Consider the following 144,179-nt stretch of genomic DNA (forward strand, 5'->3'; position numbering starts at 1 on the left):
CTAAGCACACCATGCTCGCACGGGCCACTCCTCAGGTCTTCCACCCTGGCATTTGTATGCCAAGCGCAAAGCCACAGCAAATGAAGGCTAGCAGGCTAAATATTTACCTTACTGAAGGCCTCAGTGAAGCTGATTTCTCACAGCCATACCATGATAAGACCTAAGAGGCACTACGAGATCTAAGACCAGACCCCTCTATAAACATAGCTTGTCATAACGCACCCTGTCCATTATAGAGAAACCTAGTTATTAAAACCTAAAAATGAGTGGACTACAGTATTGAGACCTAGTAACTCGCAATTGTACCATGATTGATTGTAATTTCTTGACGTGTTTCATGTGCCAAGTTACATTTACGCGATCACTCGCATAAAATAAAGAATTAAAAAAACAAACCAAAAAAAACAAACTAGAGGGGCGTGGCTTGGCGCCGAAAAAGAATGGCCGCCTAATCCCAACACTCCGCGCCCTGCTGCCTCAATCTGCCACCATCCGCACGAACCAGCGCAACATGGGTCGCACAAAATGGACCCAGATGACCCCCTCGACACCACGGACGCAGGGAGAAGCCCCATCCTCGTCCATCCGCGCCTACCTCCGCACACCAGAGATCCTCGCCTCGCAACACAAGGTATCCAATATGGCGCCGTCCTCCCCAAGCTCCGAAGACAGCCAGCAGCCGCCTGACCTCCGGGACAGCAGCCCGCCGGACTGGTATGCCCTGTTTGCCTCCCTGCCGAAAAAGGTAGACCTGCAAAAGATTCTGGCGGAGGTAAGAACAACACTCCGCACGGAGATCACCACACTCCACTCCTCCCTGTCAGCACTAGAGAGGAGGGTAGAGGCCCTGGAAACTGCAGGCACACCAGCCCCAGGCAACTCACAGCAAATCCCTGACACACAGTCACGGCAAATCACTTGAAGACCTGGATAACAGGAGCCGCAGGCATAACATCAGGGTGAGGGGGCTGCAGGAAGCACAGCGCCCCCTGAAGACTTAAGGGACACACTAATCCCCATCTTCAACTATATCATGAACAAGCCCCCTGAGGCACGGCTACATATAGACCGAGCACACCGTGCCCTCCGCCCCAAACCACCACCATCAGCACCCTCGAGGGACGTCATATGCCACATTCAAGACTTCCAATTGAAAGAAGCAATCATGAGGGCGGCTAGGTCGGAGAGGACCTGGAGGATTGGAAGGCACAGAGTGGAGCTCTATAACGATCTCTCCCACATCACCCTACAAACAAGACGGGCCCTCCGGCCAGTCACCACTGCGCTACAAGAGCAACAAATCCGTTACTGCTGGCAATTCCCATTTGCCCTAGTAGCATGCAAAGCCACCATTAGGACACCAGAGGATGTACCAATCTTCCTAGAAGCGCTTGGGCTCCCACCCATCCAGATAAGGGATTGGTCGAACTGCCCCCTTAACGACAGACTCATGGGCAGGCCGGTAACGCACACATTACCTCCCAACGAACAAGACGCGGGCACGGCCCCACCGCACCAAGCTGCACCCGAGGAGTAAAAGCTGCCTGAAGCCGGAGACTACACCTGAACCTTTTCCACAACTGAAGACCTAGGGGAAGGATACACGGACTTATGGACACACGGACTTATCCTCCTCATGTTTATGTACATATGCAAATGTATTTTAATTTATTTATTCTTTACATTTCGCCCTCCTCTCTCTTTTCCCCCTCCGCTGGAAGGCCATCAATGCATCCAATGTGCGCAGAGGGGGCTCCGTGTACGAACTGGGCCCACCCTGCTCACTATATCATAATGTCCCTCGCCGAAGTTTGAGTATATAGGCGCCAACCTCTGTAAGCTAGTATCACGATGCCTAGACCACACTTGGGGCAAGCAATGGGGAGGGCGGGATTCAGGGGATTTGACTCACACGACAGTGCCAGCGGTGGGAGGGGGAAGACAAAAAATACGAAGTTGCACGTAGGGACTACGGATGCCAGAACCCCTGCCCGACACATGTTGGGGAGAGACTAGTGAGTCCCAAGACTTGCAATGTCTCTACCCCTGGCTGCGGCCCCACCTGACAACCCTCCGACCATTGGACAGGGAACCACCACGACTGACTACCACCGCAGGAAATCATCCTGTCTAGAGTCGCGCAACAGATGACCTCAGAAGACAGGCACCAACATGGACCACAGAATTCGCCAGGAGGACTGCAAAAGGACAGGAGAGCTGGTACCACCATCCTGACCTTTTTCCCTGGCCTCTGATCCAACTGAGTGTTGGTCAGGGACGGGGGGAGATTTACCTTTATATTTTTCCATTAAAGGAAAGCGACTACACCCGCCCTCCTGTCTGGCCCTGGCTCCTCCGGACTCCCCTAGCCGCTAACACGATGGCGCGGCCGGGCGAGTCCGGGGGACCCCTCTGGACCCTGCGTCCCCCCCCTACACTCCTATTATGGCCTAGACCGGTGGTCGCACTCCAGACAGAACCCGACGGACACACATACTGACACCCGTTTGATAACTGGACTGGGAACTGGGACGGGAGGGTCTCATACCAAAGACGGCTTCGGAAGACGGTAACTAACTGTTTACTATAGTTCATTCACTGGTCATACTGGGACGTTATCTAATGTTGAAGTGTTATACTTGTTATACATTGATGTTTTACCCATCCTAATGGTTTATCTACTTGCTCACTGGCAGCAGGGCTCGGAGGACCCCATGCAGTGCTGATCCAGACCCACTACTACGGTAGCCCCAACGGTCAGAGGCACGCCACCCACGCTCCAGCGGGTTTACGGCCATACAACAGGAGCGGGACACCGGGTTACGCTCCCTGGCGAACACCGCTCCTGAGGCAAACTACCCCTCTCTCACGCCACCACCCAGGAACGGCGGACAAGACACAGGTACTGTGACCTTTATGGGCAAAGCAACACAGTCCTTTAGGGTAACAGGCATAGAACAACAGTCTCTGGTGCAAAAATGGTGTGGTTTATTTATAGCGTGCACAAAATCCATACAGCAATCAGTTTGTTCAAAAACTGCAGCACAACAGAAAGGAAAATCTACAAAATAAATCCTAGCTCAAATTTGAGCACTAACTAAACATAAAGAAATGTCCCTTACTCACCAGGGTAATAAACTACACAAATCAAAAATAAGCATTGGTTTCACCAACCTTTAGCACATTGTTTAGATGCTGCTCTGCTCTGAGACCTGCTAATTAAAGCCTCAGCAGTTGCTAATTGGGCAGGTGAATGAGTATAGACTATGGAGGATTCTGGGTCCTAGATACCTTCCTTCTATTACCCTCCCATAGACTGTCACATATCCCCCCCGCCAGCTTAGACCCATCGGTCGTAGCGACCTTTGACAACGAACAATGGACTCTGGACAAACCATCTGCATTCCCCTGGTCTTTACCAACTCTATGCTCCATAGAGAAGTTATATGGCTGAAGACTAAGGAACCACCTAGTTACTCTGGCATTTGTTTCCTTGTTATGTCTCATCCACGTCAATGGCGCATGATCTGTGACAAGTTTGAACCTTCTCCCCAACAGATAAAACTTAAGTGTTTCCAGTGCCCATTTTATGGCTAAGCATTCTTTCTCAACCACTGAGTATCTCTGTTCATGGGGATTCAGCTTCTTGCTCAGGTACATAATGGGATGTTCTTCTCCCCTGTGTACCTGAGAAAGAACCGCTCCTAGGCCCACATCAGACGCATCTGTCTGTACCACAAATTCTTTTGTAAAGTCAGGGGCAACCAAAATTGGGTCAGCACACAAAACCTCCTTCAGGGTACTAAATGCCTTCTCTACCTCGGGAGTCCACTTGATCATAACTGGGCCTTTTGCCTTAGTTAGTTCTGTCAACGGGTTTGCGATCGTAGCAAAGTTAGGTATGAATCTACGGTAGTAGCCCACTAAGCCCAGAAATGCCCGAACTTGTTTCTTTGTCACAGGACGTGGCCAATCCACAATAGCATCTACCTTACTTTTCTGTGGTTTCAGGAGACCCCTCCCAATAGTGTAGCCCAAATACTTAGCCTCCTCCAAACCTATCGTACATTTGGATGGATTGGCAGTTAGACCTGCATCTCGTATAGACTTTATTACTGCCTGAACTCGGGGAAGGTGTGTTTCCCAATCTGTACTGTGTATAACCACATCGTCAAGGTAGGCAGCCGCGTATTCACTATGGGGCCTAAGGATTCTATCCATCATTCTTTGGAAGGTGGCAGGTGCACCATGCAACCCAAAAGGTAAGACTCTATAGTGAAATAAACCATCTGGTGTGGAAAAAGCGTTTTTTTCTTTGGCCCGCTCCGTTAAGGGAACTTGCCAGTAACCTTTAGTCAGATCTAATGTAGTCAGATATCTGGACCGTCCTAATCGCTCTATTAGGTCATCAACCCTAGGCATGGGATAAGCGTCAAATTTTGATATCTCATTTAATTTTCTGAAATCATTACAGAATCTGATTTCTCCATTTGGCTTGGGTACCAACACTATAGGATTACTCCATTCACTTTGTGATTCCTCGATAACCCCTAGCTCAAGCATCTTTCGGACCTCTGCTTTGATGGCTTCTTTTCTGGCCTCTGGGATTCGGTAGGGTTTTAAGTTAACCCTTTTTCCAGGTTCCGTAATTATGTCATGTTTAATAACATTAGTCTTTCCGGGTACTGGAGCAAACACATCCCGATTTCTAAGAACAAACTCTCGGACCTCATTTCTCTGATGAGGTGCTAGAGTGTCAGCAATGTTAACCTCTGGTACTTTGTCTACTTTGGTCAGAGGAACTTTATCTGTCATGGCCATCAAGGCCTGTCCAGGGTTTAAGTAAATTTATGTGGTATATTTGTTTGGGCTTTCTTCTACCAGGTTGTCTCACCTTATAATTAACCTCATTGACTCGTTCAATGATCTCGTATGGGCCATGCCAGTTTGCCAGGAATTTACTTTCTACTGTGGGGATTAGTACCATAACCCTGTCTCCAGGTTGAAAGCATTCCTAGCATTCCTGTTATAACTAGCTTTCTGGGCTTCCTGAGCGCTCTCCATATTTTCCCTGACAATTGGCATTACGGCCTCAATGCGATCCTGCATTTGTGCCACATGTTCAATAACACTCCTATGAGGCGTGTGTTCCTGTTCCCATGTTTCCTTCGCAACATCAAGGAGACCTCTAGGATGTCTGCCATATAATAATTCAAAAGGTGAGAACCCTGTGGAAGCTTGTGGGACTTCTCTGATAGCAAACATTAGATATGGGAGCAAACGATCCCAATTCTTACCATCTTTATCAATTACCTTACGGAGCATTGCTTTTAATGTCTTATTAAATCTTTCCACTAACCCATCAGTTTGTGGGTGATACACTGAAGTTTTCAATTGTCTAATCTTCAATAAGTTACATAGCTCTTTCATCACTCGTGACATGAAAGGAGTACCTTGGTCTGTAAGTACTTCTCTAGGTAGTCCAACCCGGCTGAACATAAACATTAACTCTCTGGAAATGGTTTTAGCTGAGGTATTTCTTAAAGGTATAGCTTCGGGATACCGGGTAGCATAATCTAGTACTACCAATATATATTGGTGCCCCCTAGCGGATTTAAGTAAAGGACCAACCAGGTCCATAGCAATTCTTTCAAATGGGACTTCTATAATGGGAAGAGGAATGAAGGGATTACGGAAAGTTTGGAATGGAGCCTTTCTTTGGCATTCTGGGCATGACTTGCAAAATCGCTCTATAGCAGAGTAAATTCTTGGCCAGTAAAATCTTCTTAGTACTCTCTCCCTGTTTTTTTCAATCCCAAGATGCCCCCCCAATACATGGCTGTGAGCTAGTTTTAAGACTAGGTTTCTGTGGGATTGAGGTACCAGCTCAACCTCTTCAACCCCCCTCCTCTCTACTCGGTAAAGTAAATTATTTTTTTCTGCAAAATAGGGAAGGGACAATTGGGTTTCCGGGTTAACAGGAGTACCTTCCACTACCTGAACATTGTTACGGGCAGCTACCAATGTTTGATCCTCCCATTGGGCAGCCCTAAAATTTCCTGAGCCAATACCTAGATGATGGAACTCCACCTCTTCCCTTAGATTGTCTACTTGGGAGGAATCACTTTCATTGTGTTCCCCTTCCTCACCCAAACATACGACAGTGGGTTCATTTTCACTATATTGCTCCAAATCAATCGTAGAAAAAGGGAAACCATTCTCTAACCCCACTGTTTCTGCCTCTACCTCTGTACGTTTATCCTGTTTTATTACAGTATCTTCCCAAATTTTCCGAAAGAGAGGAAAATCACGCCCCAATTACAGCATCATAAGGCAATGATGGTACCACCCCAACTCTGTTTTATCACCCCTACCGCGGTAGCAAATTCCACCTCGGCCGTGGGATACGTGTGGGTGTCACCATGTATGCATATTATATCCAACACGTGAATTTTATCAACTTGCTCACTCTGAAGTAAAGATCTCTTTACCAATGAAACCTCACTCCCAGAATCTAAGAGTGCTTGCACACTCCTCCCCTCCATATTTACAGATTTGACATGATTAATACCACCAGTACTTGTTAAAGCAGACATTTGTGTGTATACCAACATTGCACCATGTTTCTCCCCCCTCCCCAAATTACATTCCATAGGTTCATCAGTCTGTGGACAGTTACGTGCAATATGTCCAATCTCCTGACATCTATAACACTTTATCTCTTTCTCAGTCTGGCCTTGTGGCCGGGTTGGGAACCTGGGTACCCAATTTTCCAGGTAGTCAGTCTGTCTATGGGTCTGTACAGAATCTTTTTTCCCCATCGGTTTCTTTAAACCCACCAGACTTCTTTGAAGGTATCCTGTTACCTTGCAATTTGGCGTTGAGGTAAGGTTCTTTACTCTGAGTTTCATTAGCAAACCGGTATCTCTCTGTCAAGTTCATCATTTCTTCAGGGTCCTTTGGATCCGCTTGACTGACCCATTTCCGTAGCGCTATCGGCAGACTCCTGAGGAAGCGATCCATAACCACCTTTTCAATGATTACGTGCTTTTTAACTTGCGTTCCAAGTGATTTGGTGACTCTCTTCCAGGATAATGAAAAGCGCTAGTTTCAACCTTATCAGCGATCTGTATGTAATTATCCATACATACACAGTCCAACAGTACTCAAAATGAAATATAAAAAGGATACAAGAAAGGAAATATTAATTAATAAGAAAAGAGAGGCTATAAAAAATAATTAGACATTAATATCATATGGATCATGACCAACACCATATAAGAACAAATACTAAAACACCTGAAGGATAAAAATATAAATAAATAAATGGCATAAAAGAGGAGGGGGGGCGGAGCCTGCATGCAGACCTGATTAGACGCCATACTCCTGAGCTCCTCCGGAGTTACCCTTAATCCACTTGATACTGACAAAAATAACACCAATCTAACCTGAAAACCCACAGCACCAGAACCAGCAAGCAGAGCGGAGTCGGCTGATTCCTTTTTTCCAGCCTCAAAAGCAACCTAAGCGGCACCGCTGAGTTGAGGCCTACCGCCGCTGACAGCCACAGACCTGGGAGGAAACTTTGCAGACCACCCAGGAGCGGAGTCGCCAACACACGAGCCGGCTATGGGCCGCAGATCGCAGAAGCCTGCTGCAGGGTCTGACAATAGAGATATCAGGACCAGGCTACAAGGACCAGCACAACTCAAACCCCCTCCGCCACTGGAGGAACATCGGAGGGAGGTGGAAACTGAGCCGGAGGTAGCACCAGCCCCTCAGACAACATTGTCCCTACCCACGGACACCTCCGATGACTCTGCTCCGAGCACGAAAGGGAGACCTGAAAATCCTCCTTGCCAAAATTCACAAACTACTGGCGGCAGACTCAGCCAAGCTCAAAACGGAGTTGCAAGCAGTCAGAGAGAAAGCTGCCGAGGATAGCATAGCAGACGCACATACCAAGATTAATGCGGTGCATTAAAAGAACCAACTCCAACCAACTCCAACAGAACCAGAGAATCCTGACTGGAAGGCTCACGGTCATGGAGGACTGACACCGTTGTTAACATATAAAAATCAGGGTTATCCCAGCTGCGGTGTCCACACATGAATTGCCTCACTATATAAGGTGCCTCCTTGCTACTATACTACCGCCAACCACGGCACGCAAAATGACCGCTGACAGCATATACCGCCTCCCCACAACAGTCCACACAAAACCTAACATGAACCGAGATGTTATCCTACACTGCCACACAGTAATCATGCAAGCCCTAAAGGGCAAAACACCACTCACTGTCGAGAACTCCACATTGTCCTTCTTCCAGGACCTGACTAGGGCTACCCTGCTGTGGAGGAAATCCTGTGGACCCGTCACCACACAATTACGATCGTCAGGCCTGCCATACAGGTGGGGGACGTATAACTCCATTATAGTCGCGCAAGCCGGCACCACGCACGTCCTGCACACCATGGATGAAGCCGTACCCTTTTTTCAAAAATTGGGCCTACGCACCATACCAGCAATGCTGGGGCAACCTACAAGATCCTGGGACCCGACCTCGGTTACACCCTTCGTCCCGCGCACCAGAGAAACACCGCCTCCAGATCCATAAGGCACCGAGTTGAGCACCGGTACACCTCTGCACATCTTGACAGTGGAGACCCTCCCCTCAGTGATAAAGATGGGACTTGATAACGATATTCAAGACTGGTTCGAAACAAATTTCCTTTAAATGTTGTTTTGCCAGTATTTCTCTATTTAACAGTTATGCTTAGACTTGTCTCATCTGACTGCCATTTATAACGTAACCTCTCACCTGACCGCCTGACAGGGGAATGATATACACTGCTCCCACACATAACCCGGAGCACGACGACCGAGAGAACACCCGCCTCTCCAAGGGCATCAACTGGACCACACATGCCACATACCTCCCCCGCAGCCCCTTAGGTTAGGTGCCCTATACCCACTCACAGCAGCACCCACCAAGTCATCCCAAACCCAGGACTATTACTGACCTGACGACACGCACGGCTCACCCGCCAAAGCCCATTCCACGATGCGAGTGCACAATGTAAATGAGCTTGAACCCACACACTTGTACAGGTCAATGCCCGCTAGAATCGCGACTCACATAGTACTATAACCCTCATTGACTCACTACCAACACCCACTACAGGGCAACCGAATCAATGACATACGCTCGTTAGCTTCAACTAAACTCTAATTTCCTGACATTTTGGTTGCCCTGTGGGATTAACAATCTTGCTGAACAAAACTGGCTACTTAAAAAATAGTGTTACTGGAAAGCTTTGCATAGCGGAAACACACCATGTACCGCATTGCATGAATGTCACTCGTTTTTAACTGTTCTAAATTTGCCTCTCTTGATCGTTATCTAAAGAATCCTTAATTGCCATAAGTCCTTTGTCATGATCGATAATGGTGTATAGGGAGGTGACGTCAAAGGTAGCCCAAATATATCCCTCTCTCCACTCCAAACAGTCTAATTCCAGTATTACATTTTAGGTGTCTTTAAGATAGGACTTCGCTCCCTGAGCTTATTTTTGGAGGTAGAAATCGATATATTCAGACAACTTTGACGTCAAAGAGTCCACACCGCTAATTATGGGTCTCCGTGGAGGTTCTGTAATTGACTTATGTACTTTAGTTAAAAAATAAAAAGTAGGTACCCTAGGTAATTCAATGTATAAAAAGGGAAAGACGGGGGGGGGGGGGGGGGTGGTGCAGAGCCTAGCAGCGAAACAGACCAGACGCCATATCTGGCAGCTCCAGCAAACACGAGCACAACCCGCTCGAAATCACTAATATTAAATGCCATCCAGGCACAAAAACGACAGCATTGAACAGGGAAGACCATCCCGCATCACCCGATGCCCTTGAGGTACACCCCAAGGCAGCCTAAGCCGAAAAGCAAAATCCGGGCCTACTGCATGCCGAACACTGCGGCCTGGAGTACCTGCTGGGCGGAGAGGGAACCTGGAACGCTGGAGGCGAGCCACAACAGGACTCAGAGTACGAAAGCGCGGAGATTGGGCGCAGATCACAAAGATTCCAACAAGGTACTGCCACAGCACAGCCTGACATAGGCGCCCTATTCCAAAAGCACACACCCGCCAAAATGGCGGCTGAACAAAGCCCAGACCTCCCACATATGGCTACCCCCCCCCCCCCCCCCAGATCAAATCTCTCTGGGAGACACACAGGGGGCCATACAACCTAAACAGCCCACGATGCCCAAACCCACGCCCCAGCAGGGAACCACAGACCCGGCAGCAAATGCAAACCATGCTGCAGGACATACAATGCCTGCTGGCAGCAGACTTACCTGCGTTTTAAAACGAGCATGCAACAGATCACTGAGAAAGTGATCAACTCAGAGGGGGAAGTAAAGTTGATCCAGGGAGAAATCTCCACGCTGAAGGAACTACAACTACAACACAACCACCAACTCCAGACAACACAAATAGCAGCACAAGAGGATAAAAAGCTGACGCAATCACATCAAAATCAGAGGCATACCCGCCTCAGTGAACAAGGAGGACCTGCCGCACTATATGAGAAGACTCATGCAATCACTACTACCTCTTGCAACGGCAAGGAAGCTCACCTTCGCAGGGATTTACCGCCTACCAACTCCTCCCAGAGCCGCCGCTACGCTCGCTGGAGACGTCATCATCCACTGCATCCTACCCCAAGACAAGGGGCACATCATGAATGCGATCAAAGGCAAGACCCCACTAGTCCCAACTAACTTTCTATAGAGTTCTAACCAAAACCACTCTCCAATGGAGAAAATCACTCAGTGAACTCACCAGTCAGCTGCGCACAGCGGGGATACCGTACGGCTGGGGTAACCCACGCTCCTTAGTAGTCACCTACCAGGTGACCTCACACAAACTATTCTCAGGGGCTGATGCTCCCGCACTCCTAACAAAGCTGGGCTTACCGAACAAAGCCTATCAAAACGCTGCCCATGCCTGGAATCCCGCAACCGCGGAAACATTCATACCAAGAATGCAGAGAATGGACACACAGGCCACCTGACAGGGAGAAGTCTCCTACCCCAGCCTGTTCAAAGGCGATACAAAATGTTCATGTTTTATAATGAATATATCCCCTTTGCCTCACACGCAGAAACGTTACAGTTGCACAAGTTATGAAACTAAGTTCATGCTTTCTACAAGAGCCTGCTAGAGTAAGCGCTGGCACACAATACCCCCAACAGCCCCTAGGTTAGGGCTACCACCCTTCACGAGTAGTCTGTATCAAACCCAAGACCTCTACCACTCTACCGAGAGGTAGAGTGTACTGCAGACTCACTCACACGACTCTCCGACCGGCACTACAACTCCTACCAAACACCCTCTGATCCATGTAAGGTACTAAAATCACAATTTGCCTGCTGACAATATTAACACCGGGTCAGACCTGCTCAACTGACCTACAACCTAGGTAACAAACCAACAATCAACCACTAGGACTACACACATTCTAGACCTCACCCACCGCCTAGGATTATATGCTTGTTATAACTGAAAGAAAAAAAATTTGTGCTAAGCTTTGACACATGCATTGTGTAATCATTGTTGAAAACTGTTCCTATCCTCTATGATGCATATGGTAAACCTGTTGTGGATTTGCAGAACGCAAAAATAAAGAATAAAAAAAAAATATATATATAAAAATAAAAATAGGGTAGGACCTTATCAAGGATATCTTTATCAAGAGCCTCAGTTAATAATCGATTTTTACCCAAGAAAACCACAGATTTTAAAAGCAAACATACAGGGGAGTCCTTTAAAATGAAGGATATTACATGATCCACAACTTATGTTATTTACAAACTATTTAATCTGTTAATAACATAAGTTGTGGTAGACGTAATATAATACTTACCTGTAAGCCAGAAATCTTGCTCATCGATAGGGAATCAAATACTTATTTCACTCATTAACATGCAAATCTATGTAACTTTTTTTTTTTTTTTTAATTCTTTATTTTTGCAGTGCATATATGAACATGCAAGTACATTATGCCACGACAGCGGTTGACTGATAATGGATTACACAGATAATATAACATTGTAGGCAAGAGAAATCAGGCACTATTTTATAATATAATGGTAACATCATGGTAAGCTAGTATATCTATTGCTTAAAGGTTAACGTTAAGGATCAGGTTAAGTATACTCATTTAGACTATAGGTCCTATTGCAAGCACGAGGACACTCCACATACACGTGGAGCTGTGCCACAACAGCGATTGACTAGTAATGGGTTAAACATATAATATAACATTGTAGGCAAGATAAAACAGGCCCTTTTTTTTTTTTTTTTTTGGTAATATAATGGGAACGTCACGGTAAGCTAGTGTATCTATCGTGTAAGGGTTAACGTTAAGGCTTAACGTTAAGGCTCAGGTTAAGTATACACATTTAATCTATAGGTCCTATAGCAAGCATGTGGACCACAAGGACACTCCATGTACACATGGAGTTATGCCACAACAGCGATTGACTAGTAGTGGGTCACACAGATAATATAACATTGTAGGCAAGATAAAACAGGCACTATTTCGTAATATAATAGTAACATCATCATGCTAGGTGATCACAATGAGAGGAAACTCTCATAACAAAGGCAAAAGCTCTATAGGATATAAAGTAAAACATAATAACACAACATATGAACATGTTGAAGACTCTCGCTGTATACCTATCTAGTATATGGACATGACAGTCTGATCTTGGCTCAAATTCTAAGTATAGACATATATTTTAACAGCCAAGTCGAACGAGTGTGGCAAGTCATTTATAAAGAGTTGGGTGGTGCACTGGGCATTAAGTTTTTCGCTGCATGGCCAGCGTCCATAGTGGTGGTTCTGCAGACCGTCATCCGATGCCACTGTTGTGCTGCAATAGGTAGTCTTTTGCCTTTGCCAACCCAGTGTCACCACTCACCCTGTCGCTGGTCCATGTCGGGCGTCGGTCCGTGATCGGGGCCATTGCGGTCAGGTACGGTGTGGTGACTCTTGGGCATCCCCGCTGATTAGGTCTGTGCTGGTAGTTGCCTGTACCGACCTGGGAAACTGAGGACTTCTCATTCGCAGCGTGAGCCGGGATGTAGACTATCGCTGTGGGTCTTGTGCTTGCCGGTCGTCCTTGGTCTCACTGATGTGGGTCGCACGCCTGGGTGCTGTTTCGTCTGCGTGGAGCCGCGTCGTTTCGGAGGCGGGAGTCCCCTTCCGCCCCGGGGTTGCATGAGGGCTGGTGCTTGTAGGCCACGAGCCTGGAGACCATTGTGGGCCAGGTTCAACCCTTTCGGGATGGTGCGAGGAATCTTGGCAGGTCGCTTGGGGCTTCGCTTGGCTGTTCCCCGCTTGTGTGGCTGGCACCTCAGGGGCTTGCCCCTTGTTGCTCTCAGCCCGGGAGGGCTTAAAACGTGGGGATCGAACTCTTGGGTTGTGGTGTTGCCCTGAAGCGGACTCTCACTCACCCGACTGCCGTCGGCTCCAGACATAGCAGAGGAGATTCGACGTGGCACTTCAGTCCATAAGCGTGCCTCCAGCTTAGCCCAGAAGCGTTCAAAAATAAGCGTAATGGAGTCACTTGTTTGTTTCCAGGAGTGCCTCGCTCCTGGTAGTGTCTGTAGCTTGTCTGATGTTGATGGCTGATAATGCGCCGCCATCTTGGGTGTTCCCGTCACCGCGTGTCTCTTAGAGGTGTTTGTGCCTGTCGCTTGGTGCTGGGTTCGGGACACTCCGTCCGGCGGGGACCGGGATATCCCCCCACCGGTCCACAGGGGGGGGGGTGCACGATTTGCGCTCGTTTGTTGCGTTCCGCATCAGGCTGGAAGGCGGCCGTCCTTCCCCCGTGCGTCCGCTAGGCCTCATTCTGTTGCCGCGGTTCCCGGTCAGGATTGGTGCCGAGTCTGATATCGGCGTGTTCCAGAGTGCCTCCTCTAGTCGATAGGCTGATTTGTGGAGGTATCTCAGCGTTATTTCTCGGGTTATCCGTCAAGTTTGGGCCATCACGGCAGGAGCTCTGGTAATGTGCGACTAGTCAGGTTGCTCGCTTGGCTCCGCCCCCCTATGTAACTTTTTTGACATGCGTTTTTCTGGATTTTTGTTATTTTGTCTCTCACTGTTAAAATACACCTACCATTAAAATTATAGACTGATCATTTCTTTGTCACTGTAAAAATTATTTGTATTTATTTTTAAATATATATATATATATATATATATATATATATATATACACACACACACACACACACACACACACACACATGATTGAGAGGTGCACTCACAGGTCTTTTCCAAGATATTCTTTTAATGTAATTAATACATCAAAGAAAAGATCTGTCCCGATCGCCATTTCAACCTCTGAGGGTCTTTTTCAATATCAACACCGTGTAAACCGTGTCATTAAATATGAAATTGTGTAAAAGCTACTTACCAATCCAGTGTGTGTGAAGCCCAATCTTCCTGCAAACCCGTAAGTGCACAAGTGGGACACGTGATCCACATGGTGTGCGTGCATGCGTACTTGCATAGTTATGTTCTCGCTATGCGACATGTATAAACAAAAACAAAATGGGATTATCCCGGTGCTCTAGTGGTAAAGAAGTAAGAGAGAACTGCTATGGAGAATACGATTAATATATACTGGTATACAAATGTCAGGCAAATGTTATGGAGCCTAAGAGAGTGCACAGCAAAGAAGTGTGAAACGTGTGAATACATTAAAATACCAAACCGTGTGTGTGACAAAAAAAATAAATTGAAATAGTGTCAAAGGCTTAACATTATGTTGGGTGAAAATTACATGTGTTTCACAATTGAATATACTTCAAATACATAATAAAACAATCTTAGAGACTAATAAGATTCTATGAATTAGAGAAAATTAGCAAAATAGATGCATGTTATTATATAACTTCGTATTATATCATGTTGCTGTGGGAGGGTCAATAATACTTGAAGACACAGGCTATACTAAAGAGCAGCACATCATGGTCTTATTATTGAAAATTAATCATGTTGGCCAAACCATTATATGTATCCAAAGTAGAATTTTACAGAAACATTTTGCAGAAATAACTTAAAGGACCACTCTAGGCACCCAGACCACTTCAGACCACTTCAGTGACAAAAAATCCATGAAGTGGTCTGGGTGCCAGGTCCTTCTAGGGTTAACCCATTTTTTCATAAACATAGCAGTTTCAGGGAAACTGCTATGTTTGTGAATGGGTTAAGCCTTCCCCTATTTCCTCTAGTGGCTGTCTCATTGACAGCCGCTAGAGGCGCTTGCGTGATTCTCACTGTGAGGGGTGGGGGCACCCTCAGGGCACTCTAGTGCCAGGAAAACGAGTATGTTTTCCTGGCACTAGAGTGGTCCTTTAACCCCTTAAGGACCAAACTTCTGGAATAAAAAGGGAATCATGACATGCCACACATGTCATGTGTCCTTAAGGGGTTAAAGAAACATAGAATATGTAACATTCATTTAGGCCTTTAGGCGAAACAGTGTCTAGATAGTGGATATGCTTCTCTCTCATCACAGCAGTGATGTTGCTCCTGGCGCTGAATCTCACCTTTACCTGCCCCCTTGATCCCCAACGACTATGTCAGCGTTGGTGGTCTTTGCAAATCCGTCAAAGTCCCCAAATTGTGGCAGTGCAGCTCTAAGCAATCTGTACGTAAAAGGAAAATGTTCTATGGAGGAAAGACATTATGTAATTTGAGCAGCAGAGTCTAGAAATTCATTTTATAAGACAGAAATGTCCATATTAGCTCAGACAATAGTACAGCAGTAGCCTATGTAAAAACAAAAATATCAAAAAATTTATAAAATTACAAGAGGGAAGTCATTGAGCATTTGTGGCTTTTCCAAGGTGACCATGGATTGGGCAGAATTAAAGCTCTGCAGCACCCGTAAAGGGCTCCACCAATACCCTAGCAGATACACTCCACATGAAGCACACTTCTCATGTCTTCAGGCAGATACATTTGGAACACCAACAGTGGATCTAATGGCTTCATTGGAAAACAAAACATTGAGTGTTTGCTTCAAGCAAACCACCCAAACTTTCCAGATAACCTAACAATCCAAAGAAATTTCCAGTTTGTATTATTTCTGCCCCTTTGTGTTTGATCCGAAATTTTGTATGAAAAACATAACAAGAAAAGACAGGAGTAATAGTGATCATTCCATTCTGCCCTCACAGAGTCTGGTTTTCAGATCTGATGAAAATATTGGAAGGAATTGGGAGTATGTTCCACGAACTTTTAAACCAACAGCCAGGTTTCAGAACAAATGATCCTACATGCAAGAGGTTTAGATCTAGGAGTGGTGATCCTAATGTTGAATGCCAATATATATGGCTGATCTATGGGAAGATTTTTTTTTACTTGAGATGATTTGTTTGGTGCAAATCTGTGTATTGATCCCATCCACTAAAAAAAATAAATAAAAAATGGGATTTCTCCAACTGGGTTTTTAGGACCACGTTGCTGCTTTTCAGATGTCTTCAGAAGAGGTGTTGGATATTTCCGCCCATGAAGTGGACATGGCTCTGGTTGAGTGGGCTCTAATAGAGGAAGGTTTTTTGAACATCGTGCCATTCATAAGCCAACTTGATAGTATCCGTTGACCACCTCACCAGAGTAGATTTAGATGCTCCCATACCCTTCTTTTACCTTGAAATTTAATAAACAGGTGATCCGAGGACCTAAAATCTTCTGAATGGGATAAGTAAATCAGAAGTGCTCTGCGAACATCCAGTTTATGCCACTTTCATTCTTGAACTACAGAATGCTGGAAGCACCATTTAGAGATTTTCTTGAAAGAACTTTCGGTAAAAAAAGAAGGCTTAGTATGCAGTGCAACCTTGTCCTGATGGAAAATCGTGAATTCCGATGAAGAGGAAAGGGCTTGGATCTCCCCAATTCACCTAGCTGAGGTAATGGCTACTAGGAAAATAGTCTTGAGAGACAGAATTCTTAATGATACACCTTCAAGTGGTCAAAAGGAGCTTCACATAAAGACTGTAGCACCAGAGATAAATTTCAGGAAGGGAATTTAAATTTCCGAGGTGATCTTTGTAGAAGAATGGACTTGAGGAAACGCCTAATCAGCAGACATGTCGCAAACTCTTGTAGCAAAAGATAGCTGAGGGAAGCAGGGTGAACCTTTAAAGTAGAGACACCGACTCCGTTTTCATAGTCTTCTTGCAGAAACTGAAGGATTGTCTTGACAGAGGGTCAGCATTGAAAGCAATTATGCCAAACGCACCAAAGGAGAAATTTGTTCCAAATCCACAAATAGATACTAGACGTAGAAGCTCTGGTGAAGTTTAGAATTGTATGAAACAGGTTATCTGGAATGCCCTAGTTCTTCAGGATTAACCTTGCAACAGCCAGGCCATCAATCTGAACATTCGAATAGTTTTCTCCAGAAGAACAACATTTTCCAGGAGTTGATCTGAGAATGGAAGCTCCCAGTATTCCAGTGCCATAAGTCGCAATGCCGAGAACCAGCTCCGGTTTGGCCAGCATGGGATTACAGCAATCGCTCAAGCTTGTTCTGCTTTGATCTTCTGTAAAGTTCTCAGGATCATTGGTATAGGAGGAAAAAGGTATCCCAGACTGAAACGCAAGGGGATAGACATGCTGTCCAGAACTTCTGCACTTTTCTGTTCGTCCTCCTTGCCATTAGATCTATTACCGGAAGACCAAATCTTCTTATTATTTCAGAGAAGACTTGAGGGTGTAGAGACCAATTTGTTTGTGACTATTTGTTCCTGCTGAGGTAGTCTACCCCCACATTTTGGTCGCCTTTTTTGCAAACTGCTGAAATAGATTCCAGGTGTCTCTGGGCCCACATCATAATCTCCCTACAAAGAACGTGCAGGCCTCTGATTCTTGTGCCTCCCAGACGGTTGATATATGCTACCGTCGTGCTGTTGTCTGACTGTATATTTAGTGCCTTGTTCAGAATCCAATGTTTGAATTTTACTAGGGCATACGAGACTGCTTTGAGCTCTTTGTAATTGGAAAAAAGTGTTTTCTTTCATCCGGATTCCACAGCCCATGACGGAAGTGTGAAAGCAGATGTGCTCCCCATCCTAGTTTTGATGTGTCCAGTGTGATAATCACGCACTCTTTTTGCTAGAAAAAGGAATGTTGATGTTTCCATCAAAATAGCTTTTTTTGGATTCATAGATGCAACCAAGAAATTGATTTTTTTGGGTTGCCAAGAGCTGGGATTTTATTTTAAATGGATAATATACTTGTTGATATTCTTTAGGTCCAGAATAGGTCTGACTGACTGATTTGGTACCAGGAAGAATCTGGAATATACGCCTTTTCTTCCCAACGTATTTGCACTCTTTCTATCACAACCTTTTTTTAACAGTGCCATAGCTTCTGACCAGAGAGCTTCCTTTTTCTTTTGAGATGGGTAAGATGACAGGAGAAAACACTGTTTCGGAGTTTCTGAGAACTTGATTTTGTAGCCCTCTCTTATGACCCCCATACTCCATGGGTTTAATGTTGATTCTTTCCATGCCTTGTAAAAATGTTGTAGTCAACCACCTACTTTTGCGTCAGAACCTCTTCTTTTTGTCTTGTTTGTTAGTGTTTCTGTCTTGAAACTTGAATTCTCTTGTTGGTCTCTGAAAAACTTCCCAGATCTTCTAGGCTGGTATTGGAATTTTTTATAATGTGGTGTAAATCTATTTTCCTCAGGTAAAGCTTTTTTCATGTCGGACATTTGCTTAATCATTTCTTCCGGTTGGGAACCAAACAATTTCCCACTTTCTAGAAGCAGTTCACATAAAGAAGCCTTCAAAGCCGTATCAGTGGACAATGAACGCAGCCCATAAAGCCCTTCTGGCTAGTGAAGCAAGTCCCATTGAACGTGGCTTTCCTCAGACAAATCTTGCATAAAATCATTAGCCAACTTTGGTATGCAAAAGATGAGGAATTTCTTTTTTCAAACCTTCCATCAGGCAACTCTCAATTTCTTGAAGCCAAACTTTTTGTTCTCTTATAACAGATACTCCGGCAATTGCAGCTTTACTTTGAAATTCTGCTGTTTGGAAGATTCTTCTGCAGGAGGTCTCCACTCTTATGTCCATTGGATTTAAGGCCAGATACCTCACTGATGGGTAGAGTGGTCTTTGAGGACAGTTGTGCCACTTGCGTATCTACCTTAGGAAGACCTTCCCAACTTAAACCTTCTTGAAGTCTGATAAGCTCCTTAAAATGTTTTGAAATCAAAGCCCTTTTCTCAGGATTCTTCCATTCTCTATGAACAAATTCTAACAACTTTCGGTCTATGGGGAAACCCTTAATCTTTTTTTGAAGAATCCTCCTCTGATAACACCGCCGTTACCTCATTAAGGAATCTTTTTAGGTGTTCTGCTGGAAAACCTTCCACACTAGACGCCTCACTAGATTTTGATGAGCATGTAGTGACAGAGCATTCTCCTGATGACAACTCAGACAGGGAGGGAGATCTTTCTCGCTTACATTTTTTCGAACGCCTCTCCTGAGAAGGAACATGCATTTTAGCTGATTCTTTAAAAGATTCAAATGTTTGCGATAGGTTACCTTGGAACCAGTTAAGAAATGTCTGCATATGCTGCGGTTTTGATTTTTCCAAATATTCAGAGGCGCAGCTATTGCACATTTTCTTTTTGCATTCATCAGGTGTGGAGTAGTGCATTCTTAACAGGTGTTATGTTTCAATTTAAATGTAGCCTTCTAGGGTGCAGGTAATTAATTTTCTCCTTGTCTAAGTCTTTAGGAGACGATGGGCTAGACATCTGCAATAAAGAACATAATTTTTAGAACTTACCAATCCAGAAGAGAAAACAAACAGATGCCTTTAAGGAAAAAATATAAAATAAATCTTACCTTAAAGACCTCTGAAATGTGTGGGGGGGGGGCTGGTGACACTGTACCCCCTCTCCAGTCAACTTCATGCTTGCCTTGAGGGTTTACACTGTATAAATAGGTACCAATTTTTTAACTGAGCGCCAAAAATTTAAGTTCCAAATTGCACATGTGGAACTACGGTGGAACGCATGGCCGCCAGGGCGTGCGTTTCACCGTGTGCAAGCGCCAAGCTCACAATCCAATTTGCGGACCACCTCTTACCCAGCGCCGGTCTCCACGCGGCATAAGAACGCAGACTCTCAGACAGCTCTGTAAGCAGGGCAGAGCGGTGTACTCAGCTCACCTCCCAGGGAGCCATCAGCCAGATCCCCCAGACAGCAACCTGTGCGCCTCACCAGACTCCCAGTACAGTCAGCATGTTCGTCCTGAATGCGATAAGAAAGAATACTGACGGTCCTAGGGTAAGTACGGGGTTTTAAAGTGGAAATAGGAGGGACTATTCAAAAAAAATTCTTTACTTATTTACAGTCTGCTTGTCCATCAAGAGGATACAACCCCACTGGTACGGCCACTATATGCCAGGAAAACCTATTCTAGCCGGATGGCAGGAGGAATCAATTATTTTGTCATATACCATGCAGAATCTTCCTCCTCCACTGAGCCTGTTCAACAAGAGTTATGGCAACACCCTGGGCATACACTTCACCTGAACAAATCTGTAGAGCAGCTACTTGGATTTCCTTGAAACACTTTCATGATAGTTGCCTTGGAAGATTCTAGTTTTGGACGCAAGGTGTTACGAGCTGTTATGAAGACATAACTCACTTTTTATGTAGCTTCTTTAAATCCTAATATGCAATTACGGTCTCTATCCATAAGGGAAAAACTAAAATTTTACTTACCATAAATTTCCTTTTCCCCCCAAGGATTAGAGGCAGAACAGGTTTCCATCCATTTAATAAACAGTTACTTTTGCTTTGAAGTGTTGAGCTTTTTGTACTACTGGGGTCCTTGTGGGAATAGGATTTTATACCTAAGGGGTTGGAATTGGAGGAAGTACTCAAGTGTCAAAAGGCTTCGTTCTCGATGCTCTGCCATCACAGGTGATAAAGTGGCAGTCATCCTCCCATATACAGGGTGACCAAATCCACCATAGTTTCTAAGACACATTATATATACATACATGATAGGCACACACGAAAATGGTAGACCTGTAATATGTAGAATTCAGAATGTGTATAAGATTAAGCAATAAGGCCATGAAGAATCCTGCAGAATATGCATTATACATACTGCAGGGCAACAGTTTTAATGTGTTTCATAAATATGACAAAATATGTGTCCCTGAAAACATGGTGGATCTGGTAACCCTGTCCATATGCAAGTACTGCCCCCAACAGTAGGAATTGGGGTTTTATAGAGTACCATCGTCACCCTTCTGTCAAAAGCACAGACATGTTTGTGAGGGGAGGGTGCATAGTGTTTGCAAATAGTTGATAGATTGTTGCCCTAAACCTAGCAAATAGCCTGAATTACATGGCTGAAACTATATAGAAAGCATTCAGCCATTATCTAGAGGTTTAGTAACCTGTAAAAATTGTTGGGGCAATATCTTTAATTGCACAAGGTTAGCATTCTCATATGCAGAAACAATTCATATTCGCACATTGTTGAGAAATGACAGCAGAATGGTCAGGTTTGTGACCAACAACTTCTGTCCAGGCAGAGATAGCATAATGCATGAGTGTGTTTCTTGGCACACAAGACTCCTTCACACAAAGAGCAACATGTACATATCAAGTAAGTTTACTGAATATAAACACATATCCAACTAGAAGTAACCATTTATAAATGGGTAGATAGCCATGGGAGATAACATACCACAATGTGCACATTGACTCAAGCATGTATGCAAGAAGGTATAATTGAAAGTTTGTTGTCTTAAAAGTCTTAATAGAATGATTCCATTAAGTCAGCGCAGGCAGAAACATGAGGAATTCTGGGACCATATTTGGGCAATGGGAGGGTCCTGAGTACTATAATATTCATAAATTTAGTAGGTTAATATGTGAACTTAATTGAGGTGATATGCAATGCTGCCATTTCTGCACAAAAGTGGAAAGGAATGAATGAGCAGTAGATATCTTTGAAACATGTTGCCATGAGCAGTTGCAGTTCAATAACCAACATTTGTTTTTGTGAAGGGAAGGGAGCGAGGGGACCCTATCCCACCACATATTTGTACTTTAGTGAACCCGTTTAGTTTGTGCAACACTGGTTATAGAATGTTTACAGACATTTTGACAAAACTTTGTGTTAAATTCAGGACAAGGTTAGGTTTTACTTGAAGCCACAAAATCAAGACAATACAGAGACAATTTATTTGGCATACTGCCATTATATTTTACATTATACACAAACAAAATCCCTGCAAGGTTTTCTTAAGAAAATAAACATAAAATACACAGCCAGTATTTCAACCTAGCAACAGGGGCCGCTAAACAGCCCTTAGCTTTGAAAGAAAAAAAAAAGAAAAAAACCTCGTATTGCTATAGACATACATCCATTTTGAATTTAATAAAACACGATTTAAAACATTACAAGTCTAGCAACAACGTAGAAACAAAATGTACATCAAAAATTGAACATATGCAAACTCTTTACAAGTAATCCCATTTCTAGACATAGAAATACTATAGAAATTAGGAAACATTGTCAAACTTATAACTCATTTGCTTGGAGGGAGAGGGAGGATTTAAAAAAAAATTTAAAAAAAAAGAAAAAAAAAATGTATTTTTTTCCCCATGTCACACATAAGATAAATCTCAGAAAAGGGGGGAAAAATGCCCTTGTACATCAGGTTACATCACCTGCCTAGGAAACCTGAAACATTTATAAACAAATTGGAGTACTTGACATACCTTGGAGGGTGCAAATAAAGTGGGAAAGACATATGTACTGATTCAATGTTAATAAGTCAATGATTCTAAATCTACTGTTTGGTTATTTTATGACCGCTTAAGTGAATACATTAGTCTACAATGGCAAACAATTACCACTTAAATCAAACTTAATTTATCAGTATGATATTTTTAAGATTGTCGTTAGCATAAGTCTTTAAATTAAAGAACACTGTAGGCAGCATAACCACATTATTAATATTGGGATTTATATAGCGCCAACTTATTGTGCAGCGCTTTACAAAATTAGAAATGGGGGACATTTCACAATAAATTAGATAATTACAAAATGTTACAGGAACAATAGGTAGATGGGGACCCTGCTCAAACAAGCTTACAGTCTAGAGGAGGTGGGGTATAAAAACAAACCACAATCTTAAATTCTTAATCAATTGGAGATTAGGGAAGAGTCTGATGGGGGTAGGCAGGCTGTTCCAAAGGAAGGGAGCCGCCCACAAGAGGTCCTGCAAGCTGTAATTAGCTATACAGGTGCAAACAATGAACAAGAGAAGGCATTCTTTTGAATCAAAGGCTTGAAGTGGTTATGGTGCCAGGTTCTTCATCACTGCTAAACTATAGTCAACATTTAGCAGAGATGTTTAGGCTGCTGCAACCCGGCCAGCAATTACAATATGGCAGAGCCAAGTTATGCTTCCACAATACCAATTCATTTACACTCATTTGCTAACCCTGGAATGATGTGAAGCAGAGCATAGCTACCTTCTGCATGTCAACATTGGAGGCTACACTGCTGGATAGACTGTTTAGCAGTGATGAAGGGCAGGCACCCAAAGACTCTGTTGGATTTGTTATGGAGTCTACAGTGTTTCTTTAATGTCTGGTCTTATGCTACATCAACAGATCAAAACTTGCTACATATGCTGCAAACACCAAATATCGCCTGACCGCTAAATTCTAACATTTCAAAAGGTGCTATGCTACGACATTTACTGAAAGTCTAAAACTATCCCAGCCATGATCTAATACATTGACCACATTAAGTGCCAGAAATTTGTTAATGCAGAGTTTGAACTGTGATCTTAATTGGATTCCTTTACCATTTCACAATGCAAGTTGATGTAAAGGAGTCTCACCTCACTAGTGCATTGTTTACAGGTCACATATGAAAAAAATGCATTATTTTGGATACATTTGTAACTAACTGGATTTAATATAAATTCATTAACAGTGGCTTATTTAGATGTATCTCATAAATCAGCAGCTGCAGTTTGTACATAAAAAGGTATAGTTTTTAGAATTAGTAAAACCAAACTTTTTCAAACAGTAGCAGAGGGCGGAGAAAAAAAACACAGATAAATATTACAAAACCACACACATGCACTACTAATACTGTATATTTTAAATATAGCATTTGTAGTACTGAACTGTTATAAAATAAAAATCCCACTCCTAATTTTTTCGCTTTAAACTTACACATGTCACATCACTTCAAGGACCAACCCCATATAGTTTCTAAAACATGTTTTTCTACAATGGACCATCCACACTATGTCTCTCATCTATTTTGCTATAGAAAATACAAAAAAGTTCACTATAGAATTACTGCAATACAATATTTGCAGCGTTTTTTTCCCCTTTTTAGAGACAAAAATAAAATTCACAAGCTCATTCACAAAGTGTCAATCTGCTCTCTCGCTTTGTTTCTTTGTACAGAAACAAACTGCTAACAAGTAAAAGTTCTTAAGTCTTATTGCATTCCTATCACATAAAACTACCATTTCCCCTGGCTGTACAGTTCTGCATTTTACAATTTCAGTATATACAACAAAGAAAAAGAAAAAAAACAAAAAACACCCGCCTGGCAAAAATAAATGGGCATCTGGACACTGTAAATGCAGCTACACACTATACATGCTCATGGCACAGTTTGAACTTCCTGTCCAATGCACAGATGAAACGGACGAACATTACAGATCACATTACCTACAAGCTAAAGTAGAAAGAAAAATATAAATACAAATAAAAAAAATAAAACACACAACCTTCAATGCTTGTATGTGACTGCAAAGCGCATGCAGAGTAAGTTGCAGAAGTGCGTTATAGATCATGACAGTCAAGAGTTCACACCAATGCAACAGTCATATCAAACAGGCAAGGACAGATGAATGTCAAAAATATGAATGCCATGTTGAACTATTGGCACGCGATGCATTTAAGATAAGAGAAGGGTGGATTTTAAGAGCTCATTACTTGCTTAATACATGGGCCCTTTAATATTCCCTTATAAACCATACCTTAAAACGTTTGTTGCCATAGATGAAATCAGAAACGTGTCCTTACGGAAATTGGATGTTTTGCAGTGTGCTATAGTGCAGAGAAGCATTTCTAGAGTGACTGACAAATAACGCCACTTGCAAAAGGAGAGACATACTTCTAGTGACAGCATGGCCCAAGACTTGTTTGGCACCATCTGGCACTGCAGGGGTTAAGCAGCAACAAAGCCCAAAGCAGCATTAATGATCATCCCACTATACAATTTCCACTATCCCAGTGAGGTATATTGTGTAAAACAAATGTATATATATATTTTTTTTTTTAAATAACGGTCTAACACATCAAGCCATGCTGCAGTGACTGAATTTAACAGGGCAGATTTAAGCACTGGACGCTTTGAGGTATTGACTAAAAAAAATAAATAGAAATGTAGAAAGCTTGCATGGATTACTTTTTTTTTTTTTATATGTTTAACCTTTGCTCAACTAGACACTCTGCCAATAAAAGCAATGCAGCAATTTTAAAGGTAGTGAAGAGCACATTCTGAATTTTCTGGAGTGAGCTTAACTCCTACATTATGAGTGATGTGGAAGCATGGAGATAAATGGTTGTTGGGCAAGCCCTAGGTCCCATAACACGTTTCATTTCTGTGGGAGTTCAGAGAACCTTGATAAATAGAAAATGCTGGTATAGAGTGTGCAGTCTTACTCTTAGAGGCCCAATATCACTACCTACACACTGAAGACATACCTGGTGATAAAACACAGGGCCTGCCCTGCTGGCAGTGAGCAACATAGTATGTCAATGATAAGTGTTCTGTAGATAACAAAGACATTGGGCAAAAGGGATAGGGAAGAAAAAGTTAATAATTTTAAATCTTTATATCAAAAAGTTTGATTTTTTTTCTCTTTTTTTTTTTTTTTTTAAATGCAAAACAAGAAATTTAAATCGAGCCTCAGAGCCACACAACTTTAAGAAACAAAAAAATTTCAGGATGCTATGCTACAACAAAAATCATATGGTTGAGGAAATCTTCTTTGAGGCTTTTAAAACCTTTATTGCCAAAAAAAGGTACTCCAAACCCACCATTCCTTATCAGAGTAAAAACTTTATTAAACCACAGCAGCATTACATGGGCGCTTCTATGTGCTGGCAAAAATACTTACAGGTGGTTGTGTTAATTAAAATGCCCCTTGTTTAGGGGAGGTGGTGGGAGAGGAATGGCAATCTGCATTTTAAAAATCACACGGCAGTGCTCACCGTGCGGCCCTTGTACTAAATCTTGTTCATATTACACATTCATTTGATACAGAAAAAAATAAAAATAAAAACTTTCAAAAAAAAAATACCTCGGTTATTCTGCAATATAGTGCAATATTTTTGCCACTTGCACCATTTAAAGTACAAGCGTGCAATGGTTAAGAACCTGACAGACGGCAATACCTGTAAAAAGGTCAAAAGAAGATATTTGTACAGTAAAGACTACCTCATTTAGTAAGTCTATGGCCCCACACAATTACACTTTACCATTTAAGAATACTCACAAAGCAGCGTGTTAATAAAGCAAGTCAACCTTTGTTACAACCAGGGATGGAGAAATGCTGGCTTGTAAATAAAAGACATTTAATAGAATAAAAACCACCTGGAGTAAAATGTTCAGATATCGTGTGAGCTTGAGGTAAAGATTCAGTCCAATGCATCAGAAGACAGTCCATAAAATTGATAAAAAATTTAAATAAAAAGTAAAAAAAAATAATTAAAAAAAAAAAAGCCCCCCAAAAATTAAAACATAAAACATCTTTCTTCTAGACTCAAACCGTGAAGATATTCAGTGCAAAGTCCAAAGTGTGCTGGTGGGAAGCTGAGAGACAGAAGTTGGCTCTTACAATAGCAGAAAGATTCACTGGTTTCCGGGTTCTGAGGAGAAAGATTATAGTTGGTGTGTTGTCACATCACTCTGTCAGGCAAAGTACATGGTGTGTTGGGTGTCATGATGAATCTGAACAGCTTTAGCCAGAGCTTGGGGGTCACGACCATTGCTCTGACCAGAAACATGGCTTCCCTCAGCACTGCAGAGACAAAAGAATTTGTATGAGACCAGCTAGAGGCTGTCCCGCAGTAAGTCAAGAACAATGCGAAGATTTGCATTAATAAAAGCAACCCAAACTTAAAATAATCTACTCTTTCCATGTAGGGGAAAATATAAAAATACAATGCAAAATTAAATCTCATCTGAAAATAGAAATTCCTGGCTAAAATTGTAGTTGGTTGAGGAGGATTTACAATTATGAATAACAAATTGAATCAATGGATGCATTTGAATCTGTAAAAACAACAGGCACCTGCCAATCCGACCTATGTAAGATTGAACAAAAGAGATGCGGTCAAACTGCAAGAGGTTAATATTTACCATTCTGGTAGTGATGGAGTTAATGTTCAGTGTTGTGTATGCTCAGTGTAGAGTACGGTAGTTAAGGAGTTAATGTATTGTTTAGTGTAATGGCTAAGAGTTATATCAGCTGCCTCCGTTATATTATTTCACAGAAATGGAAAGCCGGAATTCAGTTGACCATTTCTTTTTGCAATCATGCAATGGCCTTTTTAGAGGTATGGCTTGGGCAAACAGAGAAAATCCACATTGTATTCTGCATAAAGCAGCCTCAGAGTTTTACAACAATTAATGTTACAGAAAATTAGACAATAGGTACACTAGAAACAACAGTAAATCAAAGTTTAGAACTGGTTTCTCACCTGTCGTGATCTTTATCCACAAGATGGTACCGTGCTCTGAAAGCTACCAGGCGAGCATAGTATGCAGGTGCTGGGATGGAGACTGAACGCGTGCAGCGCACATAGGTGTGGCAAAGTTGATAGGTCAACAGCTGGAGCTCATCCGCTGTAAAACAGTTGTCATCCCAAAGAACTTGATAGTGAGAGGGCCGGCTGGTTCCCTGGAAGTAGATATGTTTAAAAGTAAATCATTATTTACAATGCAACTCTGTTATGTGACAACCTTGCTTGATAACCGTATACTTGTCAATTGTATATTTTGTAAACCAGTATATGACAAGAGAAATAAACAGTGTGGATGAATGAAGAGTATTGCAAGGGTCTTTAAACCAAGTTGTTGTAAGAAACATAGAATGTGATGGCAGATAAGAACCATTCGGCCCATCTAGTCTGCTTAATTTTCTAAATACTTTCATTAGTCTCTGGCCTTATCTTATAGTTAGGATAGCCTTATGCCTATCCCACGCATACATTAGGACCATCCACCACAAGTAATCCATATTTTTAGGGCAGATAAATCTCCTGGACTGCAGCTTTGTATCTGAAATGTTAAAATCTGCAGGCATGCAGAATTTGAAGAAATTCCAATATGCATGTGAAAACACCTTTCTTACAGGAGCTTACAGGAGCTGCAGGAGAGGTAAGTAAACGCTTCCTGCCAGCCCCCCTCCTACACAGCCCATCCACTGGACCACCAGGGAATGAGAGCCCCCCTCCCTGGCCATGTATCAAGCAGGGAGGGGGGACAAAAAAAAAATAACATAATTTAAATAATAAAATATTAATAATTAAAATAAAAAGAAAAAAATATTACTAATAAAAAAATAAATAATATTAAAATAATAATAATTAAAAAAATAATAATAAAAATGCCCACCCCCCACCAAGGCTCTGCATCACACACACACACACACACACACACACACACACACACCACTCATACACACACACACACACTGCATTCATTATATACACACACTGTAAATAAATATTTAATTAATATAATTTTTTAGGGATATAATTTTATTTAGAAATTTACCAGTAGCTGCTGCATTTCCCACCCTAGTCTTATACTAGAGTCAATAAGTTTTCCCAGTTTTTTTGGGGTAAAATTAGGGGCCTTGGCTTATATTCGGGTCAGCTTATACTCGAGTATATATGGTATATAGTCAAACTGCAGTAGGTATCAATACCCAAAAATCACTGAACAAAGTCTCTAGACAATCAGGATAACCTGGTGCTTAACTTTTAAGTATCAAACCTAAATAGTGGAGGGCACGTCAGCAATTTTTGATTTCAACATTTACCATTGTGACCTAAATTGTGAATGTCATCTTTTTACACAATAACACTGAAAGTGTAAACGAGAGCACAATGACTGTAAGTGAAGAATAAGAACCTATATTTGCTTGTACATATATTATTTAACATCTCAACCTCATATTGCTCTAACACCTACTGTTCAGAGTGTTCCTCCCTTTGTTCTTATTCACATTATCCAACTCCCATATTACACTGGGTAACTGTTAAAGATTTCTGGTGTGTAGTTTGGGTAGCAACCTATGGCTGCCTAATCATAAGGTAAATAGTGGATGGCAGACACGGCAAAGCAAATTCCCCATTTTGGTGCTAGAAGGTGGGGTTCCTGTTTCGGGAGTTAGATTTATAAGAACAGGTTAGAGAACATTAACATAAGAACATTCTTTATGGAAAACAAATATAAATGTTAAACCTTATTGATATACCCCATTTTTTTTTAACTATATAAAAAGATCGACCTTTTAAATAGGACCCCTTTATTCTGTGTTTTTGCTCTTTAAGAAATAGACTACCTTTATCCAAATAATCAGAAATGTAGTTAGTTACATTTTTATTAGGCAAACTGTGTACGTTACCATATAAGATATTACAAGAATTGTGATTCTTTGATGCACCAAGATTAGAAATGTTGAACTCGATTTACAGAAACATATCCTTGAAGGATGTATTTTTATTAACCAATTGGATACTGTGTACCATATTTTAACATGTATATAAATGGTGATAATCTAAACTTTGTTTGTTGTGTACGAAAAACATTAATTATTAGTTTATTGAATATTTACACTATTCTGCAATGCATATTTATAATGCACTGTACCTTTACGTAAAAAGGTTTAGCTAGTTATTTTGCACTTTTTATATACATGCCAACATATGGTACACTGTATCTTTAAATGAGTATTTAGGATTCATTTGGAACTGGCATTTGTTGCTAAATTAATGTGAAGATGGTAGCCGCACAAAAACTTTGTACTTTTAGGAGTACAAATTAACAAGTACTACTGTCTTTGAGGTAACCACAATTTCCACAACATTAACTGGGGAAGATTTGTTGTAAATTGTGCATAAATATAAAAATGGGAGGAATCACCAAAGGAATGCATCTATCTGCTGGTCTTATTGGTTTCCAGGGTGAGTGCCCCACTTAATTCAAAAGCACTTTGAAAAGTTGAGGATTCTAGAATTTAAAACTCTACTGGGAGAGATCAAATACAATAACTACCTAATCAAAAACCTAAAGTTTTTTAATTACAGCAGCTTTACACAAAGTACATACAATTTCATTATTACAGGCACATAGGCTTATCAGGAGTAAAATGTGGTGGGTGGTCACACTAGTCCAGCATTTCCCAATTGGAGTTCCGCAGCAATTTCAGGAAACAAAATGGTTGCCGGTGATAATTGAGACGGGCGGCGAGGGAGCACTCTCCCCTGCTCTGCTCCCTCAAGCGCACCGCAGTGATGCCGGAGCCATAATATGACGTCACTCTGGCACCGGCATCATGAAGAGGCTCGGTGGAGTGAAATTAAAAAAAAAAAAATTGTGTGTGTGTCTGTTAAGGAGTGTATGTATGTATGTATGTGTGCGTGTCAGTGAGAGTGTATGCGTGCGTGTCAGTGAGAGTGTATATGTGTTTGTATGTGTGTGTCAAAGAGTATGTGTGTTTGTCAGTGAGAATGTATGTGTGTGTCACAGTGTGTGTATCCGAGTGTGTGTGTGTGTGTGTGTGTGTGTGTGTGTGTATCTTTGTGTCTGTGTTTATATGTGTGTATGAGTCAATGTTTTTATATGGGTGTCTGTGTGTTAATTTGTTTGTGTATGTATGTACTTGCGTACTTACGTGGCATACGTACAGCAATCATATGTGCATAGACCCCAGCATTCAAACACCAACACAACATGCAAACACTCCTGCAAACAATAACATTACATACAAAAAAACATGGATTCAAATTTATATACAAACACTTAAACACACCCTTCACTCAAACCCTTAAACCCTAATGCTACACACAAATGTACATCCGCATGTAAAAGCCAACACTACAGCCAAGCACACCCCTTCATGCAAATGCAAACATTACATACAAACACTCCCCTGCACACAAATGCAAACATTACATACAAACACACCCCTGTATCAAAACGCTAACATTATATACAAACACCAAATGTACACACAAAAGCACACCTGCTAATTACTACTATTTGTTTACTATCTGTGCTACAGCACCAAAAATTGTTTGTGGTTCCACGTTGTTAGCGCATTATGTCAAAGGGTTCCACGGGAAAAATTAATTGGGAACCCCTGCACTAGTCTAATGTCCATTGTGTTAAGCACACAAAGAAAATGGAAGTCTGCACATATAAATTTTGAGGAGAGAAGATTTTATTAATCTACTGGCTGGCAAAATCACCAAGTGCATAGTTTAAATCCACGTGATTTGCTAATGATCTATTAAAAAAAAAATATATATATATATATATATATATACACACACACACACACACACCTCAAAAAAATAAAGGGAACACTTAAACAACACAATGTAACTCCAAGTCAATCACACTTCTGTGAATTCAAACTGTCCACTTAGGAAGCAACAGGTAGCCTGACTGCCATTAGGTACCGAGATGAGATCCTCAGACCCCTTGTGAGACCATATGCTGGTGCGGTTGGCCCTGGGTTCCTCCTAATGCAAGACCATGCTAGACCTCATGTGGCTGGAGTGTGTCAGCAGTTCTTGCAAGAAGAAGGCATTGATGCTATGGACTGGCCCGCCCGTTCCCCAGACCTGAATCCAATTGAGCACATCTGGGACATCATGTCCCAGCTCCATCCACCAATGTCACGTTGCACCACAGACTGTCCAGGAGTTGGCAGATGCTTTAGTCCAGGTCTGGGAGGAGATCCCTCAGGAGACCATCCGCCACCTCATCAGGAGCATGCACAGGCGTTGTAGGGAGGTCATACAGGCACGTGGAGGCCACACACACTACTGAGCCTCATTTTGACTTGTTTTAAGCACATTACATCAAAGTTGGATCAACCTGTAGTGGGTTTTTCCACTTTAATTTTGAGTGTGACTCCAAATCCAGACCTTCATGGGTTGAAAAATTTGATTTCCATTTTTTAATTTGTGTGTGATTTTGTGGTCAGCACATTCAACTATGTAAAGAACAAAGTATTTCAGAAGAATATTTAATTCATTTAGATCTAGGCTGTGTTATTGTTGTGTTCCCTTTATTTATTTGAGCAGTATATATATTTTTTTAAATAAAAATAAAGGGGACAGCACAAGATGAATTTAAAAACAGAAGTGTTTTTTAATTTCCTTACCTGAATACCTGCATGGCTACAAAGATAAAAGTCAAATTCTGATGGGTGTGTTATAGTGCTGTCCACTGTAGTTCCTGCTGGCACATTTCCACTTTTCCCAACCTACAAAAGAGTGACACTAAGTGGGACAACACAAAAAAAGTCATTTGAAAGATATTTTATAGAGATACTTGGATATAGATGAAAAAAATATTGAATATAAGGAGCTTTTTGCTGGTGGATAGTGTACCAGTCCAGATAAATTACTACACGGTATCATGTGAGAAATTTAAATAGCTGGAAAGCCACCAAATAATTACCTCCATTACAATTCCCTTTTCAAGACCAAAGAAAACAGAAATCTCCTACCACAATAAGCAATGGACAGGTCATATGAATCACAACTGTAGTTTGGTGAAATAATGCTATTGAGGGCTTCTGGAGACATTGTAATAAACCGTGATAACAAACATTGTAGTATGGGATGAAAATAATATTTCATTGGGCAGACTACATTCTGCACAGGACACATGTACATGTTCTGAAAGTCAGGGTTCCATATAAAAATGGTAATCAGCAGATTGTTTGTGTATGTTGAAATGGCTTTGTATTAGTAATACACAATGGTGAAGCTCGTCAAATCAGATATTATATAGAATCACCTCTTAACCCCATAACAGGAATTTTCCCTAAAGTAAATTACTAATTTTACGACTATACTCTTTCCCAGTAGAGATGATAGACTTACCCTCTCGGATTTGTCTGCACAGAAAAGCCTGGTATGATGCCTCTTCTGAACAACAATGTAGGTTATGCCAGGTCTGTAATCTTCTTCCAGACTAATGCAGGCCTTCCTTATAGCCATAAGCTCAGGCCATGCAACCTATGTAGAAGAACATCAAGTTATATCATTGGAAATCTGAGCCAATAGTAAAGAATCTGGGTGACCCAGAGCTATGTCAAAACTAGAGTTGAGCATTTAAAAAAAAAAAAAAAAAACTATTTCATTCAATACAAACTATGGAAAGCAGCCCTAAATTGAACAAGTCATGTCTGCGTTTTCTGCAACCCTCACAGGCTTGAGAGGGAAGTAAAATAGACAAGGAAATGCCAAACCACCCTTTTTATTTAACGAATGTATCTGCCTGAAAGGGGAAAATATATACAGGAGTGAGCAACAAAGTCTAACATGTTTTCTATATGATGAGCACACCAATTTCCCACAGCACTGATGTTTCCGTTGTTATTTTCGACATTATCTTCTTAAGGTACTTAAAGTGATAATGAAAGTGAAAAGCTTTAATTTTGTATAGATGTACAAAGAGAGGAGTTGGTAGATGGGTGTTAATACATCTGGACCTTGCCGTTGGCTGTAGCAGATGTGGTAGTTTGATTTGAAAACCACTTTATCCAGATGTAAACACCATGAAACTCAAAGGGAGCATCAAAGCCATGAAAAGACAAAAAATTATGTAAAAATAAAAAGCATATATTTACAAACGCAATATGGTTCTGCATAGCTTCCCAAAAGGGAGTCCCTTAAAATGTTATGGAAAATACTATTCAAATGGAAACAAGATCTCCAGTTAGCAGTGTTTACTAAAGCAGTTTCAGCTGCAATTGCCATGATAAATGCATTCCATTTCAAGATGCAGACTTGCTAGCTTTTGTTCCCAGTGTTCTGAACCCCCGCTTAACAAAGCACCCTCACTCTATGCGCACTCACTGGTCTTAAGCACAGCTACTGCCAGTGACGGGACTCAAGTGCCAGCACATTGTTGGTAATCACCATCTGTAATCTGAATGCCAGCTGCTGCCTTTGTTTTCTCATCAAATGGAGTAGGCAATTAGTGTTTACATATAAAGTTGCATTTTTGATTTTTTCAGTTTGATGACTTATTACAAACCTACAAAGAAGCTGGCAACTTGAAGCAAACTATTTTTATGGAGCGAGAGACTGGCAAACAAACACATCACATACATGAAATTTATAACCATACACAAACCGGTTCAAATGTGTTCACCTACATATATGCACAGTTTTAAAATACATGCAATCAGAGAAAAGACAGTTTGCTATTGTCAATAGGTCAGCCATTACCAGTATATGATTTGCTGTGCAGTCTTCACAGAGGGTGCATTTCTATTTATTTTTTATTAAATAGTAAGCCACCACCATCACTTCTGTACTGGGAATTGTTACAGAGATAGTAAATGAACAAGAGAACATGTGGGACACAGCATAATACTATGAACCAACTTCCAATGCAGCGAAGGGCAGCATTTAACCTTGTATAATTTCATGTGCAACACTTCAGAGGCAGAGGTCTGCTCAAAGCAATGTGTTGTATTGCACAGTACAGTACGGCATAAATTTATTTTGCATTTGCTATTTTTACCCTGTATGCTTAGAGAAGGGAAGATTTGTTATCCAACATTATCACATATACAACCTTATCACATTATAACAAATGAACACAGCACCCATCTCTGTAAACCTTACTTGTTTCATTTGGCCTTCAGACACTCCTCCTCTGTAGTAGATGATACGGGTGGGTTTAAAGCGCGTTGATTTGTAGAATTGGATTAGGAGTTCGCGCACCATGTTGCTCAGATCTTGAATGACTTCTTGACTGTACAGAAGTTCTTGTGTAGTCTCCTGGCGGGATGTCTGAACACGAACAGTGGCACAGTATCGGCTGGGATGTCCATCCATGCTGCCTACCACAGCAGCAATAGAAGGCTTCTTGCCATCTCCAGCTGGGGGGTGAGTGACATCTGCACCCAGGAATATAACGGGTTGTTGGAACACAGAGGGCCTGCATACAGAATACACATATTAACAGAGATATACTATGGCACAAAAGAACCAAGAATTTAACATGTTCATGGTGAGTGCTAGCTTGGAGAAAGCCACAATGTATTCACCTCAAAACTAAACAGGGCACAGAAGGTTTTGGCATTTCTCTAAGTATTTTGATCATCTGGAATTTTCCATATGTATTTGTGGAAACATTGATGGGGCATAGTTATTTACTCAATGCATCCAATTTTCTTGTGCAGCTCTTTAACCAGACTCTTGTTACAGATGTTGGCATTCTGACATTAGCAATTGGAGTAGTAAACGAAGAATTAAAGACAATAAATCATACATTTTAGATAAGCTCCAACAAAGATACAAGGAGCTGCATGTCCTTGCTTATGAACTTTTTTTATGTTTCTTCATGCATTTATTTTTTTGAAATTTGAAACCCAATACAGATTGTATTTAAAAAGCATGTTCTGAAATTAAAGTGAAACTGTAGGCACAAAACCTTTTTCACCTCATTGAATTGGTTATAGTCCTGCGAGTCCCCTGATATGGTCACCTATTCAATGTTAGATAGTTTTCAAACACTAACGTTACAGTGTCCCTTTTAAGGTACCCCCTTCACAACTACATTGTGTTGGCTCATTTTTATTAATATCTTTGCCTAAACTAATTAAAAACAGAAAAGAAAATCCCACAAACTTGCAAAAAACCAATGCTTATCCATTTTAAGATTTTAGATATTACCATTTTTTATGACCAATATGTGCTAAAGTCTTCCATATATTTGTGGGGGGATGGACTTAAAGGAATTCCTGACCCTATAGTGTTAAAACCACCATCTAGTGCTCCCCCCTCCCCCTAAAGTAAAATCTTACTTTTATTTAAGTCGGGAGCTGCTGCCTCTGATCTGCCTACTTTCAGCTGACATCAGAAGTGATTCTGCAAGTCAATCACAGTGCTTTCCCATATGATTGGCTGAGACTGTCAAGGAGGCAAATCAGGGGCAGAGCCAGGACAAGTTAAACACATTCCTGGCCAATCAGCATCTCCTCATAGACATGAATTGCATCAATGCATCTCTATGAGGAAAGTTCAGTGTCTGCATACAGAGGGTGGAGATACTGAATGGCAGTACTGCACAGTGTGTAGCACTGCCCCAGGAAGCACCTCTAGCAGCCATCTGAGGAGTGGCCAGTGGAGTTATCACTAGGCTGTAATGTAAACACTGCATTTTCTTTGAAAATACCATGTTTACTGGAAAAAGCTGAAAGGGAATGATTCTACTCACCAGAACAAATGCAATAAGCTGTAGTTGTTCTGGTGACTATAGTGTCCCTTTAACATTGCAGGGATGATTCTAATAAACATCTTGTTTTCACATCACTGTCAAAACCACTCAGTGAAAAATACAGCTTTAACCATATGCAACTGTGTCTAACCCACGCCGGAGCAATTTTTCTCTCTCTACTATAACACATGCATTCACTGTACAGCATTTACTCTGTCCTTTTAAAAGATTTACAAAGACTACCCAGTTTCTTACAATGTTTACCATCTTGTATAATAGCCACTATGATCTCACCTTTGATGAGGGACCAACACATTATTAATACCACCCAGCTTTGCATTGATCTTCAGGCAGAGGTTGGACAGTGTTTGTGGTGAAGTCTTCACTACATTTTTCACTTGCACACACTGGGTGGCCATTCCAAGAAGAGTGTCCCCCACCCTTTTCACCTCCGCTAGAGCATTATTGGAGAGAAAAAAAAATTAAATAAATCATCTACATACAAGTGCACTGTACACCCCAAATGCCTAGTGTAATACCAATTTTATCTTGCATGTTAACATCCCTCTGCATAGCCGTGTACAGTACACCACTGCTTTATTTCAGCATCTCTGTCTAGCACTGTGTAAGAAAGAGCCCTCTTCAGAAAAAAGGTGTGAAGTTTTGCAGAATTCGTTATAAAATTATACAACGTTGTTACGAAATCGATCAGTGAGCCAAGTTGAAAGTTTAAGATTGTTTACTAATTTCAGGCCAAGTAGCTTGGGTCCCTTATTTCTGGATGTCTAAGCCAAAACTAATTTTGACGTCTGATGTACTTGGCCACCAAGTGTATAACCGACCATGTTATAAAAAAAACAAAAAAAAAACAGACCTGAAATAGCTAAACTGTAGCAGTTTGTAAAACCCCTATGAGATCTGACCTGTTAGGCAGTGGGACTTTATGGAGATGTTTAAGGGTTGTATGCTGTAAATAAAAGTATTTACTAATTGACGGGGGTATGGAGACTTCATTTGGATCCTGATTTGTCCTGTTTGTATTTTAATTACAAAGTGCATCCTGAGTATATATAGCTATTGTGAGTACTGTGTTGCTTTATATTCGTTCCTGATTTTTCACTGTAATATCCTGATGACAGCATTGTCTTAACAGGAAAACAAGTGTACTGTTTGTCTTTCACTGTATATTGTCATCATTTATAAACTCTCCAAATTAGTGTACATAGATCCAAAATAACGGAACTACACCTGTTTCACCTTGAGAATATTTAACTAAAAAAAAAAAAAAAAAAGTTTAAAAAAAATTAAACAAAATAAAAAATTTAAAAAGTTGATTACGTTTTGTCCAACCCGACTCTAAAAGCCAAGAATACATTACTCTAAGAACACCTAGTTTTGGAAAGATACAAAGCTTATTCAGTGGAATAATCCAAGGAGAAAGAACACAATTTCATAAAGACTTCCTAAAAGTGTAGAGTAGTAGAAAAGACAGATACTTTTAAGTTTAGAGGTTCATCTCTAAGGACTTATCGACCCTCCCCCCGAAAACATGTGTAACATACGTTATAAGTATGATATAAATATAACAGTGTGTAACATACGTGATAAGTACGATATTTATAGTGTACTTATCACGTATGTTACACACTGTTGTAGCGTCTATAATATATATATTTTCCAAGAAATACCGGCACTCTGGGAGTTTTAAAGTCTTCAGTTTAATGTTACCTCCATGTCAACGTTTCAGCTCCTACACAGAACCTTCAGCAGGACAGGGTAGGGTGCTATAATCTATGCATGTTCAGGTGTGTGCAGCCCTCTTGGTTTCATTTATATATTTGGTAAAGGCCAACGCCTTGGTTTTGCACCCCTCCCTGTCACAGCACCCTATAATGTATGCATGTTTAGGTAAGTGCAGCCCTCTTGGAGAAATAGATATATATATATATATATATATATACATACATACATACACTGTTACATAGCTGAATAGATACTTTCGTCCATCAAGTTCAGATATATATATATATATATATACACACACATATATACATACATACATACATACACACATCCCTATATATATTATTTATATTATTCATATATATATATATATATATGAAAAAATCTGTAACTTGGCACTCACCCTTTCTAAATCAAATAGTTTCAATGCCTTGGTGCTATCCCACGTTGAAAGATATATATGAAGCAATAAGAGATGCACTCTCAGGTCTTAATAAATCATTACTCGCTATTTATTTTCCAAAAAGAGGTTTTACATCATCCGATCGACGTTTCGACCCCTTGAGGAAGACCCTGAGGGGTCGAAACGTCGATCGGATGATGTAAAACCTCTTTTTGGAAAATAAATACCGAGTAATGATTTATTAAGACCTGAGAGTGCATCTCTTATTGCTTCATATATATATATATATATATATATATATACACACACACATACACACACACTTAATGTTGGTTTATTAATAGTGTGCACAACACCCAGGTTCACCCCACACCTTACCATAGACTGGTGTCTTTCCAGGTAGGATCACTACAATGAGCTGCAGACCCACATAGGTTAGCTTTAGATGTTTGAACATAGGTTCCACACTGTCTGCTCCTTGTGCATATTTACAAAAACATGGCTGGCCTTGGATGGGCATCCCTGCATCCTTTGATATTTTGCGCAGCTGGTCAGTGAAACTCCTGTTTGAGAATATATGTGAAAAACATTGGATAAAATTAATGTTACTTGACTCTGTAAACCAAAGTATGCTCAACAAGAGTGAATTTCTACTTCCCAGGGCTAAATATTCACAAGCTAATTGGGAGTGGAAATTTTAAGTCTTTACTGGAGCCAACATTCTATTAGTTTAAGAAGATAAATACTGTATTTTCATGAATTAAGCTATTCACACGAACTACATATTCCATAATCCCCCTATTAGGGTGTTCAAGGGATTTGCACAGCTTCTCTTTATAAACAAGATAAAGCCCTTTAAATGAATAAGACAATCCACAACAAAATCCAGCAACTTTCAGTTGTATTCAGTACCAGATATTTAATGTAAAGTCGGTCTATTTAAAAATTCTAAAAGCTGTACATCTCACATAGTGGACTGCCAGCTATGCCCAATGCATTCGGGGGACCTTAAAATTGACCTGCTGGAAGAAACTCTTAAAATGAAAACCTACTGGAAGAACCTTCAAGTATTGTCTCAAAGTATCCAAATACTTGAAGACACTAGCTCTCCAAAACTGGATCACCCAATGCCAGATAACCAAAACTTACTTCAATAGGTCTTCTCGGCACTGCTTCTGGGGAGCAAAGCAAGCGACAGCCCAAACCTTGATCTCAATGCCAGCATAGAACTGCTTCCCTCGCATGTCCCACACACCTTGGTTTGGAGTGGCAACAGTTTTATTCTGGGGACCAAATGGTGAAAAGAAATTCTTAGTTACAACATGGAAGACTTTAACCCCTTAAGGACAAACTTCTGGAATAAAAGGGAATCATGACATGTCACATGTCATGTGTCCTTAAGGGGTTAAAGGGAACTCTAATGAAAAAAAAAATCAAAGTCAAAGCTCTGCAAGAGATATACACACACACACACTCTCTCTCATTCTGGCTCAAACAATGTCCATTTGATAATTTAAGGTTTGGTTTTCTTTTGGCTTTCTTGGCCATCCCATTCCACAAAACAATCATGAGTGGAAGACGAGCAAGTGGTAGATCAAAGGGGCCAAGTTGCTGACCTTACCCACAGCCAATCACCATCCTCTTTTGTGTATGGAATGTTAAAGACATTCTAAGGAAAATCATCTGGAGACAGGAACTGGTCAGCAACTCCATTCACATTGATCTTTCATTGACTGAGCACGTACAAGTAATAAGGTAATTGCCTTGTGATATGGCCATGGGTAGAATCACACTGCAAATTGCTCCAAAGCCAACCCCATCCCTTTTTAGCAAAATTGTTAATTTTAATGTAGAGAAAACAGCATACATATTAGGACAAAACATATCAACTTAAGATGCATTGGTGCACCAGTGAAGGATGAGAGAGGCAAGTACCAGAAGAGGACAAAGTATAAAGTAAACCTTGCAACCCTTTTGTTACTTGTATTACATGTGAATCTTGTTAAACAATTACAACGCTATGAGCTGCAACATCAGTTCCTTACCCTGCCTCCATACTGCAGCATTGGTGCTGGTAACACCCGGCCTGTAAGCTCAGTCATTTCATTATGGACAACAATACCAAATTCCTTCAGGTATGGGTCTGGTCCTCCAACCATGCTGTTACTCTTTACCTAAAGAGAGAGGGAAAAAAAATGAATATTGTAAATTACAATCAATAGCTGCTTCTATTCACCAGGAATATTACAAGGTTGTTTTGTTTAACAAGAAAGATTTCAGAAGTGATAAATAAAGAACACACATTTCAAGCTACCTGCCTTGGAAAACATTATTTTAGAACAAACACCTGAGAACAGGTAGTGCTGTCTACCACAGCCAAGCGAGGACTCATGGGATTTTCAAACTCTTTACAGTAAAAACTGTACCTTGTGCTAGAAGAAGTGACATACATCTGTTATTTTTCCTGATTGTCATAGCCCTGCATTATGCATATGGGATATGCCAACAGTGAAGTAAGATCTTCATTAAATAACTTATTTTACAGTCTAATATCTACTTGTCGCAGTATACTTACCAGCCGGCTGATCTCCTCCTGCCTGTCTGGAGCAGACCTGGCTGTAGCCTTGATCATGGTGGATGTCTGATTGTCAGTCAGCTTCTTGATGCATCGCTGGCCGGCCACAATGTTACAGACCTGAAGAGGCAATTTGCAGAGATCAACATGACTTAAAGATTATCAATGTTCCCTAGAATATTCAGCTACAAGTCACAGAAATTTAAAATAATATATGCAGGTACTCAACTCCATGGCCCCAACAAACAAGTTACCGTATATACTAGAGTATAAGCAGAGTTTTTCAGCACATTTTTTGTGCTGAAAAACCCCAACTCGGCTTATACTCGAGTCAGTGTCTGTATTATGGCAATTTACATTGCCATAATACAGACCGGGGGCTGGTAGCGAGCACTTACCTCTCCTGCAGCTCCTGTCAGCTCCCTTCTCCTCCGCGCCGGTCCGTTCAGCACCTCTGTCAGCTCCCAGTGTAAGGCTCGCGAGAGCCGCGGGGTCATAGTGCGGCTCTCGCAAGACTTACAGTATCAGCTGGCAGAAGGAACTGCCAATGCCACTGGACCACCAGGGAGTGAGAGCCCCCCTCCTCCCTGCCATGTATCAAGCAGGGAGGGGGGGGACGAAAAATAAATAAATAATACAATAAAAATAATAATAATATAATAATATAACAAAAAAAATGTAAAATAATATTTTAAAAAAAAATAATAAAAATGCCCACCCCCCACCAAGGCTCTGCAACACAAACACACACTGCACTCATACACACACACTAAATAAATATTTAATTAATATAATTTTTTTAGGATCTAATTTTATTTAGCAATTTACCAGTAGTGGCTGCATTTCCCACCCTAGTCTTATACTCGAGTCAATAAGTTTTCCCAGTTTTTTTGGGTAAAATTAGAGGCCTCGGCTTATACTCGAGGATATACGGTAATCAAAACTAAAATTAAAGCAATTGATGAAAAAAAAAAAAATTATTCACATTCTAAATATATAGTTTTCTAATCCTTTTATATGGTCCATATATGATCTCCCATCAATCCATACAGATTAGCGAGGTAGAGACGTGCAGGAAGTTTAAAGATTAAGGCACCCATGACCCAGGATTATTCAATAACCTGAATTTTTGTGAATGCCAAAATGGAGGCAAAACTAGACTGGAATATTGTTTAATTAGAGAATGTTTCCAGTTCACCTATATTTACCTCAGTGTTCCTGCTAGGATTATTCACTAAAACTCCACAATTTCGTGAATTGATTCCCGACAATATTTGCAACACATATACAAACATAATCATGCAGTGTTTTTAAAGGGACACTATAGTCACCTGAACAACTTTAGCTTAATGAAGCAGCATTGGTGTATAGAACATGCCCCTGCAGCCGCACTGCTCAATCCTCTGCCATTTAGGAGTTAAATCCCTTTGTTTATGAACCCTAGTCACACCTCCCTGCATGTGACTTGCACAGCCTTCCATAAACACTTCCTGTAAATAGAGCCCTATTTAGGCTTTTATTGCAAGTTCTGTTTAATTAAGATTTTCTTATCCCCTGCTATGTTAATAGCTTGCTAGACCCTGCAAGAGCCTCCTGTATGTGATTAAAGTTCAATTTAGAGATTGAGATACAATTATTTAAGGTAAATTACATCTGTTTGAAAGTGAAACCAGGTTTTTTTTTCATGCAGGCTCTGTCAATCATAGCCAGGGGAGGTGTGGCTAGGGCTGCATAAACAGAAACAAAGTGATTTAACTCCTAAATGACAGTGAATTGAGAAGTGAAATTGCAGGGGAATGATCTATACACTAAAACTGCTTTATTTAGCTAAAGTCATTTAGATGACTATAGTGTTCCTAGATTAGAATCAACAATAAAAGTAGGCAAAGCAACATCTACTTTTCCGAAGTAGCAAGCCTCTAGTAAAACATAAATAAACAGATTTAAATAACTCCATGATAAAAGGGATGGCAAGCTACAACAGTATTGCACTTGTAGCTCCCATCTTCTGTAGATGAAGTACAACACATATACATTAGTTTCCAGAAAAATCAATGTGAGAATTTTCCTGGCATACCCCATTTCCTAAGTGATTGGCACTTAGCTGCAAGTGACACATTCTTAATTATCAGAATTTCTTACAGACTTTAGCATTAAAATGCTTTTAAAAAAAACACAAAAAAAAACAAAACATTATATATATATATATATATATATATATATATAAAAAACAACTATTTCTGGCACTCTTCCCAAATCAGCAAAAAAATAAACCAGCAAACCAGCAACTACCAGGTGCCTCTCCGTGCAATAACATAAACAAGAGAAATTGAGAGCACTCAATGGATTTTGTAAATCAGCAAAATGTATTCAAATCAAACATATAGATCAACGTTTCGACCGTCTGGCGGTCTTTATCAAGATGATAAAGACCGCCAGACGGTCAAAACGTTGATCTATATGAGTTTGATTTGAATACATTTTGCTGATTTACAAAATCCATTGAGTGCTCTCAATTTCTCTTGTTTATATATATATATATATATATATATATATATATATATATATATATATATATATATATATATATATATATATATATATATATATATATAAATAAAAATTATACAAAATAATATCAACTTCTGGATGAACATAAATCATGTATAGTATATTTATACTGCAATTTTATGTAAACATTTTTGAAGTGAATAAAATACAAGTCTCTTATTTTTAATATTATTTTTTGAAGTCTGAAAATGCTAGAGGGACAAAAAAAAATATTAAAAGCATTTTTACACCAATATATGGTGTACAAATCCAGTTTAGTTTCAATACAATGTTATTTTAAACCACACAGATAAATCCATATATCCATCTAACAGTTCTGAATACACAGCTTATTTTAGGACATCAATTTGCCCCGAATGAATCGATGTTACCAAGAGAAGACGAAAGCAAAGTAACAGACATTGATATGAGCACTTTCTAGCAGTGGATATATTACTTCACGGTCTAATATAGTAGCCAAAACCATCTAGTGATAATTACCACATCATATAGCAGATGACATACTGTAGCAGCATGGCCTGTGGCAGCTGACAAAATACCGCCATATGGTCTGCAACAGCTGAACGTTAAACCAGTTCAAGTAACATTAGGACTGTATCTTAAAGGGGCACCGAAGGCAGCAGCCACCACTCATTTAATGATAAAGAGAGGCACCTGCAAACAGCACAGCTACTTAATTCAAGGAATTACTCGTCATCCAAAAACACCTAAGCAGTTTTCTGGTAGACTGCCTGGCAAAGTAACCAGCATATGAAGCACAGACTTAGGCCAGGATTACGTCAGCATTGTCCCATTTGCAGTGTCCAAACTTTCAGTTTTGGAAGACATATTGTAGACTTCCTTGATGAAAGAACAGGTTGTACATCTATCTAGCTCTTCAAGACTGCTTCATAAAGTCAATATATTGAATCATATTAATGATAGTCTTAAAAGTTCAAAATTACTGAATCCAAGCTAAAATTCCCCCCCCCCCCCCGCCTATTTTTTACACAGATGTTGTTACATATCCTGGGTTGCCTTCTTCTACAAAATGTCACTTAATGCAGCCTTAATAAAAAAAATTAAATGGCATGGGCACACGGAAGGCAATAAATTACAGCTTAACTCAACGTTAATTTTGTAGGTCCTGAAAGGATTAATAAGCAATGTAAACCTACAACCCTTCAACGTAATGAGTAATAAACAGCAAACTGCTTAATTTGGCTTAAATGCAGGCAAACACTTGAAATAGTATCACACAACCACTTACCTCAAGGGGTAAATATGTGTGTTTCTGTTCCTGTCCCACTTGCAGGCAAGGAAGGTGTGGGTATTTTAGTTGTAAGGCGTATTTCTGCTTAAAGTACTGAGCAACTGTGCACTCCATGGCTTGGCCGTTCTCCAACTGCAGGGGAAATCTGTGGGATAGGGGAAGCAAAGGTAAAGACTTTCAATACTATTCTGCTCGGATCTTGCTTTTACAAACATACAGGAAACCAGAATAAACCATCTTCAGATTAGTAGTTATTTCCATTTTAAATTCCCATTTAAGGTAGGGGGGAGGGAATTATTTTATGTACAGCACTGAATAGGTGATCACACTTGGAATTTTATTGAATCTCATTGAAATGTTCTCAGTGCAAAGTCCCCTTAGTCCCGCAATGTAAAATAATTAGAATAATAATAATTAGTAAAATAATTAGATTGCAGAGTTAACTCCTCTAGTGTCATCAAGACAGCCACTAGAAGCACTTCACAATGTTTTACTTTGTGAAACACTGGAAGTCCTCCCGCTTTTCATGTGGACATCCAGCGTCTTCAAATACCCCATAGAAAAACATTAATTCAGTGCTGTTGCATACAGCGCTCGTGGAGCATGTGCATTAGGCTTCCCCATTGCCACAACACCAGTGGTAGAGATGGAGCTTGCACCAAGGTAAGTGTTAAAAGGAGTTTCCCTTTTCAACACCGCAGAGCAGAGGGACACTATAGTGTATGTATTCCTAAAGCTTTAGTATTCTGTTATGACATGTTATAATAGTGCTTCAACTGAGGGAGGAAAAAAAGGCAAGCAAGTCTATTGCATACAAAAATACTAAAACAGAACCACTCTAAGCACCAGAACCACTCCATCTTCCTGAAGTGTTTATGGTTCAAAGATCCTCTTTCTGCAGCTGTAATTTGAATTTAAAAAAAAAAAAAAAAGGTCTGGAGATAAATACCTTGTTTTATGTGTGTAGGGCCAGCTGGAACACTCTCCCTGGCTAGCAATATCAGTTTTGTGCAACTGTTGGGTTTGGCCTCAGCACATACAGCATAGCCACAGGGATAAACTGCAGCCTTTACACTGTCTGTCAGAAGTGGCTCAGTGCTAACAGTGGCAGCATAGATAAATTCATCCAGCCAAGCAAGAAGTTGCCTACCCCTGCTGGACCACAACTTCGATTACTCAGTGAGATTCTGGCACAGTCTGGTGAGAGTTAAAATATACATGTGATGTGGGGCGTGGCTAGCCAAGCAACAGAGCGGACGCAAACCTCTGGAGCTCCGAGACAGAAACCCAAATATTGCGATATCCCAGACATATTGGAGCCCCACAGGCGACATTCTTACCCACCCTCCAACAGAGACTGCCATGGGACGAAAAAAGAAAAAATATCAGCCTCCAGCGACACCGAGAATGCCAGACATAAGGCTCTCCTTTGAGAGACCTGCAGCCACAACCGCGGCTCCCGCCAAAATGGCGCCCGCAGCCCGGGCAGAAGAGGAGGCCTCAGACGCATCCCAAGAGGAGGGAGACATATCCTCCACACCCGAACCGGGAGAAGACTACCCAGAAACGGATTCCGAGGAGGACTCATCCCCAGTGACTAAGGGAGATATAAAAAACCTCCTGCAAGAAATAAGGCAAGTCTGGAAATCGGACCTGAAAGAGGCCCAAGCAGACATAGGAGACCTCCGCAAGAGGATCTCCGAAATTGAAAATAAAGAGAAAACACGGGAACACCAGAGGCAGGACACCCGCAACCAAATAGAGGACCTAGCCTCAAAAGGTGCAGAAACTTACCCGGTCGGTGACCGCACTGGAATCCTGCCACAGACGCAAGAATGTCCGCATGCGGGGCATACCGGAAACGGTGAGCGACGAAGCTCTGCTACCCTTCACCCAGAGACTGGTGGCCTCGATGGGCCTAAAGAGCAAAGACACCAAGGGGATGGTAGTCTCGGCGTTCCGAGTACGGAAAGCGGCAGCAGCGCCCCAAGGGGCTCCGAGAGACACAATAGTCATTTCCAGAGACATAGCAGTGAGAGCCGCTATCCTCAACAAATCCAGGGAGATAAAGTCATTCCGGCTCGAGGGCTGCTGCGTGACGATCTATGGAGACCTTCCCTTCGAGGTACTAGTGGGCAAGGAGACAACTGGCTCCAGTAGCCAAGAAACAGAGAGGCAAAGGTCCGGTACCGCTGGGGAGAAGACGGAACGCTGAATATCCAAAGGGGGAGCGAGACACTTACCCTATCGTCCGGGGAAGACCCCACGGCGTTCTGGAAGGCCATAAACTTACCGGGCGAAGAACCACAAAGCACTGGGGCCTGATCCTGAGAGTACCGACAAAGATAGAATGAGAGCCTGCGAGCAGAGCAGCCCTGTAACAAAGACTGACCCACCACTTGACTAAGCCCATATCAGGCAACACGCCTTATAGACTACACAAGACTCACATAACCAAGGAGGGAGACAGCCTCACACCTGGACGAAACGGCAGGAATCCCATGACACTTCGCCCCTCAGACATAACATAAGACACACTACGAAACACAGTACCACATAGACCAGACGCCTAGCACCATAGCCACACGAAACTACACAACAGAGACACCACAAAATAACTCATAAGAGACGAGGACACACACCAGACTATAACAAGACCCATCTGAAGACAACCCATGTGTCATGTATGACTGAACAGCAGAACTCTAAAACGTGAGACTTATAGACGAGGCACAGAATAACGCTTGCCTCCATGACATACTCTGTATTAGTTGTATTCTTTGATGCAAAATCTCAATAAAATTTTAAAAAAAATATACATGTGATGTAATGGCATGGTGAGGCAACCTCTTGGTAAACCACTTATGGGGAATAGAACTCAAATCAACCTCATCCAGTGGTTCTGAGCCTGAAGATAATGTGAGCCCACATTAGCTTTATATGGCAATCCACCATTTAAAGACAAAGGCTTAAGGGACACAAATCACTTTGTAACAACTATCTTATTCTAAAGCGTTAATGTTTAAGGAGACAGTTCCTTCAACCAAGAGGAAGAGATAAAATAAAGCACTTCAAATGCCAAGCAAACACGGGTCACTAAAGGAGACACCCAGAGGTGTTAAGGCATGATTTCAAACTGACATCCCATATTGCTGATGTATTCCATAATTCTGAGACAGTTATAAGAATTCAGCAACCACTCAATAGACTGCAATTTAATAGCTTGTTATAATGCTTTATTGGTGGACAAAATGCATAACTAGCATCCAAATCACACAACCCACAGATAAACACCACCACATGCCAAATTACAGTGTGTCAGGATTTATTTAACAAAAATAATGCCATAATGGAGAAGCAATGTGTGAAAAACCAAGTACACCTTACGATTTAATAATTTGTAGAACCATCTTTAGCAGCAAGAACTTGAATTAATGGTTTTCTGTTTGACTATCAGATTCTCATATCATTGTGAAGGAATGATAACCCACTCTTCTTTACAGTATTACTTCAGTTCATTGCAGTTTGCCGACATTTGTTTATGCACAGTTGTATTAAGGTTCTGCCTTAGCATTTTTAATCGGGTTGAGGTCTGGACTTTAAATGGGCCATTGCAACACCTTGATTCTTTACTCTTTCAGTCATTATAATGTAAATTTGCTGGTGTGCTAGGGATCATTGTCCTGTTGCATGACTTAATGTTAGCGGTCAGACAGATGGCTTCACATTTGACTCTAGAATACTTTGGGGAGGGGCGGAGCCAAGCTATTGAGTTGCATTGTTGCAAATTTTATGAGCTCCGATCAACAGCACCACTTTCCCCCTAAAATAGAGCACCAAACTCCAATTGGGGAGACTTGCTTTACTGGACAAGGGAACAGAGCACATAATGGGTCGAAAGACCAAAAAAAACAGAAGGCTGACAAGCCACAGACGGGCCTCAGCATTGGAGACCTGTGGCGGGAGGCACAAGCAGCAACCAAGCCCAAGATGGCAGATTACAAAGAGGCCTACTCTGACCTCTCAGATGAACTATCCCTGGGTAAAGACAAGGTGGTTTTCCTGGGTAAAGCATCACCAACAGCTCACCCTGACATCCCCGGTCACTACCGTAGTGCTACAAGAACTACTGGCAGATTTAAAGAAGAACATATTTACAGATGTGGCACAGTTGCGAGCCGACCTTCAGGGCCCAACATGCCGGATTACAACAGTGGAATACGAACAAGAGAGCATTCTCAGCAATTGGCTTCAATACAGCAGCTGATACAGGGGATCCAACACAAACAAGACTTATCTGACCGGCACTTCGCAGCACTGGAGGATACTCTGCGGAGGAACAACGTGAAAATAAGGGGATCCCTGAAGAAATCCCCACAGCTGAAATACAACACGTATTGAGGCAACTTCTGGTAGCACTGATGCCACCACAACAGGCCAAATCAGTGGGACTCTACGGCTTCTTATTATCCAAGTCACCTAGGGCCCCAGCGATGGTTCCGAGGCACCGGATAGTCCACTTTCAAACAATCAAAGATAAAGCAGCTCTTCTAGCGGCAGTGAAGGACCAAATACCTTACAACTTCGAAGGGATGCAACTTCCCTTTACTCAGCCTTTCATTCATAGAATCATGGGAGTTGTAGTTCAGCAATATCTGGAGGGCCGAAGTTTGGGGAAGCCTGTTTTGCACTAAGCACACTGGCCTGGAGGAGGTCCCTCGGGCCTTTCACTGCTCTCCTCTGAAGGAACAAAATCCAATACCACTTGCGGATGTCCCACACGGCGATTACCGGCATGCGGTACACTACCCTGCTGAGGTAACGACCCTGCTGGCCACACTGGGACCCCCATTGGACTCTCTCACGCCTGTAGGGTCTCGGGAGGCCAACTCCGCAAAGGAGCGATGGGATCCAGCTAAAGAGACCGCATTTAACCCACAGAAGTCCATGCCGGACATGTATGCAGCAGCAACCATTTGAACTTAATACGGGACCGAAGTCCTACCGCATTCATCGGCCTTATATAGTGCCGCACTGGGGCACTAACGTTATAAAGTTTTACTATTGTTTTGCCTATACACTTATACGGTTTCTAGATTTTAAAACAGACCATGCCTCACTACCAGACGAGTGGTCAATTAGAACACATACCATAACCTCCCCCACCTGTGACAGCCTGACAACGCTAGACACTAACTATACCCACTCACCCAGGCGTACCTCCCCTCCCCACAGAATTTCTAATTTTCTAGTGCAATGCTCTAATTTTTTGCACAGCTGTGAGGGCAGGCAATACATTTAATATAGGAACTAGGGACCGATATTGATTTTTTTTTAGAGCAGATAGCTATACTGATAATCTGTGAACTTTCAGGCCGATAGCTGACCGATATTGTGTACATTTACCGTATTTTATTATTATTTTTTTTAAGTGGTAAATGCACAAAATATACATGTTTTCAAGAATGTGTGTGTGTGTGTGTATATATATATATATATATATATATATATATATAATGCAGTGAGAGTATTTGATTAGTAAATGCAGTGTGTGTGTGTTTGTGTAGTGGATGCAGTGTGTGTGTGTGTTTGTATATAAATATATGCGGTAGGAACTCCCCCCACCCCTTACCGATCTTAGTGGCCCCCCCATTCCCCTCCCTTCTCTTTTAGTGGTCACCCCTCCCCACTGTTTTTTTTCCCTTTGCTCCCCTGTACCTTAGTGTCCTCCCTTAATGTTCCTCTCTCCCCCGCTAGTGTTCTTCACCCCCCCTCCCCTGTCCCATAGTGTTCTTCACCCCCCCCCATCACAAAGTGTTCTTCACCCTCCCTCCCCTGTCACAAAGTGTTCATTACCACCACCACCTGTCCCATACTGTCTTCCCCCCGTCGCCTCCTCTCGTCCTTTAATGCCCCTCTCTCCCCTCCTTGGTTCCCGCTCCCCAGGGTGTCTTCTGGTAGCGTGGCCGAGCAGAGCAGTGCACACTGCGGGACAGGAGATTTAGACTCCTGTACCCGGCCGGACTGACAGGAAGTGCTCTCTCAGTGAGCACTTCCTTTCAGTCCGGCCAGGTACAGGAACCAAATTCCTGTACCATGGTGCGCATTGCTCTGCTCAGCCACACTACACAGTGTGCCAGGCAGGAGGGAGTGCTGTGCGCCCACCTCCTGCCGGTCACTCCGATCTAGCACTCTAAGGCGGCCGCTTGTGCTGCCTTATGGTTGCGCCGGCCCACCCATTCCTTAACGGTATTGCCGGTGATTATCGGCCAATACCTACAAAATCTGTATATTGGCCATCGGTCGATCCCGAATAGGAACCCTCGAAGCCTTTACATAAGGAGAGACAACTCAAGCATCTCTAGTGACCAATTGTAAATAATTAATATTTCACAGCACGATATACCACACACTTATTTTATATTGTATTATATACGTAGTTGCCAGACCCCGAACGCTGACCATATGAAACCTCCCAGAGGTCAGAATGGGCTGACTACACAGGAGTCTTTAGCTCACAGAGCGACTGCACAGCCCACTCAGTCACGTGCCTACACCTAATTTCTCCCGATTTGATTTGTAGCGTTCAATTATGATTTGCTCTATTCGGAGTACCGCATTTTTCTGTAGATCCAAACACTAAACGGTATAGTCAGTTCTTCAAACAGGTCTTTTAGCTATCTAACCTAGCACACAGCCAACAACCACTAGCGTAAACTATACTGTGACCACCTCCTGCCTACAGCTAGATCTTTCTTAAAGTAATTTAAGGCACCACTAAATGGTTCGTACATGTAACTTATTTTATTTCACACAAAAAAATAAAGTTACTCATGACATTCTGAGTGCTATTTACGTGTCTGAAACCTTGTCTTGACCCAAGCCCAATGTCAAACTATGTCTGCATATCTGCACAATCAAAATAAAGAATGTCAAAAAAAAATACATTACTTTGGAGTACTTTGGAATACAAAGAAATTCATGGTCAATTCAGTGACTACAAGGTTCCAGGTCTTGTGGCTGCAAAACAAGCCCAAATCATCACCCCTATGCATTGTGAATATCCACTTTGGTCTTTGTCAAAGGACATTGTTCCAGAAGTCTTGTGGTTTCTTTAGATGCAGCTTTGCAGACATAAGCTATGTTGCCATGTTCTTTTTAGAGAGAAGATGGTTTCTCTTGGCAACCCTTCCAAACAAACAAACCATAATTGTACTGTCATGAAATTCAACATGCTAACAGAGTCTGACATGTAACTCTTTCGCAATTTCTCCGAGCTTTGCACGGTCTGACCTTGGGGTTAAGTTGCTGGGATGTGCATTTCTGGGAGGTTTGCAAGTGTCTTGAATGCTTTCCACTTTTGAATAAGCTTTCTCACTGTAGAATGATGGTCTTTAAATTGATTGGAATTGGCCTTATAACCCTTCCCAGTTTGACGGGCAGCAACAATTGCTTCTCTAAGATAACTGCTGATGTCTTTCCTCCATGGCACTGTGTTAAGACACACCTGTATGCTCCAGACCAGCAAACTGCTATAACTTTGGCTTTTATAGAGGTGGTCACACTTGCCCAATTAATCAAGGGTATTTGATTAGCAGCACCTTTCTACTACTTAGCCTCTTAATGCTTATGGAAGCGCTAAGGGTGTACTTTTATTTTTCATACACTACTTCTCCATTTTGAGTTTATTTGTGTTAAATAAATCACATGGTGTAATAAGTCATATGCGGTTGTTGATCTGAGGCTGTATTTACCTAAATTTAAAACCTGCTAAGGAACAGATAATTGTTATTATGTCCTGATGTGTAAAACCATAGAATTCAAAGAGGGTTTACTTTCTTTTTCCCATGACTGTGTAAAGGGACACCCCAGTCACCAACACATTAGGTGTCATTTGAAGGTAGGTTACAGTGTGTTCTACTTTATTTATAAAGCACAGTTGTGCATGGTATTGTGGGATACATGACCGTTTTACGCAAATTCCGAAAAAAACTTTGTACAGATTTTAAAACATTGTTGACAGATGGTTAAAGATGGGTCAACATTAGTTTTGATTGTTCTAAAGAAGAAAAGTTGAACAGACTAACTGCAGTGTTAATTTTTGTAGACAATTTTAGCAGACTAAAACTTTAGTTGGCTAAAACTAGACTAAAACTGGGCGGGGGGGGGGGGGGGGAGGAGGTAGAAGAAGGAGCACATGGATGGACTGTGGGAGAATAAGCACATGAATGGACTGGGAGGGTGGGGGGAAATCGAGCACATGGATGGACTGGGAGCGTGGGGGGAAACGAGCGACATGTGGAGGGGGTGCAGGAGGAAACGAGCGACACGTGGAGGGGCTGGGGGAGGAATTAAGACACGTGGGGAGAAATGAGATGCATCTACAAGGGAAAAAAAAAACAAAGCGATATATAAAGGCGGGGGTAGAAAAAACGTATTGCCTCATTTGGATGCCACAACCACCTGTATGATGACACCCAGTTATATCTCCTCCCCGGACCTCTCCCCTGCCTTCCTGCAATGTGTCACTGCTTGCCTTTCCTCCATCTCTGACTGGATGTCCTCCTATATTCAAAAATTAAATCTCTCAAAAACGGAACTCCTTGTCTTTCCTCCTCCTAATACGGATCCTCCTCTTTCTCTCTCCCTTGAAGTCAGTGGAATCCATATCAGTCCATCATTGCAAGCACGAGATCTTGGTGTCATATTTGACTCTGGCCTCACCTTCGAGCCTCACATCAAACATGTTCTCAAATCCAGTAGATTCCATCTTAAAAACATAGCCCGCATCCGCCCCTTTCTTATGCAAGATCTTGTCCATGCTCTAGTAATTTGCCGCACGGATTATTGTAACCCTCTCCTAATTGGTCTTTCCAAAAACTGTATTGCCCCGCTACAGTCTGTAATGAATGCTGCCGCCAGACTGATTTTCCGCTTTAGTCGGTCCTCTCACACATCACCCCTCTATCAGTCCTTACATTGGCTTCCTGTATGCTATAGGAGTCAATTTAAAGTGCTAGCCCATATCTATAAGCACTGAACAATTCTAGCCCCTCATATCTCTTCACAGATCCATAGGTATGCCCCTTCTCGGTCTCTCCGCTCTGCCCAGGACGTTCTCCTGTCCGTTGCACGCACCCATACGGCCAACTCGCGCTTGCAGGACTTCTCGCGGGCGACTCCTATGGAATAGCATGTTTACCGCCATCAGACCCTCGCCTAGTCTTCAATCGTTTAAGAAGTGCCTTAAAACCCATTTCTTTAGGAAAGCCTATGGCCCTCCCAGAGTAACCTCTACCTTACACGCCTGTATCTTGCTCTCTCCTAAAGGGCAGCACTCTCCTTTCGCTCTGCTTCACTCCCAACTTATTAGATTGATATTTCCTGTCCTGTTGTGTTTTACACCCCACATCCTATAGACTGTAAGCTTGTTTAAGCAGAGTCCTCTTCAACCTATTATTCCTGTAAGTTTTCTTGTAATTGTCTATTTATAGGCTTATTATTTATAGCTAAATCCCCCTCTTATAATATTGTAAAGTGCTAGGGAATCTGTTGGCGCTATATAAATGGCAGTAATAATAATAAAGAGACAATGTGTTTAAGGAGGGGAAGAGACCCACATATAGGGCTATGGAGAGAAAGACAGATAAAGGCTTTTAACTAAACCCATTAGATTTTAGTAGTCTCAACTAAAATCTACTGGAGATTTAGTCAACTAAAACTCAAATGACTTTTTAGTCAAAAGACTGACTAAAATGTCAGTCAGAAAATTATTATTTTTTTTTTTCTTTCTTCTTCTCACTAAGGTGTTTACTTATGTCGGTAGCAGAATAATTATTCACAATTTAGGACATATGTTCACATATGTCAGTAGTGGAAGAATTTATTCACATTTTATTATATATGTTTTTTATTAACCATCATAAGTGACAAAGGGAAGGTTAATAACCATAGATTTAATAAACAAATGTAATATACACATATATATTCTTAGACACACAAGCTTAAATTAGAAGTGTTTAATTATGCTAGCAATTAGGTTGATGGAAATATTTTTCACTTATCTTCTACTCTCACTTATTTAGATTAATTTTACTTATACTGTTTAATTGCTTTATGATGCATGTTTATACTAAAATAATTTTTCTAAAGTACGATATAGACATAAGACAAAATAATGTGAGGGATTTATAAAGCTTTAAGACTACTAATTTATACCCTACCGCATACAGCCCAGACGCAATAGCTGCAAAACAATTATTTTCTTTTTCCCCTTCTCCCTTTCCTTCAAACTAAACTAGGAGGCATCACTATGCAGTATCACTCTAATCCGGACAGACCTACTTAGGGTCTATTAGACTGATTCCACACTTGGTGGGTAAACAGTCTATGTGTTTAAGGAGGATGATATCCCCCTATAGTTTTAAATATGTGTTTTCTTTTTATATGTATATATGTGCAGCAAGGAAGGAATACAGGGAAGACCATAAGGTCGAAAGGGAGGGTGAGAGCTCTGGAAAACTTTAATGATAAGAATGTTAACTCTTAATGTCCAAGGTATGAACACAATATCAAAGAGGTCCTTAGTATACAAATATTTAATTGCTGAACATATAGATTTGGGATTTCTCCAAGAAACCCACTGGAGGCAATTAGACAAACAAACATGGGGAGGGAAAAAATTTCCGCTTATTATACAAGCCTCAAATAAAGATAAAAGAAAATGTGGTGTAGCCATAATATTCGGTGAAAAAAATAGACGTAGAAATAATCCAACAATTACAAGACACAGATGGTAGATACCTAATAATTATATGTAAAATCAACTCTAAAATATTTACACTCTGTAACATCTACCTTCCAAATCATTCACCAGCTCCTTACTTAAGATCTATTCTAGAAAAAATAGAGGAAATAAAAGTGGGAAATTTAATTTTGGCTGGAGACTTCAACGCGGTCATTGATCCACAATTAGACAAGAAAATAATGAAAAGCGTTAAAATAAATAAAATGGTAGTTAAACAAGCTAAATCTCTAAAAAAAAACATCAAAGATGAATTCAATCTGTTTGACATTTGGAGAATACACAATCCAAATTCAAGAGATTATACACATTTTTCCAAAGTCCACTTTTCCTACTCAAGGCTAGACATGATTTGGATAGACCCCAAACTCATTGATAAAGTACAAAAAGTTAATATAAAAGAAATAGTTTGGACAGATCATAATGGTGTAGTATGTTCAATAGATACTGGTAAAAATATAAAAGAGCCATATAGTTGGCGTCTAAACGATAGTTTGCTCTGCTCTGAAGCTAATAAAAAATATATGGAAACAAACATAAGTAACTATTTTAAAGAAAACAACACAGAAGATATTGATCCATCTACTTTGTGGTGTGCCTTTAAGGCAGTAATAAGAGGCCATTTTATCAAACTTCAAAGTCAAAACGACAAAAACATCAGTCTAACTTACCTCTATGGGCAATTAGGGAAACTGACCCAAAGCAACAAACAAAATCCAACAGTTGAAAACTCAAAAAAAATATTAGTAATAAAAGAGAAGATCAATCAAAAATTAATGGAAAGAACGGTTAAAAGTTTAGACAGACTAAAATTAAAATATTATTCTAAAGGTAATAGAGCTGACAAATTGCTATCACAAAAACTTAGAAAACAAAAAGGCTTAAATAAAGTAGAAAAATTAACAAATGATGGAATATCTGCAATAATTCCCAAAGACATAGGGCAACAATTTAATGATTTTTATAGCAAGCTATATAATATTCCTCAAACTACAACAGATGAAGATATAAAAAAAAAACTTAGAAAAAACTAACAAGTTTCAGTTAACAGAACTACAAAAGGTAGCTATAAATAAAGAAATAACCAAGGATGAAATATTGCAGGCTATAAATAATCTAGAAGCGTTTAAAACCCCAGGTCCAGGTGGATTCAGCAATCTATTCTATAAAACATTCAAGGAATTAATCTGCCCCTATATGACTAATACTTTTAATAGCGTAGCTAAAAGAGGCTTCCTTCCAACAGAGATGTTAAAAGCTAACATCCTACCAATCCTAAAACAAAACAAAAATCCAACTGACGTCAAAAATTATCGTCCAATATCTTTGATAGATGTTGACACTAAATTGTATGCCTCAGTGTTGGCTGCTAGAGTCAAAAAACTTTTACCACTGATGATACATCAAGATCAATTAGGATACGTCCCAGGTAGAAACTCATACACAAGTATTAGGAAAATTATTAATATTTTGGATAGTGCCAAAAGAAACAACGTTCCAGTTTTGGCTCTGTCGATTGATGCTGAGAAAGCATTCGACAGAGTCAACTGGACCTATTTAGATGCTGTACTATCACATTATGGTTTTGACGGTTGGATTAAGAAAGCCATTATGGCCCTTTATACAAACCCATTAGCACGTATTAAAGGACCGAATATCACTACCCCATGGTTCCAACTGAATAACGGTACACGTCAAGGGTGTCCACTTTCTCCCTTATTGTACTTGCTTTCTATCGAACCATTAGCAGAAAAAAATCAGAAACAACAAAAAGATAAATGGCTACAAAATAGCAGATGTAGAACAGAAATTAAGTTTATACGCCAACGACATTCTAGTCACTATAACTAACCCTGATGCCTCATTGAATTATCTAATGACAGAAATCGACAACTACAATAAAGTATCTAACTATAAATTAAATATAGATAAATCTATGATTCTGGATATTAATTTGGATAAACCAACTAAAAATAAGATCAAGGATAGATATAATTTTTTATGGGTAGAAAACAGCATGGATTATCTAGGAGTCAAACTAACTAGAGATGTAAATAGAACTATGGAGACAATTTTTTTAGATTTACTACAATCCCTCAATAAATGGTTAAAAAAAACGAAGAAATTTAGAAATATATCTTTTTGGGGAAGGATAAACGCGATTAACTCATACGTTATTCCAAAATGGAACTATATGTTTCAAATGTTACCACTATACATCTCTAATCACTGGTTGGATTTAATACAAAAAAGCTTTACCCAATATATCTGGAAAGGCAAAAAACCAAGATTGAGCCAAGCAATATTAACACAAAAATTGAGCAAAGGACAATACATTTCAGCAAGGGGTGTGGGAGAACACTTCCAGACAACCGGGGTTTGACACTGAGCACTGGACATCCCGTATAATAATATTTGGGTGGGGGATGGGGAGGGGGGGGGTCTGAGTTTTGCCGAGATTGGGTGTTGGGGTACTGGTCTTTGATTATGAAACCCAGAATTCTGTATGGTATTATATCCCGTATACTTTGTGTTTATCTGTAGATCCAGACCATAGCCATGCTGCCAGACCCCAGGTTCAGTCTCTTTCTTAAACTATGCGATCACACAACAAAAAATAGAAAGAAAAAAAAAGGGGGAAAATACGTGGTAGATTTAAGTGCCATCGACCCGGTTGACCACGGAGCCCCCATTATTACATATTGCATGTGAGAGGTCGCGACCTGCGACTACCTTCCTAGGAGGAACAGACGAGACCCGGCCCAGGTGTATGGGAGGGGGTGGCCGGGGAGAACGGGCTTTGGGGTGACAATGTATGCACCGTATTTTTAATATATGTATGTATTCGCTAGTTATGATCTGCATGCATGGGAGCCGCATAGCCTACGGACCTACGCTAGGTGCCCCAGTAGTGGCCAAACGCCCCACCCAAGCGTATAAGGAGGGTTGGCCCAATGGCCAGCGTAGACGACCCTGGGGGAAGGTTATGGGTATCTCCCATCTCTTATTGCCTAAATGGTTTCTCAATGTTCAAACGATTATGCTGCTTGTACAGTGCTTATCAACTGGGTGACCGCAAACGTTAAAGATGCTTCTGGGTCAGCGCTCCGCTTCCCGCGACAGCGTCCCCTCCCCCTGAGACCTTGGTCACGTGCAGAGAGTTCACCCCCCCCCCCGCTCCTTATAGTGCCCTTGCGCCCCACGAAAAGGGCATCCCCCAGCTGAGCTTGGAACAACTATAGGTGTACTGAGGTAATCAGGCCTAGGGGTTAGCCCCGTGGCCCGGAGGAGAGGGAGGGGGTGCCCGGATGATATGGGGATGGGGGTAGTAATGTATGTACCATACCTATGTTGAGTGCATGTACTCGCTATTTCTGACCCACCTGCATGAGAACCTAAATGTATTGCCTACTTATACACGCGGCATAGCCCCGCAACAGACAACTACCCCACCCGGAGGTGTTAGCAGGGATGACCCAATACGCTCCTTGACTAAATAGCTAGATAAGATACAAGTGCATACACTGATAGTACGGCACTCCCCCACTGGATAAATGTAATTGTTACCACTAGATCACTGTTCCGCTCCCCACGCATGCGGACTGTTCCGCTCCCCCCCCGTAGCCCGGTTCATGTGTTGGGGGTCCCCCCCCCCTCCCCCGGAGATGCAGCTCCTTGCCTTTCAGCCCCACGGAATCACGTAACCTGGTCCCTCCCTGGGACGCATATACACGTACAAGGGATGCACACATCAAACTGACATATAGCTTTTAAAGCGGTGCGGCTCCGCCACGGCTTTGTAACCCGAAGTCCGTATGGTACCCGGCTGGGTACTATCTGTGGACGCGAGGACGACACCCCACATAGAACTGGCGACTAGTAAGTCCAGTCTTTTTTATTTTTCTTCCTTTTTTCTTCTCTTTTCTCTTTACCCTTGTCTCTCTTTCCCCCCTCTACATACCCTCATTCCTGCCCCCCCCCCCTCTGGTATGCGATAGTCTCAGAGGCGGAGGCTCTCCTTATAACACTTATGATCGATATCTCTTATAGCGCTAGGGACGATCGGATAGGGAGCCCACTAACGGGTGACGAGCGGCAAACACCGCAACAGATATGGCTCTAAAACTACTTTCCATAAATGTTAAAGGCTTGAACGCCCCTAGAAAGAGACGCCTCATGCTTAGGGAGATCAAACGGCACAATCCTGACGTAGCTCTCATTCAGGAGACACACATTTCTCAAAACACGACGCTTCGCATTAGAGACAGTACTTACCCTATTTCCTATGAGGCTAGATCTCATCGCAAACACAATGGGGTGGCTATCTTAATACACAACAGGTGCCCGATCCAAATACGTTCCACAGACATAGACACGGACGGCAGGTACATCATACTGTCAGGGACACTGTACTCCCATTCAGTACATATAATCAATGTGTATGCCCCTAACTTACCAGACGCAACATTCTGGGAGACAATGACAGATAAAATTAAGGCCCTACCGTACGGTATGTTAATCATGGGGGGTGACTTCAATGCCGCACCGTGTCCAGCAATAGACAGAAGCACCAAGACGGGCATCCAGAGGTCACAGGGCAGGGGGGGTCAGGACAGAATGCTACATGGTTTTCTCCAAAACACCAACCTGATTGACGTGTGGCGGGCCCAGCACCCCGGAGAACTCGATTACACCTTTTATTCCGCACCGCACGGTACCTACTCGAGGATTGACTATTTCCTTGTTAACGATACAAGCATGGCAAAGGTAAAAGAGACCGCAATCGGTTCTATTACATGGTCAGACCATGCCGAAGTCACCCTGACGCTGGACCACCTGTGCGCAGCAGCGCCTTGGAACTGGAAGATGAGCCCACATCTGTTACGCGACGAGGACTCCAAAGCTGAAATACGCGCCGACATACAAAACTACTTTAACGAAAACGAAACGGATGATGTTGCCTCCAACACGGTGTGGGCGGCCCATAAAGCTGTGATCAGGGGCACATGCATTAAACTTGCAACGAGAAAGAAAGCTCACAAGGCCAAAGAGGTGCACAGACTACTGGGAGAACTGAGGAAAACAGAGCAGAGACATAAAACCGCTCCAACCCCCCAACTCACAGAGCAAGTGCAAAAGATCAGGCGATCCTTAACCGCTGTACTGATGGATGACACCATAAGGGCCCTTAATTGGACCAAGAGAACGTATTATGAACACTCGAACAAAATGGACACCTTATTGGCCAGGACCCTGAGACCAAGGCAAAACCGGGCCCCAATCACTGCGATTAAACACAGAGACGGAACGATAAAAAACACCCCAGCAGAGGTGGCACAGGTATTCACCGACTATTATAAAAAACTGTACAACCACACGCCCCGGTCTCAAACGTCTCAGGAAGAAGCTGACATGCAAATGCACAACTTTGTGCAGGACCTCGACCTACCAAAACTCTCGACGGCATCAGCACAGCTCCTCGAAGAAGCTATAACAAGGGAGGAAGTAGATAGGGCTATAGCAGGCCTGAAAGGTAACAAGGCACCGGGACCAGATGGCTTCGATGGGACGTACTACAAGTCCTTTAGAGAGGAACTATCCCCACACCTAGCGCGAGTGTTCAACGACCTCATGGAGGGCGGCAACACGGAAAGCAGTATGTCACTTGCCAACATAATTCTCCTCCAGAAACCTGGCAAGGATCCACTACTCCCTGACAACTATAGACCCATTTCGCTGATTAATCAAGATATTAAGATACTGGCGAAGATACTAGCAGACCGATTAAACCCAGTGTTAAAAACTCTGATCCACCCTGACCAGGTGGGGTTCGTACCAGATAGACAGCTATTTGAAAACACCCGGAGAAATATAAATCTAATATGGCGACAGAGGGCCTCTACCACCCCCACACTACTGGTCTCGCTGGACGCGGAGAAGGCCTTTGACAGGGTCGAGTGGCCATACCTCTTCGACCTACTGAAACACCTGAACTTCCCCGAACGTTACGTGACATCAATCAGGGCCATGTACAATCATGCTTCTGCGCAAATTAGGATGACGGGAGCTGGACCCCAACCCTTTTTTCTGAAGAACGGAACCAGACAAGGCTGTCCCCTCTCCCCCCTCCTGTTTGTGCTGTCGCTTGAGCCACTCATGCAAGCCATGCGACGACACCCCCTGATTACAGGGATCAACGTAGCGGGCCAAGAGTTTCTCGCCTCCGCTTACGCGGATGATGTTCTGCTGACCCTCACGAACCCCATAGCATCCATGGCGGCACTCAGAGGCCTACTGACACAGTTCGGGGCCTTCTCCGGCTACAAGGCGAACCTGGATAAATCAAGTGCCCTCCCGCTCGGTATGACACCAGAGGACATAACGACCATACAGGAAACTCACAACATTCCGATAGTACGTGACCATCTTAAGTACCTAGGAGTACGCCTACCTGCAGACCCAAAAAATCTACACCATCTGAACTATACCCCTTTGATCAAGACGCTCATACATGACATGGACAATTGGCAAGACAAACCCATTTCCTGGATAGGGCGCATCCACACAGTAAAAATGAACATCCTACCGAGAATACTGTTTCTCTTTCAGGCGTTACCTGTCAGACTACTCAAATCAGATCTGGCACACCTCCAGAAAGCAATAGGCGATTTCATTTGGCACAACCGCAGGCACAGGATATCCAGAAATGTACTATATAGACAGAAACAAAGAGGAGGGCTGGGCCTGCCACACCTTTTCTCCTACTACCTGGCGGCGCAATTGGCACAGATCGCTATGTGGCATTCTCCCCTAGAGGTTAGAAGGTGGGTAGACCTGGAGTCACTTATGACAGGGGCCGACCTCCCGCAGTATCACATGTGGGTGCGCAAAGAAGACAGGCCTATCCTGAGGACGACTTGCCCAGCAATACTGAACTCCCTAACCATATGGGACACGTATGCCCACAAATATAACTTAACATCTAGGCACTCACCCATGACCCCTATACTGAGGAACAGGGAATTCCCCCCAGGCATAGCAGCCAGGGACTTCGCTAACATAGAGACGGCAGGTATACAGAGAATCTGCCATATGTATGAACATAAGAAACTAGTCCCCTTTGACACACTCCGACAGCGAACACACCTCACCCCAGCAGACTTCTTCCGTTATTTACAGATAAGAGACTACGTTCAACAGACAGACGTTCGACAGGCGGCAACCGCCCCTCTAACATTCTATGAAAGAATGTGTCTGAATGAGTATACACGAAAAGGCTTAATTACCACCATGTATGCACACATATGCTCGGAATCAAAAGAGTGGGGACCACTGACATATACGGAGGCGTGGGAAAGAGACCTGGGAGAGGTACTAGAGGGTGAGGAATGGAGGGACATATGGGAAGCCAACCATAAGGTATCTATAAGTGTCACACTGCAGGAGCAATCCTACAAAACAATGTTCAGGTGGTACACCACCCCAGTCACACTACACCGCATGGGCCAGACACCCACTGACGACTGTTGGAGGGATTGCGGAAACAAGGGTACATACCTTCACATGTGGTGGGATTGCCCCAAAGCTCAGGCATTCTGGGCTAAGATCCATCACTTAGTCAATGGAATATTCCATAAGGCACCTGACCTCAACCCTTGGACATACCTCCTGAACAGACCAGTAGATAATTGGACAAGAGTTGAACAAACATTACTCCATAAAATTACACTGGCAGCCAGGAGATCGATGGCACAAACGTGGCTCCAAACAGACTTACCCACCACCCAGAGAGTAATAGGCAACATAAAAGAGGTACACCTAATGGATAGTCTGACGGCCAGATTGAAAGGCACCACACCGAAATTTGACAGAGTATGGGAACCATGGCATGGCTATGTACTCCCGGTCACCGCCTAAAACAACACATAACGATAAAAAATACGATCATTGCCAAGCTGCTCTGAGACGTTGCATACGACTCTCCCCATCTACCCTGTGCCCCCCCTCCCTCCCCTTCCTTCTTGCCCCCCCTTTTCTTCTCTTTCCTTTTTTCTTCTCTCTTCACTTTTAATCTCCTTCAGTTTTTATACATACGATACACAACAACGATGTATTACCACGCAACATGACCCTAATCGCACTTTACACTTAAATTGCTCTACAAGATAGGCACAAGGCAAGGTGCGCCAGGGTAAACCCCTTCTACTACGGGATGAGGCAACCCTATCAGGTTACAATGCATGAAGTTATATATAATATTTTATGTTCCACGGTTGTTTCTTTCTTCAAATGGTATCATCACCACGATATGATGCGGATCTATAAAAAGAAAAAATCCCCTGGTGGACATAGACAGTGAAGACATCAAGCCGCATGTGACATTTTCTTTTTTGAAGTTTATGTACAGTTTTCATGGATGTTATTCCTAAACGTTTATATATATTTTATGGCTTCTGCGTAAGCCTGTGCAATGTTTTCATTCCTCTTTGTCCGACAGGATGCAAAAATAAAGTATTAAAAAAAAAAAAAAAATTGAGCAAAGGGGGAATGGCTTATCCTTTAATACTTAATAATTACAGAGCAGCTGTAATTTTACATATACATAGGATGCAAATAGAAGAGAATAAAACTGAAGGATGGTACAAAACAGAACTTATTGCAGGAGGAGTTCCGAGTTTGGATTGTCTAATTTGGAACACTAATAAACTCCCTCAAAAACCACAGTATCCTAATACAATTGTAACACATTTAATGAATAGCTGGTTTAAAATAAAAAAAAGTTTAAAAATAGAAAATAAAATTCCAAGCTATTTAAAATTGGATTTTGTCGAACAACAAGTGGAAGATATAAACCTTAAAAACTGGAAACAAGCGGGAATTTTATGTCTGTCTCAACTACTTGCAGAGGAAACAATTAAAACCTTTGTTCAATTAATACAATAATTTAATTTACCAACAAAAGAGTTGTTTATTTTTTTTAAGAATTAAAAGTTTTTTTGATGTCACACTTAAGTGTAGTAAAATCTAGTCTGAACAAAGCGATAAATATACTTTTTAATGCAAACAAAATAAATAAACCACTCTCAAAAGCTTTGATATTGAGTAAAATGTGCAATAAAGAAAAAAAAACAACAGCAATAGTTGCTTGGAAAGAAGAATTAAACATAGATATAGATATTAGGCATTGGGGTTCCTCATTGACAGAAGTTTCAAAAAACAATCATTCGTTAAATCTATTAGAAACTCACTTTAAGGTCCTAAACAGATGGTACTTAGTACCAGATAAATTAAATAAAATGTACCCCTCAATAAGCCACCTATGCTGGAGATGTGGTATAGCTACAAGTAATTTTAAACATATTTGGTGGGAGTGTAGCAAATTGAACAATCTGTGGTGTAATATACAAAGGTTTGTGTTCCTAGATTTGAATCTCAATCTGACGCTCTCTCCAGAAGTCGTCCTATTACATTTAAATTGGCCAGTAATGGCACAGGATTTGAAAATCATCCTTATTCACCTTTTTTTAGCAGCTAAAATTGTGATTGCGAGAGGATGGAAAATTGATAGAGACGTTCTCTGGGATCAAGTTAAAGCTCAGCTTGAGTTTCAAATAAAAATGGAACTCATGTTGAGTACACAAAAACTAAGTAGAAAAACAACTGTTTGGGAGAAATGTTGGGAGTTGATTAATAAATAGAGCTCCTAATAAACATTTGGTTTACTAAAGTTGGTTTCAAAACAAACTAAAAGTTAAAATGTGTTTGATTGTATATACTTTGGACAGTATAGATTATAAGATATATACTCTCACCCGATATGTTTTCTCCCTCTCTCTTGCTGCAATGTCTTGTCAATGTAATTCTGTAAGTCTAAGTATTGTTTTTTTGTTTTGTTTTGTTTTTTTGTTTTTTGTTTTTTTTAATTACTGTAATGTATTGTATTGTAATGTAACGTATTGTACTGTCTTACTGTATGGAAAAAAAAAATGGAGAAAAGAAAGGGTAAACCTTTACAATAAAGATTATATTAAAAAAAAAAAAAAAAAAATTTAAACTTGCCACCAAAATTAACACTGCTGAAGAGCATGATCACACAAAATATTCATAAGGTTCAAGAAAGAATTCTTATTCAGGAAATAACCAGATCATAATTTATGCTGTGTGTGTGAAGAGAACACAATATATATTATAACACAAATACAGGTGATACTCGAAAAGTTAGAATATTGTGCAAAAGTTAATTTATTTCAGTAATGCAATGTAAAAGAGGAAACTAATATATGAGCTAGACGCATTACATGCAAAGCAAGATAATTCAAGCCGTGATTTGTCATAGGTGCGATGATTATGGCTTACAGCTCATGAAAACCCCAAATCCACAATCTCAGTAAATTGAATATTGTAACACTCAGTAAGCCATAACACCTGCAAAGGGTTTCTGAGCCTTTAAATGGTCTCTCAGTCTGGTTCGGTAGGAATCACAATCATGGGGAGGACTGCTGACCTGACAGTTGTGCAGAAAACCATCATTGACACCCTCCATAAGGAGGGAAAGCCTCAAAAAGGTAATTGCGAAGGAAATGGGATGTACCCAGAGTGCTGTATCAAATAACATTAATAGAAAGTTATGTGGAAGGGAAAAGTGTGGAAGAAAAAAGTGCACAAGCAGCAGGGATGACCGCAGCCTGGAGAGGATGGTCAGGGAAAGGCCATTCAAATGTGTTGGGGACTTTTACAAGGAGTGGACTGAGGCTGGAGTCAGTGCATCAAAAGCCACCACACACAGATGGATCCTGGACATGGGCTTCAGGTGTCATATTCCTCTTATCAAACCCCTCCTGAGCAACAAACGTCAGAAGCGTCTCACTTGGGATAAAGAAAAAAAGACCTGGTCTGTTGCTCAGTGGTCTAAGGTTCTCTTTTCTGAGGATAGCAACTTTTGCATCTCATTTAGAAACCAAGGACCTAGAGTCTGGACGAAGAATGGAGAGGCACACACTGCAAGATGCTTGAAGTCCAGTGTGAAGTTTCCACAGTCTGTGTTGATTTGGGGAGCCATGTCATCTGCTGGTGTTGGTCCACTGTGCTTCATTAAGTCTGGGGTCAACGCAGCAGTCTACCAGGAGATTTTGGAGCACTTTATGCTTCCTTCTGCAGACGAGCTTTATGGGGATGCTGACTAATTTTCTAGCAGGACTTGGCACCTGCCCACACTGCCAAAAGCACCAAAGCCTGGTTCAATGACCGTGGGATTACTGTGCTTGATTGGCCAGCAAACTCGCCTAACCTGAACTTCATAGAGAATATATGGGGCATTGCCAAGAGAAAGATGAGAGACATGAGACCGAACAATGCAGAAGAGCTGAAGGCCGCTATTGAAGCATCCTGGTCTTCCACAACACCTCAGCAGTGCCACAGGCTGATAGCTTCCATGCCACGCCGCATTGAGGCAGTAATTGCTACAAAAAGGGCCCAAACCAAGTACTGAGTCCATATGCATGCTTATACTTTTCAGATGTCCAATATTGTTCTATGTACACTCCTTGTTTTATTGATTGCATGTAATATTCTAATTTACTGAGATTGTGGATTTGGGGTTTTCATGAGCTGTAATCCATAATCATTGCACTTATGACAAATCATGGCTTGAACTATCTTGCTTTGCATGTAATGCGTCTATCTCATATTAGTTTCCCCTTTTACGTTGCATTACTGAAATAAATGAACTTTTGCACGATATTCTATTTTTTCAAGTATCACCTGTATATATTTGCTAAAAATGTAAAATAAAAAAGACATACGTCTGATGGCTTGCTGGCCTCCTTGTTACATTGCACACTCTATATTTCCTCTTCATCTGGCCGCAATGAGTGACTTCAACCTTCAGACCTGTAAAGTGAAATATATATGAAAGGTTGTACTACTTTGTATCCATTCAAAGGAGGGGGGGGTGGGGGGGGGGTAGTAATTTTTTTTTTTTTTTTTAAATTACCTCTTATTTCTTTCGTAAACTTAACGCGTTGGGAATCTGTCAGAGACTTCGTTTGCTCATTTATATTCTGAACATCAAGAACCTCACACATGAACTCAATAACTGGTTGTGCTCTGTAAAAAGCTGTTGCTGAAACTAGAACAAAAATATGAAACTTAGGATATTCTACCAAAATAGCAAACTTTTTATGAAATCAGTTGCATAGTTAACTGAGAAGACAGAACTGTAAGCAAGTAAACACCTACACTTAAAAATTACAGTGGAATCAAACCGATATAGAGCTTTATAGAGAGAAACTTTTTTTTTTTTTTTTATCTATTTCCCAAACTTACCCCATCAGACACTGCTATGCCAGATGACAGTAGAGGGAAATGCCTTGATTCCTACACTCTAGTAACAAACCACTATACCCACAGTATCACAATAGATAAACAGGGTGAATTATGTTAAAAGTCTTGAAGACACTGATCAGCCAGGGGATGTAGGCATAGGTATCTGAAAAGATATGAGGAAATAGCCCTTTAACCCCTTAAGGACTGAGCCAGTTGTACAAGTAGTGATCAAAACAAAACGTACCAAAAAATTGAATTTGCGCTATATTTGTATTCACAAATAATTCACCTCTTTCATATTAAATGTACCCACACTTATTTTGTTCAGGAGAAACAGGACTTTCATGTCACATCAAATATATTTATATATTAAACAAAATTTAATATGAATAAAATGTAAAAAAAAAAAAAAAAAAAAAAAAGGGAAAAAGTAAGAATTTATAAAACCATTTTTAGTTCTACTTGGCATTTTAACTGTGAATGTCTTAATACTGTTAGCGGTTACTGCACTGAAATGCACATACCGGTATTTGTATTCAGTGAAGTCTCACAAGTAAAATAGCACCCCTAAGTACAGGTTTTATGGTGTTTTGGGAAGTTACAGGGTCAAATTTAGCACATTGCATGTTTTAGTTTATACACATTGAAATTTGACAGACTGGTTATGTTGCCTTTGAAACCGTTTGGTAGCCCAGGAATTAAAATTACCCCCATGATAGTATTCCATTTGCAAAAGAAGACAACCCAAGGTATTACAAATGGGGTATTGTCCAGTCTTTTTTTAGTAGCCACTTAGTCACAAACACTGGCCAAAGTTAGTGTTTATAATAGTTTTTTGGATTTTTCACACACATACAAATTAGAATGCTAACTTTGGCCAGTGTTTGTGACTAGGTAGCTACTAAAAAAGACTGACCATACCCCATTTGCAATACCTTGGATTGTCTTCTTTTGCAAATGGTATGCCATCATGGGGGTAATTCTCATTCCTGGGCTACCATACGCTCTCAAAGGCAACATAACCAATCTGGCAAATTTTTATGTGAAAAAATGGAAATGCAAGTCTTATATTACACTCTGTAACTTTTGAAAACACCATAAAACTTGTACATGGTGGGTACCATTATACTCGAGAGACTTTGCTAAACACAAATATTAGTGTTTCCAAACATTACAACAATTATATAGTTAGTCAAAGGGCCGTGTGGGTGTGAAAAATGCAAAAAACTGCACTTTCACAGACAATATTGTTGTGATATGTTTTACGATTTTGAAACACTTTGTTTTCAGCGAAGTCTCCCGAGTAAAACAATACCCCCCCCCCCATGTACAGGTTTGATGGTGTCTTGGAAAGTTAAAGGGTTAAATATAGGGCTTGCAAACCATATTCTCTGGACTTTTTGTCTGGGTTGCCAGGCAAGTCCCTCAAATAGTAATTAATAAAATTACTTAATTATGTAAAAAATATTATATAAATATATATGTAGAATTTAAATATATATATATATATATATATATATATATATGTATATGTTCCTCAAACTCACCTGGGACTGACCCTATTTAAGAATAGGAAACGGAGGGATGGGTAGGCTGAATTTTTAGCATTCATTATTGATTTTTGGTCCCTGAGGAAGTTCCCACGAGGGAATGAAACGCGTAGGACCTAATTCGCTTATATTTTATCAATTTTTATTTTGAATAAAATCTTTGATACTACCTACTCGCGTGTTCCTGGCACCTGTTCGTGAGAAGGGAAAGCATACAGGAGTACCACACAGGGGTGGATTTGTGCATACTTATGTCTGTGAGTGCAATCATTATAGCAGTGAAAGAATTTATACATACAGTGTTGCACTATGTCCGTTTATGTTTGTTTGTTTATTTATTTTTTAAGTATAAGCTGAAAGTCTGCAGTTAAAGCACATCTTTTTAATTTCATTTCAAATCCATTGTGGTGGTGTATGGAGCCAAAAAAATTAGAATTGTGTCGATGTCCCAATATTTATGGACCTGACTGTACATGCACATTAACACACAGATACATATAAATACACTGGCACATACACACACGCACCCTGACACACATAAATATTGATACATGCATACACCATGACACAGATACACATACGGACATAAAAACCACACACAGATGCACATACACAGATGTGTGTGCGCACACAGACTGACAAAGAAGCACACTGACATATATACACACGTGATATATTTTTTTATATCTCCAGCCACCCTCCTGTTAGCTTACCTTGTGTGTCCAGGTGGGTGGCTTGGAGTCCTGCTGGCTGGTGTGAGTAGGGGGCATGGAGCAGCTCAGGGAATGCTCCTCTCCCCCCAGCGCCATCTACCTGCACGAGACTGGGAGGAAGTGACAGGCTGTCACTTCCTCCCAGCTGGCAGACAAAACAGGGGTCCGGTCTTAAAGGACTGCGGCACCCGACCAGGCCCCTGTTCAAAAGTTATGTTACCCGGTGCTAGAATCATAGCACCGGGGAAACACTCCACAGCACTCTTGTGTGCATGTTGCGGCGCCCTGGCACACAGTTTGACAACCGCTGGTTTAAAGCAAAGGAAAAAGGGTTTTACAGTTAATTTAAAGGACTACTATAGTGCCCTGAGGGTGCCCCCACCCTCAGGGTCCCCCTCCCGCCAGGCTCTAGGTGGAGGAAGGGGTTAAACTTGCCTCTTTCTCCAGCGCCGGGCGGGGAGCTCTCCTCCTCCTCAGCTGAATGCAAGAGCCGCGCGCGCATTCAGCCAGTCTCATAGGAAAGCATTTACAATGCTTTCCTATGGACGCTGGCGTCTTCTCACTGTGATTTTCACAGTGAAAAGCACGCAAGCTCCTCTAGCGGCTGTCAATGAGACAGCCACTATAGGCTGGATTAACCCTAACATAAACATAGCAGTTTCTCTGAAACGGCTATGTTTATGGAAAAAAGGGTTAATCCTAGATGGACCAGGCAACCAGACCACTTCATTAAGCTGAAGTGGTCTGGGTGCCTATAGTGGTCCTTTAAGGATGTGGAATTCTCTGGCTGAAGAGATGCTTTTATCTGAGTCTATGCAGAGGTTTAAACAGCAATTGGATAAATACTTGGAAAAAAAAATAATATTCAGGGATATATTTTTTAATTAGTGGGGTAATGGATTCTTGATCCAAATAGATATCTGACTGTCATTCTGGAGTAAAGACAGATTTTTTTTTCTAGTGTGCCACAAAATTGGAAGCACTTCAGACTGGGTGTTTTGCCTTTTTCTTTTACAATATACAGCAAAAACATAAGAGAAAGGCTGGACTTGATGGATGCATTTTACTTTTCCGCTAACTATGTAAAACTGTTGATTTAGCCACTCCTATTGTTCCTGCTGTCTCTTGGATGGATTTTGCAGCCTAAGGATAGCAGGTTTAACTTGCATTGACAGCTCCTTTGACTGCATGTTGTGGGTTCACAGTAACGGTTTTCAAATGCTAATGCCACACCTGGAATCAACTTCAGACCTTTTATGAAGCATGAAACATATTTTGAGTCAACTGTCAAATTACTTTGGGTCCCTTGAAAAAGAGGAGGCTACATATTAAAGAGATGTAATACCTAAACCCTTCCTCCAATTTGGAAGTGAATACCCTCAAATTAAAGCGAAAATAATGCACTTTAAGACCATATTCATTATTTAACTGTAACTTTAATGTATGCATGCCTATTTTGATAGCAATATTGTTTATATTGCAGTTTGTACAAGCTAACCACAAGAATAAACCAAGTCTTGTGTAACCCTTTCCCAGTGTTGGCTCTGCTATGCCATCCTAAAAAAGGAGGGCATTAATGCCTTTACAGCAGCCCGAATGATCAAGCCCTTCTTGCAGTAAAAATACTTGCCCTCCTTGCTGGATCTGATCGTAGAGCTGCCGTACACTGAGGCAGTAATGTCGACCTGAGTCATGTTAAAGCTATGACCTGATTCAGATGGGTGTGATTGACAGATTGCCTGCAGGGCGACTGCCTGGGTTGTCATTTAGATTCCCCCAGCATGTAATTAATAAAATATGATAATGTACAAATTAAATAATTAGTCTGGGTACACTTAATACGAAAGAGGTACATTATGGTTGACATATAGCTTAAATTATAGGTTTTGTTTTTGGTTCAGAACTTGGACAATTGCCTCTGTCCTTAAGGGGTTAAGACAACAATTGGTCAGGTTTTTATCTAGCTAAAGGGTCGTGAGTACAGCATATTAAGTCTATTTGATAGACACTGTAGCACTCTAGGGTAAGGAGGTTATTTTAACGCCACTAAGCTGACCACTCCGCCTTGTCAGTGAGCCAGGTTTTCACCCACCAGGCTTAGGACACACAGAGTTTCCCCACTCTTCATAGATAGAGGAAGTGGAAAGCAGTGCCTGGCAAATTCCAAGTAAGCAGTCAAAAAAAAAAAACCCCAAAAAAACAACAACAATAGAGTCAAACCATTTTTACGCAAGCTTAAGATATATACTAGAATTTTTTGCGAATGGTTGGCTTCTGTAGTCATAGCAAAAACTTTAATGACTAGCAGTATGACGTGAAACTAGATTTCAAAAAGTTTGGTACCTGGATTGAAAAGCTACTACTTCTACTTACCATCAATATTCAGCATCATATTCCACATGGCTGGACGTACTGACTGATGGAACCCAAACCAGACTTCACGCCCCCCACCCAACGGATGGTAGTAACCCTCAGGTGGGGAGAAGAACGAGCGTCCAACTGGAGTATACCTGGGAGAGAAGAAAAAAAACACACAAAAAAGAAAAAATTTTAAAAAAACTAAATTAGAAGGGACTCTGTAATGCCTGTGACAACTACAGTTTATTGTGGTTGTTCTGATGAGTATAGTCAGTCCCTGCCTGCTTTTTAATGTAAACACTGTATTTTCAGAGAAAAGGCAGTGTTTAAATTACAGCCTAAGAACACATGGAGATGCACTGATTAATGCAGCTCTATGAGGAGATGTTGATTGGCTAGTGTGGTGTTTTACTCCGCACCCACCCCATCTTCATCGCAGAGATCATCAGAATTGACAATCTCAGCCAATTTAATACTTTCCTATGGGAAAGCATTCCGATTGGCTGAGATAATTCTGATGATGTAAGTAAAGAAGAGTTAAATCACCTTTCAAATACCAGGTAAAGGATAACCACCTGAACAATGATTTTAAATCTATATAGTGTCAGGAATACATATTTGTGTTTGTGACACTATAGTGCTCCTTTAAGCATTATAAAACCTTTATACAGCAGTTTAGACTAAAAGGGATGGAATATAAATACCTCATTGATGGGAGGTGACGAGTGATGACATCTAGGGCCTGCACAGAATCCTCTGGGACCTCACTAAGATGACCAGACAAAGCCTCTAAGAGGAGCTGGAGACTGACTACAGACACCCATTGAATTGTCACTTTGAACGTCTGGTCCTTGCCCTCACCAGGAAGGGTCACTTCCAAGTCAACCTGCAGATCGGATAGATTATTAGTGTAAACACAGATTTTTACATGTAAACATAAGCGTGACAAATTACTTTTTGCTATTTTGTTTTAGAAGAAACCTTCACTTGCAATGAGAGGAAATAAAATTAATAAATCATCAACCCCATAGAAAATCGCTCACAGATTAGGATACAGAGATAGGTTAGACTGAAAAATCCACACACACAAAGTACACTGTATTGTGGAAGTGGTCCTACAAGCTGAACCTAACAGCAGATAATGGGCACAGAGTTGCACACCGCATATAAAAGCAACCCTCTCAGCAGTGTGACTGTATGCAATGTTTTCTGGACTCAGACATGTTTCAGCGATCTTCATAGTCACTGTCAATCTAAACTTTACTATTCTGCCATCACAGTGGTGTTTGTTCATGGAATAGAAAATGGACTGGCAAGATTTAGACTAAAATTACCAACTGTGACTAAAGCATAATAAAAGTATTGTTAACATATTTTTCAAAATAAAAAAACAAACAAAAAACAAAAAAAACATTGTTGTAGGGTTTTTCTATTACAACTAGGCTTGCAATCCGAGTTTCAATTTTCTGCAATCTGGTGTTTACCAAATAAATCCTAATGTATATTAGGTTGCCTGAATGCTACCTTTTCTTCTACATATCTGCAGAGAATAGGTCTCTTCCATCCGAATGTCTCTCTTTTCAAGGATTTACTTATCGTTGGTATGTGAGTGTATAACAGAGCTCCACGTCAATAATACTTACAGTAATGTGTCTAAACCAGGGGTTCCCAATTAATTTTGACCCTTTGACATAATATATCAACATCATGGTTTTCATCCTATCTTTCAGAACGCTCATTTAAATATCTTTTAAATCAGGGCTACCTCCCCTCCACGCTCCTTCTCAGTTGGTGTTTCCCAAGGCTTTCTTCTTGATCCTCTTATTTTCCCCATTTACACGGTCTCTCTAGTTCAGGCATAGGCAACCTTCGGCACTGCAGATGTTTTGGACTACACCTCCCATGATGCTTTGCCAGCATTATGGGTGTAAAAGCATTATGGGGGATGTAGTCCACAACATCTGGAGTGCCGAAGGTTGCCTGTCTAGTTAATCCTGTTAATTTAAAAAAAAAAAAAAAAAAAGTTAGAATTATCTCTACTCCCTTAACCTATCGCCTACCCTCCTGTAAAACATAACAAGCTACCTCTTCCACTCCTAACTAAATAGTTTCCCGCTTTCTAAAACCCAACTCCTCATCTTTCCGCGCTTAAATAGTCCTATTTCCCTGGTGCTTTGGAGTTACTTTCAACTCGGGTCTTACATTTTCTCCTCACATCCAGTTTGTTTAAATCCTGTAACTTCCACCTTTTATAAATGATTGTCTACATTCTCCTTTTTCTAACTAAAAAAATGAAATAAAAAAATAAATCCTAAGGCTGTTTATGCACTAATCTTTTCCCTGACTTGATTAGCAAGTTGCGGTAGTCATGGACCTTTCAAAAACCTCACACTTTTTAGTGTGTAATAAAATCTGCAGCCAGACTCATCTCTGAGTGACCACTACTTGCACAGCTCACCCCTTTGCCAGTCAATACATTAGCTCCCAGTACCCCTCATGATCCAACGTAAGCTGCCAACAATAGCCCATGGCTTATAATTTGTAGTCCTATTCCACTATCCAGGTCATAAAAGTTAATCTTCACTGCATACCATAGTATATTCTCCAGGGTGAATTATTACATGCCAGGGTTAAATTTTCCCTCTCCAATGGCTAGTGAAACATTTGAGCTTTGATCTAATCTATAAATCTTGCATTACTACTACTATTAATCATAACAAACTTAAAAAAAGACTCAAACACTCATCCAATGAGCATTCAGGGCTTTGCTCAGGACAGGAGAGCCAGTCAAAGTTCCTACTAAAGAACCTCCTGGCACCTGAGTTATATTAGTGGAGGTATGTAGCAGATGGTGAGCGGTACCATAGCCACAGTGCACTGTAGTGTTCCTTTAACCTTCTTGAATCTAACCCAAGCATAGGCAACCTTCAGGACTCCAGATGTTTTGGACTACCCCCACCCCCCAACTGGGATCGCCGGTCCAGGTAAGTGTAGCGCTCGTATTTGCCGTGGACATCCTTAACAACTGATTTTTGAACGTCCGCGGTCATTAAGGGTTTAAACATATCAGTACAGGGGCTTACTACTGCACTTTTCCAAGTGCTGTCAGCGAATTGCCCTAGAATTATGGAAATTCTGCAGTAGTTAGCTGGAACTTAAGTAACTATTAGCATTTAGCATGGTTATCTACTCATTTTCAAGTGAGTGAGCAGCCTGGGCATGGACAAAAGGCACAATGATCTAATGAATAAAAACCTCTAGCACAGGTTAATTAACTGCCTATGCCCTTTTGTATTTTTATAGTTCCAACAAATTCCATAGCGCTTTACAGTTTTATAAGAGGGGGAGATTTAACAATAAATTAGACAATTACAAAAACGTACAGGAACAATAGAAAGAAGAGAACACTGCTCAAACGAGCTTACAGTCTATAGGAGGTGGGGTATAAAACAGGAGATGGGAATTAACCCCTTAAGGACACATGACATGTGTGACATGTCATGATTCCCTTTTATTCCAGAAGTTTGGTCCTTAAGGGGTTAAACAAGGTGGGAGTGAAGCAGAGCTGGAGGAGAGAGTAGAGTGCTGCCCTTTAGGAGAGAGCAAGAGGCAGGTATATGAGCTTACTCTGGGAGGTCATAAGCTTTCCTGAAGAGAGGTTTTAAGGCACTAAACGACTGAAGACTAGGAGAGAGTCTGATGGTGGTAGCCCAGCCTTGGTCCATGGCCATCGAGGCCCACTGGGCATTTTCTGCAGAATCCACCACCGCCCACCTGAAACCCCATAATGCCCACTAGGGGGCGGTAGGGAGCAGGTTGACAATCCCTGCTCCTGTCTAAGGAAAAGAGCAGCAAAACAGGACTCACCAATGGAGAGAACAAAAAAAAAAAAAAGAAAGTTAACTGTATTTGTGCGTATCTGCCTGCATCTCTATATGTATGTTGTGTGTGTTTCTGTATGTATGTGTCTTTGTAAGTATGTGTGCCTGTATGTATCTGTTTGTGTCTCTATGCATGTATGTGTCTGTGTATATCTGTCGGGGGAGGGGGCATGAACTGTGTGTGCGTATATAATATATATATACATATATATAATCCAAATAGGTTATGGTGGGGAAAAAAATGTGATTGAAAACCCCTTCCACCTGAAGTCTGTGGATAGTTAATACAATGTTAAACAAAGATCTGCACACCAATCAAGCCATAAGACTTACTTTTCCCACAGAAATCCCAAATCTGCAGTGATGTTACAACCGCAAAGGATTCTGGGTGGGCATATGCAAATTAGTTTAACAAAGAATCACATTTTTGCCTCATTCCATTTTGAACATGGATTCCTTTTAATCTATGTTTGCAGTATACAACTGCTTGGAACACAATTTAGGAAAAGATGCAAAACCAGTGAACCACTCATGGACAACTGTTTCGTTGTTAATGCAACCTTATCAGCATGAGGTTGGTTACTGGTTTGCTTATTGAGGCTTGATGCCCACCCAGAATCCTTTGCGGTTGTAGCATCACTGCAGATTTGGGATTTCTGTGGGAAAAGTAAGTCTTATGGCTTGATTGGTGTGCAGATCTTTGTTTAACATTGTATTAACTATCCACAGACTTCAGGTGGAAGGGGTTTTCAATCAAAATATACACACACACATATATATATATATACACATATATATATATATATATATATACACACATATATATATATATATATATATATATATATATACACATACACACACACACACACACACACAAAGGGTTATTCAGGGATTCCTGACAGATAGTGTTACAATGTAACTTGCGTTAATTTTGAAAAGAAAATGGTTTGGAAATAGGAAAAAACTTTCCAAAAAAAATCTAAGAACATGTTAACTTTGGGCATTTCTAAACTCAGGACAAAATTTGGAAACTACACTGCTCAAAAAAAATAAAGGGAACACAAAAATAACATCCTAGATCTGAATTAAATATTCTTCTGAAATACTTTGTTCTTTACATAGTTGAATGTGCTGACGACAAAGTCACACAAAAATAAAAAAATGGAAATCAAAATTTTCAACCCATGGAGGTCTGGATTTTTAGTCACACTCAAAATTAAAGTGGAAAAAACACACTACAGGCTGATCCAACTTTGATGTAATGTCCTTAAAACAAGTCAAAATGAGAATGTAAAATAGGATCATTTGCTTGGTCGGACCATTGCCCAGTCTACATCACATCGCACAACACTTTCCAATTCAGAGTGAGAGGGAACTGGAAGCTAAATGAGTCACTGCTCTCTGACGTTTCTTTTGCTGGCCTAGTAAAAGACGAATTAGACCACTTCTTCCGCCTGAATAGCGGGGGAGAGGCATCAGAAACCTCGGTTTGGCTAGCCCATAAGGCGGTCGTCCGAGGCCTATTCATGAAGAGACCCGCATACCTAAAAAGACAAAGACAGGGAGAGCTCCTCCGGTGCCATGAACAAATTGCTAAACTGTCAGACAGGAATAAAACCATCCCCACTCGGAAACTTGCTGGGGAACTCCAACAGGCTTACCGCAAACTACACACACTAAACGCAATGAAAACCACGTACTTATTGAATAGACTTAAAGCTAATACCTACCACTCCAGCGGGAGAGCTAACAAATACCTGGCAGCAAGGCTGCGAGACAAACTATCGACTAATAGGATAGCACACATACTGGAAGAGGACGGTACAAAAAAAGCTGGGGCCACAAGAGATTAGCGACACGTTCGCCAAATTTTACTCCAAATTATACAATTTGAAAGACGACCCAATACACACACCCCTACTGAAGTAGAAGTGAAAACATTTCTTGACCGCATCAAACTACCTCAACTTTCAAAAAACCAAATTGAAGCCCTGACGCGCCCCCTCATGTTGACAGAGGTGTTAGACACTATCAAGGACTTGCCTAACGGCAAGTCTCCCGGAGCGGATGGGTTCTCTAATCTCTACTATAAAAAATATGCCTCGACGTTGGCTCCACACCTGTTGGAAACCTTTCACCAGGCAATGGAGAAGGGAGCACTGCCGACAGAAATGCTGCTGGCCACTATAGTGACCCTGCCAAAACCCGGTAAGCCGACTGACAGCTGTAAAAACTTTCGCCCCATTTCCCTACTCAATACGGACGCTAAACTGTATGCAAAGATCTTGGCAAACAGATTTGCCCCTCTGCAGCCCTCACTTATCAAAGATGATCAAACCGGCTTTGTAAAAGGAAGACAGGGCCTGGATAACACCCGCAAACTGGTCCTCCAGCATCTTCGGGGGTCCAGACAGGGTGGTCTACTACTCGCACTAGATGCCGAAAAGACGTTTGACCGCCTTGGCTGGCCCTTCCTTAAGGGGGTCTTAGAGGCGTACGGAGTCCCACCCCAAGATAGTCAACAAATATATGCACTCTACGCGGGTCCCTCAGCACAGGTACTCCAGTCAGGGTTCCTCTCCTCCCCGTTCCATATAACAAATGGGATGAGGCAAGGATGCCCACTCTCCCCATTGCTGTACGTTTTGGCTTTAGAGCCCTTGTTAGACGGGATTAGAACTTATGATGAGGTCCAGGGGGTAAAGGTCTGCCATAAAGTGATCAAAGTAGGAGCCTTTGCAGATGACATTCTACTTTACCTGACTCATCCACATGCCACACTCCCCGTAGTTATGCGGATGATAAAGGAATATGGGAGGGTGTCCTACTACTCTCTCAATACATCCAAAACACAGGCACTATGCATATCCCTACCAGCCACCCTAGTCAAACGCCTTCAGCAGACCTACACGTTCGAATGGAAAACTGATACTATTAAATATCTAGGGGTTACATACACGAGGGCCCACACAGATCTATTCGCTGCAAACTATGTGACTGTATGGAACAGCTGCCGTAATCTACTCAAGAAATGGTCCCCACTATTCCTCTCCTGGAAGGAAAGGGTCATAGCAGTCAAAATGTCAATCCTCCCCAGACTACTCCCCCAATCCTTTTTCAACAGTCCAGTCGGATATAAACCACTTTGCATGGAAAGGGGGCAAACCTAGGGTGACCCAAACCTTGCTTAATGTACCTAAACAGGATGGGGTCTGGCACTACCCAATATGCACACGTATTACTGCGCAACTGTCATAGCCACTGCCCTTCCACATTTTCTCCATGCACCACCCCCACAGTGGGTACACCTAGAACGTGAGCTTATGGCCCCACATATCTTAGCCAACATAATATGGATATCTAAAAAATCTAGACCACAATTGCCCCAAGCACCACCCACGATTAAGCTACTTCTGCAGCTCTGGGACAAACACGCAAACCAGCTAAGCGGCCACACTGGTTTATCATTGGCAACACCAATCATGTCCCTCGCATACTGCATTCCCACATTCCATGCCATGCCCGAGGTGTCACCCACCTGGAGCACTTGTACAAACAGGGTAAACTACCAAGCTTTGAAGAGCTGGAAACACAACATTCATTGCCTAGAGCATCCCACTACTCCTACATCCAACTACGATCGTTTTTGACCAAACACTACTGTAGGGACGCTATGCCCAACCTACTACCCACAACACCCAATGTATGGGAAAAAATGTGTATTGCAGGGATACTCCCTGCTACGTGTAAACCGATCTCCATGAGTTACAGACTACTCTCACGTCATTTACCATTTGCTGTCTCAAAAATAGCACAGCTATGGGAAACCGACCTAAATTGCTCCCTCCTAAGCAAAGATTGGGAAAGCATATTCCGATTACCCCGTCTCCTGATCAAATCATCCACCCATCTAGAACAACTCTACAAAACGATTTATAGGTGGTACATGGTACCGAGTAGGCTGCATAAAATATATCCTAACACCTCCAACGTGTGCTGGCGCTGCAATGAGGCAGAGGGCACTGACCTACATGTTTGGTGGTCTTGCCCCCGCATCCAGACCTTCTGGGCGGGTGTTCATGAGATAGCACAGGCAGCGACTGGTTGCTCCATTCCCTTAGCAGCCCAACAACTGTTGATAACTGACCTCCCAAGAGGACTACCTAGATCCACACAAAAACTTTTGCTGCATATAATATTGACAGCGCATTTATTAATCGCTCAAAGCTGGAAACAAACGACCCCCCTTGTGTACAGCGCATGCTTGCAGACCTAGACACACAATGTTTGTATGAGAAAGGATTTAAAACATTGTTCCCACCAAATCACACCTTCCTGAAAACCTGGGAAATGTGGGACTCATGGAGATCGCGTAATAAACAATAGTGAATGTACCTAACAAATAATCGTGAATGTACCTACTGCATAAATGTAACCGTGCCCCCACAAATAGGTGGGAGACTACAGACCGGCATGAGGACATGGAGAGCGAGGGTTAGAAGAATATATTAGTCCCCATACGGGGATGTGCTAAATGTAAAAATACGACACTCTGTCCCATAAAGGAAGTGAAAATCAGTGTTTGTTGAGTACATGACGCATACGCCATTTGTGTATTCATTGCCAACTGTATAAGAGTTGATATTGTGCATTGATGAAATCTATTTACCTCCCCACCACCCTCCCTCTTCTTTTCTGTACCCTTAATCACTCAAAACAAAAATTGTCATACAAAAAAAAAAAAAGTCAAAATGAGGCTAAGCAGTGTGTGTGCCCTACACACGCCTGTATGACCTCCCTACAACGCCTGTGCATGCTCCTGATGAGGTGGCGGATGGTCTCCTGAGGGATCTCCTCGCAGACCTGGACTAAAGCATCTGCCAACTCCTGGACAGTCTGTGGTGCAACATGACGTTGCTGGATGGAGCGAGATGTGATGTCCCAGATATGCTCAATTGGATTCAGGTCTGGGGAACAGGCGGGCCAGTCCGTAGCATCAATGCCTTCGTCTTGCAGGAACTGCTCACACATTCCAGCCACATGAGGTCTAGCATTGTCTTGCATTAGGAGGAACCCAGGGCCAACTGCACCAGCATATGGTCTCACAAAGGTTCTGAGGATCTCATCTCGTTACCTAATGGCAGTCAGGCTACCTCTGGCGAGCACATGGAGGACTGTGCGGCCCCCAATGAAATGCCACCCCACACCATTACTGACCCACTGCCAAACCGGTCATGCTGCAAGATGTTGCAGGCAGCAGAATGTTCTCCACGGCGTCTCCAGACTCTGTCACGTCTGTCACATGTGCTCAGTGTGAACCTGCTTTCATCTGTGAAGAGCACAGGGCGCCAGTGGCGAATTTGCCAATCCCCCACCTGTGGATGTCGGGCTCTCATACCACCCTCATGGAGTCTGGAGTCTGACCGTTTGAGCAGACACATGCACATTTGTGGCCTGCTGGAGGTCATTTTGACGGGCTCTGGCAGTGCTCCTCCTGTTCCTCCTTGCAGAAAGGCGGAGGTAGCGGTCCTGCTGCTGGGTTGTTGCCCTCCTAAGGCCTCCTCCACGTCTCCTGATGTACTGGTCTGTCTCCTGGTAGCGCCTCCATGCTCTGGACACTACGCTGACAGACACAGCAAACATTCTTGCCACAGCTCGCATTGATGTGCCATCCTGGATGAGCTGCACTACCTGAGCCACTTGTGTGGGTTGTAGACTCCGTCTCATGTTACCACTAGAGTGAAAGCACCGCCAGCATTCAGAAGTGACAAAAACATCAGCCAGAAAGCATGGGAACTGAGAAGTGGTCTGTGGTCACCACCTGCAGAACCACTCCTTTATTGGGGGTGTCTTGCTAATTGCCTATAATTTCCACCTGTTGTCGATCCCAATTGCACAACAGCATGTGAAATTGATTGTCACTCAGTGTTGCTTCCTAAGTGGACAGTTTGATTTCACAGAAGTGTGATTGACTTGGAGTTACATTGTGTTGTTTAAGTGTTCCCTTTATTTTTTTGGAGCAGTGTATTTAGCACGGGTGTTTTTTGGCGGTTGTAGATGCGCAACAGATTTTGGGGGTCAAAAAGTTAGAAAAAGTATGTTTTTTTTAAAAAAAATTTATCATTTTTTTTATAATAAATTATTTGATATGATGCAAATAATGGTATGTTTAGACCATTTAATGGCGAGAAAAATGGTATATAATATGTGTGGATACAGTAAATGAGTAAGAGGAAAATTACATCTAAACACAAACACCGCAGAAATGTAAACAGCCCTGGTCCTTAACGGTAAGAAAATTGAAAAGCGGTCTGGTCACTAAGGGGTTAAGCATTGAGGTATTCCTCTTTTAACCCCTTAAGGACACAACTTCTAGAATAAAAGAGAATAAAAGGGAATCATGACGGAATATGTCTGTCATGTGTCCTTAAGGGGTTAATGGTCTTACAAGCACAGCTGCATCACTTTAGAAAGCCACACATTTATAGAGTAAAAAAAACCATACATTTTTACTTACCGTAAATTTCTTTTTCCTGAAGATTAGAGGCAGTGCTTTACCAATGGGATTTCTAATCTGGAGGGAAAAATAGGCAGGCAATTCTCCAACTTTTTTAAGACCCTCCCCTTAATTAACTACATTCCTTTAAATAACATCTCACATCAAACAACCCCAGAAAATACACAAGCCGATACATGCACAATTCCGAGTTTATTTATAAAAAAAAAAGGAGGGGAATTATAGCACTGCCTCTAATCTTCAGGAAAAAGAAATTTACGGTAAGTAAAAATGTGTTTTTCCCTTCAGATCAGAGGCAGTGCTTTACCAATGGGATATGACAAAGCAATTCCAAAAGGGTGGGATTTATTTCACCACTGCTTGTAGCACCTTTCGCCCAAAAGCTGCATCTTCTGAGGCCAGTATGTCTTACCTGTAATGCTTCGAGAACGTATGCAGAGAAGACCAAGTAGCCGCTGAACAAATCTGAGAAGGAGCAGCTGCCGCACGCAGAGCCCAAGACGTAGATATAGCCCTAGTTGAATGGGCCTTTACGGGGCCTGAAATTTCCGCGTTGCTTGAGGAATAAGCCAAAAGAATACAATCCTTCAGCCATCTAGCCAGAGAACTCTTTGAAGCTTTCATACCTTTCCTTGTGCCATTGATCAAGACAAAAAGGCTGTTATCCTTTCTCAAATATTCTGTAGATTCAAGATATTGCATAAGACATCTCTTCACGTCTAGGCAGTGCAACTTTCTTTCCAAGGCATTTGAAGAATTTTGGCAGAAAGTAGGCAATACCACTTCTTGGTTGATGTTAGAAGAATTCAAAACTATAGGAATAAACGAAGGGTCGAGCTTTAAAACCACCTTGTCTTGATGAAAGACCAAAAACTGAAAATTCGCCCATAGAGCTTGGATTTCTCCCACCCTCTTGGCCGATGTGATTGCCACCAAAAAAACGTTTTTTAAAGATAAAATCTTCAGAGATGCCTCTGCTGGAGGTTCAAAGGGCGGCTCACAAAGAGCGGATAAAACTAAATTTAGATCCCAGGGCGGACAGGTTTCCCTAATGTTGGGAACTAAACGGCCCAGAGCCCTGAAGAATCTAGATATCAGAATGTTTGAGGCTAAACACCTGAAAGAAAAGAAACTGATAGCTGAAACTTGTAATTTTAAAGATGCTGGCTTCAATCCCTTTGCGAATCCCATCTGAAGGAATTTGAGAATCTTTTGGATGGAGGTGGAAACAGGGTCCTCTTTAAACCTACAACACCATTGACAAAAATTCTTCCAAATCTTGGAGTAAACCTTAGATGTAGACTCTTTGTTAGTAGCCAATAAAATTTTTATGACCTCAGGATCTAGGCCTTTACTCTTTAAAATCTGGAGTTCAGACACCAAGCCGTCAACTGGAATCTCTGAAGGGTTGGAAGAGGAACCATGGAGGGATCTAGAATTTCTTCTGACAGTGGAAGCTTCCAAAAAGTGGCCCCTGGAATATTTAGAAGAACCGAAAACCAACTTCTTCTTGGCCACCAGGGAAGGATTATGACAATTCTTACTTTTTCCAACTTGATCTTTTGAAGCACTTTGGGAATACATATGCATGGTTGAACTTCCATGGTACTGATAGAGCATCTATGATATCGGGCTTGTCTGCGGGGTTCAGAGATGCAAACCGTCTTGTCTTCCGGTTTGTCCTGGAGGCCATAAGGTCTATTTCTGGACAACCAAAACGGTCTGAAATAGGCCTGAAAATTCTGCACGAAAGGGACTAATCTGTTTGTTTTAAGTGATGACGACTCAGGGCGTCTGCTAATACGTTGAATTTTCCCAGTATGTGAACCGCCGAGATCGATAGGAGGTGCACTTCCAACCACAGCATGATCTTTGAACAAAGATTTTCCAATCTTGTCGACCTTGTACCTCCTTGTTTGTTTAAAAACACCACTGTCGTTCGATTGTCCGAACGTATCTGAATATGCTGACCTTTTATCTGGAACTGAAAAGCCAGGAGAGCCATCCACAGTGCCTTCAATTCTTTGAAATTTGAGGAAGTTCTCACATCCTTTTCTTGCCAAAGACCCTGCTTCTTCAGGTCCCCCAAATGAGCACCCCAGCCCAGTGCCGAGGCGTCTGTTAAAATTCTGAAGGATTTCATTTGGAATGAAAGCACTACTTGCCGGAACCGAGACGAGGTCCACCAATGAAGACTCCTCAAAGTTTGATTGTTGAATTTCATCAGCCCGTCCAGGCTGTCTGTTCGTCGATTCCATACTTGTAGAATGTTTCTCTGAAGAGGCCTCATTCTGGCTTTTGCCCAACCGACGGCAGGGATAGAAGTCGTAAACAGACCCAGTAAACTCATTGCTTCTCTGACTGAAAAAACACCTTTTTCTCTGAATTGAATGTTTTAACTTTAGCTTCTTCTCCTCTGGCAGGAAAATATTCATAGAGATTGAGTCTAAGATTAGACCCAAGAACTGAATCCTTTGAACCGGAACCAATTGCGACTTGCTGAATTGTATTAGCCAACCATGCGCTTGTAAAGCGGTCAGAAGGTCTAGTTTTAGTTGCTCCTTTGACTCCGCAATCAATAGCCAGTCGTCCAAATAAGGGATGACATAAATCCCCAAACTTCTTAGATACGCTGAGATGACCACTAGCAGTTTTGTGAACACCCTGGGCGCAGATGAAAGGCCGAATGGGAGGGCTCTGAATTGGTAATGCTTGGTCACCGATTGGATGCAGATCGCAAATCTTAGTAGCCTTTTGGTGCATTCTGCCATGGGCACATGAAGATAAGCGTCCTTTAAATCCAGGGACGCAAACCAATTTCTTGGCTGAACCAGATTTTATTGATTCCATACGGAACCTCTTTTTTACAATATACTTGTTTACGGCCTTTAGGTCTAGTATGGGTCTGCAAGAACCATCTGGCTTTGGTACCAAAAATAGTCTTGAATATGTGCCCTGATGTCTTTCTCTTAGGGGTACTTCTTCCACAACTCTTCTGCATGAGTCTTGACACTTCTTGCATCAAAGCTAACTCTGTTTCCTGAGAATGAACTTTGGAACATAAAAAAAAAAATTCTCGGGGTATTTGTCAGTTCCAGACTGTACCCGTACTTTATTACTGAGAGAACCCAGCGATCCGATGTCGTACTTTCCCAGTGATGTAGGAAGTGAGACAATCTTCCTCCCACTGGCCTGGCGTCACAACATTTTATTTCTCTTGTCCGTGAATCTTTCTTTCTTTCTATAATCGAAGACTTTCTTTTGTTGACCCCTATAGTAGTTCCTGCAAAAGGAACTTCTAAATGAGGGCTGAATCCCCACTTTACGGTTCCAAACTTGTCTCTTCTGGGATTCAGGCAAGGCTTCCTGCCTTCCTTCATCTGTTTTAACAGATCATCTAGTTTAGACCCGAATAGTCTTCCAGCTTCAAAGGGTAAGTCACACAAATAATTTTTTGATGCCGCGTCAGCTGACCAGTTTCTAAGCCAAATTGCTCTTCTAGATACTGTCATTAGACCCAAATATTTAGACAATTTTAGACTTTCTGAGGAAGCATCTACCAAAAAATCTGCCGACATTTTGATATTTTTTTATAGCTTCACTGGATCTTCCTTTGACTCTCCTGCATAAACCTTCTCTAGTTCTTCTAGCCAATGTTTTTGGGCTTTAGCCACAGATGTTCCTGCGATAAGAGCTTTCACTTGGGCCGCTGAAGAAACAAACATCTTCTTTAAGGACGAGTCCATCCGCTTCTCCATCACATCCCTTAAACCACTTGAGTCACCAATAGGTAACACCGTTTTCTTCCCAATCTGAGCTATAGGGACGTCCACTACAGGGACTGTATCCAGCAGGCAGTCCTGGTCCGCTTCTATGGAAAAAAGAGTTTTAAAGTGTTTTGAAATAAAAGGTTTGCGACCTGAGTATTTCCATTCTCTCAAAACCAACTCCTTAAGTTGTGGATGTAAGGGTATAAAACTTTAGTTCTTTTCCCAGACACTCCATTGTCCATAATGTTCTGCACTTCCTTTACCAATTTCCCTATGGCTTCTTCTGGAAAAGCAAATTCCTCCTCAGATGAATCACTAGCTGAATCCTCTCCAGAATCAGAAGCACAAGTACTTGTATCTGAATCTTCCCAGGTTCTCAGCCTTTTCTTTGAATGTTTTACTACCTGTAAATCCTGAGAAACCGAAGCCTGGGCTGATTGCATAGCTGCCGAATGCATATCCACAAATGTTTGCTGCATACTCTGCTGTAACCAGCTAAGAAATGTGGACATTTCAGATTTTTTAGCTTCCTCCAAAGCCTCTTTGGAACATAGAGAACAAACTTTATTTTTATATCCATCCGGCATAGGTTGGAAACATATTGAGCAACTTAAATGCTTGGATTTTGTAGAGCATTTCCCCTTTTCTGTAACTTTCTCCGGAATCTCTGGATTAGACATACTGAGGAAAGAAAGAGAAATAAAAAAAAAAAAAATTTTTTTTTTTTTTTATTTCCCCTTTAAGATTCAGGCTAGAGCCATTTAAAATTAAAGCTAAATGTCTTACCTTAAATGGCCTCACAGTGTGTTGGAGGGCAGGTGAGAAACACACTTCCAACAGATCTGATAGCTCCTGGCAAACAGAGGTTGCTGCTGGAAGTTGCTCCTTTAAGTCCTGTAGCCACTGAACGAGAAACGCCAAGTTCAGATTTGGCGCCTGTATCCAGGTTCGCATTGCGCATGTGCATAGCGCTCCGCGAATCCCTGGTGGAACGCAACGTAACCTGTACGTACGTTCCACCGCAGGACCTCCCAGCCGACGCACGCCTGCGTCCTTCGTCTGACCGGCACCTGGCCCGGACGAGACGGCGTAAAAAACAGCTGAACACGGCGTCCGCTGTACTTACCTTGAAAGGAAGCAGAGCCTGCCGAGCCTCAGCCCTTCTCACCTGCTTCCTGTGCGAAAAAAACCTGCACACCTCCCCTGCCGAAGGCAGGCAAAGAACTGGGGTTGTTTGAGGTGAGATGTTATTTAAAGGAATGTAGTTAATTAAGTGGAGGGTCTTAAAAAAGTTGGAGAATTGCCTGCCTATTTTTCCCTCCAGATTAGAAATTCCATTGGTAAAGCACTGCCTCTAATCTGAAGGGAAAAAATAAAAGGTAAATCAAGAAAACATTAAAAAAAAATATGTGTATAAAATTATACTCACTCTGTCTCTCCCAATTGGAAGTGGGTGTGCAGTATACATATTCCTTTTGCCATCGTACCCTGGCTGACGATCTCCAAATATCTGCATCTTGAAATGACGAACCATTGTGTCAACCACTTCCCTAAATATATCCAAAAGAAAACATATTAGCAGAAGTTACTGAGGTAATCCTGGAGCATCAAAAGGTTAGGTTTGATATTTACTAGGCTTTGCATATGCAGGTAAAAAACAAAAAAAAAACAAAAAACACAACAACAACAAACCATTAATTCATTAAAGCCATTAACAAGTACTAAGCAACACCAATAGAGTAATGATAAGAATTCCCACCGGTTGACTCTTCTGGGCCTCTTTTCAGGCTTGATGTCCACATCGTAGTGGTAGACATCAATCTTCGGGATCTGAACCTGAAAGTGGTTGGCTAAAAGCCGAATTGGCTTTCCAAGAGTTCCCAAGCCAGGACGCCGCGGAGGTTGGAAGAGATTGGTCGGTGGAGGGCCTAAATGCAAGGGGAGAAAAGGAAAATAATTCATAGTTACATATTCAATACAAATTGAATTCAATTTAGCAATTTTGACCCCACCCCCTTTCTAAAGCATTTAGTATATTCTATTCATACTAAAAAATAAAGGAACTCTTCACTGCAAGTGATGGCACAGCTACTGCTTCAGCCTTATGTTAAAAAGATCACTATAGGATCAGGAACACAAACATGTATTCTTGACCCTATAGTGTTAAAACCACCATCTAGGCCCCCTGGGCCCCTCATGCTTCCATAAATATAGCAAATTCTTACTGTATTCAAGCCTGAAGCTGTATATCTGCATGCTGTTTGCCTCAGAAAAACAAGCAGTCTGCTGACATCAGCAGAAGTGGTAGCCTGATCTAATCACAATGCTTCCACATAGGATTGGCTGAGTGACAAAGATGCAGAGCTAGCATGATTCAAACACAGCCCTGGCCAATCCGCATCTCCTCATAGAGATGAATTGAATCCATGAATCTCTATGAGGAAAGTTCAGTGCCTGCATGCAGAGGGAGGAGACACTGAATGTTTGGATGCATTTTAGGCAGCCATAACCCAGGAAGGATCTCTGACAGCCATCTGAGGAGTGGCCAGCCAAGTTATCACTAGGCTGTAATGTAAACACTGCATTTTCTCTGAAAAGGCAGTGTTTACAGCAAAAGGCCTGAAGGTAATGGTTCTACTCACCAGAACAAATGCAATAAGCTGTAGTTGTTCTGGTGACTATAGTATCCCTTTAATATTTTACTAACAAAGAAACGAATTTAAAAAAAATAAAATCTAAAAAATCTAAAAGTGTGTGATATATAAATATAAACACGCACACACAAAGTAATAACACTGTATAGATTATATTGACAATATTGACACGCTGACACTTTGCATGGCAAGTACACTAGAGTACAATCTACAAGCATTGAGTGACAGTACAATCTAAAAATACTTTACATACATTTGAACAGAACATGAATGAAGAACCAAAAAAAAAATTAAAACACCACCACAAGACAGGCACACTACTTTTTGCTGCCATTATAATAAAGGCAACTTCATACTATTCTATTGTGTTTCTGTCAGGAACAGAGAGACCTTGATATCTGATAAAGCAGGAAGTCAAACAATAGATTTGTATCTGCTAAATTAGAGCAACTAAAAAAAATTAAAAAAAACAAAACAAAACAGAAAATTAAGTGCACAAAAGTAAATAGCCATCAGATTAAAGTCATAATTAATGACTAATCTATATGATAGCAGAGAAAATATTGCCTTGGATTCGTGTTACGGATCTTATCAGTATATAACATGGCACCCTACACAGATATCTACCAAACTTATATAAAACAAATTCTCCATATATATTTGGGAGGAATGTCAAGTCTTTAAGGGACACTAAAGTCACCCACCTCTGCTAAATGAAGTGCTCTGGGTGCAGTGGTTCTGTCCTTTTAACCTTGCAATGTAAAACATTTTGAAGAGTTAAAGTAATACTATAGTGCTAGCAATACAAATCTGTATTGCTAGCACTAAAGTTCCCCGGGTCACATGACAAAGAAACTCATAGTAATGCCTTATATTCAATGTTTTCCTATGGAAAAGCTTGGATGTCTGCATTAGGTCCTCAATGCATCGAATTGGACCATGGTCAGGGGAGACCATGCCCCCTCAAATGACATTGCGCTGGAAAAAGGCAAGTAATCTTATTTATTCACATGGGGGTAAGGGATATCAAATATTGGAATATTAAATTTACTTAAAGGACCACAATAGGCACCCAGACCACTTCAGCTCAATTAAGTGGTCTGGGTGCCAGGTCCATCTAGGGTTAACCCTGCAGCTGTAAACATAGCAGTTTCAGGGAAAACTGCAATGTTCACAATAGGGTTAATCCGGCCTCTATTTGCTGTCTCATTGACAGCCGCTAGAGGTGCTTCCGCGCTTCTCACTGTGAAAATCACAGTGAGAAGACGCTGACGTCCATAGGAAAGCATTGAGAAATGCTTCCCTATGGACTGATTGAATGCGTGAGCAGCTCTTGCCGCGCATGCGCATTCAAAGCTGAAGTCTGGAGAGGGAGATTTCCCTAACGCCGAGGGAGCCCGGCACTGGAAAAAGGTAACCCCTACCTCCCCCTTCAGCCCGGCGAGAGTGGGGGGAGGGACCTAAAGACCCTATAGTGCCAGGAAAACGAGTTTGTTTTCCTGGCACTATAGTGGTCCTTTAAGTAGTGTTGGTGCCCAGAGAGTGTGGGAATGTATGTTGGATGAGCCAAAGGGGACGTGACAAGATAATGCAAGTGTATTTTACCAATCTTTTACACACACACACACACACACACACACAACAAAAAAACACCTCTGCATTTAAGAAATGCTTGTTTTACGGATCTGAGACTTTGCATGTGTTCACCACAAACGTACATTAATGCAAGTATACTACTGAAACAATGCGTAAAATATGTAAATACAATCAAGCACTGCTTGAAACCCATCAGTTCTTTGGCAATTCATCAAACAAAAATGAGAACTAAAGAACACACACTTAAAGATGCTGGCTAAAAGAAACATATGACCCAAGTTGACACTAACTGAAATTGGTGGTGGTGGTGGTAATAGGGTAGGGGGTAAAAAAAATAATAAAATAAAAAAATATATACATTTTAAACCGGGAACAGTTATGTTTAGGAAAATTACCTTTTGCCTAAATTAGTGTTCCTATTCTACATTATATATAAATACTGACTATGACATGTGTAAAAAGAGGAATTCCCACTTGCTAGCCAAACTATGAAACATTGTCATTGCGCAACCACAGGAACAAGGTGTGTGTAAGCAAGATACTAGCTAGAGGGAACCAGTCTAAGACGCCCACTGCACTCACTGCTGGTATCTCAGCGTAGGAAGCGGAAAGACAGTTTACAGTTCTCATTAAAGCAATGCATCACTGCTCCCACAAGACAGACAATGAAACCTCACTGTGACCTTTAACGATTCCCGATGATCCAGACTACACATGAACTTCACGTGCAAGATATCTTTGTACGTTTGCTCTGTGTTTATAGAGGAATTCTTCCTCAATCTAGTTTCAAAATCGCACGTTGCCAACGCTCAAGTCTATTTCCCCTCCACATGATTAACATTTCAAAACACCTGACGTATTCTAGTGTTGTGCTGGAGTGGTGAATGCACTGTGAAGCAGTCAGTTGGCATGCCTCTGGCACAGAATTCTATTGTAGAACGTTCAATGCAACATAGTATCAACAAGGCAGTCACTCAAACTACAATAGAAAGGCAGCCTTAAAAATATCCTCGCATTGTTTACTTAGAATCTGTATACCAACACACGAACACAGGCTACACCTCCACATTCTGATCTATCCAAGACATCTCCAGCCCCCTGCCCAGCTGATACCCTGCCATGCCAAGCTGGTATCACTCCTTCCAGTACCTGCTGCTGCTGCCATTCTGACCCATATGTACACAATCCCGTGTAAACAGCACGCAGCTCGCCTGCCAGCCCTCTCCCCGCACACAGTGATAGGACCCTTCACCCCCACAAGGGTTAACCCAGGTGAGGCCTGACCTCCCTCCTCCACCATACCTAGCCCCAGGTGAGGCCTATACACCCCAACACTCACCGGGCCCCACCGCCTCCATCTCCGCTGCTGTCCGCTCCGGGAGTCTCTTTTTCTCCGGAATATTTGCTCCGGGAAGGGGCCCCTCTACGGACGGAATCGGTGCAGGGGTAAAGGGGGAGGGAGGAGAAGAGGGGGCGCTTCACCGAGCCACGGGGCCCCCACCTAGTTCGGAAATAACTGGGGACGGCGTGGAACTGGGCTCGGCCTGCTACCGGGCACTGTGATGGTCGCACTGCACCGGAGGATGGCAAGCTGAGGCCGGGCTGGCGGAGATCTGCCCTAGAGAAATACGGCGTCACCGGAGACAGCGAAAGAACACCGCCGGGGAGCGCGCACGAGGGAGGTGTGGGAGCGCGCTTCGTGAACGGCCATGAGGGAGCGCGCAATGTTATAGGGGGTGTGGGGGGGATAGTGTGTGAAGGATTACACACAATGTTATCAGGGTATACTGCACAAATCCACATTATCTGGATTTAGGGACAAGTGTGTGTGAGAAAGAGAGAACACAATCTCTAGGATGGAAGAAGGGTGTCCCCCTGTCACATCCTATTTAGTATGGCAGCCATTAAGCACGTTATGGAGCGGAAATGTATATATCTATAGTAATATGTCAAAGTGTGTCAGGTGTACTTCTATGTAACAAAAGAAGGCACTGTACGCTAGTTTTTAGGCAAAAGGAAAAAATGGCAAGACAATGGGTGAGTAGACGGGAGAATTCTGAAAGAAATATGACACTTTAGGCCAAATCGCTGTATACGAATATTTGTTCAGCTGCTCATCTATTTTGAGTTGAAATCTACAAATAGCTTGTTGATTCCCATCAATTTCCAGTTATAGAAAAGGTAGATCAAACACTAACCAGGGTTTATAAACAAGCATTCATTTTTTTAATTTATTTTTTTATATATAGGTTTTCTGTTTGGCTATTTTGGCTTCAAATTTGTAACACATAAAATTCCTGACATTCACACTTAAAGGACCACTATAGGCACCCAGACCAATTCAGCTTAATGAAGTGGTCTGGGTGCCAGGTCCAGCTATGTTTAACCCTGCCTGCTGTAAACATAGCAGATTCAGAGAAACTGCTATGTTTACTTTAGGCTTAATCCAGTCTCTAGTGCATGGGTCGTCAACCTGGTCCCTACCGCCCACTAGTGGGCATTTCAGGATTCCAGGTGGGCGGTAGGGATTTCCTAATTTTGCGGGAGGGCGGGTGGGTGCGAGACGGCGGTACCCCTGCGACCGGGCACCGCCATCACCACTTGCGGCCCCGGCCCGCACGGTCAGCGCTGGGCGCTTTAACAGCGCGACCGGGCCCCCTGTGATTACATCACAGAGCTGAGAGGAAGTGATTCCCCGGTCACTCCTCCCACACAGACCGCGCGGGAGGAAGGTGGAGGAGGGAGTCAGAGTGGGAACTCTGACTCCCATCCACCTGCATAGGCGTGCGCAGCCTATTGCATTAGGGTGTGCACCCTAAAGCACAAACACACGCCGCATGTATATGTGTGTGTGTATATATATATATATATATATATACACACACACACACACACACTGCTGTGTGTGTGTGTGCAAGTGCTGTTAGTGTGATGTGTGTGTGAGGGTGCTGTTAGTGTTATGTGTGGGTGAGGGTGTTTGTGTGTGTGTGTTTGTGAGGGTGCTGTTTGTGTGAGTGTCGTGTATTTGTGAGGGTGCTGTTAGTGTGCTGTGTGTAAGGGTGTTGTGTGTTTGTAAAGGTGCTGTGTGTGTTTGTGAGGGTGCGGTTAGTGTACTGTGTGTGTGAGGGTGCTGTATGTGTGAGTGTGCTGTGTAGGTGCTGTATGTGTGTAGGTGCTGTATGTTTGGAGGGATTGTGGAGGTGGGGGCAGATTAGTAAATATCCCCCCTCCCTTCTGACCTTATGTAGGGAGGGGGGATCCTTGCTGCCATGTGCCATCCCTGGTGGTCCAGTGGAGAGTGAACTCTAGCCTGCGGGGCTAGAGTTAACTCTCGCAAGATCTGAGCGTTGCTGCGGCAACGCTCAGATATCGCGAGAGGAACCTAGCGGAGCTGCTGTCTAGAGCTCCCTGGGTCCTCTCCTGCCTCCCTCCATGCTGCTGTGGGCCAGTGAGGTAGATCTTTGATCTCCCTGCCGGCCCATGGAGGCTTAGAGCAGAGCCGGCACTCAGATGGCGCCGGCTCTGTGTGAGCCGACAGGGGAGATCGGAAGGGTACAAGTGCTGTGGAATAATGTGTGGGAACTCTCCCAAGATTCCCACCCCCCCAAAAAAATAATATACACGTGTGTGTGTGTGTGTGTGTGTGTGTATATATATATATATATATATATATATATATATACACACACACACACACACACACATATACACATACATGCGTACACACACACGCACACTCATACATTTACAGACACACATACACTGACACATACACACACACATACAGACACACACACACACACTCACATACACACACACATTCACAGACACACACTCACAAATTATTATTTTTTTTTATAAAAAAAATGTCCACCCAGCCTCCTTACCTGGAGAACTGGTGTGGACTTGTCTTGTCTTGACTTGTGCAGTGGGGAGGGTGCCTCTCTCCATATCAGCCGCGGCGAGGGAGCTGTGTGCGCTCTGCTCCCTCTCGCCGCGCGGGCTGTCTGCTGTAGCTGGGAGCCGGAATATGACGTCATATTCCGGCTCCCGGCATCTGCAGACAGCCCGCGCGGCGAGAGGGAGCAGAGCGCACACAGCTCCCTCGCCGCGGCTGATATGGAGAGAGGGGGGATGACGGGGGAACACGGGGAGGAAGGGGGCATTTGGGGCGCTGAGTGCCTGCAGGAACAGCGTTCCTGCTTAAAGAAAAGTGCAGGAACGCTGTTCCTGCAGGACTCAATCCATAGTGCGTGCCGCGGGGATTAGGGTGTGCCCAGGCACACCCGGCACACCCCGTGCGCACGCCTATGTCCACCTGAGCCACCACTGGACCCCAGGGAAAGTCACCCTCCTGCACCTTAAAGGTAGGAAACAGGAGGGTGACTTAAATATAATGTGTGTGTTTGTTTGTGTATGTGTCTTTGTATGTATGTCTTGTGTGTGTCTGTATGTATGTGTCTGTATGTGTGTGTGTGTCTTGTCTTTGTATGTATGTGTTTTATGTGTCTTTGTATGTTTATGTGTCATATGTTTGTGTGTCTTGTGTCTGTACGTATGTGTCTTTGCATGTATGTGTGTGTCTTTGTATGTGTCTTGTGTGTGTGTGTGTTTGTCTGTATATATGTGTGTGTATGTATGTATGTCTTGTCTTTGTATGTATGTGTGTCTTGTCTTTGTATGTATGTGTGTCTTGTGTCTGTCTGTATGTGTGTATGTGTCTTTGTATGTATGTCTGATGTGTGTGTCTGTATTTATGTGTGCCTGTCTCTATGTATGTGTCTTGTGTGCGTGTCTGTATGTGTGCCTGTCTGTCTTGTGTGTGTGTGTGTCTGTGTGTGTGCCTGTCTGTTATAGTGGGCTATAGTAAGTAATAGTAAGTGGGATACCTAGCTCAGCCTTCCTACTGGGAATTGCTATAAGGAAGGTTAAACAAAAATTTAAAAAAGGGGGGGGGGGAAAGGTGGGGAGGGGAATTGAGGAGGGAGAGGAGGGGAGCTGACGCACAGATGAGAAATCATATTATGCGCAAACAGAGAAGTCGTCTGAATATCACCGAAAGAGGAGACCTTCGTTTGTTCCTTACGAAAATCGAACCAGATATCAAATATTTAGTCTTGCAGCATCAACCTCAAGCATCTTATAAATCACTAGTAAAGGTAATTTCAATTTACTTTATTGTTTTCTCATTAAACTTTATAAAGTAAAAAACATTATAAACATGCATTAAGTAGAAATAAAAAGATAAATGTACGTACATTTATTTTTTCTTTAAAACACCTTCCTTTCTAAAAAATATTCTGCACTTGCGCGAAAACTGGTGGGCGGTAAGGAAATGTTTTCAACCAAAAAGATGCATTAGTGGGCGGTAGGTAGAAAAAGGTTGACTACCACTGCTCTAGTGGCTCTGAGAAGACGCCAGCGTCCATAGGAAAGCATTGAGAATGCTTTCCTATGGACTGGATGAATGCGCGCACGGCTCTTGCCGCGCATGCGCATTCAGCTGATGACGGGAAAGGAGGAGAGTCTCCAGCACCGAGGGAGCCTGGCGCTGGAGAAAGGTAAGTGTTTAACCCCTTCCTCTCTATCCAGCCCAGCGGGAGTGGGACCCTGAGGGTGGTGGCACCCTCAGGGCACTATAGTACCAGGAAAACAAATATTTTTCCTGGCACTATAGTGGTCCTTTAAGTGAATATCCTCATAGCAAACGAACAATACAAGTTGAAAGGTTTCTCCAAACACCATGACCACTTCAATTATTTGAAGTGGTCATGGTGCCTGGAGTCTGTCTGTACAGTATTATCATATGAAACGCTACGCATACAGTGCAGTGTATAACTATCACTGAGAGTTACATCTCGGAGGTGTAACTCCACCTTCGGCAGCATAATTAGCTTGCACGTAACAAAGTTAGCATCTGACGCCAGCGCACACCACCTGCCACCCCTATCCTCCCAACCACTGCAGTGGCATCCACATAGGAGGATTGGACTTCAAGGAGAACTTCTCCTTGGCTTTGGATCAGAGGTAAGTTTTAGCGTCTATTTATTTATAAGTTGGAGAGGAGGAATAGACCACTTCAGAAAGGGTTACTCGAAGAAAAAACAGTGTTTTATAAAAAGTATGAAAAAAATATTTTTATGCTACCTGTCCCATTTCATATTTATTTCACATTTTACAAATATACAACGACCACTGAAAGTGACAGAGCAGTTATATTGCAGAGACATCCCCACCCCCCCAAGGGTATACTTACCTGAAGCTCCTCCTTGTGAGCATTGCCAGGAGCCTGCTTTAATGCTGTGCTCTCATTCATGCACATGAGTACAACACAAAAGTCAATGGACAACCCTGCAATGTGAATAAAGATGCCAATTACCACAACCAGTAAATGACTAAAAACTGAATCGAGGCTTCGTCTCTTGACTACTTTGTCTTTACACAACACTCCACAGTCCAAATAAAAAACAAATCAGTTTAGTAAATATACTCTAAATAAAAACATTCATCCATTTAATTATGCATTTTTTCAATTTAGGTGTTTCTAAGCTTGCAAAAATTGCATATCTCTTGTATGAAGCTTTTGTAATCCCTCCCCTACTAACCCCGCCCAGTCTTTCTGTGGCTGTCCTATCACACACTTCCCAATGCTGCTCAATGAGAAGTGTTTGCAAGGTAGTGGCTCTGGGCAATTGCTCCCTCTTACGTTTAACTCCACTGAGATAAACAAACCAGGAAGTAATAAGGCCTGTTATCTGATTGACAGCCAGGAGGTATAACTAGGTTAATTTATAAAAGGAACAAATCTGCGATTGTAAAATGAAAAAGAGGACACACTTTTCACACATAAAGCACTTCAACAAGCTGAAGTGCTCTAGGGGTCAGGTGTGTTACTTAAAGCCAATCATGCATTTTACTATGGCACAATAACAGCAGGTTGGGCCCAGTGGCATTATGTGTATGTCATTTGTATAAATGGACAGATTAAAGGGACACTCCAGGCACCCAGACCACTTCTGCCCATTGGAGTGGTCTGGGTGCCAATTCCTACCACCAATATATTGAATATTGAATAATGCTTTCCTATAGGGAGGTCTAATGTGCGCGTGCAGCCATTGCCGCACATAAGGTCTCCCCCGCCAGCTGACGTCGGCAGGGGAGGAGCGTGGGCAGAGCCTGACCCAGCGCTGAGGGACATTGGCACTGGATTCAGGTAAGTCACTGAAGGGGTTTTAACCCCTTTAGCAACATGGTATGGGGGGTGGGAGGGAGAGGGGCGCTGCAGGGTCCTGGAGAGTCTCTTTAAATATGCCTCATCACAATTTTAAAACATTTATTGATAGTATTTAAAATATTTCTCTTTACTGATCCATTATATCAGTAATTTGGAACAGATGTGTGTAAGCGGAATGTGTACAGAAGTAGATTTGTGTGTCAATGTAATTATTTATGCAGTTGTGTATGTGCATGTTAATGGTGTGAATTGGGGTTTAAAGGTATACTATAGTGACAGGAGTACAAACATGTATTCCTACCACTATACCTGTTCTAACACTATTTAGGTCCAGGCCCCCCTATAGTCAGTGAAAAGAAAAAGGGATTTTACTCACTTTTACACCTGTACCGTGCGGGTCTGTCGCGGCTGGCTCCCGCACGTTCCGCTTTCTTGGCTGAGATCAGCAAATTTGACTCTGTCAATCCAATGCTTTACCATAGGAAAGTATTGGGAGGCTATTGCGCATGTGACACCAATCAGCAACACCTCATGGAGATGCATTTAATCAATCTTTACTGTGATTAAACATTCAGCGCCTCCATGCAAAGTGTTAAACGCCGAGTTACTGCCACTAGAGGGGTTTCAAGGCAGTAAACACTTTATGATTTACTAGTAAAAGAAGGGAAAACTATATACATACACACACACACATATACACACACGCACAGGGCAACAAATGCCGTATCTTGATCTTGATACATTTACCATATATTTAGATATATGCAACATTCAGTTGTGGTGTGCCGAAATCAATGTATCGGTAGACCTGTAAAGAAAGTGGGCAATGCTTGTCTAATTTCCTTCTGGTTGAGGAAAGTATCGACAGTGTGCTGTTCATTTCCAGTGTCCCAATAATATGGGCAGGGATGTTCCTGTTGGAGGCTGCAGAAGCCGCACCTATGCTGAAGGAGTGACCGGAATAGTGTATGGGATTGAACCCAATTCTCATTAACTGGATTCTGACATATAGCATGAATTTACTCATAGTGATTATGGCCCCATGTAAGGCAAGTAATGGTTTATTCGGAGGCGATTGTAAGTGGCCCAAATAAACATCTTTACTGGGCACCATTTCTTAAAGGCTGACTGGTCTTTGTGTGTTGTAGGGAAAGTACATAGCAGTCTTCATGTTTAGTGATTTGTGATATTTTAAGACATGGACCTAATTCAGAAGCGTTAATGGTGGTGAATTCCCTAGGTCTAAGGAACCCATAAAAGGCTAAGTATATGGCAGCTTTGATTGGTCTTGAGTTTGAATGGTGAAGTGTTCAAGATATCTGATAGTAACCTGAATAAGCTCCCATTATTCTGTAATCTCTGAGGTGTTCGTTGTTTACCGCACCTCTGGATTCCCCTTAATATTGATATGAAGATAAGAAACTTTGTTTGTTGGATATAGTGAAAGCATGTGATGTTGCAACCTGTAATATACAGTTTAATTGTGTTAATTGTGTCTCAAAAGGAAGTAAAGGCCACTAAAGATTCAATTGAGAAAATGTCTACCACATGAAATTCTTTAGTAAATCTAATGAAAATATTGAAAGCTCTTTTGTATGACCGTCTCGTGTTGTCGCATTGTGACAGTACTCTGTCATGTGCCAAGAGTTGGTTTAATCCATGACGCGGTCTTAAAATTGAGGCGCCGAGTTTCTATTGGGGAAGCATTGGGGTATAATTGGAGGAATTCTGAAAACGGAAGCGAAAAAAAAATGGTCAGCTGCCGTGTTATAAATACTGGGAGCATGTGTAAATTAGAGAAAGAATTGATGAGTTGCTGCTAACCAAGTTAAACATCTAACGAATCTCATGATAACGAGAGAACGCTAACGGCCTTTTAATGAAAGGACATGCTGCCTGATTGTCAGGAAAAAATAAATAAATGATACAATTTGGCCAGACCAGGAGTGTCCCCAGGCTGCTGCTGCGGCCACAATAGCATAGATATCAAATAATGCTTAAGTCGGATTAAAGGTTTCCAAGGCTTCGGTTTTGGGAGGCCAACAGCCCCGCAGCCATTGGTTACCACAATTACTGTAAAGCCAGTGGAAGCAGCTGCATCCTACCAGAGCATTGGGGAACTGTCAGAAATAGGAGGGATGAACATAGATTTCCCATTCCACTGACGTAAGAATTTCTGCCACATCCGCAGATCAGCTGTGGCCTGGGCATCAAGAGAAACCCTATTCTCCTCCGAGGGAAGACATGGTAACAAGCAGGGAAGCCGTGAAATGAATGACCTGCCTTAAGGGATGATTCTCATTGCAAAATTCAACAATCCAAGCAATGACTAATTCCTTAAGACTACAGGAGCCTAGTCATAAGTAACCATCAACATGTGCTAGAACACATTCAATTTTTTTATCCGTAGGTAGGCTGGATTCTATAGCAACTCAGTCAAGTTAAATGCCAAGAAAATGGACTATGGTGTCGGGGCCTCCTGTTTTGGAAGGAGAAACCAGGACACCTAACCTCTCAAACAGTTGTATGGCATCCTGTAGACTATGTGGCGGGTTAGCATTACACTCAATGATGAGAAAGTCATCAAAATAGTGAAGTACGGATGGATATCTTCATGAGTTAAGCAGCATAAGGCATCGGCAAACGTATCAAAAATGTTGGGACTACTTTTGAACCAAACGTTAGTCTATTGAAAAATGAATACTGGTCTCCCCACTTAATCCCATGGCTATGCCATAGAGAAGGTTGGATCAGGAGAAATGTAAACGCATTAACAATGTCGGACTTGCTCAACCAGGCCCCAACACCGGCTGACATGATAGCTTGAACGGCATTGTCAATTGTGGCATATTGTAGAGAGAATTCTTCAGATGAAATAAAGAATGTAAACTAGGAATGGAGGAGGAGTGAGGGACAGAAAGATCTATAATCAGCCTCTTTTTAATGGAGTGTTTTCCTCCTAATAGTAATCCTCCTCTCTCGCTCTCCCTTCAGATTGGTGGTACCCATATCAGCCCATCCTTACAAGCACGTTGTCTTGGTGTTACTTTTGATTCTGGCCTCACATCCGGTCTGTTGTCAAATCATGCCAATTCCACCTCAAAAACCATCACCCGCATCTGCCCCTTTCTTACACAAGATGCTACTAAAGAGTTTGTCCATGCTCTAGTAATCTCTCGCATGGACTATTGTAACTCTCTCCTAATTGGTCTTCCCAATATCCGTATTGCCCCGCTACAGTTTGTAAATGCTGCCACCAGACTGATTTTCCTCTAGTCGGTCCTCTCACACCTCACCCCTCTGTCAGTCCTTACATTGGCTTCCTGTATCCTATAGGAGTCAACTCAAAGTGCTAACCCATACCTATAAAGCACTGAATAATCTTAGCCCCTCTTATAACTCCTCATAGATCCATAGGTATGCCCCTTCTCGGTCTCTCCGCTCTGCCCATGACCTTCTTCTGTTCGCTGCTCATACCTGTACGGCCAACTCGCGCTTGCAGGACTTCTCGCGGGCGGCTCCCGTCCTATGGAATAGCCTGCGTACCGCCATCAGACTCTTCCCTAGTCTTCAGTCATTTAAGCAGTGCCTTAAAACGTATTTCTTTAGGAAAGCCGATGGCCTCTCAGACTAACCTCTACCTTACATACCTGTCTCTTGCTTTCTCTTAAAGGGCAGCACTCTACTCTCTCCTCCAGCTCTGCTTCATTCCCACCTATCTTGACTTCTATTCCCCGTCCTAATGTGTTTTATACCCCACCTCCTATAGACTGTAAGCTCGTTTGAGCAGGGCCCTCTTCCACCCTTCATTTCTGTGAGTTTTCTTATAATTGTCCTATTTATAGTCAAATCCCCCCTCTAATAATATTGTAAAGCGCTACGGAATCTTTTGGCGCTATATAAATCGCAATAATAGGGGGCGGGGCCTGACTAGCATGGCGATTGGATGTGAATCTTATGATCTCCTGGAGAAGCACGCAACAAAAACCTATTTTCAACCTGTTCCACTCAAACTCGCACTGAGTTTAATCTAAAATTAGACCTACCTACTGACTGACCGTCTTGGGAGCGCATTCCGCGATCATCTACCTCCTTCCAGACGCTGGCACCGAGTGAGGCCTAGCAGGCGCTGAGATGGGTTGAGGCGGCCGCTCTCCCAGACCCGCGCAGGCGGGGCTCCAAGTAAGATCCTGATGCCCCGTTACCCCCCCTCTGGACCGGCGGGGGTGATCCCGGTCTCTATCCTGATAGCTTCCCAGATCCTATGAAGAGCTGTGGCAGAGCCGTAAACCCCAGCAATGACGCCGGAGGCACACTTAAGATGGCGGGCGCCACAAGTACCCCAGCGCAGAGAAGTGAGGCAAGCACTATCCACCAACGATTAGATGCTCTCTTCGACACATTCTGGAGAAAGCTGGAGAGCAGGCTGACTTTACCTGAAGCAGAGGGGGCCCCTTCCACACGGTACCCGAACCGCATCCCAGCATGTAAGGCAGTTCCAGCCAGAGGCCGAGGCGCACGAGACTATGGAGGTTGCACCGGCGCACAAAGAATAAGGCACTTCACCGGCAGACACTGAAGCCGCGTCACTCCATGCCCATGATGATAGAAAATTGGAAAATAGGAGAGGAAGAAGGGAAGCAACTGCAGCCACAGCACCCGTTAATGCCAACTTCAGCAACAAGCCTGCAAATTCAAGCAATGTGGGACTGTGCAATACCAGTTAAAGGGATAGGCTGACGGTAATATATTTTAGTACAGGAGATGTACGCGGCTGACCCAGCTCCCCTTAGCTACCAATCTCTATGTTTTTGTTACTGAACATGTCATGCCACCAGTGTTCCTCTCCTTAATAATTAACTGCCTACTCTATATAGCCTAGTATACCATGTTCCTTTTTATTATCCTTCTATCCATGTCTAGCCTGTTATGCCAAGGAAAGAATAAGCTAATACTCACCATGTCTATATTTCTTATCGGTTATACTGATGTAGATTAATTTAGAAATAAACAAATATGTTTAAATGTCTATCTGTTCCTGTCCAAATCTGAGATGATTAAATTGCGTATACGCAGAAGTAAGCTCACACTGACACATGGAGTTCAGGTTAAAAGCACTTCAGAAAATTTAATGGCATCTAGTTGGAAAACAGTTATGCAGACCTTTTTAAAGGCAAAATGACATCATCATTGAATATCAGATAATAACAAATAAACATCATTAATTGGATTAAATGTTATGTGACTATATCAGTGTCCACCCATCAATTTTATTAATTGGCTCAGGGGTTTGAGTGACTAGCTAGGTGTCCTCCCACCGGGAGGTGGTATTGTTCTGGACAAGGGTGTGGACAGAAGGCTCAGGCGCCATTTTTCCCAGCATGAGTTTTACTCGGTGGAAAGGGGGGCTTGAGCGTCATTTTACACAGTCAGTGATGTCAGGTCTTGTGGTCAGGTGCAAGGTTCTTTTATGAATAGAACATTTCATTAGTACAGTGTTCTCATGGCCTTGGCTCTGGCCTTGGTTATACTTTGTTGCATGTTACAGGAGATTCAATAATTCCGGAGTCAGCTATGTCTTTATAGAAAATACAGTCTCTGTTCATTGTATTAAATGTACTGGGAAATTCTGTCATGTAATGTAGTTTAAGATGGAGAATCTGTCAGGTAATGAGGACAAAATGGAGGGTTTGTCACAGTGTGAGGTTAAAATGGAGTTAGTACAATAATTCAGTACAAGTTCAATAAAGATTAATAAAGATTTTTAATAATTCTACATCAGTCCCCCCTATGAAATGTTAAATTCTAAAAGATAAACTTTATTGGTTAGTCTCAGAAGACAGGTTAGCCCAAAGGCACAAAACCCTATGAAGTAACGGTTCTTAAAGTCTTCTTAGTTCTTCAGAGGGACATCATAAATAGACAAGCTTACCATATGGACCTGTGTTATCTGGAATATAGGCACAACAAGTCATGGTGACAGGTAAACGTTGTTGGTTGCAATAGATATAATAAATGCAAATCAAAATATTATTATAATTATTAGCAGTGACGGTTGGGAAAATTGACTCAAACTTTCCTTTTACTGCAAAATCATCTGGTACCCCCCTTGGCACACCTATGGCATCAATATATATATATGTCAAACTTTCCCTTTAGAGGGGTGCTCCTCTTTATGTTCTGAAGCATGAATGTGGTGTGTCAAGAGTACCTTGTCATGTATTATGTGTATGGACATAATAACCTTGGCTAGGGCGCATTTGCTTATGCATTGTAGTATTAAACCTGTCCCACGCTACATCAGCGTAGGTGGACTCGGATCATTTAGTCAATATTAATATCACCACAAACTCAGGATGGACAAATAATCCTGAGGAAGCTTGGCGTTTGGATCTCTTCAGCTTCACGAGGTCTCCTTTTGGGGTCCTCGGCTTTCCATCGATGGCAGGTGGTCAGGCATTATTATGGCCATCAAACACCTACTTGTTGGTATCTTTTTATTTATTTATTTTTTTTTTTTTTATTAACAAGTAATTTTTTCTTTAGAGTCAAAAGTGTGTCAAAATCAACAAATGTCACTTCTCATGTTGCAGAGAGAGAGAGAGTCTTGAATCTAGAACAATGAATCCACTGAGTGATCTCTGCAACTTTCACAATGCACTATTGGGTATATGGTCTTGGTTGTCACATTGATGACCGGCTAGGCTTCTGGCCATCCTGACAAAATGTCTATTATAACTAGTGCATATTTGACCCAGCAGCTCTTTGTCACCTGGATTCTTGAAAGGGATAGTGAGAGTTAGCTAGGTGCTTAGGATTCTCCTCCTCTTCTGCCTGAGCTGTCTTTGGCACAAATAACACAGGATCGGTAGTAACTGATGATTAGAGGAGTAATTCTAGGTACTTTATAGTATTTAGAGATCAGAGAGTTCATGAGGGTCTTGGATGGGTATAAAGTTCCATGGGCTCACTGCCCAGTACATGTTTTTGGGTAAACAGAGCTTGAGAGTGTTGGAGTACAGCCCGTCTTCAAGGGTTGCCCCTTTCTGTTTTTCCAGCTTTGTATTTCTTCAGGGTCAGCAGCTGCTTGTCATTCTTTCAGAAGCTTGAGATCTGTAGGTAGGATCTACATGGTGAGTATAGAAGTTTCTTTAGCGGACACCATTCTGTCCACTTCCCTTGGTGCACTTGTGGCTTGGTTGGCAGCTTTTAGTCAGCTGAGTGGTGCTTCTTATTTTCCAGATTGATCCAAAATAATGTGCTGCACCCAGGGCATATCTTGAGTCAGTGTAGGTATTGGCATGTCTTCCTTCAGGCATTTTGTATGCCACTGAGAAGGCTGTCAATTCAGCGTCTTGAGCAGATGTGGGTGAGGAAAGTGAAGATGCTTGACGTACCTGATCTTCTGTAGCAACAGCAAATCCAGTATGGTACCTTTCCTCTTTATCCGCAAACAGAGTGGAGTCAGGATCTGGTAAAGCTACTGCATGCTCTGTTGAAAGGTGTCTTGTTTCTTCTTTCATCTGTTCAAAACAACCATGAGGAGCAGTAGAAGAGGTTTCCTCACCTATTTCTGTGTGAGATTGACCGACCGCAAGCACATTTTCATGCCCAAAACAGTTCCATGGATTTGGGCTGTGCGGTCGGTCTATTTTACACCGAGAAAATTACTGTCCCATTCGAACGAGCGTTCGAATCTTCGAACGGGACTTAGTCTCCAGCCGCGGTGTCGAAGAAGGTATGGGTCAGTGGTGTTCGTGCAATTGGGTAGCCGTAAACAGTTCCATAGATTTGGCTGCACACACCGCTGACCGCGTTCGAATAAGTTAAAATGGCCGCCGCCACTTCGACGACTTCGACTGCATCCGAAGTGCCAGTTTAAAAGTAACACTGCTCCAAAGTAATTAACCCCTTAAGGACACATGACATGTGTGACATGTCATTATTCCATTTTATTCCAGAAGTTTGGTCCTTAAGGGGTTAAAGGGCCAGGAACAGCATTATACAAATCCATTGTGCCCAAATACAGTTCTTAAAGGGTTAATACACCCCAGGGCCATAGTCGCAGGGCAGGAGGCTAGCAACCAGGCTTCTCCAGTGCACAGTGGCGAGGTTGGTTCCATCACAACGGCGTTAGGAGCATTAGCGCCACTCTCTGCAATCGGATCCGGTGAAGGACTCTCGCTATCATTGTGAATGGCGGGAAGGTATAGGCTTCGCGCTGTGGCCACGGTTGCAGAAATGCATCCACTGCTAGGCTCTCCGGGTCTGGTAGCCAACTGAAGAAGTACTTTGTTGGTTGTTGCGGGGTAGGCAGTAGTCGAAAATCTCTTTTGTGAGTTCTACCAGTGCCTGAGGGCGTGTGCCTTCAAGGTGGTTGATGTAACGCACTGCTGAGATATTGTCCATCCGAAGCAGAATGCAACAATTGGATTTTCCTTTTGCCAGACTGCGGAAGGCAAATTACCCTGCTAAGAGCTCCAAGCAGTTTATGTGCAGCGAAGGTTCTTCGAAGGTCCATACTCCACCCATGGACGTGTCACCGTCCATCGCTCCCCAACCTGATTGTCTGGCATCTGATTCCAGCACAAAGTCTGGTTGGCTTCCGAATATGGCTCGGCCATTCCAGGCCTGCATGCAGTTCAGTTCAGTGTAGTTCCGCTCAGACGGTTGGACGTACGTTGGGTTTTGACATACGAATCTGGTCTTGAGGCGTTGCATGGCCCTGTAATGTAGGGGTCCCGGGAATATAGCCTGTATGGACGAAGACAGAAGACCTACTATCCGTGCCAGTAGGCGCAGAGGTATGGACGTCATGCAAAGAACCTTCTGGATCTCCCTGTGGATGGAGGTAACCTTTGCAGCCAGAAGACGAAGGGTGCAAGATCTGGAGTCAATTTTAAAGCCTAGAAATTGGACCGATTGTGCTGGATCGGTTCGGAGGCCTCCTCCTGCCATTCATCTGGCTTGGGCTGGTCCTGCGCCCTCCTCCTATGAGGACATCTGTGCAGGTCTAATGCCAACTTCAGCAACAAGCCTGCAAATTCAAGCAATGTGGGACTGTGCAATACCAGTTAAAGGGATAGGCTGACGGTAATATATTTTAGTACAGGAGATGTACGCGGCTGACCCAGCTCCCCTTAGCTACCAATCTCTATGTTTTTGTTACTGAACATGTCATGCCACCAGTGTTCCTCTCCTTAATAATTAACTGCCTACTCTATATAGCCTAGTATACCATGTTCCTTTTTATTATCCTTCTATCCATGTCTAGCCTGTTATGCCAAGGAAAGAATAAGCTAATACTCACCATGTCTATATTTCTTATCGGTTATACTGATGTAGATTAATTTAGAAATAAACAAATATGTTTAAATGTCTATCTGTTCCTGTCCAAATCTGAGATGATTAAATTGCGTATACGCAGAAGTAAGCTCACACTGACACATGGAGTTCAGGTTAAAAGCACTTCAGAAAATTTAATGGCATCTAGTTGGAAAACAGTTATGCAGACCTTTTTAAAGGCAAAATGACATCATCATTGAATATCAGATAATAACAAATAAACATCATTAATTGGATTAAATGTTATGTGACTATATCAGTGTCCACCCATCAATTTTATTAATTGGCTCAGGGGTTTGAGTGACTAGCTAGGTGTCCTCCCACCGGGAGGTGGTATTGTTCTGGACAAGGGTGTGGACAGAAGGCTCAGGCGCCATTTTTCCCAGCATGAGTTTTACTCGGTGGAAAGGGGGGCTTGAGCGTCATTTTACACAGTCAGTGATGTCAGGTCTTGTGGTCAGGTGCAAGGTTCTTTTATGAATAGAACATTTCATTAGTACAGTGTTCTCATGGCCTTGGCTCTGGCCTTGGTTATACTTTGTTGCATGTTACAGGAGATTCAATAATTCCGGAGTCAGCTATGTCTTTATAGAAAATACAGTCTCTGTTCATTGTATTAAATGTACTGGGAAATTCTGTCATGTAATGTAGTTTAAGATGGAGAATCTGTCAGGTAATGAGGACAAAATGGAGGGTTTGTCACAGTGTGAGGTTAAAATGGAGTTAGTACAATAATTCAGTACAAGTTCAATAAAGATTAATAAAGATTTTTAATAATTCTACATCAGTCCCCCCTATGAAATGTTAAATTCTAAAAGATAAACTTTATTGGTTAGTCTCAGAAGACAGGTTAGCCCAAAGGCACAAAACCCTATGAAGTAACGGTTCTTAAAGTCTTCTTAGTTCTTCAGAGGGACATCATAAATAGACAAGCTTACCATATGGACCTGTGTTATCTGGAATATAGGCACAACAAGTCATGGTGACAGGTAAACGTTGTTGGTTGCAATAGATATAATAAATGCAAATCAAAATATTATTATAATTATTAGCAGTGACGGTTGGGAAAATTGACTCAAACTTTCCTTTTACTGCAAAATCATCTGGTACCCCCCTTGGCACACCTATGGCATCAATATATATATATGTCAAACTTTCCCTTTAGAGGGGTGCTCCTCTTTATGTTCTGAAGCATGAATGTGGTGTGTCAAGAGTACCTTGTCATGTATTATGTGTATGGACATAATAACCTTGGCTAGGGCGCATTTGCTTATGCATTGTAGTATTAAACCTGTCCCACGCTACATCAGCGTAGGTGGACTCGGATCATTTAGTCAATATTAATATCACCACAAACTCAGGATGGACAAATAATCCTGAGGAAGCTTGGCGTTTGGATCTCTTCAGCTTCACGAGGTCTCCTTTTGGGGTCCTCGGCTTTCCATCGATGGCAGGTGGTCAGGCATTATTATGGCCATCAAACACCTACTTGTTGGTATCTTTTTATTTATTTATTTTTTTTTTTTTTTTATTAACAAGTAATTTTTTCTTTAGAGTCAAAAGTGTGTCAAAATCAACAAATGTCACTTCTCATGTTGCAGAGAGAGAGAGAGTCTTGAATCTAGAACAATGAATCCACTGAGTGATCTCTGCAACTTTCACAATGCACTATTGGGTATATGGTCTTGGTTGTCACATTGATGACCGGCTAGGCTTCTGGCCATCCTGACAAAATGTCTATTATAACTAGTGCATATTTGACCCAGCAGCTCTTTGTCACCTGGATTCTTGAAAGGGATAGTGAGAGTTAGCTAGGTGCTTAGGATTCTCCTCCTCTTCTGCCTGAGCTGTCTTTGGCACAAATAACACAGGATCGGTAGTAACTGATGATTAGAGGAGTAATTCTAGGTACTTTATAGTATTTAGAGATCAGAGAGTTCATGAGGGTCTTGGATGGGTATAAAGTTCCATGGGCTCACTGCCCAGTACATGTTTTTGGGTAAACAGAGCTTGAGAGTGTTGGAGTACAGCCCGTCTTCAAGGGTTGCCCCTTTCTGTTTTTCCAGCTTTGTATTTCTTCAGGGTCAGCAGCTGCTTGTCATTCTTTCAGAAGCTTGAGATCTGTAGGTAGGATCTACATGGTGAGTATAGAAGTTTCTTTAGCGGACACCATTCTGTCCACTTCCCTTGGTGCACTTGTGGCTTGGTTGGCAGCTTTTAGTCAGCTGAGTGGTGCTTCTTATTTTCCAGATTGATCCAAAATAATGTGCTGCACCCAGGGCATATCTTGAGTCAGTGTAGGTATTGGCATGTCTTCCTTCAGGCATTTTGTATGCCACTGAGAAGGCTGTCAATTCAGCGTCTTGAGCAGATGTGGGTGAGGAAAGTGAAGATGCTTGACGTACCTGATCTTCTGTAGCAACAGCAAATCCAGTATGGTACCTTTCCTCTTTATCCGCAAACAGAGTGGAGTCAGGATCTGGTAAAGCTACTGCATGCTCTGTTGAAAGGTGTCTTGTTTCTTCTTTCATCTGTTCAAAACAACCATGAGGAGCAGTAGAAGAGGTTTCCTCACCTATTTCTGTGTGAGATTGACCGACCGCAAGCACATTTTCATGCCCAAAACAGTTCCATGGATTTGGGCTGTGCGGTCGGTCTATTTTACACCGAGAAAATTACTGTCCCATTCGAACGAGCGTTCGAATCTTCGAACGGGACTTAGTCTCCAGCCGCGGTGTCGAAGAAGGTATGGGTCAGTGGTGTTCGTGCAATTGGGTAGCCGTAAACAGTTCCATAGATTTGGCTGCACACACCGCTGACCGCGTTCGAATAAGTTAAAATGGCCGCCGCCACTTCGACGACTTCGACTGCATCCGAAGTGCCAGTTTAAAAGTAACACTGCTCCAAAGTAATTAACCCCTTAAGGACACATGACATGTGTGACATGTCATTATTCCATTTTATTCCAGAAGTTTGGTCCTTAAGGGGTTAAAGGGCCAGGAACAGCATTATACAAATCCATTGTGCCCAAATACAGTTCTTAAAGGGTTAATACACCCCAGGGCCATAGTCGCAGGGCAGGAGGCTAGCAACCAGGCTTCTCCAGTGCACAGTGGCGAGGTTGGTTCCATCACAACGGCGTTAGGAGCATTAGCGCCACTCTCTGCAATCGGATCCGGTGAAGGACTCTCGCTATCATTGTGAATGGCGGGAAGGTATAGGCTTCGCGCTGTGGCCACGGTTGCAGAAATGCATCCACTGCTAGGCTCTCCGGGTCTGGTAGCCAACTGAAGAAGTACTTTGTTGGTTGTTGCGGGGTAGGCAGTAGTCGAAAATCTCTTTTGTGAGTTCTACCAGTGCCTGAGGGCGTGTGCCTTCAAGGTGGTTGATGTAACGCACTGCTGAGATATTGTCCATCCGAAGCAGAATGCAACAATTGGATTTTCCTTTTGCCAGACTGCGGAAGGCAAATTACCCTGCTAAGAGCTCCAAGCAGTTTATGTGCAGCGAAGGTTCTTCGAAGGTCCATACTCCACCCATGGACGTGTCACCGTCCATCGCTCCCCAACCTGATTGTCTGGCATCTGATTCCAGCACAAAGTCTGGTTGGCTTCCGAATATGGCTCGGCCATTCCAGGCCTGCATGCAGTTCAGTTCAGTGTAGTTCCGCTCAGACGGTTGGACGTACGTTGGGTTTTGACATACGAATCTGGTCTTGAGGCGTTGCATGGCCCTGTAATGTAGGGGTCCCGGGAATATAGCCTGTATGGACGAAGACAGAAGACCTACTATCCGTGCCAGTAGGCGCAGAGGTATGGACGTCATGCAAAGAACCTTCTGGATCTCCCTGTGGATGGAGGTAACCTTTGCAGCCAGAAGACGAAGGGTGCAAGATCTGGAGTCAATTTTAAAGCCTAGAAATTGGACCGATTGTGCTGGATCCAGTGCTTGATTGATCACAAAGCCTAGCGATTCTAGCAGGTGTACTGTATAATCAGTTTGGGTCGGAGAGTTTGTGCATCTCCGTCGAAGATCAGGATGTCGTTGAGATAAATGATACGTCTTATGCCACGGGCCCGAACGTGCACCACCGCAAGCTTCAGCATTTTGGTGAAGCATCAAGGGGCCGAGTTGCAGCCGAAGGGGTGGCAAGTGAACTGCCAAACTGTACCGTGCCAGTGGAAACGAAGGAAGGAGCGACTCTGTTCGTGGAGTCAGGCAAGTGTCCTTGAGATCTAGATGGGAGAACCAGTCGTCTTGAAGCAGATCCCGGAGGATACCCTCCATTTTGAATTGTCTGTATACCACGTGGGTGTTCAGAACCCTGTGGATACCCTGGGCACAATTCTCCAGTCTTCTTCCTGACCAGGAAAATCTTGCTGAAGAATCCGGTCAAATCCTGGGCTGATTGAATAGCACCCTTGTGGCACGCAGTTCCTGTCATTCTGAATCTATCAGGCGATCGTCTGCTCGCGTTACATGGAGCGGGCGCGGTGGAACTCATTGGACCGGGATTGTCTCGAATTCTATGCGGTAGCCTCGCATGGTTTGTAGGATCCATGAGTCTGTGGAGAGGTCTGCCCAGTTCTGGAAAAAAAAAAATACGACCTGCGATCTGGAAGGTAGTTAGTGGAAGGGTAAAAAGGGTAAACACTCTGCTGCGGCACACTCTCCGGCGGCATCCCCCAAGTTGGCTGCCGCACGCCAGCCACATGTGCGACCTGCCAGCAAGATGGAGCCTGCTGCAGAGGCAGCCATCCAACGCCATCTGACCACCACAGAAACATGTCCCAGAGAAGTTTCGGCTGACCACATTGAGCTGACCAAAGGGAGGCCTACATCGCATATGCACGGCACAGCTTGTATCAACCCCTCCACGCCACAGCCGCAAATCGAGGAGCCGCAAAGCTGCACACTCTGCTGAATACAGAGGGAGCTGAGTCCCGGTCCAGAAGCATCCCTGCAGAGACAAACACCGCAGGCAAGAAACAAGTCACTGCACTGGGCATAGGCTAAAGGGACTACCTCTTGTGACGAGAGCAATCTCGCCACATTGCATTGGAGAAGCCTGGATCCATGAGTCTGTGGAGAGGTCTGCCCAGTTCTGGAAAAAAAAAAAATACGACCTGCGATCTGGAAGGTAGTTAGTGGAAGGGTAAAATGGTGACTTACCATTGGAGAATCTCATTCGGGAGTGTTCTTCAGCCTCCTCGACCACGTTCTGATCCCCTGGAATAGTGAATCCGGGTAGAAAGCCTGTGTCCTGGTGGTGCGGAGGCCCAATGGCCAGAAGCGTCTGGCGGCATGGCACGGCGTTAGAGCCGCGGTAGACTTTCTGCATAGATGGTTGAGCCTTGTTGAGGGATATAAATATGTTTACACTCTTGTTGAGCTCTTTGAGAAAGGCCTCTCCAAATAATTTACCCTGTGCCAGGTGTCTGAGCTCTTAATCCCAATTCCACAAGCTTGTCGTCGATACGGTATAGTGCTGCTTGGAGTCTCTCGGAAGAGAGACATTAGTATTCCCGATGAAGCAGAAGTACCTTTGTGCCCACTCACGCACCGTATCTGGGGTAAAGCTGTCTGCTCGCTCATAGGCATTGTCTGCCAGGTCCATAACCCTCGCTAGAGGTGTAATTGAGTCAAGGAGTTTATCCTGAGCCCCCTTGAATCCGCGCTCCACCCCTTTGTATGGGTCCCGACTCCCACAGGACATGAAAGTCAGAATGAGCTGGTCAAAGTCGGGTATATGAGCCACCTCATCTGGTAGAATCTGGTAGCATGGTGTTCAGACGGGGTCCATTCTTCAGAGCGGGGATGGCGTATTTTCCTGGGGTCGAACATTCGGAGGCCATAGGCATCCAGGAAGACCTCCGATTCCTCTTGTGGAGCATCCATGGTTGTGGCCATTGAACACTGGGGCTCACCCAGGTATGTATCCCTTATAAGGAATGGGTCAGCGTTGGGAGCAGAGTCCCAGTCACTCTCCTCTGGATCGGAGGCCTCCTCCGGTTCGGAGGCCTCCTCCTGCCATTCATCTGGCTTGGGCTGGTCCTGCGCCCTCCTCCTATGAGGACATCTGTGCAGGTCTGTGGGCCGTACGGGTCGCAGTCCTTTTGCGTTTGGCAGGGGCCTTGCCTTTGGATTTCCTGGGCTTGGTGTTTTCAGCCTTCTAGTGGTGTTTGGGAGGTTGTGACGGTTCCCTGGAGGAGTACGACTCTTCCGAATCTGCCTTGTAATGGGCCCGTTTGGGAATGGGCTTAGCAGTGTCGTGTTCCGTTTGGAACAATCCTTCTTCATAGAGGCAGCAACCATTGCTATGATCATGGCCTGCAAGTCTGATGGAGTCTGTGTCTCATCCATGGTGACTTGGTACAATTACTTGGGACTCACCCGGTGGTATTAACGTGAGGGCAGTAGTGTAAAGGCACAGAGTGTAGGAGAGGCCTGGGAACCAGGAGGTATGGAAACTGGGACTGGATGACCTGTATTAATTGTGGCCGGTAAGCCGGTACAAGCAGATGCAGAAGGTATGCAATTACTGAGGTTCACCCTGGAGTTCAGAATCTTGCATGAACAGGTCCGTTCAGCAGCACATAAATGTAAGGGATAAACCCAACTGGCTTGAACCAGCCCCTAGTGCAGAGCACTAACCTAGATCTGGTCCCATTGATATCCCTGAGAGGGAGTGCAGAAACAGGCTCTGAGCAGTAATGCTTCACAGGACACAGCTGTATGAAGCTCCGTAGTCACTTCGAGACTGTCCAAATCAAGATGGCTGCCGGCCAAACGCAGGAAACCAAGCACCTCCCCAAAATGCGAGAGGGGAGGGAATTTGTGCGCCGAACTCACGCATCAAAGTTAAATCGGATGCGCATGAACGCCCAGCAAAACTTGGCGTTCACGCGCAAACCAAACAGCCGACAGTGAGCTCCTAGAACCCGGCGTTTGTGGCTAACATGTCAAATGCCTGGGGTGTTCATCTAACATACACACCTCTCACGTACGAACACAGGCTTTCGTAAGAGTGGCCGTTCTGTTCACAAAGTGGTTAGTTCGGAAAACGGTTGGGAAAAACTGCCGAACGGTGTAAAAGACCCGCGCAAAGCAGGGGAAAGGGGGTCCCGCAGCACGAGGGCACAAAACCGGCCAAGCAAAAGGGTCAGCAGGAGAGCCCCAAGGACCCCAAGAATAGAAAGGGAGATACCTGAGGTGAAACAGGTAGGGATAGGAAAGACCTCAGAAAGGAAACGGTTTCGGGTGTACAGTGTGTCATTTTTGTTGACATTTTAAAAGTACTGACTGAAATTAAAACACTTTAAAAATTAATGCCATCACACTTGAGGCACAAAAAGTATAGAGGTTAAAGTATCGCAAGTAATAATCAAATTTTGTTTTTAAAAAAGGGCATATATGGCTATAATTTTAAGAATTCAATTATCACAATAATAGGAAATAGGTTTAAAGGTAGCAAAGATAATAATTGATTAGGTTTTATTAGAAGAAACTCATATAAAATAGACTATCACGGGGGTGGGGCCGGACCGCCGACGGGATCAGACGTGTTCAGTATGACCTCCTGCTTTGGGGCCAGAAAATCGACGCAAACTGGAGGCTAAAACTCCCCAAAAAAGACCACGATGATCCCAAGATCCTGGGCTACGAGGGGATACCTTTCAAGACTCTGCCCGGCACCTACAGTGACTCGACGAAGGCCCGAGGCGTGCAGGAGCTTGAGCCGGGGCCAGACGGACGCTCTTCCGGGTCTCCAGCCGGCGTCTGGCGTCCCCCCCTTCTGGACCGGGGGGGTCACCCTGGTCTGCACAAGCAACTACTATCACGCCAAGCTGGGCCGTAAGCTAACACTCTGCTGCGGCACACTCTCCGGCGGCATCCCCCAAGTTGGCTGCCGCACGCCAGCCACATGTGCGACCTGCCAGCAAGATGGAGCCTGCTGCAGAGGCAGCCATCCAACGCCATCTGACCACCACAGAAACATGTCCCAGAGAAGTTTCGGCTGACCACATTGAGCTGACCAAAGGGAGGCCTACATCGCATATGCACGGCACAGCTTGTATCAACCCCTCCACGCCACAGCCGCAAATCGAGGAGCCGCAAAGCTGCACACTCTGCTGAATACAGAGGGAGCTGAGTCCCGGTCCAGAAGCATCCCTGCAGAGACAAACACCGCAGGCAAGAAACAAGTCACTGCACTGGGCATAGGCTAAAGGGACTACCTCTTGTGACGAGAGCAATTTTGCCACATTGCATTGGAGAAGCCTGGTTGCCCGCCTGCTGCCTTTGGACTATGGCCCTGGGAGATTGGGCCCTTTAAAAACCGTATTCGGCCCTAACAGAGTGCATGTCACTCATTCTGGCCCTTTAAATACAGTGGGGTCATTCGGTACTTGCCCTGTGTGAGCGGTGATACCCCAGATAGCTATGCCATGGAGCCCATTCATATAATGAAAGACTATGGGAAAGACTTTAGCTCCATGGCAATTGAACTGTATGTGTGTGGTCTGAGCGCCATGCAATAATATGCGCTCAGACCTAAGCTATCTGGGGATATGTTGCATGTCTTTATTTTATGTAGTAAATGTAACCTTGTGTATTTTATTGTATTTTATGTCTTTTTGCAACCATGTGCTCAATGGAGTCTGCCTCTATCCCTGGATATAATTGGATTATTTTCCCATTGTCTCCAGGAAATAGGGCTCTGTAAAACCAGTCTGAGCCAGATAGCCATGTGCCAGCCAGGGCCCAAAATATATTTTACTAACTTTTGAACCCCTGGTCTGATTCATGCCATTTTTTAATATGTTGTTCCCCTGAATGGATTTATCGTGAATATGTAATTTGTATGTGAATGTGATGTATGGTTTTAGAGTTATGAAAGTTGGGTAGAAAGTATGTTTAACTGTATGTATAATTGAGTTTCCTCTCAGGATAAGGGGAGGGAATATGTGGGATGTAACTGATATGTGATTTGTTGTTTTATACCTCCCTGTGGGCGGTCCTGTATTTGAAAAGACTGTAATAAAAACCAGGCTGGGTGTGTCAGCACCTGAGACCACTGCTTGACCCTCAACACGGAGCCTTGTCTCGTTCTTGGGGGGGGATTCACTGTATGCTGTTGGAGACTGATTGCCAGGAGTGTAAGCTGATGTATGCTTTTCCTGTTCGTCTGCTAGCAGCTATTCGTGAGGTTCCAGTTTGGAGTGCTATTTTGTATCCAGTTCGGGAGTTTGGTGTTCTGCAGTAGCTGTGACTGTCTCTCAGAAAGGGGCATATCGCCTAAACGGATTTTAACCACTTGTCTGCTGAAACGGTCCGTTACACCTCTGTGCCTCATCAGCGGGCATGCCTCAATGGGGACAGTCAGCTAGTCACTAGTCACTAGTCTATGCTGTCAGACCCCATCCTGATGGACAGTACAGGACTTAGGTTTACTTTTCAGTTTTTTATCAAACGCACTTATTAACAAGCGTAATAGTTCAAGCGTATCTGTTCTCAAGCATGCTCATTATCAAACGTAGTTGTCACCAAGCATATTCATTATCACGCGTATTTGTCACCAAGCATATTCATTATCAAGCGTATTCATCTCCAAGCATATTCATCATCAAGCGTATTCGTCACCAAGCATATTCATCATCAAGTGTATATGCTATCAATTGTATGAATTATCGAATCTTACCATTACAAAAACAAAATGTGCTGAATTATCGAATGCCCTCAATTGTTAAACAATGTATGCTGATTCTCGTGCCACCGCTGTTGGGGCAGTGCAAGAGTTTGTGTAACCTTAAAGCACAACAAAAATAAAGAATAAAAAAAATTAAACTATCACATGTTTTTTTCTCTTTTCTTTTTTTTTTCTCCCTTCCCGTTAAAAAATTAAGAGGAGTTTTCATAAAAAAGTAGCATATAAAAATGACGCACTACCATGTAGGAGAAGCTAAGTCTCGCAACACAATTTTCCTCTCCGTGTGTCAATTGTAAGACACAAATATCGAGGAGTGGATTGAGTTCCATCCACACCACGTAGGATTGACTCACTCTTGGAGTGTGGCGAGGGTGATAAATAAAAACAGCGACAGTGGATTCCCAGTAACTATGGGACATAAAGAACCCCTCATATTTTTGAGAGTGAAGTCAATCCGGGTCTGTCTGACTGAGCTGTCCAGAAGACCAAGATATGTATGTTTTATGTTTTATATTTGTTATGTCACTATATTTGTACACACCTTTGGGGCAGAGAAGGATTTCTCTCACATGTGACAATGGTTAAAATAATGTAGGTTAATGTTCAGGCCTTAGACGCTCCAAATAAGAAATCCTTAATATACAATTATATGTTTAAAAATGAAGTGGAGGTGAGTTTCCTTCAAGAAACACATTGGAGGGAAGTGGATAATGTTAGATGGGGAGGTACTAAATTTCCCACCTTAGTTCATGATAAAGATAAAAACAAAAAACAAAAAAAAAACGAGGGGTAGCAATTATCTTCTCTCAAACACTAAAGGTGGATATACTGCATCAAACCAAAAGACCCAGAGGGCAGATTTATAATTCTCAACTGTAAAATAAACGAGATAACATACTCTAATCAACATATATCTCCTAAATAACATCATACATAAGGACCAAATAGGTTTTGTGCCCGGATGAGCAGCAGTTGATAATACAAGGTGCCCAATAGATATACTGGATGCTGCCAAAAAAAATAAAACTATAATAAAACTGCGGTAGATGCAGAAAAAGCATTTGACAGTGTCGGTTGGGAATTCTTGAAATAGACAGAGAAATTTGGTATTCAGGGCTGGATGTACCGGGCAATCCTAGCGCTATATGACGGACCTACGGCAAGAATGGTGGGTCCAAACATCTGTGCAAACTGGTTCACATTACACAGTGGGACCAGGCAAGGTTGCCCACTATCTCCAATCCTGTACATTATGACAATGGAAATGTTTGCAAATAACATCAGAAACAATCCATTAATAAAAGGATTTTGTTTTAAATATAAAGAATGTAAGCTTAATTTGTACGCAGATGACTTGATTCTGACCCTAAACGACCCTGTCGAATCATTGGAAGAACTTTTGAAAGAGGTGGAAGAATATAGTTTTGTCTCAAATTATAAAATTAATGTACATAAATCAACTACCATGGCCATCAATATAGAAAGCAGCAGCAGATCCCATTTAGAGGAACGTTATCAATTTAACTGGACTAAGAAGACCCTACCATATTTAGGTATTACAATAACGAAAAATACAACAGATATAATGCAAACAATTTTTTAAAAATACTTTTAGTTAATCATGACTCCTTCAAGAAATGGAATCATGTTGAATTAACATGTTGGGGGAGAATTAATCTGATTAATGCCTACTTGCTGCCTAAATGGTCTTATCTATTCTGCATGATCCCTCTAAAAATGCCCCAACCATGGCTGGATATGATATAAAGAGACATGGTGAACTTTATATGGAAAGGGAAAAGACCTAGAATAAACAGAAAACAACTGATACAGAAAAATTGAGAAGGGGAATAAATTCCCCTAATGTGAATCACACATCTCTCGAATATGTTTTTTCATTTGTATAAAACACAATTAATTAGTTCTAAAGAAGAGGGCTGGTGTATATTTTAACAGAAATGTGCGAGAAAAGACCTGAGCCAGTTGGTGTGGTTGTGTAAAGGAGATGAGCGTGTTAAAAAAAGCGAGTGGATGATAGGAAAATGGAAAGTCTGTTCTGAGTTGTTCTGGAGAATCTGAGACCTGAACGATTAGTTAGTTGAAACATGCAAGGCATGGCAGGCTGCTGTCAGCTCATTAAGAGTGCCCAGGTTCACTGACAGGACCTGTGTAGGGAAAGAACAGAATTATTTAAAGAGGCAATAGCATTAAAATACATGTTCATGGGGGGGCAGGGCCTGACTGCAGAGCTGGAAGGAAGCAAGCCTTAATAGCTCCAGCTATCTGAGACAGAAAAAGTTGAATTTCACAACTAAATCAGCGATTACTCGACGCAAACAGGCCATCAAGGGAGAGGTGACATCCAGGGGCACAGAATGATGCCACACAAGCGACAGCCAAAGCAGCAAACGCCTGGACCGATGGTGAGGCCTACCACCAGTATAGGCGCAGGAGGGACGGCCGCCCTCACACTGCTGCAACTCGCTTAAAATCAGCACGAGAGCCCCTGTTCCCCCCCCCCCCTTGGATCGGTGGGGGTTATCCCGGTCTACCCCCATAAGTCCTCCCTGTACAGCTATGATCAAGCAACAACACAGCAAAACCCCAAACAAACTCTCCATGTGGCTCACAAAATGGCCGGCTGCCCCACTGATGACACAAGCAAGGCAGAGCATGAGACGGAGCTCCGGCTAAACAAAATATTCCAAGCCTTCTGGCAGAAACTAGAGGCCCGCATGAACCCCTCTCCGCCAGAGACTTTGTCCACGAACCTACCACACTGCTTGCCCCGAAGGGACAAGCGGCGGGACACCATGACCCACCTTAATAACACCATCACGGTAGACAAGCACCCACAAGAGGCCACCTCTGGAGCACGCTCCCGGAACCGGCTTAACAAAAAGCGCGCAGACCTCCTCATCCTCGAGCCTGGGAGCAGCAGAAGCCCCGGCGGGGCGAGGCTGACCCGAGTCGGCCGGAGGGGTGGACAAGCGCAAGGCCCAAACGTGCGGCAGAACACGGCAAGCCCTCCCAGAGTTCGGGCAGACCGCAACAGTGCCACGAGGCGCGCCAGGCAAAAGAACCCGCAGGAAGGATCTCAAGCTTCTCCCAGAGAGCACTCCCGCCCGGCACAGTAACACGAGCAGCATCGAGGCATCCAACGAGCCGACACATCGACACACTCTGGGTTCAGAGGTGCCAGGGAATAGCCTCACAGAAACCACCAAACCAGCAGTGCTCACTCCGCTTGCCTGGCTGTCTTCGGACAACAAGTATCTCAAAGCTGGACTCAGAAGCACCTCAGCGGGGAATTGGCTGACCAGGGGGCAGAGCATTGCAAATTTCCTTGACTGGCATCATACCACTACCCCTACTTGATGAGTATATTTCTGATGTTCTCTGTGGTTATATTCTCCCTTGAAGGGTACATTTATGACATACCCGGGGGCCCATTGGGGGCAGTGGTGTATCTTGGTTTTGTGCTGCCCTAGGCAGGACAAAACCCAGACACCCCCCCCCCGCGCGCGCTACCCCCACCCAACCCTTCCCCCCTGCCCCGCCTTCTAAATACACACACATTCACTGACAGATATGCATACACTAGCTAACAGACACACACAGTCGGACACACACACACTAACAAACACACACAGTCGGACACACACACTAACAAACACACACAGTCGGACACACACACACTAACAGACACACACAGTGAGACACACACACTAACAAACACACACAGTCGGACACACACACTAACAAACACACACAGTTGGACACACACACTAACAAACACACACAGTCGGACACACACACACACTAACAGACACACACAGTGAGACACACACACTAACAAACACACACAGTCGGACACACACACACTAACAAACACACAGTCGGACACACACACACTAACAGACACACACAGTCGGACACACACACACTAACAAACACACACAGTGAGACACACACACACTAACAAACACACACAGTCGGACACACACACTAACAAACACACACAGTCGGACACACACACACTAACAGACACACACAGTGAGACACACACACTAACAGACACACACTGTCGGACACACAGTCAAACACACACAGTCAGACACACATAGTCAGACACACACACTAACAGACACACACACTAACAGACACACACACACACACTAACACACACAGTCACAGACACACACTAACAGACACACACACACACTAACAGACACACACACTAACAGACACACACACACTAACAGACACACACACTAACAGACGCACACACACACACTATCAGACACACACAGTCAGAGACACACACACTCACATTAACACATTTTTTTTTTTATTTACTCCCCCCCCCCCCAGCCTCCTTACCTTTGGGAATGCTGGGGGGTGGGGGGGTTCTCCCATTCCCTGGTGGTCCAGTGTCTGCAGGGCGGCACTGGCGGGCAGGCTGGGCGGCCGGCGAGGGAGCTCTTCCCCTGAGCTCTCTGCTCAGCTCCCTCGCGCGCCGCCCGCAGAGTGAGGCTGGGAGGCGGAGCCGGAATATGACGTCATATTCCGGCTCCCAGTCTCACTCTGCGGGCGGTGCGCGAGGGAGCTGAGCAGAGAGCTCAGGGGAAGAGCTCCCTCGCCGGCCGCCCAGCAACCAGCAACAAGCCCAGCAACCAGCCCAGCATGTCTGTTAGCCGCAAGGCTAACAAGACATTTGCCTTGGGCATTTGGGGGCGGCGTTTTTTGCCGCCCCCTGGAAAATGCCGCCCAAGGCAAATGCCTTGTTTGCCTCGCGGCTAATACGCCCCTGATTGGGGGGCTTTATCACAATGTGTGACGCTCACTGTACAAAAGACTTTCTATTTACAGCCTGTTGATAACTCAATGTAGTTTATACAAATAGTATAAAATCGTTTAGACATAACTGCCCAGTTTTTTATGTTGTAGACAACCCAATGTAGTCAATGCATAACTGTTTAGACAAAGCTGACTAGCTTACTACACTATCGATAACCCATTGCAGTTAATGTAAATAGTTTATAATTGATTAGACACGTGTGCCTAGCTTACTATGTTTCTTTTAAAATAAAAATGTGCAAACCCTTCATGCCACTGTTTAGCCTATGTCTAAATATAAGAGCACGCTGTTGTGGCGTCTGTCTATGCTTTGTAATCACCTGCACGTCAAAAATAAAGAATTTAAAAAACAAACAAAAAAGCGAGTGCCTCAAATGTGTGTCAGGATTCAATATGGTTTGAATGGAATAGGTTGAAACGAAGGAGTGGCTTGGGAAATAAAGTTCTGAGTAATCTCAAATTATCTAACATTATGCCACGGATAATAGATCTGGATATTGAAGAGTGGTCACGAAAGGGCATAGAGTACATAAACCAAATATTGTTAAACAACAAAATTTAAGTCATTTGAGTCGATAACCCAGGAATTTCAATTACCACTAAGAGTGGTTTCATTATTTGAGGATACAAATTTTTTATCATACAATATCTCTATACCCTGCAGAAGGTATAAAAACGTTAAGTGTATTACTAAACAATGAAACGGTAGGACAAGTTGCATCAAAAACTAGGAGCGGGTTGTTAAACATAGAAGCTCCTATTAAACATATAACTATTGGGGGCGTGGCCTGGACGCTGAAGAAGATGGCAGCATAAACCTAGAGCTCCCTGTAAGGCTCCGCAAAAAGACCGCCTAAAGCATACTCTCACCCCGAAAATGGGCAAGACGAACCGACCACCTCAACCCCCTAAACAAGCGGACACCCACAGGCGATCCCAAAACCCCTCCATGCGGCAATTCCTAACCGCACAAGCGGACGCTGACACTCCGGCCTGCACATCTCTCACGGCCCTGGAGAACCCGCTCCCGCACTCACCAAATGATGACAGGATTCAGGCGGACGACCTGTCAGCCACTCCAGCCACCCAACACCAGGACTGGATGGAACTGCTCCGCAACCTACCCACGAAAGCGGATCTAAAGGCGGCTACCGCAGAGCTCCGCACCTCCATCACAACGGAGCTCCAAACGCTGAAGGAGGAAATCAGAGGCCTACACCAGCGGGTCGACCAAATAGAGGCAGACTGCGACCACATGTCTGTGGCGCAGTCCGCGAACACGGACACACTACGACTCCACACCCTCCAGTTACAGCAAATGGCGGGCCACATGGAGGACCTGGACAATCGCGGTAGGAGGCAGAATATTAGAGTCCGGGGGATCCCGGAGGAAACGGACAATTCCGCCCCGGTACAGACCACACTGACCGGCCTATTTAACAATATACTGGGTCGCACACACCAAGACCCCATTGAATTTGTTAGAGCACACAGGGCACTACGGCCCAGGGGCCCAGAAGGGAGCTCACCCCGAGACGTCATATGTTGCCTGATGAGCTACCAACTTAAAGAAGAAATCCTCAGAAGGGCCAGGGAAGCAGGCACGATACACCTGGACGGTACCGAAGTACAACTCTTTCCCGACCTGGCACCAGCAACGCTGGCATACAGGCGAGCGCTGCGCCCCTTTACCAAACAACTGCAGGCAAATAGACTGCGCTACCGCTGGTGCTTCCCCACGGGGTTACAAGTACAAACACCAAAAGGCCCCTTCCTAGTGAAAGATAGACAAGACTTAAACGTCCTGGCAGAGGAACTTCACATCACACCGGCACCCCTACAGTGGCCGGACCCACTGGCACCTTACACACCACCTGCCCAAGGGGCCATGCCACAACCACAGAGAACACAGACCCGAAAGACTACGCGGCAACAGGCGCTGAGACCCTCAGGGGCCCAACTTTGAAGAAGCTGACGACACGTGCCAAGATGGCGGACAACACCGGCCGACAACCACAGAAAGTAATTCCCCTGACACAGTAAAGAACAACTAGACAGTGGCGGACAGTCATTAATCTCACCGGCTTCCCACACTCCGACAAGAAGGACCTGCCCGCCTAATAGACTATACCAAGCGCTATACCCGGAGCCTGGAAGCCCCCTGCTCAGAGACTTTCGCTTATAGAGATGCGAAACCCCGGGTGCGGCCTGGACATTGAACTCTAAACACTCTAACACAGAACTGCCGCCCCCGGCTACTACCGAGACGGCGTTCCTGTAGAAAAATTCGCAAGTATATGCTGGACTCTTGATATAGGACTGGCTTAACCACCTGAGGGGGAGGGGAGGGTGGCGGGAGGGCAAGGGCACCCAGGCAGCAGCAGACAGCTCATATACTTGGAGGGTGGCGGGCACATGAAGGGGCTGACTGAGCTGGGCAAACGCCTCTTCCACATAGGGCCCGTGACGACCTCCACAGGAGCGGGCAGGAGGGGCGAGGGCCCGGCTCACTCGGGTACCGACTGAGCCGAACCGGCCTGTAGCGAGGGGGGTCTGAGGCGGGAGGAAGGGGGACATAACGTGAGGCCTACAGGACAGTAGCACAGGACGGGGAGGGGAAAGGAGAACATGGGTTACCCTGTACAGACCACTTAGCATACAGGCACAAACACCCACTCAGAACACTTAGGAGGTCCACCCAGAACACAGAGGAATAAGCAGGCCTTAGGGACACCTATCACCACAAGTTAGCGAAATAGAGTGTAACTGGGGGCAGGAGGCGCACCATAGCCCGCTTAGCGGGAGATACCACTGATATCATAAAATGTATTACTGTATCACTACTACACTGTGGAAGGGGAGGAAGGGGGAGGGGGGCCGGCCGGCCCACAAAGCCGCGCCACAACAATTCGAATGTTCATGAAGGTTTATATATGTTAATGTTTATTGTTATCTCGCTTTTACGTTATTTGATGATATGCCCAGGGTGACGATCCGGCCGCAGAAACGTCCACAGGCGGGGACAGCCACTTATGAACACGACTGAAGCCACTAAAACAGGGAGACGAGGGATACAGACGTTCCCAGACCACCCAGACTAGGAAGAAGACGAGAGCCGGACCACGTGGGAGAGGCGTTTCCCACGAGGTCACGACACTTCTCGGTGTTCCTCCCACACCCCGACGGGACAGGCGCCACATTCAGGTGAGTGGGTCACTGGGCACACCAAAGGCCCAGGTCCACACACACACCTCGACGCCATAACCCAAACGTCATCCAGGTGACGGTTACCCCATACACCCATCCTATTCCTCCCACCCTCCCCAACTCCTTCCCCACCCCTCCCATCCCACCCCACACCCCGAGACCAGACGACTGAAGACATAGACATACAGCCACACACCAAACATGTCACTCAGACCCGCGACACTCACACTGGTGTCCATCAACGCCAGGGGGCTTAATAAACCGGAAAAAAGGTCAACTGCGTTGCGCGAATTCCACACTCTCAAAGCGTCCATAGTTTACATACAAGAGACTCATTTTCGAGAGGGGGCACGACCCCGCTTCCACGACCACCGATTCCCGAAAGGGTTCTATAGCGATTTCCAGGGGGGCAAGGCACGGGGGGTGGCGATTCTGATGCATAAGAGAGTCCCCTTCTTAGAAGAGGAGACGTTGACTGACAGAGAGGGCAGATACATCTTCGTGAAAGGGAAGATAGTGGGTCAAACGTACACATTCGCGGGGCGGGGCCGGGCCGCCGAGCTGAGCGGTCGCAGGCCAGCTCGGCTCCGGCAAATGGAGGCATAAACAGCCTATCAATCGTGATTTTTACCGGCGAAACCTGCGACCCCCAGTGACGACGGGCTGCCTGAACTGAGGAGAGGCTTGCTGGTGACAGTTCTAGTCCCTCGGAGGATGGGACCCGCTGCGAGAGACGGGACCCATACTGGCGGTGAGTGCAGCGGACGGCCGCCGCAGCGCTATCCTGCCTGACGGAGCCCGACAAGCGTGGAGAAATATGCAGACCCGGCCCTGTTCCCCCCCCTGTGGGCCGGGGGGGTGATCCCGGTCCAACCCCAATCCCAGCCACGCTTACCAGCTACCAGCTCTCTGCACAAGCATCGCCATGCTGCCCGAGACCCGCACACAAAATGGCGGCGACCACATGTGTAAGACCTACACTCACAGACGCAGGACGACCTGCAACCATCATCCGACCTGGCACACAGGGCACTACCAAGCACGGGTCCGGACACCCGGAGATACTCCTGCCACAGGGAGCTCGACGCACACCGCCCACGGATATCGCATTGCCGAGAGGCCCGCACATGCTTCATCTGAGCTGGGTGCTCACCGGGAGGAATCCCCTCCACAGCCTGCCATACACCCAGGGAGAAGCTAAGGGCCCAGCGGAACCCTGGGCCCACGGACCTGATGATGGGTCCAATGGCACAAGGGCACGAGTGCCCATCAAGGCCTCAGGCAGAAGATGAGCGGCCCTCAGAAGCAGCACAGCCACAACGAAGATCCCGGTCAGCGGCCTAAAGGCATCAGACGCAAGTGGGACTCCGGGCCCAGATTTGGCCCCCTGTCGCTAGACAGCTTAAAGACTAACCTAAGTAACAGACCGGTGGTGGTATTTGCCCCTCTATATGAACTGATGTACCCCTACTTAACTCTATTAGCCCAATTGTCCTCACTTAGCAGATGCTGGGGTAGACATGTTGGTCTAGCCTCTCTAATCTTGATACCAAACTCAGCATAATGTCCTAGACTGGCTAGACTAACTAAACTTGCTGCTCCATAATCAGTGTGTATGATGCTAACATTAACGTCATTTCTATGCATGTAACTGCAGTTTCTTAATATGTCACAATCTTGGGCTCGGGCAGGTATCTCACTATTGATCCTTGAGCCATGCTTGTTGCTGAGCCTGGCGCAGATTCTCAGCGTGTTTAAACTCATGTTGCAATATAACAATTAATCGCCTGTTATTGATATATGCTGTTGAACCACGTGTATTTTACACACAGTATTCTGAACCCTCTAAGTTAAGCTTGTCTATATAACATAAAAACGAGGCTGTTAATTCGAGGAGATAATGTAATGTACAATGATGTCTATAACCTGTATAACCCCTGCAAGTCTCCCTCTCTTTATTCTGTTCCACCATAATCTCATGCCTCAATAAAAGAAAGATTTACAAAAAAAAAAAAAAAAAAAAAAACTTACACATTCGCCAACATCTACGCCCCCAACCAGAGACACTATAGGTTTTTATCCCACACAATACGCAAACTCCAGAAATTTGCAGAGGGGGTGCTCGTCCTGGGGGGCGACTTCAACATAGCAATGGACCCGAGATGGGACACCTCCTCGGGAACAACACATGTCCCGACCCAGCACCTGGCAGCACTTAAAACTCTCCTGTCTAAACAAAAACTAGTCGACTGCTGGAGGGCCCTCCACCCCGATGAGAGGGATTATACCTTCTTTTCCCACCCACACAACACCTACACCAGGATCGACTATTTCTTCATGACACACTTTCACCTCCCGCTAGTCGAGCAAGTGGAAATAGGCACGGCGATGTGGTCAGACCACGCCCCGATCTCCATCACGATAGCATCCCCCCTGCACAGACCAAAGGTGTCTAAATGGCGCCTAAACGAACAATTACTAACACAACCCGACATCAAAGCAGACATTAGCACTGTACTAAAAGAATACTTCACTATAAACACACCAGAACATACGACACTGACAATACTATGGGAGGCACATAAGAGTGTAGTAAGGGGTCACTTTCTCCAAAAAGGAGCCATGCTGAAAAAACGGAGGGAGGTGGAGATGTCCGCACTAGTCACCGAAATCCAGGGGATAGACGACCAAAACAAGGGCACCCAATCACACACATTACAAGACAAACTACTCACACTCCGCAGGGAACTAACCAGACTCCTACTGAGGAGACACCACAGGGAAGCATTGAGACATAAAGCGTTTTTTGCACTACACGGCGACAAGAGCGGTAAACTACTCGCTAGGATGTTAGCTAAACGCAGGCAGCAGACGTATATAGAGCGCATCAGAGACGAAAAAGGCACACTACACAGATTACCCACGAAGATCCAGGAAATAATTAAAACATACTATGCCAACCTATACAACCTGCCCCATCCACCGACAAAAGCGGCAGACGAACGCCTGACGGACAAAATAAATGACTATCTCACTACACAAGACCTACCCACACTAGACAAGACCACCGCTGACCTCCTAGAAGAGGAGATCACGCCCGAAGAACTAGCCCTTGCAATAAAACAGACAAAACCGGGCAAAAGCCCAGGCCCTGACGGCTTGCCACGGAGCTACTACAAAACATTTGCGGATATACTCTACACCCCCCTAGTAAACACATACAATGCCATCAGGGAAGGCCACCACTTCCCCAAACAATCACTCGCGGCCCACATCACCATCCTCCCAAAAGAGGGCAGAGACGGGGAACACTGTGGAAGCTACCGGCCCATCTCCCTCATCAATAGCGACCTAAAATTTCTGGCCAAAATACTGGCCAACAGACTACAGCCCCATGTGCCAGGCCTGGTACACCCGGACCAGACGGGGTTCGTGTCGGGAAGGGAGGCACGGGACAACACTATGCGCACCCTCACCCTGATACACGGCCAGAAACACGCCCGTGGGGGCCTCCTCCTGCTGTCCACGGACGCGGAGAAGGCCTTCGACAGAGTCGGGTGGTCATACATGTTTAGGACCCTGGCACACACGGGCATGGGCCCCCGAATCAGAGGATGGATAGAGGCCCTATACACGCAACCATCCGCGCAGGTGACGGTGAACGGGGCACTAACAACAGCATTCGACATCCGGAATGGTACCCGCCAGGGTTGTCCCCTATCCCCGTTACTGTTTGTCCTTGCACTAGAACCACTCCTACAGGCAATAAGAGCAAACCCAGACATCACAGGGGTGACGGTAGGGAAAACACATCACAAAGTCGCGGCATACGCAGACGACATGTTATTTTATGTGACGAACCCAGAGATATCCCTCCCCAACATCTTAAAGGCACTGCATGACTTTGGGACCATATCTAATTTGAAGATTAACAACTCAAAATCATTCATACTCAATATTAGCGTACCAGAAACCAGGACGACACACATGCGACAAAACTACACTTTTCGGTGGGCAGCACACAAAATCCGCTATCTGGGCATTTGGCTAACTAGGCGGGCGGGGGACATGTACCGGGAGAATTTCACACCAATGCACACACAGCTTCACGCAGACATGAGGGAATGGGCGTACCCGCACGTGTCTTGGCTGGGCAGAATACAGGTGGTCAAGATGAACTTCTTGCCACGCCTACTGTATCTGTTCCAGACCATCAACAATCCCGCGTACATTCTTCACCACACTGCGCTCCGCATTAGGCAGATACGTGTGGGACGGGAAGAGACCCAGGATAAGCCACAACACGCTGACACTCCCAAAAAACAGGGGCGGCTTAGCCCTTCCGGACTTTCACCTATACTACAGGGCATGTCACATCCTACGAATAGTAGAATGGTCCAAGGAGGGGGTACACAAGCTCTGGAAGCAGGCAGAGGAGGGGGAGGCGGGGATACCTACGGCAATAATACCATGGATACCACCAGGATCAGGGAACAGAACACAAACACTATCCCATTACACGAGAGCCACCATGCAGGAGTGGCAGAGGGCGAAGGGCAAGCACAACCTGACGACACACCCCTCACCCATGCTACCTCTGACACATAACCCAGAGTTCCCACCAGGTCAAGACCCGAAAGCTTTTAGAACCATAATCCCAGACCCCATACCTAGGCTCAAACACATCTCTAGACCTGAAGGCATCAAAACCCTGAGGGATCTCAGAGGGGAAGCCCCTAACACATTTCTGACACAACTCAGATATAGACAAATACGTCACTACATAGCCACACTCCCCCAAGGTACACATAGAAACATAGAAACATAGAATGTGACGGCAGATAAGAACCATTCGGCCCATCTAGTCTGCCCAGTTTTCTAAATACTTTCATTAGTCCCTGGCCTTATCTTATAGTTAGGATAGCCTTATGCCTATCCCACGCATGCTTAAACTCCTTTACTGTGTTAACCTCTACCACTTCAGCTGGAAGGCTATTCCATGCATCCACTACCCTCTCAGTAAAGTAATACTTCCTGGTATTATTTTTAAACCTTTGTCCCTCTAATTTAAGACTATGTCCTCTTGTTGTGGTAGTTTTTCTTCTTTTAAATATAGTCTCCTCCTTTACTGTGTTGATTCCCTTTATGTATTTAAATGTTTCTATCATATCCCCCCTGTCTCGTCTTTCCTCCAAGCTATACATGTTAAGATCCTTCAACCTTTCCTGGTAAGTTTTATCCTGCAATCCATGAACCAGTTTAGTAGCCCTTCTTTGAACTCTCTCTAAGGTATCAATATCCTTCTGAAGATAGGGTCTCCAGTACTGTGTACAGTACTCCAAGTGAGGTCTCACCAGTGTTCTGTACAATGGCATGAGCACTTCCCTCTTTCTACTGCTAATACCTCTCCCTATACAACCAAGCATTCTGCTAGCATTTCCTGCTGCTCTATTACATTGTCTGCCTACCTTTAAGTCATCAGAAATAATCACCCCTAAATCCCTTTCCTCAGATGTTGAGGTTAGGACTCTATCAAATATTTTGTACTCTACCCTTGGGTTTTTACGTCCAAGATGCATTATCTTGCACTTATCCACATTAAATGTCAGTTGCCACAACTCTGACCATTTTTCTAGTTTACCTAAATCATTTTCCATTTGGCTTATCCCTCCTGGAACATCAACCCTGTTACATATCTTAGTATCATCCGCAAAAAGACACACCTTACCATCAAGACCTTCTGCAATATCACTAATAAAAATATTAAAGAGAATGGGTCCAAGTACAGATCCCTGAGGTACCCCACTGGTGACAAGCCCAAGCTTCGAATATACTCCATTGACTACAACCCTCTGTTGCCTGTCACTCAGCCACTGCCTTACCCATTCAACAATATTCGAATCCAAACTCAAAGATTGTAGTTTATTGATAAGCCTTCTATGTGCAACAGTGTCAAAAGCCTTACTGAAATCTAGGTTAGCAATGTCTACTGCACCACCCTGATCTATAATTTTAGTTACCCAATCAAAAAAATCAATAAGATTAGTTTGGCATGATCTCCCTGAAGTAAACCCATGTTGTCTCTGGTCTTGAAATCCATGTGTTTTTAGATGTTCAACAATCCTATCCTTTAACATGGTTTCCATCACTTTCCCCACTACTGAAGTAAGGCTTACTGGCCTATAGTTGCCCGACTCCTCCCTATTACCTTTCTTGTGAATGGGCACAACATTCGCTAACTTCCAATCTTCTGGGACTACTCCTGTTATCAATGATTGGTTAAATAAATCTGTTAATGGTTTTGCTAGTACACCACTAAGCTCTTTTAATAGCTTTGGGTGTATTCCATCAGGTCCCATTGACTTATTTGTCTTTACTTTTGACAGTTGAAATAGAACCTCTTCCTCTGTAAACTCACGTGTAATAAATGACTCATTTATCCTTTTTGTTAACAGAGGTCCCTTTCCTTCATTTTCATCTGTAAATACCGAACAAAAATATTCATTGAGGCAGTCAGCTAGACCTTTATCCTCATCTACATACCTTCCTTCTTTTGTTTTTAATCTAACTAATCCTTGTTTTACTTTTCTTTTCTCATTTATGTATCTAAAAAAAGTTTTGTCCCCCTTTTTTACTGACTGTGCTATTTTCTCTTCTGTGTGGGATTTGGAAGCTCTTATAACTTGCTTAGCCTCTTTCTGCCTAATCTTATAGGTCATTCTGTCTTCCTCACTCTGTTTTTTTTTATAATTACTAAATGCTAACTTTTTGTTTTTTACTATTTTGGCCACATCTGCGGAGTACCACAGTGGTTTCTTGAATTTTTTGCTTTTACTGACAAGCCTAATGCAATTTTCTGTTGCCTTTAGTAGTGCAACTTTTAAATAATCCCATTTATTTTGGACTCCATATAAATTGCTCCAGTCTGATAATGACTCCTTTACACATATTCTAATTTTAGAAAAGTCTGTTTTTCTAAAGTCTAAAACTTTTGTTTTTGTGTGGTGTGACTCAGTCACTGTTCTTATATTAAACCACACTGACTGATGATCACTGGATCCTAAACTTTCACCTACAGTAATATCTGATACCAAATCTCCATTTGTTAACACTAAATCTAGTATGGTCTCTTTACGAGTTGGCTCCTCAACGACTTGTTTTAGAGACAATCCCAGTAGGGAGTTTAGAATTTGTGTGCTCCTGGCACAAGTAGCTATTTTTGTTTTCCAATTCACATCAGGAAGATTAAAGTCACCCATGATGATAACTTCCCCCTTCATTGTCATTTTAGCTATTTCTTCAACTAGTAAATTATCTAACTCTTCAATTTGTCCTGGGGGCCTATAAATCACACCTACACGAGTTACTGTGTGATTACCAAATTCTAACGTAACCCAAACGGACTCTATGTTCGCCTCACTAACCTTTATTAGGCTAGATTTTATGCTATCCTTTACATACAGGGCCACCCCTCCCCCTTTCTTGCCTTCCCTGTCTTTTCTATATAAAAAGTACCCTGGTATTGCTATGTCCCAGTCATTTTTCTCATTATACCATGTCTCGGTAACAGCGACTAAATCTACACTATCAGTTGCCATTATTGCCACAAGTTCATGGATCTTATTCCCTAAACTGCGAGCATTTGTAGACATGACTCTAAGCTTATCATTTTTTAACACACTTGCTACAGGCACCTTCTGTCCTTGTTTTGGGGGACAATTGGATTGATGTTTTATCACCCTTTTGCCCCCCCCTCCTAGTTTAAAAACATCCTAGCAAAACCTCTGAACTGCTCACTGAGAACATTTGTTCCCTTTTGAGAAAGATGCAAACCATCTTTTTTATACAGTTTATTTCCATTCCAAACAGAGCTACCATGAACAATAAAGCCAAATCCTTGCTCCCGACACCATTCACCAAGCCACAAGTTAAAGTCCCTAATACGCATCCGCCTGTCGTTCTGAGTGTTATGCACAGGCAGAACTTCAGAGAATGACAGTGTGGAAGCAACCTGCCGTATATCATTGGCAAAAACACTAAAAACTTCCTTAACCTCTGAAACCTCATTGCAAGCCAAGTCATTTGTCCCTAAATGGACAAGTACATCCAATTCCCCTTCCTGCTTTGCTTGCTTAACAATATTACAGATACGTCTCCTGTCTCTGTGAGCAGTAGCTCCGGGAAGACACCTCACAAGACCACAACTCCTGAGAGCCCCCACGGCATTCGAAAAGGAATGTTTGGAACCCCAACCACTGGCACACGGAGTCTCCTCTCTATATAACATGTTATTGACCCACACACCAACGGCCACACCGGGATTCATGGGAAAATGGGAAGAAGCATTAGGGCACACACTTACAGAAGCCGAATGGGAAAAAATCTGCTACCTTACGCACCACTGCGCTAGCTATAGCAAGACCCAGGACACTGCGTACAAAATACTGACACAATGGTACCGCACACCATCGACGCTGCACACAATCTCCCCGACGCAATCTCCACAATGCTGGAGATGCGGAGCGGAGAGGGGCACGCACCTACACATTTGGTGGGAATGTAGTGGTATCACCCCGTTCTGGCAGGGGATCTACAAGATGCTACAGCTTTTCTCAGATGACCCACCTCCCTTTAAGCCCGAAGAAATGCTCCTGCACCATACCAAAATATCACGATCCGCATACAAAATATCACTGTCCATACGAATACTGAACACAGCTAAATCCATCATCCCAAAATACTGGAAGCAAACCACAACACCACCGCTGACCACATGGTTCGCCCACATGGAGGACCTCCGAGCATTAGAGGAATTCCAACACACGGCAGCAAACACACAACAGACATACCTCAACACGTGGACACATTGGATAATACAGACCTCCAACCCCGACTTTACGGACCGCTTGAGACTGGCAGACAGGAATGAGACACAAGAGACATCAGACGCACCCAACCCCCCTCTTACTCCCTAACCCCAATCCTATATCCTCGATTTACCCTATACATCCCGATTAGGAAGGACCAGGTCCCCGACCAGGGAACGCTGGACGGGTCCGACAGGAGACACGGACCGAATTAGAAGTTAATACTAGCCAAAGGCGACATGGACAAATCAGCCTTAATTGACACCCATGACGAGAGGCCACGAGAGGGCCAAGGTGTAGGCTAGGACGGACATGGCCAATTTACGGGAACACAGAAGCTTCTGATAAGGAAGTTAGTCATAAACACCCAGACGAAGCGCATACCAATGCCTTCGATACCTGCATAGCTCGAAATGCCAATTGAAATGTTATTTAGCCGAAACCGACGTTTGGATTTTTCATATTGAACTTTCACCTGAGGCCTGCGAGCCGATTAAGACCTACTGAACAATGAGCCTGCGCGCTCACGTGACCATGAGTAAGCTAGAGACCTGCGAGTCTCCATGTAGAGTCGTATAAAACTACTTATCTCAAAAAACAATAAAAATTATATTTACAAAAAAAAAAACATATAACTATTTAAAAATGGGAGAAAGATCTAAAAGTTAAAATCTTAAATGCAGGTGTTATCACAGACAAGTAAAAATTATTCACTGCCTAAATATTTTAGAAGTAGTATTTAAGGTACTGAATCGATGGTACTTGGTTCCATCAAAAATGGCAAAAATTTACAATTCTAGCTCTCCGATATGCTGGAGATGCAACAAAGAAGAGGGATCTTTTCTGCATATATGGTGGGATTGTGAGAAAGTGAAGGAGTTTAGGCTACTGGTTTTTAGTGGATTGGAGAGAATAATGGGGAAAAAAAATCCCCAGAGGCCCACAAAATGTATTATTACAACTTAATATACAAACGTTACAATTTAAGGAGAGGATAATATACGTACATTTTGTGGCAGTGGCTAAATTAATTATTGCACGAAAATGGAAGTGCTCAGAGAAACTTGAATACGAACATCTAAAAATATAAGTCTTTTATCTATTAACCCCTTAAGGACGGAGGACGGTTCAGGACCGTCATCGGCATTTTTGCGTTGCCGACCGGTGACAGTCCTGAACCGTCCTAACCGTCCAATGTACTTACCCGATCGCCGTCGTTCCCCCGGCGGCGATCGGCGGTGCTCCTGGTGTGGGGAGACTGCCTGCAGCCCAGACAGTCTCCCCATGGTGGTTTAGGACCCCTGTGACCATGTGATCGCCCAACAGGGCGACCACATGGTCACAATAGGTGTCCTAGTCTCTGCCTGCAGGGGGACTGTCTGTGCTGACAGGCAGTCTCCCTGCAACTGTAAAATAAAAAAAAAATTTAAAGTGAAAGTTAATAAAAAAAAATATTATTATATATGTGTATATATATGATATATAGACATATATTATACCTATATAATATAGGTCTATATATCATATATATAATGTCATGCTAAGTGTATTTTTATATTAATATGTACATATATTAATATAAAAATACACTTATAATTAATTTACACACGTGTATATATATATAATAACTCTATATATTGTATATATATATTATAAAATATGAATAATAAATAATTTTAATTAAATTAAAAAAATTAAAAATAATAATAAAAATTAAAAAAATTATATATCTATACGAAATTTTATTCTAACTGTATTTTGATATTAATATATATATATTTATATCAAAATACACTTAGAATGAAATTGTATATATATCTATGTATATATAAATAAATAAAAAGAATGCGAACTATTCATATGTCCATATACAAAATTACATAAATAATTATATAAATATACACGTAGACTTCAAATATATAAATATGCATATATATTTAAATTCTACATGCATATTTACGTAATATTTTTACATAATTAAGTTATTTTATTGATTGCAATTTAAGGGACCTGCCTGCCAACCCAGGCCGAAAGTCCAGAGAATTTAATTTGCTATCACTGTATTTTACCCTGTAACGTTCTACGACACCCTAAAACCTGTACATGGGGGGTACTGTTTTACTCGGGAGACTTCGCTTAACACAAATATTAGTGATTCAAAACAGTAAAACATATCACAGCGATGATATTGTCAGTGAAAGTGACTTTTTTTGCATTTTTCACACACAAACAGCACTTTTACTGATGATATAATTGTTGTGACACATTTTCCAGTTTTGAAACACTAATATTTGTGTTCAGCAAAGTCTCCTGAGTAGAACAGGACCCCCCATGTACAGGTTTTATAGCGTTTTTGAAAGTTACAGGGTCAAATATTTTTACATTGAAAATGGCCAGGTTGGTTACGTTGCCTTTGAGAGCGTATGGTAGCCCAGGAATGAGAATTACCCCCATGATGGCATACCATTTGCAAAAGAAGACAACCCAAGGTATTGCAAATGGGGTATGTCCAGTCTTTTTTAGTAACCACTTAGTCACAAACACTGGCCAAAATTAGCGTTCAATTTAGTTTTTTACTTTTTTCACACACAAACAAACATGAACGCTAACTTTGGCCAGTGTTTGCGACTAAGTGGCTACTAAAAAAGTCTGGACATACCCCATATTGAATACCCTGGGTTGTCTACTTTTAAAAAAATATGTACATGTGGGGTGTTATTTAGCAATTTATGACAGATAATAGTGTTACAATGTCACTATTGATACATTTTAAAAATGTATGTTTTGAAACCGCAATATCCTACTTGTACATATAGCCCTATAACATGCAAAAAAATAGCAAAAAGCATGTAAACACTGGGTATTTTTGAACTCAGGACAACATTTTGAATCTATTTAGCAATTTTTTTCATTCGCTTTTGTAGATGAGTAAAAGATTTTTCACATAAAATTCAAAAAACGTTTATTTTTTTTTAATTTTTCATCTTATTTTTTCATTTTTTTAAAATTAAATTACATGAGATTATATAAATAATGGTATGTAAAGAAAGCCCCTTTTGTCCTGAAAAAAACAATATATAATTTGTATGGGAACAGTAAATGAGAGAGCGGAAAATTACAGCTAAACACAAACACCACAAAAGTGTAAAAAGATGCCTGGTCGCAAATGTACAACATCGCAAAAACAGTCCGGTCCTTAAGGGGTTAAGGATGGAAGCTTTAATATTTATGCCAAAACATAAAAATCTGGAGCTAGGGAAATACTGGTTGGAGAAAATGGAGAGAGAGGGTAGCATTACCTGAACAAAAGATTTATAGTAAAATAAATTATTTTACCGTCATATTTTATTGATAGTTTCTAAGAAAGGTCACAGAAAAGCCCTAAAGGTGTTGGTTTTATCTTTAAGCTGGTTATAAGTAGGGCTGTGACCCTCAACGCAGTTGTCTTATCTTTGTATGAAAAAGAATAAAGAAAGTAAAAAAAAAATATGCCAACACATCTCCCATGCTTCGCTTCGTTTTTTCAGACGTGGGTTCTAAACTTCTTTACCTTCCTTATATTAAATCAATATATCAGGGGTCCCCCTTACTCTTTATTCTCTCCTTCCTTTACTTATTTTCCTTCCTTCTTTCATTTTATAAGATAACAAAACTTAACTTGCCAAAACATCAGCTACTCTAAACACTGCTTTCTCTCCTTTATTTTATCCCCTTTTGATCTTTTCCTTTTTATCTCCTTTTTTTATGCTTTTCTTTTACCTTCCTTTTGGCAATGTCCAAAAGTAAGGCTGAGCTAGTTAGCCAACTTATTTATAATTCTTTATTTTTTCGTGCAAGAGTTAATATTACAAGCTTTCATGCTTTGCCACAACAGCAGTAGCATGTACCGAATTACAACAGGATTTTACTTTTAATTGTGGCACAGGATATAGTTGCACATTTTTTTTTATGATAGTCAAGAAAAAGTAAACGTTAGGGAAAGGTAGGAGTAGAAGAGCATGCTAAGACATCGCTTTACAGAATTGAGTCGAGGACAGATGGTTCAGTGCTTAGTGTGTTAAGACGAAGTAAAAGGAAACAGAACGAGTCTGATATGCTACCAATAGGCGATACTCAAGATAGGAGCAGTAATTAAACTAATGGCATGCTCAATAACATAGATTGGTAAATTGCAGGTTATATCAAACAGTGTTAGGTGTAGATAGCTCCGCACTTTTTAGATTGACCACCAGGGGGCAGCGAGCCACTAAGCTTGCCGGGTAATGCATTTTATCAGGCATAGACAGGTGTAAATGTTTGCCCTGTTGTGATAAAGTCGTCTGTGTTACAATCTGTTAGCCAACTTATTATTATTATTAGCCAACAACAATTCTCTCCTTCTCCTATTTTACAAGTGCTCTGCTCGGCTTCTGCTTGTCCCTGCTATCGTGCTTCAGCTCCCACTCCATCCCTTCCTCTTCCCACGTGTTACACTCTCTCACGTTGGCCCGCATGCGCATGCAAGTGTTCTCTTGTTCGCGTGCACGCATTCTCTTGTTCTCACGAGTTTGCGGGTATGTACGCGTGTTCTCACAAGTTCGCGCGCTTAGGTACGCGTTCATGCACTCACGCCCGCCCGATGGAAGGAAGATTCAGCTTGTGCCGCCAAACTCCCTGCCGCCCACTTGGAATCCTGAAACGGCCACAAGTGGGCGGTAGGGATCAGGTTGACGACCCACTAGACCAGGGGTAGGCAACCTTTTAGCAGCACTGTGCCGATATAGGATTGTGATGTCCCGTAGCGTGCCGATCCTCAGGCTCGTCGCTACCAGGCAAGCTAACCAAGCAATTGCTTTGGGTCCTGAGCTGGCCTGGGCCCCCAAGCAGGGCCGGTGCTTCCTATAAGGCTGCAGCCACCTGAGCGCTCTATAGAGAGCCTCAGGCGGCTGCAGCACTGCCTCTCTCGTCACCTCCCCTTCCCTGTAGCGTGGCCGAGCTCCTCTTCCTCCTGTCAGTCCGGCCGGGTACCATGCGGTACAGGAGATTCAGTTTCCTGTTCCCGGCCGGACTGACAGGAAGTGCACCCTGAGCTCGGCCACGCTACAGGGAAGGGGAGGTGAGAAGAACGGGGGGGGGGGTAAAAAGAACATAGGCAGGGGAGTAAGAAGGACACGGGGGATGGGAGTAAGAAGGACACGGGGAGGGGAGTAAGAAGGACACAGGGGGAGGGGAATAAGAAGGACACAGGGGGAGGGGAATAAGAAGATAAGAAGGACACAGGGAGGGTGGGAGGGGAGTAAGTAAGAAGTAGTAAGAAGAACATGGGGGGAGTAGTAAGAAGAAGATGGGGGGAGTAGTAAGAAGAACATGGGGGAGTAGTAAGAAGAACATAGGGAGGGGGGAGGAGTAAGAAGAACATGGGGGCAGAAAGAAGAACATAGGGGGGGAGGAGTAAGAAGAACACGGGGGTGAGGAGATAAGGAGAACACAGGTAGGGGGAGGTGAGGAGAAGGGGAGATTAGGAGAACACAGGGAGGGGGATGGTAAGGAGAAGGGGAGATTAAGAGAACACAGGGAGGGGGTGAGGAGAAGGGGAGATGAGGAGAACACAGGGGGGGGTGGGGAGAAGGGGAGATGAGGAGAACACAGGGAGGGGGGTGAGGAGAAGGGGAGATGAGGAGAACACAGGGAGGGGGGTGAGGAGAAGGGGAGATGAGGAGAACACAGGGAGGGGGTGGGGAGATGAGGAGAACACAGGGAGGAGGGGTGAGGAGAACACAGGGAGGGGGGTGGGGAGAAGGGGAGATTAGGAGAACACAGGGGGTGAGGAGAAGGGGAGATTAGGAGAACACAGGGAGGAGGGGTGAGGAGAACATGGGGGGGTGAGGAGAAGGGGAGATTAGGAGAACACAGGGGGGTGAGGAGAAGGGGAGATTAGGAGAACACAGGGGGGTGAGAAGAAGGGGAGATGAGGAGAACACAGGGAGGCCACCATGTCCATTTTGCTTGGGGCCCCCATATTCCTTCAAACGGCCCTGCCGATCCTATTTTTTTAAATTGAGGTGTGTGTGCTGCCGTATTCTGCTTTTGTTATTTATACTGTAATTGCTTTGTATCGTTGTATTTGTGCGTATATGAGCTATTATATTGTATATGTTCATTAATAGTTTATGGTATCGTGTATGATACATATGAATGTGGGCTGTGTATGAGGGCTGCTTGTGGAATTGTGTGTAGATGGATATGTCACATTGTGTGTTAGGTAGTGTATGGGGGCTGTTTGGGGGTTTGCATGTGAGAGGCTGCATGTGGGATTGTGTGCATGTATGTAGATTGTTAGTGGTGTTGCGTTTGTGGGGATTGTGTGTATGTTTGTGTGTGGGCTGTTCGTATTATTTGTATGAGGGGAGGCTTATTCTGCAGGTCTGTGTATATCTAGCAGTGTGGGTGGCTTCCCTGGGTTCCAGTGGGGACCAGCCTGGGCAGGTACAGGTCAAGGACAGGAGCTGCAACATCCGTGTGGGCTGCTCTACTACAGTGTGGATTCCTATTCACAAGTGCTGGGAGGAACTGATCTGAGATCACTACCTCTATGTGCTGCAATGCATAAATTGAGGATTGTCCTTCACTACCTCTTTGTATTAGCAGATATCTGAAGTTTCACTGAGACTCCTGATAGGCCAGACCCTGTTTGGCTCTAGCAGCCTTGAGTGCCGTGGAAAGACACCTTGAGTGCCGTGCATGGCACTAGTGCCGTAGGTTGCCTACCCCTGCACTAGACCATCTGTTACTTACGTTAGCTCTGTTAGCAGAAGCATACCCGTTTCTACCCCCAAATATAAAAGTGCATATATTAGATAGATATCTATCCAAAGTTCTGGAAAGTTATTAAAAACATTTGCATCTGCCCAAAGCACCTCTCATCATGGAAATAAGACAAAATGATCTCTCCCTCCTCTCCCATTATGTTTCAAAGGCATCATTGTTAGGTTTTTGCCTGTAGTGTCTCTAACATGTATTTTATGGAATCTTTTTAAAATAGAAATACATTAACAGGAAGTAGTAGAACAGGAGCTCGAGATGAAGAGGTTTTCTGGCACAGAATAAGATTTTCCATTGTAGCAGATATGGAGAACATCAATAAGTCATCAGAAATAATGATTTCCCATGACACTTCACTTGGCAGAGTTTCTATGTTATTTTTTACTTTTGGATTACAAATTCTGGTAATGTTTTCTAGTTTTGTATATTATACATGAAAAATATACACATACATTTTACAGTAAAGTCTAAGTAACCTGTGTAGATAATATCTGTTCACCATAAATGTGTCTGTTTAAAGCAGTGGTAGTCAAACTTTTAATACCTACCACCCACTTTTGTAACTTTGTCGATGGTAAAATTTCCTTACCAGCCACTGGTGCCACAGTAACTCGATTTTTTTTAGCTCAAGTGTAAAAAATGTGTTAGATTGGAGGTTTTTAAAAAAAAAATATGTAGTTACATTCTTTTTATTTCTACTTTATGCATGTTTCAAATGTTAACTTTATAAAGTTAAAATGTGAAAACAATAAAGGAAATTGAAATTACCTTTAACTGATGATTAATGAGATCCTTGAGGCTGATGCTGCGAGACTAAATATTTTATATCTGGTTTCATTTTCATAAGGAAGAAACAAAGGTCTCCCCTTTCAGTGTGTGAGAGGTGCTGTATTTGTGAGGTGCTGGGTTTGTGAGAAATGCAGTGTTTGTATGTATGGGGCATTGTGTGTGATGGGTGCATGTTGGATGGGTGGGTAAGATGTAAGAAAATGTATCTTAAGGTCTTTCCCTCCCCTCTTCTTAACTTTGCCCATTGAGGGGGGACATTACGCTGCAAACCCTGGGGGTCCAGTGGTGGCATGATCACTACTTTAGCCTGCAGCTCCTCTGACTGCAGGATGCCTCTCCTTTCCTCTCACAAGCACAGCACTGTATCAGAGCATTGTCATGGTCATGCACACCAAAGCTCTGACCAGCCGACTCGCGGAAGAAACACACTGCCTCCCAGGTCCTTCCTTTTCTCTGCTGGAACTAAGTGCCAGAGAGCAATTGAAGGAGATGTTCAATATTCTCCCCGGCCTGAGAGGGCCACAGCAAGGCTGGCTCTTAAGAAAGTATGTCAGCCTTGGCCCATGGCCATTGCCGTCCACTGGGCATTTGCGCGGTTTGCCAGATGGCTAGTCCCTGTGCTGCAAATCCCACCTCCACCCACCATGAAAGCCTGAATTGCCCACTAGTGGGCGGAAGGACCAGGTTGATGACCCCTAGTTTAAGGCATCTCAAGTGGTACTGATACCGGAGAAACTGACGGAAGCCAAGCACAGAGAGATGGACACAGGTTTCTTCAGGAAGGAAGAGATTCTTTATTCGATTCACCGACCGGGACTCAGAGGGACTAATGTCACCAAAAAACAGCAAAGTCTGAGTCCTGATCATACAGTGTAGGTCCCTTATATAGGCATGTAGCTCCTCCCATAATCAGTTCAAGCTACACATACTCTTATCTAATCAACCGAATAGAGACTAAAATCCTGTTTGACCACATGGCTTGCCCAGCACAATGGAGGAGGGGAAATACTCGTATATCCTGTATTCCTACTTATGCTCCTTACACTACTGATTGTATCTTAGCTACGTGTAACTGACTTAACTGGTACATCAACATATGCAAATGCATATACCATGTGGCAATCTTGTCCTAGTAAATTTATTTTTACTGAGATTCCACCACATTCCCCCCTTTGATGCTTCTGATATTTCACAATTCCAGATGCATCACTTAACCATAGTTTGCTTACACCTCAGGTTGCTATGAACCAGACCTTGCTACTAATGATGTGAATCCCTCAACATTCCTCTTCCTGTACTAGTTCTCCCTGATTTAGAGCCTCATACCTATATATAGCCATTATCTGTGCAGCAGCCTTTCTCTCTGCTATATTCTCTATAATGCTCTGCACAGACCTAACTACCAAAGGAATCAGACATGGTAGGAGAAGGCACAGCATCAAAATTAGCATGACTCCACCTACCAATGCCTTAAGTCCTCCAAACTGCTCATACCAATTACCAAACCATTGGATTATACCCTTTCAAATACCTGAGTAGGCACATGCGCTAGTTTAACCATATGGCTAGTAAGCTCAGCTATTGCTTGCCCTTCATCATCTATTTGAAGACAACAATTGCTTAGGTTAAACTTCCCACATACACCTCCCTCTACTGCCAATAGGTAATCCAAGGCTAATCTATTTTGGTAAACGGCTGTCCTCATCCTAGTATTATGTTTCGCTAGGAGATTGAGCGCTTGTGATGTCTCATTGGTAATTATCTCAACCACTGCCTGTAACCTTATAATGCGGTTGAGCATATATATTGGGGTTCTATATCCGAAAGTACCATCTTCTGCCCAAGTGGCTGGCCCATAATAATCTATGATACGCTGGGGAGGCCATTCATTATCTTCCCAGGTACCTATCTCTAGGGGTCCCCTTTTCTTCCTATGATTCACATCATATACCTTAACTCCCAAAGTCTCTCCTGTTTCAATAGGCAACA

General features: G+C 43.1%; 1 protein-coding gene across 1 annotated transcript; it reads right to left on the reverse strand.

Moving 5' to 3' along the window:
- Positions 1-26,876: 26,876 nt before the first annotated feature.
- LOC134611136 (protein argonaute-4) lies at positions 26,877-93,042 on the reverse strand. The gene is made up of 18 exons (XM_063454738.1): positions 92,718-93,042; positions 88,888-89,056; positions 88,558-88,678; positions 73,662-73,843; positions 72,973-73,109; positions 68,005-68,139; positions 67,814-67,901; positions 45,206-45,353; positions 41,386-41,505; positions 40,856-40,984; positions 39,960-40,093; positions 39,189-39,373; positions 36,959-37,118; positions 35,068-35,383; positions 33,313-33,447; positions 32,586-32,687; positions 27,883-28,082; positions 26,877-27,200 (listed from the first exon to the last, which is right to left on the reverse strand). Exons 1-18 carry the CDS (start codon positions 92,734-92,736, stop codon positions 27,092-27,094), a joined length of 2,589 nt encoding a protein of 862 aa, XP_063310808.1. The 5' UTR covers positions 92,737-93,042; the 3' UTR covers positions 26,877-27,091.
- Between the last annotated feature and the right edge of the window lie 51,137 nt (positions 93,043-144,179).

This window comes from Pelobates fuscus, chromosome 1 (genome assembly GCF_036172605.1).
Source record: "Pelobates fuscus isolate aPelFus1 chromosome 1, aPelFus1.pri, whole genome shotgun sequence".
Lineage (NCBI taxonomy): Eukaryota > Metazoa > Chordata > Amphibia > Anura > Pelobatidae > Pelobates > Pelobates fuscus.

What these genes read in the sequence shown, in the direction of transcription:
- LOC134611136 (XM_063454738.1), bottom strand. An exon ending in GTAGCCATGCAGGTATTCAG is followed by an intron (nt 28,083 to 32,585) that starts GTAAGGAAATTA and finishes ATCTACTTCCAG; the next exon opens with GGAACCAGCCGGCCCTCTCA. An exon ending in GTGGATAAAGATCACGACAG is followed by an intron (nt 27,201 to 27,882) that starts GTGAGAAACCAG and finishes TTGTCTCTGCAG; the next exon opens with TGCTGAGGGAAGCCATGTTT.